The sequence below is a fragment of the Callorhinchus milii genome, unplaced genomic scaffold (genome assembly GCF_018977255.1).
Source record: "Callorhinchus milii isolate IMCB2004 unplaced genomic scaffold, IMCB_Cmil_1.0 Scaffold19, whole genome shotgun sequence".
Classification (NCBI taxonomy): domain Eukaryota; kingdom Metazoa; phylum Chordata; class Chondrichthyes; order Chimaeriformes; family Callorhinchidae; genus Callorhinchus; species Callorhinchus milii.
The window spans coordinates 1,288,855-1,433,033 of NW_024704760.1; the positions used below are offsets into that span (position 1 = coordinate 1,288,855).

At 48.9% G+C, this 144,179-nt stretch overlaps 1 protein-coding gene across 4 annotated transcripts; it reads right to left on the reverse strand.

Moving 5' to 3' along the window:
• Window positions 1-25,246: 25,246 nt before the first annotated feature.
• Window positions 25,247-85,992, reverse strand: LOC103182438 (neurofascin). 4 transcript variants are annotated; one of them, XM_007899459.2, is made up of 32 exons: window positions 85,720-85,992; window positions 62,567-62,665; window positions 61,238-61,416; window positions 58,240-58,345; window positions 56,388-56,584; window positions 55,628-55,750; window positions 55,283-55,453; window positions 52,366-52,477; window positions 51,728-51,912; window positions 51,140-51,271; window positions 50,763-50,906; window positions 50,484-50,595; window positions 50,187-50,353; window positions 49,592-49,739; window positions 48,813-48,937; window positions 48,443-48,484; window positions 48,218-48,319; window positions 47,782-47,979; window positions 47,299-47,369; window positions 46,834-47,056; window positions 46,106-46,221; window positions 45,461-45,665; window positions 44,865-44,987; window positions 43,932-44,108; window positions 42,297-42,332; window positions 37,827-37,976; window positions 35,779-35,892; window positions 34,790-34,942; window positions 32,676-32,807; window positions 32,224-32,293; window positions 27,189-27,200; window positions 25,247-26,019 (listed from the first exon to the last, which is right to left on the reverse strand). In XM_007899459.2, exons 3-32 carry the CDS (start codon window positions 61,329-61,331, stop codon window positions 25,782-25,784), a joined length of 3,978 nt encoding a protein of 1,325 aa, XP_007897650.1. In that variant the 5' UTR covers window positions 61,332-61,416; window positions 62,567-62,665; window positions 85,720-85,992; the 3' UTR covers window positions 25,247-25,781. The 4 variants fall into 4 exon arrangements, with proteins under 4 accessions (XP_007897650.1, XP_042198006.1, XP_007897649.1 ...); XM_042342072.1 differs by lacking the exons at window positions 27,189-27,200; window positions 56,388-56,584; window positions 58,240-58,345; ... (1 more) ...; window positions 62,567-62,665; window positions 85,720-85,992 and adding an exon at window positions 54,167-54,223 and having other exon boundaries at window positions 55,628-55,679; XM_007899458.2 differs by lacking the exons at window positions 43,932-44,108; window positions 44,865-44,987; window positions 56,388-56,584; ... (2 more) ...; window positions 62,567-62,665; window positions 85,720-85,992 and adding an exon at window positions 54,167-54,223 and having other exon boundaries at window positions 55,628-55,679.
• Window positions 85,993-144,179: the final 58,187 nt, after the last annotated feature.

The following is a 144,179-nucleotide window of genomic DNA, read 5'->3' on the forward strand; positions in this document are numbered from 1 at the left end:
TTTTCACATTGAGGATTGTAATAATGTGGAACGCCTCAATATAATTGGTAATGATCCTCACAGGATTTCAAAGAGAATTGGATCAAGACAGATAATAGGATGGGGAACGGGATTAGAGAGCTCCAGTGGGGTGGGGGGAGCGAGCACCAGCACAGACACGATGGGGGGGAGAGAGAGAGAGAGAGAGCAGGGAATGGGATGAGAGTAACAACAACAACAACAACTTGGATTTATCTAGCGTGCTCCATGCCGGATGGCGTCTCAGAGCACCATTAGCCAGAGGACATAAGAGTAGAGAACACCAGTGGGGGAGCGACCACCAGTGTCGATGATATTGGACAAGTAACCTCTTTCTGTCGTGTAGCTATTTCATTTGTACCATAATTTGTCTGTCAATATTTGTGTGAGGATGCGGAAGCGTCAGTATGGGACCTGTTGAATTGTGGTCAATAACATAACAGCAGCTTGGTATTGTGCGCTCTGGCTGACTGGACAAGGGCAGATTGGCTGGTTTCATAGGAGCAGATCAATACGTGTGAATTAGCACAGAGCAAATCCAGTTCCCAGTTACAACGGGGAACAGGAGATCAGAGCTGAGATAACAGCAATGATAATAACAATAATAATCCTCACGTTTGATACAGCGCTTTTATCACGTCTTTGAGACATCTCAAAGCGCTTCACAGAATATACTGTGAAGTCAATTGACCATATATTTTGTGGGCGAAATGCAGCAGCCGATTGCGCACAGCGACGTCCCACAAACTGCCATTGATTGAGTGAGCATTCCCATCTGTGCAGCGTGCAGTAATACAAATAATAAATAACCCTTGCATTTGATACAACACCTTTCACATCAAGAGTACATCTCAAATTGCTTCACAGGATTGACTGTAAAGCGTAGTAACTGTGTGTTTTTCAGGCAAACGCAGCAGCCAATTTGCACGAAACAAACAGTCACAAAGTGACTGACCAAATGATGGGGAAAATCTTGACAGATATCATTAAAATGCACCAAACATAGGACATTCTTCAGAATATTTTGCCCACTGGGCTTGTAAGATGCTATCTCTCTTTTTTTAATTAGGATTTTGATAAATAAACTTTAGTCTGTAGACTTGGTCTTTTGTGGCCTTATCTTCCATTTGTAGTGAGATGCAATGTATAATTGATCAGCAGTAATTATTGATGACAAGAGAACATATTGTGAGAGTGTGGAAAAATAATAACTTACAAGTTTTTTTTTAAGAGAGCTAAAAGGAGTGGCAAAAAAAATAAAAAAAGTGTGTGCTTTGAGACGTCTTGAAGACGTGATAGGGCACTATATCAAGTGCAAGGATTATTATTATTATGATTATTATTAATACCGGCAACTCCAAGTAGTACAATAGGTATGGAATAGGCATGCTCGCAGAAAGAAAGCAAAACAAAAGCAAAAGAAAGCAATTTACATGGAATTAAATATACATTGAGATGTTGAATTCATTTCAAAAATATTAATTGGAAGAGATCAACCGCCCTGAGCATATAGTGAGGAGCATCCTATGGAATTATTCATGAGGGCTGGGGGACAGGTTCCATCTAGCAAAAATAAAAAGGCCTTGCTATGATATTTTTAATCATTAATGAATGAGGCAGTGTGTGTGAGGGGACTGGAAACAGGTCAACTCTCATTGCATTGTGAGCCAGAGACAGAGAGTGACTAAGAGGTTGAAGCCTATACAATATCTTTATTTTTTATGTGTGCCTGTGTGTCCCTTCTTTGTTCTTGCGTCTCTTTCGGAGGCTACTCGATGCCATTGTTCATCGCCGCCCAATTTACACAATTGACATAATACAAAAGGACGGGGACAAGGCGGAGGGAATGTGGGATGGAGGTCCACAGGGGTGGGGCAGGGAGGCTGAAGGCCCAACCACCGAAGGTGGGGCAAGCTAGGGGCAGGGACGTGGAGCATAATACATCCGTTGCCTGTTCTGTCGTGTTAAAAGTTGGCCATTTGATTCCATTTCCTTCTGCCTTGTGTCTGCTTCAGGCTGCACAGAGACACCCTGCAAAACCAAGTTGATGTGGATCATCCCTGTATGTTAGGACAGCTTGCAAGGATGATGATGGGAAAGCAGTAGTTTCGTGTCTAGACTGTACGCTCCCTTACTATAGACAACTGTATCTGTTCTGAGTAGTTGACTCTACTCATACTCAACCCGCTGAATGGTACAATATCATTACAATTGCGTTACAATATAAAGTCATTGCAAGTTATACGGTAAAACTCCCGTGAAGTGCTTTGAGACGTCTCGAAGACGCGAAAGGCGCTGTATAAACACAATTTGACCTGTTTCCGGTCCCCTCACACACACACTGCCTCGTTCATTAACGATTAAAAATATTATATAGTGCTGAGGTGAGCTGTCCATTCAGCACCACAGTGACGCAGAGGGAGCTTTCCTTTCAGCACCTCAGAGGTGTGGGAGTGGGTGGGTGGGTGATGGGGGAGTTGTCCTCACTGTCCTTTGCTCTGCTGCTATAAAGCCTCGTAGAACTTGTCATCCGCACTTTCACAATGATTCACTGGGTGAGCATTGGAGCGAAATTGTCAAAGGCTCTCTGCTCAGACAATAGGATTCAAACGCAGAGCAGCTATGGAACGACCAATCTGGCACAGAGCTTACTGACATCTTCTGGATTCCAGATCAATTTCAAACCTCACCCAAGCCTTGCTCCTCAAGTGAGACTCATTGTTCACAGCCACGGAGAAAGGCTGCCCGATCGCATGGCCAGCTCTGTGCACACTTCACTCTGCCGGGCTCGCTCACAAAACACTACCCTTTACAGCAATTCCTGTGAAGCGCTTTGAGACGTCCTCCCATTAATAATGATCCTTACATTTGATACGGAGTGAAAGGCTCCATATCAAGCACAAGGATCATTATTAATGTTGTTATCCATCCTTCTATCTATCTATGTCACTGTGCCCACGTATCTGATTTAAGACCCGGAACCTTTAGGAATTACCAGTGTTGTTGCATCTAATCGAACTCACAGACAGACACAGATATCGGGTCGAGTTGAGAGCGACACCACATTGCTGCTAGCAAGACGTGTGTCTGGCTACTTAGCCACTATTAGAGCGAGACCGTTAGCGCCCAAGTACGGACACCGTCACCATTCCCTTTTTTTTGCCCAGGAGCTGCTGGCGAGACAGTCGCTGCTGTCTGTCCGTCTGTCTGTCTGCCCGTTAACAGGATTAAACTGATTCCCCGGAGCGCCATCAACAAATTTAAAAAACACACAGAAGGGCGTTGGGCTACAATGCGATTTTAAGACGCTCAAATGATATAATTTTGGGTTAAAAAATGTACCTTTTAATTGCATGACTTAAGGTGGGTATTAAGTCGATGAGTAACGACAGAACAAGTAGTCAATCTATCTCGCGTCCTCTACTGAGACAAACCAAATTCCCTTGTAATAGGTCCCTTGACGGCCTTCTGAGACACAGGGCTCTTATTCCATCTGTCTGGGCTGGGGAAATGGGTGAATGATACACTCAGTGTTCCTGACCCTCAACACCCTCATTAGCAGCCTCTCTCTTACAACACAATTATCTATGTAATTAGGCTGTGAGACTCAGACTCCTGGCACTCTCCCTGCACTGGGCTCCACTTGTAACACGGACAGAGGGACAATACAACTTATTAAAGGACACACAACGCCAGCCTCAAGAGGCCGGTGTTGTGACTACGAGTTATATAATGTAATAATCCTTACATTGATACCGCCCTGCCCTTATGTCGTCGAAATATCTCAAAGTGCTTCACAGGATTTTACTGTAAAGTGCAGCGACTGCGTAATTTTGTAAGCAAAAGCAGCAACCAATTTGCACTGTCCCGCAAACAGCCATGAAGTGAATGACCGATTTTATCTGGGGTTTGTCGCAAAGATACTGGGAGAGAGAAACTGCCTTCTCTTTTCCAATAGCGTCTCGGGATTGTTAATGTCCCATGACGGTATTCACGAAGAGGAGAGTGTCTCTCTCTCTCTCTCTCTCTCCCGCTATCCTGGCTCACAATCCCCCAGATAGAAATCGGTCACTTGTTTCATGTATCTGGGTTTGTGTATGTGTCTCTGAAACTATCTACAAATCTGCTGTTGCTGTATGATACCAGCACCTTGGGACGTCCTCCCAATGTGAAAGGCACGATACAAATATACTTTTGTATTGTATTGTATTGTGTTGTATTGTATGTGTGTGTGTATCCACATTTCTGTGTGTATGTTATTCTGTATATTTGTGTATATCTGTATCTCTATCTGTGTGTGTGTGTGTGTGTGTGTGTCTATCTGGGTGCGTGTGTCTATACCTCAACCTATATCTGGGGTTTTGTGTCCATTTTATTTTATAACCATTAAGTTTATTTTAATGCTTCAGGAAATTGCCTCCCTTCCATCACAGGAAAATCCTCTTACAGGCAAATACATGGATTTCGAAGAGACCCTCAGTCTCCTAATATTTCACATCAGCAGCAAAATCCCCTGTAAAAACCGCGTGTCAGCCTGGCTCAGTGGGCAGAGCTTTCGCCTCAGAGTCAGAAGGTCATGAGTTCGACAGACCCGTTGACGGGGAATTTGAACTCACACGGTCTCGGCTGACGCTCCAACACATAAGAACGTAAGAATTTGCTGGCCAAAGAAGTCCGAGGTCCATCCAGTTCACCTTCCACCTTCCTTGCAGTCGCTTGACATGTCATGTCCCAAACTATATACGGCGTGTGTGTACCTGTGTGTGTGTCTGTGCGTATGTGTAGCTCTGCGTGTGTGTACTGTCTGCGCGCACGTGTGTGCGTGTCTGCGTGTGTGTGCGTGTGTTCTAACAAGCGCTGAGGTTACAAAGGCGACAAGTTATTTTGTGCCTAAAATGTCACCACATTCCCGTTTTTCGCGAACTCGAAAGCTCACGCTGGAAGCCACACGAAAAGCAAAATACTGTCAATCTGAATCCGCCTCAACCTTTCACTGCTCACCTTTTCCCCAGAAACACATTTGTTTTCATCTGAATGAAAGCAAACTCACTCACAAGAGGAGAAGCATTCCTAACTTCAGCAATTTCAACCCCCTCTCTCCCCTCTCCACCCCACCCCACCCCAAAAAAATACAAGACATAAAAAAAAACATCTCCCCAAATCAACTATCACACACACACACACACACACGGTCCTTCTCCGCAGGAATGAATCATGAAGTTTAAGGGGTCATTTATATTTTACACACAAAAAAATAATCTGACGTTTTCTTCAGCGCTTAACATTTTTTTAGGAATTATTTGACATTTTATGTTTACATTTTACAGCCCAAATAAATTCAAAAATATATCTTTTTTTTGAAAAATTAAATAACCTTTCAGGTTCCGCATCTCTCACGTTTACTTCCGTGCGTGTCTGTCTGTCTGTCTGTCTGTCTGTCTGTCTGTCTGTCTGTCTGTCTGTCTGTCTGTCTGTCTGTCTGTCTGTCTGTCTGTCTGTCTGTCTGTCTGTCTGTCTGTCTGTCTGTCTGTCTGTCTGTCTGTCTGTCTGTCTGTCTGTCTGTCTGTCTGTCTGTCTGTCTGTCTGTCTGTCTGTGTATTATGGGATAAATATAAACATGCTATTTTTCACAGCGAAAGCTCTCTTAAAACAGTTACAGTGCTAAAACACACATATATATATATATACACACAAACACAGCACACACACACAGAGCTGCAGTGTGCATTGGGTGTGAAGGTACTCACCTCTCCAATGCTCCTTCACTCACTATATGACACTCCCAACAACCAGACAGATAACTGACCCCTCACAGCCCAATGGGCTCCAACCCCAACCTATCACAGAATACAATGAGATCATCTAACACTCCAGGGACGTATACCACCCCTGGTGTGTGTGTGTGTGTGTGAGGGCTGGGTTGGGGCGGAGGGGGGGTGGGGGCTGAAGCAGGAAGAGGAGGTGTTAGACTCTGACACTATTTCTTCATAATCCCTTCAGAAATATATATAGATATAATAATAATTGGGTGACTCAATCCACCGCTGTTTGTGGGAACACTGCTGCACGCAGTTGGCTGTTTTTAATGTAGACTCAGGTGCAATTTCTATGTGTGTGGGGTGAGAGAATGGGGGGGGCGCGTGTGGGGTGAGGGAGTGGGCGTGTGGTGAGGGGAGAGATGATGATGATGATGATAATCTGGATCCACACTTAGAATTGTTTACTGAGTGTTTCAGAGACACGTGTGGAGACTCGCACAGCCTCGGCTGACAGGGGACGTCCTGACCAACAATGTCCCCCTCCACACCCCCCACCCACCCGCCCGCCCCCAGGTAAAACCGGTCACTCACTGCACAGCTGTTTGCGGGACGTTTGAAGGATATAAATATATAAAGAACTTTGGGGACCGGGCAAGTTGGACTGTGATGGTCTTCCTTGGTCCTGTTTAAAGCCATGTTTGATTTACAAACGTGTTGGATTAATTCATTAATTCGCTGCTTAATTCATGTCCGAGACACGTAGAGAGGGGATTTCTTTCCACTCGCAGTTCATTTAAAGGAACGTCGCGCGCTTCTCTCCAGCGCACTTTCCCCACGTCACACCAAGACTTGCGTACGCGCCCGGGCGCACGTGAGGCAACAATATCCCAGTTGGCGTACACACAGAGCGGCCGGCGCTTGTCACGGCTCCGTGTGCTCCGTGTGTTTGACTGCTTCACCTCTGCTCAGGAACTCGCTGCCCAATTCCTTAAAGGGGCCACAGCCTCCCGAATAAACCCTCGGCTAAAGCCAGGGACATAAACTCCCCTTTATTTAGTCAGACCTTCAAAATGCCCCCCCCCCCCCCCCACCCCTCTCTCTCTCTCTCTCTCTCTCTAAACATGTGTACAATAAATCATACAATACAATTTACATTAATAAAGCACCTGCCACGTCGGGAAGACGTCTCAAAGCATTTACATGCTTAAACGTCCATAAGCTATAGCTGTAAACATGTAACAGACTTGTGTGTGTGTGTGTGTGTGTGTCTCCATTTATAGGGCTCGGTTAGGTACTGGACCTAAACGTTTTACCTCAACGCTAAAACAAACCCTTAACTAACCCTAAACCAAACGCTAACCGATATTATGAGAAATATTATCGCCGCGGGATCTTTAACATCCACCTGAACAGGCGGTTTCACGACTCATCCGAAGGCCGGCGTCTCCGACAATGCAACACCCCCACCCACCCACCCCCTCACCTCACCCCCTACCCCAGCTCTGCACTGGAGCGCCAGCTTGGACTGTGTGATTCCAAGTCTCGACCTGGGGGGGGGCTTGAACCCACAAACCTTCTGACTCCGAGGCACGAGGGAGCGAGAGAGAGAGGTAGAAAGAGAGGGTGCTGCCCACTGAGCCAGGCTGACACAGCTCATTAGTGTTAAGGGTTGACAAATCTTGTTTTTTTTTAAATAAAGAGCCACTCAGCTCTGTCCCAGAGACCCAGATGTGCTGACATCACCACTGGGCACTGCATGTCAACACCTGGTTGCCTTACGCAAGGATACGGCGTGAAAGGCGCTCGCTCTATCAGTGTAATTTTGCTTCTGTTGTTGTTGTTGTTGATGATGATAAACAAAACGACTCGATTTATACCACAGAGAGAGAGAGAGAATGGGAGAGACTGATTGCTTCTGTTATAAAACCACAGTGTGTGTGTGTGTGTGTGTGGGGACAAAATGCTTCAGAGCCTCTCTGCCTTGTCCACAGCTGTTTCCCCAGTGCAGGTGAGCTCACCAGGTGTGCGTGTGTGTGTATGTGTGTGTCTCTGTGTGTGTGTGTGTCTCTGTGTGTGTGTGTGTCTCTGTGTGTGTGTGTGTGTGTCTCTGTGTGTGTGTGTATGTGTATGTGTGTGTCTGTGTGTGTGTGTGTGTGTGAGGGGGAGAAATATGCAATGCACAGGGCCTTTAGCTAACAGTCGCATCTCTCTCCCTGCGATGATGCAGATACACACACACACACACTGCACACACACACACAGACACACACACACAGACAGACACACACACACACACTGCACACACACAGACACACACACACACACAGACACACACACACAGACACACACACACTCGCTCTCAGTTAAGAAAACACAGCACCGACACTGCAGCAAAACTCAAATCAGCCACAATGAGATGATGCTGATTCATATTTTCAGAGAGAGAGAGAGGGGGAGGGAGAGAAGGAGAGATGGAGAGATGGAGAGAGAGAGAGAGAGGGGGGAGAGATGGAGAGAGAGAGAGAGGGGAGAGATGGAGAGGGAGAGATGGAGAGAGAGAGAGAGAGGGGGAGAGATGGAGAGAGAGAGAGAGGGGGAGAGATGGAGAGGGAGAGATGGAGAGAGAGAGGGAGGGAGATGGGAAGGGAGAAAACATCCAACCTATTCATTAAGAGCATTAAAACCAGATGGGGTTACCTTACCTTTCGTCAAAACCTGGGGTGGTGTTGAACTGTGAGCCCTTCCCCTCCCCTCAGCATGTCCTTGGGAAAGCCAATCTCTCTCTCTCTCTCTCCCTCTCTCTCTCTCCCTTTTTTTTCTGGGTATCTCTCTCTATCCCACACTCTGCATGTGCTCTGCCAAAGCACTGCAGTAACTGTGACCCTCCTCCTCTCCTTCACGTAACAGCTTGGGGGACATTCTCATTTGTTCAGCCACTGAACCACTATGAGCTTCCCCTTCATTGCATGATTCATCTATCCCTACACCTACACTTACCTCCTCTCTCTCTCTAACCCCCCCCCCCCCCCCCCCCCCCGGACCCCCACCACCACCCCCGCCTTCTCCCCGTTTCGCCCACTAAACACGCAGACAATTCACTGTGCGGTATATTCCGTGAAGCGCTTTGAGATGTTTCGAAGATGTGATAAGACGCCAAATCAAATGCAAGGATTATTATTATCATTATATTATTATTCTCTCCCCCCCCCCCCTTCTCCCCCCGTACCTCCCTCTCTTTCTACCACCCCGCCCTTTTTCTCTCTCTCCCTCTCTTTTATTTATTTATTGATGAGTTTATTTATCCCACGAAAAGTGATCCGCCAATCGACTAACAACCAGGTCTGTTTGGCAAACAGAGGCGCATGTGTGTGTCTGTGTGTGCGCGTGTGTGGAGTAAGGAAACTTGTCCAACCTTTCGCTCTGGTCGGGAATCGAACCCAGGTCCTCTCGCTTGCGAGGCGAGGGCTCTAACCACTGAGCTACAAGATTCTAAGATGAACGTAGCTCCTGCCTGCTGCTCACACAGAGACATTGAAAGTTTCGAGACGTCATTGGGACAGAGAATGTTAAAGAATAAAGGATAAATAAATGAGGTGACCAGGAAGAACGGTTGAAACACAGATCCTTATAAGAAACAATTTATAATCCTTGCATTTGATAAAGTGCCTTTCACATCACGTGGACATCACAGAGCACTGCACAGGGTTCACTGCGTGACATGTAGGTGACACAGCTACACACTGGACCCTGGAATGGGAAGAGAGGTTGGGTTGGGGTTCTGGAAGGATCGGATCGAGTGGACCAAAGTGATATCATCTCACGAGCCTCTCCTGGGAACTTGTGATACTATTGGAATGATTAGTTTACCCGGAAAGAGCAGTAATTCAAGGCAGTGTTGATGGCTGACCAGACTGTCTGGCTCATCAGCAAGTCTCGGAGCTGTAGACTTGGCTACTATCCCTTATATATATATATATATAAATTCCTGTTGGCGCCTTTGTTAATTTATCTCACTCAATCCACGACTGTTTGTGGGACCCCGCTGTGTGCAATTGGCTGCCACGTTTCGCCCACAATATATAGTCAATTCACTTGTAATAATTATTACTTATTTATTTTTGAAGGAATTATTACCCCCCCGGAAAAGCCACAACAATGGCTAACAAAGTTAACAAAGGAATAATAAGGCACTGTATCAAATGCGAGATTTATCATTATTTATCATTTATTTGCTGCCTGTGTCTGTAACACTTTCCTACCGTTGCGGGAACAGGAATCATCTTGAAAAGGTTGCACGGTGAGGTCGGAAATGATACAGTATTTGTGGATTTGCTCTACGGGTGGGAAAGGAATTTGCTCACTGCGCTCACGCCCACATTCACTCATCTAAGCTCAGTCGGAATATCTGAGGATATCACATTCCAGAGACTGCCGGGTGAGATTTTACCTCCGGTGTGAACACACAGCTCCTTCTCCTCTTCCTTGCGATCAATACAGCACCTTACCACGTCGCCACGACATTTCCAAGCGCTCGGCAGGATGTACTGCAGAGTGTAGTGACTGTGTATTTGTGGGCGAAACACAGCAGCCAATCTGTGCGCAGCAATGTCTCGCCAAAGCAGCGAAGCGAGGGACCAATTTTATCTGGGGTAGGGGGCGGGGGGGCGCTGGTCAGGACACTGTGAAAGAGAAACTCCCTTCACTCTTCTGAGACCATCATGTCTTGTCCACATCCCCCTGAATGATGCTCACACACGCACACACCCCGACTCGGGACTTGAGTGAGATACAGTGGAATAGACCCCAGGAATTGTCCCTCAGTCTCCTTCAGAACTTCTGAGAGAAGGGATAATATGACGATGGGATTCATTGCAATATCTGAATGCTTTATTAATTTATCTGAGAAAAAAAAACTACCTAATTAGTCAAACAAAAAATTGGCATTCGGGTCAAGATGGATATACTTTCTGGGAGATTTATCCTTGAAAGTATTCTCGCGCTCGATGCTCCACTTTATGAATACATTTTTTCGGCTATTAGCATCTTCAATTATTTAAAGTGCCAGATTTTTTATTAACTCGATGGATGAATTATTACCACGGACGGATCACTTACTTATAGATCAATGCCATTGTTGCGCTACTCACTTGACGTCTGCCGATATCTCTTCTGCATTAAACTAGGGGTGAAATTTGCAGCGTATCAGAAACTCCCTCCTCGTGATAACGGTGGAAACCTACTAATTGCAGCTGGTGTGGGAAACGACGACCTCGTACCTGGGACACTGGGGGGCACTCTTGCTTAGGAACATAGGAACAGGAGAGGCCAATCAGCCCCTTGAGCCTGTTCTGCCATTCTGTTAGGTCATGGCTCACCTGAACCTCAATTCCAATTAACTTGGGGGGTAACGGATGGCACTGGCCAAAGAGCAAAGGGACTTTCTACTTCGCATCCAACCACCATGGCCACCCTCTCTTCCCTTCCCCCTCCCCACCACCCTCTCCCCCTCCTCCCTCTCCCCCCCCCACCCTGACGATGTCTCTGGCTGGGGTGTGATTAATGCTGACACAGAGTGCAAAAAGTAGACAAATGTTCTATTCACCAATATTAATCACTCAGGGTTCTGAATACCAAATAAATCAACAACTGCTTTTCCTTTGTGCTGTTTTGCAGGTTTCCTGTGGCAGACGGCGATTTCTCAAGTTCACCCACGTTGGATGGATGGTTACATGTGGCGGCTAGACATCGGGAAGCCTGAAATTGCTCGTGGTCTGAGCCTTAAGACCTTTCCCTCAAGACGCCCAGAGTAATATTCAATCCAGCCCAAACTTGGAAGCCGTTTTTGTTGTTGTTACTGTGATTCTTTTCAAGAATCGATCAGAAGAAAGTGTCCCAAATTCTGTGTATTTTTGACCCGTTTCAGAATTAGCGTCTGAGAAACATCCAACTGCATCCAGACTAGAAATAAAAGCCGGGTGTCCTATCAACACTGTGCTTAGAGAGCCATAATAATAATAATGCTTTTGTTTGATACAGTGCCTTTTCATGCCGTTGAGGCATCTCAAAGCGCTTCACAGAATGTACAGTAAAGTGAATTGACCGTATATTTTGTGGGCAGCCAATATTTTGTGAGCAGTGCCTCACAAACAGTCGTGACCACATTTTTATTTTTCTTAGCGGGATTATTACTCGCGGAAAGTGATCTGCCCATCGACCAACAACCCAGTTCCTGTTTACTGCTCGGTAACCAGAGGCGCGTATGTGTGTGTGTGTGTGTATGTGTGGAGGAAGAAAACTCACCTAAAGTTTCACCCCGCCCGGGAATCGAACCTGGGTCCTCTCGTTTGCGAGGCGAGTGCTCTAACCACTAACTACAGGACTCCACTAGAGAGAGAGAGAGAGAGAGAGAGAGAAAGAAAGAGTGTACATCAGCCTCTGATACTGGAGAAACTTGAATTGTACAGAAAATAATTCCTAATTTACTTACCAGGTCACTTAAAGGAATGCCTCTCTGTTATAATGAAATTGTTGTCCACTTATGGTGAAACTCTAATTGTTTCATACTTCAGCCCAGGCTAAGCTGCAGACTGCACCCCACAGATCAATGGGAACTTGTGTCTCTCATTAGAAAGCACTTAATATCTCGGCGCTCAGACCCAATCTCTTAATTAAACTTTTTTTAAAAAAGCATCTATTCTCTGTTTGGCTATGGTTGACCCGTCTGTCTCAGGGCAATGGTCTGTTACCACCAAACAGTCAATGCATTTTGAGTCAGGGACACAATTAAGCCAGGGTGTGGTTTAAATCATGCAACCGAGAAATAATCCTTGCATTTTGACTTGGCACCTTATCACCCCATCAAAATATCTCAAATCAATAATAATAATAATCCTTGCATTTGATATTTGGGAGGACGTCCCAAAGCGCTTCACAGAACACACTGTAAAGTGAATTGACTGTATGTTTGTGGGCGAACGCGGCAGCCAATTGCGCACAGCAATGTCCCACAAACAGTCGTGGATTGAAAATGAACAATTTATTATTGTTTTTGGTTTTTGGAGGGATTATTATTGGAGGGATTATTTTTGGAGGGATTATTATTGGAGGGATAATCCTTGCATTAGATACAGCTCCTTTTCATGTCTTCTAGACGTCTCAAAGCACTTCACAGGATACACTGACAAATGGATTCACTGTGTATTTTGTGGGCTAAGTTTTGTGGGAGATCAATAGAGAGGCAGAGAGAAAGAGACAGACTGCAGAGGTGGGCAGCAGACACAGAGAGACAAACAAAGGGAGAGAAAGATAGAGGTAGAGAAATATATACGAGAGAGGGAGAGAGACAGAGAGAGAGACAGAGAGAGACAGTCAGAGAGTGAGACAAAGCGATAGAGAGGCATGTGTATTTTCTACAATTAAAAGTATGTTTTTAAAATCTCCTTTGGCTGTGGCCTCTTCCCCCCCCAACCTCCCCCCAACCCCCCCACTGAGCACCACAGGCAAATGCTCTATGTCCCCCGCAGCTAGCTGGAGGCTGGGCGGAGAAGGAACTCATCAAAGTGGGGCAGGGAGAAGAAAGCTCCACTAATGGGGAGACCCTAACTGTACAGAGAACAGAACCAGCTATAGTCCCATTCAATATCGTGTGGTCATTAGCGAGGGGTGGGGGGGGAAAGGCGTGTTAACCCTTCAAGTGCTGAATCCTCACGTCAGTTGCACAGATACAGGATTTCCACCCGATTCTGATCAGGATCAGACTTCTCACTCGCAGGTTACCCTCTAAAAAAATAATAAATTGGTCACTTCAATCCACGGCTGTTTGTGGGGATGCCGCTGTGCGCAATTGTCTGCTGCGTTTTGCCCACAAAATATTAGTCAATTCACTTTACAGTGTGTCCTGTAAAGTGCTTTGAGACGTCTCGAAGACGTGATAAGGCGCTGTATCAAATGCAACCACACAATAGTATTATTATTATTATTTACCGAGTCACAGAGAGAGGGAGAGAGAAAGAGAGAGCGTTTGTGAGAGAAAGTGCGTGAAAGAGAAAAAGAAAGAGTCCGAAGGATATTATCCACTTGGGGAGGTTACATCCTCAGCAACATTCCTCGAAACAACATTCTCTCCCATGGGTCTTTCTTTACCCTCCACCTTGTTATTCACCCACAAAATACACAGTCAGCGCACTTTAGAGTGTATTCCTTAAAGCGTTCTGAGACGTCTCAAAGTCGTGATAAGAGGTGGGGGGGGGGAGGGGGATGGGGAGGTGTAGGGGGTGGGTGGGGGAGACAGAGGCTCAAAGGGTTACAGTGAAAGTGGACATCAATGCCTTTCATTGTGTTCACACACAGCGTTGCAGGCAACATTAGCTGAGTAGGCAAAGGCCAATGGCCTGGAGGGTGGGGGAGAGGGGGTGGGGGAAGGAAACGGAGAGGGAGGGGGAGGGGGTGGGGGGTTGGGGCGGAGAAGGAATCCGGAGACCATAAAACGAGAAGTCATTAAGCTGGATTCTTACAAGTGCCTCGATACCATAAGGGCCTGTGTTCTAAGCCTCGCTCGATGCCCCAGAGCCATTTGGAAGCAGTCGGCCACTCAAACCGTTTGCCCTTCATCACTAAGTGCCTCTTGGCCATCTGCTCACAGACACTCACAGTGAGGGCTTGTTCCTGACGCCCACACGATCTGGGCTTGTGCCATTTGGTCTCAGTGAGTGAGGCCGGTGGGTGGGTGGGGAGGGGGCTGGGGGGCAGCGGTGTGGGTGGGGGGGTGGGGGTGTGGATACAGAGTGACCATCTGTGAAGAGTCACTTTATTCGCTCCCCGAGCTATTTGTCAGAGAGTTGATCGTCACAGCTACAATAGGGCTCCCTGTCACCAGAGACCATCGCACCAGCAGGTTGAGGCGGGTCACCTAAGTTCTGAGGAGGAAATTGTCCGTCTCCGTGACCTCTCTTCACCGTGACCAATGGACAATAAAGAGGTCGGTTCTTAAGCTTCCCATCCACTCGCCATTCCCCTCCCACCCACCCCCCAAAAAAAAATTTGGTTGAGGATGGAATTGCACCTTGTGGGAAACCGTGCAGAGAGACCGAGGTCTGGGAATGGGAAGAGAGGCTGAATTAAGAGTCACTTAAGGAGTCCTGTAGGGTAGCGGTTAGCGCTCTTGTCTCGCAAGCGAGAGGACCTGGGTTTGATTCCCGGGCAGGGGGAAACCTTGGACAATTCCTTACCGCGCACACATCTGTTTACCTTGCTGCACCTCGGTTGTTGGTTGATTCACTTTCCAGGGATAATATTCGCTCAAAAAAAATGCGCTCAATCCACAACTGTTTGTGGGGACGCTGCTGTGCGCAATTGGCTGCCTGTGTTTCACCCATAAAATACACAGTCAATTCACTTGACCGTATATCCTGCGAAGCGCTTTGGGACGTCTCAAAGACGTGATCAGGCGCCGTGTCAAATGCAAGGATTATTATGATTATTAAGCGTTTGCAGTCAGATGCAGACAGAGGTAGAGTTGGCTGTGCGTGCGAGCATCTGTTGGTGACATTTCCCGTATCTGTGTCACACACATCGGGATTTCAGGAGGAGAAAACGAGTCGCCTCACATTTTAAACCTCATTTTTAATTGATTATGGACGAATGCATTTTTCAAGAGAGGAGAGAGAAAAAAAATAGGTTAAAGGAGACAAGCTGTGTGTGCTCGAATGTTCTCAGTGATCTGGTTGCATTAACATCTCAAAAGCATTGCGTAGGGAGAGAAGATTAGACGGTAAATCTGAATTGAATTCATTTAATTTCACCAACAAAATACGCGTGCTGTAAAATCCACTTTACAGTATGTTCTGAGAAGCGCTTTGAGGCGTCTTGAAGACACGATAACTCGCTGCATCGAATGCAAGGATTATTATTATAATCATTATCATTAATAACCCCCTCTCTTCCTCTCTCTCTTCAAGAAGACATGAAAGGCGTTCAGCCCCGCTAATAATTTTCCTTCGCCTGCTGAGTGCGGATTCCCAGGAGCAGCTGAGTTATTGGTGAACAGATGGGAATAATCTTCTGACCTTGTAGGAATTCAACTGTGATCAATAGCGCAGGACTGTCTCTGGCAAGTTCCTGTCCGGCCAATTAGCCAGCTGACTTGGGTAATCGCCCAGACACCTCGTGCCTTTGTAGGGGGCGTAGGGAAGTCCTGAGGTGTGTGGCACGAGGCGGTGGGGGGTGTCCTGTGGCGAGCTCGTTCCTGCCTCTTTTCAGATGCCCACCCACCCGCCCGCCTTGCTCGGTCGCTCAATAATAGCTCAACAACGACAACAACTTGCATTTATAGAGAGCGCCCCTCACTCGGGGGAGGGTCCCAGAACTCTTCCCCCCCACCCCCCTCTCTGTGACAGAAAGTTGTGGGTTCGAGAACGCTGGGTGTCGGGGGACTTTGAGCTCACGCACAGGGTGGGCTGACGCTACAGTGTGGTGCTTGGGTGTCCCCGCTATTAAATCAACGGAGATAATTTCTCTCTATCGCCCTCGTTAGAAATAAAAAGGTCAAACCTAATTTTTGCCGGAGAAATGGACCATTGCTACACTTTACAGTGATGTACAGTTTGATGTAGCGCCTTATCACGGCTTTGAGACGTCTCACAGCGCTCCACAGAACAGATTGTAAAGTGAACTGACTGTGGGTTGACTGTGTATTTTGTGGGCGAAACGTGATATCAAATGCAAGAGTTATTCTAATCATTACTAATAATAATTATTATTATTATTTGTAATCTCTAATTGCCTCGCAACCGCTTCCTGACTTTCTCCCTCGAAGTCCTGGTGTGAAGCTGGGGATTACAGGAACCCCCTCCCCAACTCTCATTCCCCTTTTTAAAAAATATATATAATTACCGGTATCTGGAGTGGAACTGATCTGAGTGCTGGTCTCCTGTGGTTTGTCTCTGATGAATTTTAACAGCTGAGGTTTTAGCGACAGTCTGCCCTGCTCCGACCGGGCTGCTCGCAAACATCTGGTGGTGTGGTTACACGCCTCGCTGCACATCTGGGCAAGAGCAACCGCCTTCAAACAAGATTCATCACGACAAGGAAGCAGCAGGCCTCCAATAACAAACATTTTCTTAAGAAAATAGACGGGACGTCTAATTAATTTTTAAATACCCAATTAGAGCGGTGTAACGCTTCCCCCCCACCTCCCTCCCTCTCTCCCTCCCTCCCCAAACACACACACTCACATCCCACCATCTCCCATGGTTAAAGAGGCAAACTGTCAGGGCGATTCCAATCATCCACCCGTCTATCCGTCCGTCAGTTAAAGTCTGTGACCCATTTCGAAGGCAGAGGCTACGGAAATGGGCTTCAAAACGTTTTCACTCTGAAAGGGGGAAAATCGGGGAGGTGCGGGTTCTTGTGTGTTTCGCAAATGTGCCTCGTCCTCACCCTACCTCTGCGATCCCCCCCACCGCCCCCCACTGCCGACGCGCAGTGCTGCGAGACGCTATTACATGTAGGTGTGAAGAGCACGATGTAGAGGTGCAAGTTGTTGCTGATGTAAAGAGTGAAACGTGCGACTGTTCACAACACGTTCCTTGGCAGAATCGTCCCAAATTGATTGTGTCTTGGCCAGTCTCCTGGGGCAATGCTTTGTGCGTGTCCTCTGTGCATCCGATTACCCCAATGTGTAACACACACACGCACGCACACACACACACACGCGCACACAGGGGAGACACAAAACAGCCACAAGGGACCAAACAGTGTGATTAACAGCTCGAATGGGATTACCAGGAAGGCGTTTGGAAGCTGGAGGGCAGCTCGATGCTGCAATGGGAGGATGGTCGGGCGGGAGGGCGGGTATTCTGGGAGGATGAGGTCAGTTGGCCAAAGGATCCAAGTCGCTCTTGTGATCTTCCTCCGTTACTGAGACACACGAGGTGTACAGAGCAGCGCTGAAGGGGATCAAGCTGTTGGCTCGCCAAGATGTTGAGAACCACACTGCACATTGTTCACCATCTCTTTCTCTCTCCCTCTCACACACTCTCACTCTCTATAATCAGGTCCATGGTAACATTCCCAAACAAAGACTGAGTGACTTGTGCTACACCACCTGAGGCAGAACTGTGTAATTAGTTCACTTTGATCCAGCCGGTCAGAGGCAGGACAGAACCTGTCTCAAACCATCTATTTATTGCGAGGCAAAGATCGTTCAGCTGGAAACATCCCTGTGTGTCAGGAACCTGATATAATTTCACCAACGATTTCCTATTGCAGAATTCTGATTACCACACTGCAAGGTCTCTGCTGACCAAATACTGCACAGAATCTCAATACTACTGAGTTTGGGACCAGTGCAAGTTAATTGTACAGTTCATTGATGATCTGATTACTACTAATAATAATAAACAATAAGCCTTACTTGATATAGTGCCTTATCACGTCTTCGAGACGTCTCAAAGCGGTTCACAGAATATATTATAAAGTGAATCGATCGTACATTTGTGGGCGAAACGCGGGAGCCATTTGCGCACAGCAGCGTCCCCACAAACAGCCGTAGATTGAAGATTGAATATTCTGCACAATCCTCAACCTTGAAGGCAAAATAATGGTGTAGAATTCAAGGCCTGTGAAAGTTATTAATAATTTAATTCTTCTTATATTTTTTGAAATCCTTGTGTTTGATAACAGCACAGGGCAATACTGTGCAATACAATTTACATTTATATAGCGCCTTTCACCCCTCAAAACGATTCATGGGATTTACTGTAAAGTGTAGTGACTGTGTGTTTTGTTGGCAAACAAAGGGCAAAAAATGCGTTACACTGGGATTGAATAGTAACCGAAGGGAACAGGATATCTGCCGCTGAGTGGATTAAATTAAGAGGCATTTTCTTCCCCTTATTCTAGTGTGTTTCTGTGTTCGTGCAAACAATTCCCATTTGCGTTCCCCAAGGAATTGGCTATGCATTATGTCTGACATGCACTTTAGAGAGCTCAGGCCATTTCTTGTGGAAGTAACCTCGCTATCCTCTCCACGCAGGGAAAGAATATATTCATTGCTGCCTCCCGTCATACTCCCAACACACGGCAGATAATCCATAACCTTTCACGTCAACCAAATCAAACTTCCTGATAATGAATGGCTTTCTTGGGAGCACATTACTCTCACTCTAATGGGTTCCTTACGAGTTCCTCTGATCCAAGCTCTTAACGGCGAGGAACCACTGACAGGGTGATGGGGAACTGATTGACTGCTTGCCAACTGGGACATCTGAAGACGAGACTTACATCAGTGGAAGCAAAGGTTAATTGTGAGAAAGCTCGGACACTGAGAGCTCCGATAATCTACTGGCAATTTATACTGAGATACTCCCAGTGATTAGTGTACCCGGCTCGCCAGAGGTCAGAACCCTCAGTGTTGACCAGCTGAACTTCTGCAAATGGTTTTATATACGAGAAGAGGATTTTTCTAAGACCCCTTATCCTGGCTTACTTTCTCCTTTCCCCATCAATGTTACACTGGGCGGAGGGGGTGGAGGGAGAGGTAGTGCTACATAATCGGAGGCGCTTTGAGACGTCTCAGCGACGTGATAAGATCCTTATATCAAATGTAAGGATTATTATTATCATTAATAAAGGTGGGATATCAATGCAAGTTGTTCTGTTGCTGTGTCTGGCTGCCTGGTCGGTGTGTGCAGGACTGTAGAGGCAGGACAAGTGTTTGCTTGGTTTCTAAGTACCCGCCAGAGAGCAGCTCAGCTCCTAAACCCTGTGGTACAACACCCTCTAGTGCTGACAAGATGCACAAACATACCACCTCCGGCGGGTGTTTATTACAGGGTTTAGTGGCTGCCGTTTATGAAACAATAATGTATAATAATAATCCCTACGTTTAATACGGCGCCTTATCGCGTCTTCGAGACGCCTCAAAGCGCTTCACAGGATCCACTGTAAAGTGGAGTGACTGTGCAGTTTGTGGGCGAAACTTTGTACGAGTCCTGATCCACAATTTGGGAACAGGAAACACCCAGGACAGGACAGGACAGGACAGACGATTCTGTACGATATCCATAATTGAGGCAAAACGGTCCACGGGCTGAGGCCAGGCAGAATCTCGGGGGCTGGTGGCCCCAGTGATAACAGGCGTCAAGTCGACCAAGTCAACGATGCCACTCACTCCTCACAAAGGAGCGAGTGTTTGCGTTTGATTCCCACAAACAAACACAAACACACGCAAACAGACGCACACAAACACGCTCACACACCCTGACTGGAGCTGCTGTGACAATGTACTGCCAGGCTCCAGTGTCCTGAGGCCAGATGGAGTAACTCAGTGACTCATTGTCATGAGGACTTTGCTGGAGATGAGACAAATACAGCCTCACATTGGGGGAAGATTGTTTTACGCCAACTCTGGGGCCAACCTCGCAATCACACAACCGCGTGAGCCGACCACAAAATACTTTGGAGACATTGTCCTGCCTGGACATCGCTCATACTGACCAAGGGTGGACTTTGGAAATGATAGAGAGAGAGAGAAGGGGGCAGATGTTGGTTAGAGCCCTGGCATGTCCTCCTGACGTGAAAGACGCTATTACAATGTCATTTGTTGTTGTTGTTTATTGTCCAACAGTCCCTCAGGCTCCTCGTTACAGAGCACGCTTGAGAGGATTCTCAACCCCACCCACCCCTCTCAGTCACCATCAATGGCCAAGCCTTCATATTCTACACCTCTAACCTCTGGTAATCCCACCTCCTCACTGCCCCCCTCCCCGAACACCCCCCCTTACCTGCCTTCCATCTGCCTTGAAACCTATTCTTCGACCGTGAAGATCCAAGAAGACTCACAAACCAATGTCTCTTCAACCGCACCTACAGTCATCCCCCCAACCCCCCACCCCTCCATTTGCTCGAAGTCCAGACCCCCAGCACCGTGAAGCACTCCGAGACATGGCCCTAAGCGAAGGACACCAGGTACTCGCTTCACGCACAGCACAACGCAGCGGCTGAAATAAAATTCAACGCAGTCTCGTTGTAAAAGAAATGTGTGTTTTTGAAGAACAATATGGTTTTTATTTGATGTTTAGTTTTGTTTCTATACAAAAACAGTCAGTTTTCTTTTGCAGTTTTTTTTCCCCCAAATGGAAACAGTATTGGAACAGTTTTGGCTATTTTGACCTTCCATGCAGTCGCTTCTTTGAACAAACCAGAAATTTATTAGCCTCAACTCGCTTGATGTTACTCCAATGTTATTTATTCCCTCTTAGGTGCACATCTGTGTGAGGCGGAAGTGGTGGTGGTGGGATTGGTGGGTGAGTGTCAGTCTCTCAGCAACAGGAATATCTTACACAAGGAGTAATATAACAATATCTACAATTAGGACACGAGAGAGTTTGTGAATTTTAGTGCAGGTGTCCTCACCCCCACGCCACTTGCTTGCACGATACCCAATGAATTGGAGGTGGAAGAATTTGGGAGCGGGGGGGTGGGGGGGACGTGCGTTCGGGTTAGTCGCAAACCAAATGCACAAAGAAACTAATTCTCCTTCGTGTTGATGCCGTCTGTGTGCACAGTGCAAGTTCTGAGCAGTTATTATATGGTCTCTTCTCCCCTCCTGCCCCCCTTGTTTATGACTGTCGCTCTCTCCTCTTTAGATCCGTTACCATTGCGCTGTGGGTTCGAACCAAGAGACTGCAACAGCCTCTTGTGTCACTCCAAACGTCACCCAAAGTTGGGTCTACTTGAAGTAGGCAATGGCCACCTGCCCCCCCTCACCAATTGAGACAGTCTGGAGTCTTGGAGTCAAATTAACAGCTCCGGATTCTCCAACACTCGCTCGGTCGAAACCGTTCGGACACGAAGAAAAAGCACCAGAGATGTAAGTTAACAAAGTTTTTTTTTCTTAGTAAAAAGGTAGACAAAGACTGACTAACGTAACGTACCCGTCAAGACAGCGGTCAATTAAGTAGCCCCACACAGTGGATTTTCGATACGACACAATATTTGCAGGTTATAGGTATTTTCTTTGCTTATGAACAACTATTGAACGGAGAGTACACTGATCATACAGGCTGGGTACCGAGGAGAGAATTTACGCAGCAAAGGGTGTGGTTGAGTGTGGGTTAAGGTGGGGAGAGATGAGGAGGGGGAAGGAACACTGAGCCTTACGATGAGAGATGAACTGTGCAGAAATGCAACCAGCACGAGTAATAACCTCCTCGTCTGTCTTTCTCTCTCTCTCTGAGCTCAGTCGGGTTCTGGCATGTGCTTGTGCCTGCCGCGAGTTGGACGCTTTCCACAGTAGAGGCAGGGACTGAGAGTGAGCGGAGGGTGGGATGGGGGGAGAGGTGGGTGCTGATTATTGTGAGGGGCTGTATCTGGAAAGACAGGCTGCCCTGGCGATGGGGAATCCGCTCTCTCCGCGCAAGCGATGCCCGAACTTCCACCTCGTCTTAGCCTGCACACCTATTTTGTCCTGGAAATTAAGGCGGCCCAGAATTATACGGAAAATTCCCCCCAATTTTTTTAATGAATTAATTATTAATTTGCGAAGCCGGTTTCTTTTTTTAAGAACAGCAGAAAACCAGCCTCGAAACTTGAGGTCAAGCGAGAGAACATTCCACCATCCCTTGCCCAAACTGAACTGTAAGCTACGCCCCGCAGCTTTGGCAACCCCTCCCTCAAACCCTTCACCTTGCCCCCACCGCCCCCCACCCCCCACTCCCTTCCCCACTTTTAGATCACAACTTAAGACCATCGTCAGGCTCCGCCACAGGCCTGTAGAGACGCAACCCTGCGTGAAGGGGGCTATAAACGCAAGTTGTTGTTGTAAGACAAAGGGCGCGATGGGCCGAGACCAAGTGATATATCAGCCCGTGATACACCTTCAGCCCCCAGTCAGCGCTCTCTCCACACGGCCCCCATATCTGCACATCTGGGTATGGCTATAGTGAGGTTTGCTAATCAGCGTATTTTTAACATAACCTGAGAAGAGGTGGCGGGATTGGGGCGGGGGGTGGGGGGGGAGGGGAGGGGAGGGGGGAGTGAGTGGGGGGGAGGAGGGGGGGGATCAAGCAAGTGTTATTTACATCGCCATGGTTACTGTAAACAATCGAGTGTTAGAAAAGGTTGCAAGATTTGGTGGAGTGGAAATGGGGAGGGAAAGTGGGGGACGAGTGGAGGTGGGGGGGGGGGGAGAGACAGTTTACGTCCGAGCGTCAGGATCAGTCACACACACGCTAACGTACACATACACATACACATACGTGCATCAGAGGTTAATTATTAATCATTTGTTCCAACAGACAAATACCGTTCTCTCTCGCTTTCCCTTCTCTCTCTCTGTCTCCCTGGTTGAGGAAGGCACGAGGCATTCCAATACTAGTGTGACTTAAATAATACATGGCTTTGACTTGCCTCTGTCCCCTGTTTCTCCCTCCCCTCAAAAAAGCAAACAAACACGCACAGTTGGTGGGGGGGTTAGGGGGACAAAACCCTTGCGTTCCCCCATCTCGCAAAGATTAAAGATTCTCTTAAAAAAATAGATTGGCCCATGTTTACGTTTTGCCAACCAGAGGGTCTGACTCACTCGCTCCCAAACCCGGAGTTGCGTGCGTGTGTAAATTCCCGGTTTGAGGTGGGGGCATTTTTTTTTCTTGCTGAGGAAGTCCATCCGGTGCTCTGTTTTTTGTTTTGGTCAGTTAAGCCGGGTGGGTGTCTGACACAAGCGGAAACCCATCACCCTGCTTAAAGGAGTTTATGGACCCAACTGAGAATTCCATGCATCCCTCCCAGACAGGGAGATTCCAGAGATAAAACGGGAGGTTGACATCCGTCCAGGGTGGAGGGTTGGGGGGGGGGTGAGGGTGGGATTAAGAGGTGTGTGAATGGAACTCTATTTGGCCTATAGGGACCTGCACCTCGATAGCCCCTGTCACACAAGATCAAGGTCTCCAAGAGCTTCTCGAGGATGGCAGGCAAGACCCGAATAGGGAGCAGGTAGGTGAGAATTAAGAATCTTGACCACAGGAAGCACAGTCACTGAGAGCCGTCTTATTAAGGAGGGTTTTTAAGGCAGGAAGAGAAAATGTGAGGCAAGGAGGTTGCGGGAAGAGAGTTACAAAGGGCGGGGAAGGGGGGTGGTGGGGGAGTGAGGGTGGGATTAAGTTAGGTCACAATCCGAAGAGCAGAGGTTTATGGTTGAGAGTAAAGGCTGTGGGTGGTCGGCAAAGTGAGGAGATAACTTATCGCGCTACCTCTTCTCTGGATAGCAATGACCCGTGAAGCGCTTTGAGACGTTTCCACGTGATAAGATGCCCTAAAAATAATAATAATCCTTGCATTTGATACGGCGCCTTATCACCTCTTCGAGACGTCTCAAAGCGCTTCACAGGATACACTGTAAACTGTAGTGACTGTGTGTTTTGTGGGCAAAAATGCAAGTTATTTCTTTCTTTAGCCTGAGTTTGGGGGGGACTGGAGTCTGGAGCTTTGAAAATATATGTGAATCGGTCAGAACTTAGGGCAGAATAATAATAACAATAATAATAATTATAATAATCTTTACATTTTGGATTTCCAGAACGATTTCTAGATATGGCGAGAGCGCGAGTGTAGGTACTGGAGTGATCTGAAGGTGAAGTCTATCCATGTGAACGGCCACAGGAACCTTAATGGTTCAGCAGTAACTATCTGTCCTATTGCTCGGCTCTTGTGTCCATGATGTATTTGGGTTTGAGGCAGTCTCAGGAAGAGGAGAAATCCTGACAGTCAAAGGCTCTGAGCCAGGCCCAGGTTCGGGATGAATCTGGGATGGTGGTTGGGTTGTATGAGTGGACGGGGGAGGGGGTGGAGAGGAAGGGGAAAAAAAGGTGAAACCCATCCCTTAGTGGGAAGTACACACAGCATTCCCCATTCTTTATGTCACCCAATAGGGATCCCTCCAACACAGAGCCTCCACGTCAAGACCTGCCCAGACCATGATGACTACAGTTGGGTTGGGTTGAGAGTTTGACCCCCATTCTGACCCCCGTCATTCTCTGAACAGCAAGTCTTACAAGATTCAAAGATGGGAGGGAGGCATGAAAGATGCCACCGGTACATGTACAGATACTTTGCATGTCAAGGCTTTGGTTTGATCCCATTCAGCTTCCCTTTTAAGTATCCCTTTAAATTATCTATTTCATGATAAAACACACATTTACAACAAACCTTCCGAAGGTGGGGCTGGGGTGTGGGGGGGTGAAATGGGGCTGGGCTGGGTGTGGTGGGGCTGGGTGGGGCCGGGCTGGGTGGGGTGGGGCTGGGCTGGGCTGGTAGGTCGTGTGGTGGGCTGGGAATGTGATGGGATGATCTAGGGAGAAGGTCACAGCTCAGGCTTGGCGATAGCTGAAGACGGGAAGGCGGGAGGGCAAGAGTGAGCGGGAATCGTTCGTTAAGGGCTGGTAACAAAGCCGAGGGGGGGTGGGGGTGGGGGGAGGGGGGAGGTGGGGTGGGTGTTGGCGAGCGGATGAGAGTTGCAACCGCAGTTTCTTCACGTTTCCAATCAAACACAAATAAGTAAATTCCCAGCTTTGGCTGATCCTGGAGTCTTGTGCTAACGTAAACTCTGAGCTGCCCACAACTCCTTTATGTCAAAGAGCTATATTTCCTCTCCCGTCCCTGCCTCGTCCTGCCAAACCACTCTGCATTCTACGACACCTCTGCTTCCCCCCCAACCCCGCCTTCAACACTATACCCCCACCCCGTACACGCGCACGCACACACGCACACACACACACAGACAGACACAAGAGCTCTTGTCCCTTTCACTGCTCGGTCAAGTGTAACAATTAAACGTTAGCGGTTTCCCTGCCCGATGAAGTTATCGGTAGAATATCAATATATTTACGGTTTGCGTAGGTAGCACCACATCTCATTCGCTCCAGGCTCATATTTCACTCTCTCTCTTTCTCTCACTCTCTCTCTCTCTCTTTCGCCCCCATTCCCCCCCTTTCCCGCCGGCTATCACATTTACGCCAGGGTGTAGGCAGGGTTGACCGGCGAGGTGGCTTCCGAGCTGTCGTTGCCCTCCGTCTCCTCCTTGTCTTTTCTGACGGTGTACTGACCGATGAAGGAACCGTCTTCCCCGAAGCGTGAGTTCCCGTCGCCGTCACCGTACACGATCAGGCTGTCGTCGCTCTCCTCCTGCTTCACCGTCCCGTCCACGGACGACTGGCTGCCCTGAGGCTTTTTGCTGTCGTCGTTGTCGCTAATTGGGGGGGGGGGGTGGAGAAAAATAACAATAATAATAATAATAATCTTCACGTTTTTCTTTACCAATAAACAGTCACTTGTAAAGCAGTTTTGAGATAATAATAATAATAATCCTTCCGTATATACCGTAAAGCGGATTGGCTGTGTACCTTGTGGACCAATTGCCCACAGCGGTGTCCCACAGACATGGACCCAAAGGCATCGTGTTGTAACAGGGGGTCAGACTCTATAGGGCAATCCCCCAATCAAGGGATAGTGCAGCCGTACAACAGGACAAGTCATAGGGAAGAAGATACGGATAAGTGTCTCATTGTCTCTCTGTCTGGATTATTCCCCGCTGTGGCACGTGTCAAAACATCTTCAAATCTTTCACCAAATTCACTCGTGTTACCGTCTAACTTTTCTGAATCCCCCGCCCTTCCCCCTTCCCCCACCTTTTTTTTATTGTAATTCTCGATTGAAGCTACCGCTCAGACAGATGTCTTACACGTCTGTGTCTAAGATTTCCCTCGCTTGGCCGGCTCCACACTCTCCCAAAATGAAACGATGGAGATGGGTTGGGAAAGACTGAGTGAACTCGATGCTGTAATGGGCTGAACGTAACAGTGACCGAAAAGCAACAGTTACACCACAACAACAACAAAACAACGATTATGCGGTTATGCAACACCCTTCACGAAGGGCAAAGTCTCGCAGCGCTTAGACTTAATAACAATCCTCGCGTTTAACACAGTGTCTGTAATGTCGACACGTCTCCAAGCGCTTTGCAGGGATTTGCTATCAAGTGTAGTGACTGTATTTCTAGGTGAACGAGGCAGCCATGTTTGCGTACAACAACATCTCTGTGAACGCCCACTCTTATCCATGGGTTTGTTGGCCAGGACACCGGGAGAAACTCCCTTCTTTTTTCCAATAGGGTGGTGAGATCTAAACAACCCCCTGAACAGGCAGATTTGATGCCTCACCCAAAGGACGGCACTCACACAACACAGCGCTGCCCCACCACCACTGCACTGGGGCGTCAGCTTAGACTGTGAGCTCAAAGACCCAAAGTGGGGCTTGAACCCAAAACCTTCTGACCCAGAGGAGTGAGTGCTAGCGAGTGAGCCAGGCTGTCTCAGTCTGACTCAGTTCAAAGAGCATGTGAGAAATTGAATGTCTTACCTTTCCAAAGACCTGCATTCCATTGGTAAAATGAATGAGAAACAGAAAAGACGGACACAGAGACAGGATAGGACAGACACACAGGAAAGAAAGACATTGGTTACGACCCAGATATTGAACCTCACAATCAATGATTGTCCTTTAGTCTTGTGTCGATTGAAGGACACTACAAATTGGGCTTGAAAGGCAATTTCAATTGGAGTCATTGGATGACATTAACCCTAATCCCTGAATGATGTTCAATCCAACTTTACTCTCAAGGATTGGAAACTCATCCCTGTAAATCACCACCCAACAGAACAGAGTCAATGGAGTCCAATCAAGGACAGAACATTTTCTACAGAAATATTAAACCCCCCTCCCCAAACTATAGTAAAACGATTCCCTTCCTAACCTGATCGACCCAACCCTCACAATACAGTCTTTTATCGAATCCCAACCCTGGTTTGCTTTCCCGATCCCCGAGTGGGAAGCAGAGATTGAACATGGATTTAAGTTCGCGAAGCAAAATAACTCTTTGATAAAAGATCGCAAAGATCTTATCTTCATTCCTGAGAGAAACACATTTAAACTAGCGGCCAACATGAAACCTCAGCACATTTTCATGGTCGTTCATTTGTCCCCCCTTTCCCCTAACTCCCCATAACCCCCCACCCCACCCGCCAATTCCCTCCAGTCTCAGCCTGACAGACCGTTTTGGCTTGAAGTTCAGGCAGAATTTGGATGCATTTTCTTCTGCAATTTTGCACAATCGCCAAACGTTCGTGCAGGTTAAGGCTGGGTGGAATTTCGGGAGACCTTGAACCACATCACCTACATCCTTCCCCACTGCGCTCCCCCCGCCCCCCCACCACGATCTGCACCTAGAAAGCGAAGCATGCACGGTAACCTGTGTTGAGGCTGCTCAGTGGGCTCCATCGATTAGGTCCCGGATGTGCGGTTAATTAGTAAAGGGGAGTTGGAGGGTTTGGATTTCTTGTGTTGGCCAATGTCGCTCTCTGCACGAGGCAACGAGGACAAATGCCCAAATTATTCCCCCCCTTACCCCCACCCCGCCTCATCCACAAACACCATCGCCACCATTTTCCTCTGCTTTTGTGCTTCCAACGATTTTTTTCCTCCACAAGGATTATTTCTGTCCATAAATCTGAAGTCCTCCCCGCCAATCCCCACCGCCACCTTTATAGAGCCAAGTCAATCAATATTGGAGGGAAATGACTCCCCCCCCCCCCCCGCCAAACACACACACACACACTCACCACCTTCCAATCCACACGTTTGGAAATTTTTCCCACCGATTTTCCAATTAGGTTGGGTTTCTCTGCCCCTGAGTTTCGCCCAGAAATCCAAACCATTCCCAACATCTGAAATGGACACTGAGGCACGGCCACTGCACATGCTTTTTGTTTACCCCATCAATGTGACAACAAGTAGGGGGGGGGGGGGGGGGGTGAAACATGCATGTGAAGCTCCCATCGATGTGTTGCGGAGGTTTGGAATGATCACAAATGTCGGGGGGTGGGGGGCTGGGTGGGCTAGGGGTGGACTGGTGGTGGGGGGGGGGGAAACCGTTGCTCTTGATGTTGGTTTAGAAGCCCCCCGACATTTGGAAGCCGGCAAATGCACTACCCGGGTGGGTTCCGCCCCCCCCCCCAACACCCCCAACACCCCCACCCTCCCAAACACTTACAACCACCCACAACCCATTTTAGACTGTGATCATTTCCGAGGGAGGGCTTTGCACATGCTTTTCAGGTAACGCTGTGGCCCATTGATTATTTCCTGACAATCTGAACGGGCAGTAGAATATTACACGAGTAGCGATCGATTAGGTCGGCATTGCATCTTCCAAGAGAGAGAGAGAATGAGTGAGAGAGAGCGAGAGAGAAAGCCTTGGTCATTCTTGCATGTCAGGAATAAAGGGTGCTATCAACCGGAGCTATCGAAAGGCTCCCCCAAATCAGCTATGGAATATTGTTCCCCCCACCAAAACTCGCTTTCATTCCTGCTGCTGGCTCTCTTACAGTTACCACCACCCCTCCCAACCCCCCACTCCATGGACTCACTAACAAGTGGAAGCTTATTATTATTAACGTTCACCTTATCGAATCCTTTCATCCTCTTAAAACATCTCAACTCCAGAGAGCATCTCTCTCTTTGTGTGCATGGCCAACAACACATAGGAGGGGGTGTGTGGGAGTGAGGTAAGGCCAGGGCGGGGTGGGGGGAGAAGAGAAGAGAGGGACGGAGACGTGATAATAAATATGGATGTTCCACAAGAATGAACGGAAGAAACATTGAAGGGATCGGAATGGACGGTTCATGGAGGGTGGAAACACCAGTGTGGACCATTCTGTGACTCTCGGGTGCTGATATCCCCCTCCCCCCCACACCCCCAATGGAGATGTCCCTAATTCCCTGCTCTTTCCAACAACCCGTCACTTCCCCGAATGCAGTGCAACCCCAAACAGATCGACCGCTACTCACGCAATACCCCAGTGAGAGTGCTTTGTGTACATCCTCCCATTAGCCATTCACTTTCCCGAGTGGGAGAGGGAGTGAAAGTGCTTTCAATTCCGAACCCATGAACAGGAGAGGTAACTAAACTAACTCGCTTGGAGTAAATCGGAGACGTATCTAAGCATCACAGTAATACCTTTTTTCCAGCTTGGGTCTAGGGTGCGGTGAATAAAAAAAAATAAAGGCATTGGTGAGTGTTAGCATGCACAGAGATTGTTTAACAGCAGAAGGTTGGGGCGAGACATTTGGAATATCGAATGGCACGTTAATGGAACATGGAACAGAATGGAATGGATTCAAAAAAACAGCTCAAAGAGTGAGTCTCACCATTGCCTTTCACAGGAAACTGGCACAAAGTAACTACCATCGCACTTAACATCCCAGCTCCCCAATGGGTCAACAGGTTTGCTGTGTACACAGCAGCCTGGTCTGATGTGGGATATATGGTTCTGTGATGATTTAGACGATCATGTATATGTGGCACGTGACATGTGTGTGTGTATATATACACACACATGTGTGTACGTGTATGCATGCATGCCAGCGCCTTGGGATGTCCTCCCGACGTGAAAGGCTCTATGCAAATGTGATTTGTTGTTGTACGCACGTAATTATGTGTGTGTGTGTTAGGTAACAAATGAGATGGGTTTAGGGGTTCAATGGTTCACACAGGACACTGACTGGTTGAAAAACAGCCACTGGGGAGATAGCAAGTGGATCGCAAAACAAAATCACAACATTTACCACCTTCAGGGGTGGGCGGGGAGGGGGGAGGTGGGAAAGGGGGAGGTGGGGGGGTGGGGGGAGGCTTCAAGAAAAAAAAATGAAAGAGGGGAGGGAGTTGATTGTGGTTATATTGTATTGTAACTATTGCTGGGCCTAGAGATGTGATGGAGCTGAACAAAGTCTGCTCAGCCCCTCAACACTCATCCGCCTAAGTAACAATGCAGCCATGTTGGAAACGATGGCAGTTCTTAGTAGTTTAACGTTTGAAAGGAGACGAATGGCGAGACCCATTCTTCGCGGCCAAACCTTTGGTGTTTGATGCAACTCTGAGGCTGGAAGCTTAAACCCCCGGGTAAATGACGGGGGGAGGATTGGCGAGAGGAACTTTCCTGAATCTCTCACCTCCCTTGGATGAAACCCCAATTTGTCCAATTACATTGTGGACAGAGGATGAATTCTCTCCCTTCAGTGTAATGAAAATCCTCCCATTTGATGCGGGGCCTGTATTGTCGAAACGCCTCACAGTGCTTCGCAGGGAACTGCAGCCAAGTGTAGTAACTGTGTATTTTGCAGTCAAACGCAGCAGTCAGCAGTCAAACACATCTCCTCTCTCTCTCCCCTGCCCCACCCCCATCAGCCTCGAGTGTAGCCAGAAAAGGTTTGACCCTAACAGTAAGAATGCAATCAACGAACGGGTACAAATACACAATCACCCTCGGTGTTACCCACCTACAGGGAACACAGTGCTTTCCCAGAGCTGTGCATTTGCAATAAACCTTTCTCTCTCCTAAATAATCTCGTGCACAGCACAGACTCACAGACACAGACATTTAGTTACCGAGCTGGGAGAGATAGAGAGAGATAGAGAGAGAGAGAGAGGAGAGTGAGGATTGTATGCTAAGTACAGGCAGAGAGATTCTGCCCTGGGGACCAGGTGCTGGTGAGCACGGGATTAAAATCTTTTGATGAAGCTGGAGTTTCTCCTGCTTGTGACCCAGTTTCCCCTGCCTTACCCCAGGCAACATGCCAACTGTGCCGGAGAGGAATTGGCAGCGTTCCTCTGCTCCCGCTCCTTTGCCAAAACTGCTGTTGGGAAAGCCCGTCAGGAGACACGGGGAAGAGACTAGGGAACGATTCAACCGAATGCTCCCTCTGCACGTCCCCCTCCCCATCGATCCCACTCCCCACTCCGGTCCTGTAGGGAGCGTCCTACCCTTTCACTCGCCACTGCCCCAGCATTGTCATGGAGATGCGGAGATCAGAAGAGAGTTGAAAAGAGTTTCCCTCTACATTACACGGTCTGGCGTTGGGTCAATCTCAAAATACAGCTCGTAATAGATTGACCTCACCTCCAATCCCCTCTCTTGAACCTGACCCTAGCTTAGTACATTGGCCAGTTGAAGCAGAACCTACAATAATACTTTTGAATTGGGAATTGGACCATTATTTTTGTTAAAAAGAAAAATACACAAGGATTGTGTGTGGGTGGCGAGGAGTGGAGAGGCGGGAGGGGGAGAAGGGGAAGGGGGGAAGGCGGAGAAAGGTCAATCCCAATACCCAGGCCAACCCTATTGTATCATTGAAGAGAGCGCGTGCGGACACAGGGTGGCCATGATATCCCCTGAAGTCAAATAACCCGCCCGGGACTCACTATCTAGACTCAAACAACAAGAGGAGAGGTATCAGAGGCCGCCTGAGGAGCTAAGCCCCGGGATCTGTCAGCAACTTCAGGGGAGGAGGAGAGGAGAGAAGGATTAGTTAGGAAGGTTAAAAGTTATTGATAACCTACAGATAACCCATGGATCCGTTGTCGTCCTGCGGTGCGTGAGTCTCGTCTCCAGGGTGCTCCTTCTTCTTGACTGAAGGACAACAGGAAAAGAACAGCAGCCGTTAGCGGCACAAAGGGACCGGTGGCCATTACAGAGAACCTCCAAGAACTTACACACCGCTCCCCACCGCTCAGCAAGCTCCGGCCTGCACCACGTTCCCCCCACCACCCACCCACCACCCCCACCCCGCCGTCCAGCATTGACGGTGGGGCCTTCAGCCTCTCTGGCCCCCACCCTCTGGTGGAACTCCATCCTACAATCCCTTCGCCTCGCTCCCTCCCTCCCTTCGAGGAGGATGACCGAAAGCACGATCGAACAAGAAAGTCTTGAGAGCGACAAGTAATACGTAAGAAGTCCCCAGGTTATTGCCCCCCCCACCCTCTCTCTCTCTTTCTCTCTCTCGCCCACCTACCTGGGTATTTACCACCTCGGCTCCTCTTGATGAAGCAGACGATCAGTAGTATGAGGACGAGGAGAGCGACCGCACACATCAACCCGATGAACCAGCCTTGCGTGGCAATGTCCCCATGCCGGTTAGTGAAGGCTGTGGCAGAGAGAGTCAGAGCTTTACTGTCCGGCTCCCAGGCCAAACACCGTCAAGCCCCAGGACGCCCCCCCGAGGCTGAACGATAGTTTCACTTGTAACCCAAACGCCCCAAACATAAGAGTCTTTCCCCAAAAGTTCCTGTTGCCTACAATTTCAAAACTCATCCGAACTGAATGCTTTAATCCTTTTGTTTAACTCTGCATTCGGGTTCGGTCTCAGTAACGTCTAATACTCAGTGCCTATCTCCTGGAAAGGTGTGTGTGTGTGTGTGTATGTGCGTACAGGTTAGCGAATATCCTTTCACTCCCATTTACCTGCCCTTTCCCTCCACACCTCTGTATTTGACTCCTTTTAAGCTATTTATCTGGTTCAATATGGCTTCTGCCTCAACCACAGCTCCTAAAAACAAAACGGCTTCAGAATTAAGCCCCGACCATGTGCTCAGTGACAGAGAAGCTGACAACACCCGCCACAACCCCCACCCTCCACCACCCACCCACCCACACTGTGTCCCACCCACACATCCCTGCCACGGAATCTTCCCCCTCGGTTTGCAATTTCCCGAGAGCTTTCAGATTCTAACTTAACAGAGAACCCAAATGCACGACCGTCCGAAAGCCCGAAAACTTCAGCGGAAGCTGTTTCACAAAAGGATCTCGAAGGCAAAAGACTCGGTCAAGTCAAAGTTACCAACCACAGCAACCGGAACCCGATGCTGTCAACCCAATGTGTAAACATCACCGAACGAGAGCAACGAGTCAGTTTAAGTCTCGAGATAAGAGGATTTTCGCCCCTGGTCCTCTGGCCGATAGATGGTAACATGTTAAATTGGATCATACGAACAACGGAGAGAAATAAGGCCAGCTACAAACAGCCTTATGGGCTGCGCTGTTAACAACAGCTTTCACTGCACTTTACGTTACAGTATCTAATGTCTGGGAAGCGCTTTGAGACGTCTCGACGATGTGAATAAGGCGCCGTATCAAATGTGAGGATTATTATACAACCTCAACAACAACTGGCATTCACCCAGCGCCTCTCAACCAGGTTAGGGCTTGAGTATTAGCGAGTAGAAAGATAGGAATAAAGCGCAGCGTCTTACTAATTGTTCACCTACGTAACAGAGAGACACACCTTTCTGATATGAAAGGCACTACAGTTTATACGCGTCAATTGTCTTATAGAATAAACCTAACTAATCCAGCACGGCAGCAATGCTCTCCCTGTGCCGACCTGCAGGCGGCGCTGCTGTACTGAGAGCCGCCTCCAATGACCTCAATGAGGGGCCAAAATGTGTTGACTTCAAACAGCTTCACGGAATCCCACCCGGTCTTAGACCGCGAGACCGACCGCCTTCACTCTTTAACAAACTTATGATACAGCGCGGTTTGCAAACCTGTTACGTTCCGACTGAATTCCTGCGGTTTCCTGCGGTCGCTCCTGTTTAACTGACCCGGGAACCCGCAAGAAACTACACCTTACTGAAGAGATGTTCGTGCAACCGGTTTGCAGCCCAATGGGTAGCAGCAATGTTTATAGCCCAATGCTGATATTGACAGCCCAATGCAGAGACTGATAGCCCACAGGGCATGTTGGTAGCCCTGGCTAACCCTCCGCTGTTGCCATTGCCAAGGTAATAGTGCGACAGCAATAGCAAAGCCACAAGAACCTGATGAAGAGGTGACTCAGGAAGTCCACGATGGACCAGGTTTGTTACCAAATCGGGTCTGACCCCCCAAGTTACCAGCTCGCTACAACAGACGATGATTAGCTTACACAGGCTGCGTTGCAAACACTTCAGCGCATGTCTTTCATAATGGAACCTCATTTAGCCGTGGACCTTGAGGACTCTGTCGCCAATAACCAGGTCCTACCGAGTGCCTCTCACTCCTCGAACACAGAAGCAGCGACAACACACTCAGGAGGGATCTGTACTGGGACGAAACACATGGACACGGACCCTGGTTCCCTGGCCTCACCTGGATCGGTCTGAAAGGTAACGTTCTTGCCGGTAACGGATGGGAGCGGGACTGCGTACACTCTCACACTGTACTGGGTCCCGGGAGCGAGACCCATGAGCTGAACAGCGTTCTGGTTGGCCTTGGTACGCTCTTGTTTGACGGTACCGTTACCTGGAAGAAGTGCATGAGGAAGAGGAAGAGACGTCAGCCCTCGGAGACCGGCTCGGGAGCTCGGGAAACCCGAAAGCTGGTCTCACATCGCCAGCTACAATCACCCCAGCTCATGCCATCGGGCAGCACTGTAGCATCTCCAGAAGAGAGTTTAACACTTGCGTTACGGTCCGTCGCATATTATAAACAATTCCTCCTCAACAACAACTTGTACTTACGCAGCGCCTTTCAGGTCGGGAGGACGTCCCAAGCTAATAGTACTGGACAGTCAAGGGTTTGCACCCAAGCTGAGGGTTGGAATCAAGAGGGCTGGAGGGCAAAGGGGGAGGGATGGCAGAACGGGGGTGGGGGAATGAGGACATGGCTCCATCTTTAAGCCTCATTGATGGGCAAGAGAAATTGGAGTTGAGGTACAGATCAGCTGTAGTCCAATAGAATGGCAGAACAGGCTCGAGGGGCTGAATGGCCTCCTCCTGTTCCTATGTTCCTAAAAGGTTGGTCAACCGTCAACAATACCTTTGGGTTATTCCCGACATGGACGGCTTTGGTAACCGGAGTGGGTGGGACTTCTCTACGGAGGGGGCCTGGGGGGTGTCACACAGTCCACTGCCCAGAGGTATTGGCCTGAGTGGGCTTTCCTTCCCCCCACGTCACTGAGTTCCGGGGGAAGATGGGACTTGACGATGGAGTTTCAAACCCCGGGGAGGAGTGACATCAATATTGTCTCTGAACCAAACACTAAACACAGCAATCTCTGAGCCTCCCTCCCTCCCTCCCTTCCTCCCTCCGCTCACTGGTAAGTGGTGAGTGAGTAACGAGCAGTGCCCAGTGCTTACTGTGAGTGAATTCAACCACAAACTCGGTATCTCTCGGGAAGGTGTGAGTCCACGTGATGTTAGCGGAGATACTGGCCGTTGAAGCAGAGACGTTGAGTATCCTGTTGGTGGTTTCTAGCGAGCGGGTATCAGAGACAGAGTTAGTGCGCGGCAGAGTTAGTTAGCGGAGAGCTGCAACAATCGACACATCACTGTCAAACTCTGGGTTATGCATTAAAATGAAGCCTTTTTTTTAAAAATAGCATAAATGTGCGTTGTTATCCCCCCCTCCCGCTCAAAAATGCATCCAATATTCCCATCATGCCTTTGGGTGTAGCCAACAACAACAACGACGAGGACAATATTACATTTACACAGCGAGGACGTCCCAAGGCGCTGGACAGTTAAGGGTTTGCAACCGAACTGGGGGTTGGAATCAAGAGGGATGGAGGGTAGGGGAATAGGGGGGGAGGGGGGCGGGGGGATAGGAGGGTGACCGAAAGCACGATCAAAGAGGAGGGTCTTGAGACGGGCCTTGAAAGAGGCAAGGGAGGGTACAAGGTGGGATTGGAGTTCCAGAAGGTGCGGGAAGGAAAGCTGAACGCCAGGTGGGTGCAGGATCAGACTTGGCTGACGTGAGTTCCCTCCAGGCTACACTCTAGGTGTGGAGCGCCTCATAAATGGAAGTTGTTGTTGCTGTTGGTTGAAGCCGAGCGTAAAGGTGATGAGACAGGACTGGGGTCACTTCTAATCAAGTGGTCCCAGTTAGTGTCACACGGTGGTGTGAATCGATCGTTGCAACCCTAGCCATTAATCACAATTAAGTATATAAAGCACGGTTAGACTCAGTAAGAGCACCACCAAATAAGGAAATCCAGCTAATCGGTAATCACCAACGGATTGTGGTCAGTGTGCGTCAGGGTCTGGATTAGTGGTTGGGAGAGACAAGATCAAAATGAGGAAGCAAAGCAAAGCCTCCGGGACCGCAGATACAACAGTGGAGTCCTGTAGCTCAGTGGTTAGAGGGCTCGCTTCGCAAACGAGAGGACCTGGGTTTGATTCCCGGGCGCAGGGAGAAAAGTTGGTCAAGTTTCCTTACTCCCCGCGCACGCCTCTGTTCACCTAGCAAATTGGAACTGGTTGTTAGTCGATTAGCGGATTGCTTTTCCGCGAGTAATAATCCCTTCAAAAATAAATAAATGATAATAATTTGGTTCGATCAATCCACAGCTGTTTGTGGGACGCTGCTGTGCGCAATTGGCTGCCGTGTCTCTCCCACAAAATATACAGTCAATTCACTTTACAGTACATCCTGTGAAGCGCTTTGAGACGTCTAGAAGACGTGATTAGGCACTATATCAAATGCAAGGATTATTATTATCCTTGACTCTGTGGTAACAATAAGAATTAAAACACAAAATTCAGTGGCAATCAACAGGGTTTCTCTTCAACCTCTCTCTCCTGCCCTTCTACCTCCTCGGACAGGAAAGTCTCAACTTCCAATGATGCATCTACAGTTCTGGTCACGGCTCCTCTTTGAGAACTGAGAACCATTGATATAAAACCCAGACCAGGTCCTGAGATTTGCTTTTCACATGACAACAACTCGTAACCCTTCCTCTTAGAATCATACAATCCATAGCACGGAAGGAGACCATTCGGCCCATCGTGCCTGTGCCCGCTCTTTGGAAGAGCTACCAACCAATCCCACTACCCAGCTCTTTTCCCATAGCCTTGCAAGTTTTTTTCCTTTCCAAGTAAATATCCGATTCCCTTCGGAAAGCCATCATCAAATCGTAACAGAGAGTTGTTACGGTCTGGAATGCACTGCCTGAAAGGCTGGTGGAGGTATATCCTTCGGGAAAAAGCAGGCGGCGGAGTGGGACTGATTGGGCGGCTCTTCCAAAGAGCCGGCACAGGCACAATGGGCTGAATGGCCTCCTTCTGTGCTGTAATATTCTCCGATTCTATAACTCTTCTGTCTCCCCTCTGTTTTTGTTTGCAGTAATCTGGAATCTCTGTTCTCTTATGATAAATTCGCATCGTAAAGTGCCAGAGAAGATAGATACCAGATACATAAGTAGGGGTGACTGCTGGCAGAGCAGATTCTGTGGTGAGTGGAGTTGGGGGAGCGCCGGTGCTGACTGTGGTCGTGGTCGTCGTGGCAACGGTGGTAACGACGGTTGTAGCTTGGACTGTGGGTATAAACCTCGAGAGAACTGAAAAGAAGGAGGGAAGAAAACACAACAACAACAGTGAACCACCAAACCAACCCAGGCTCCAAGTCGTTAGATGTTTGAAAGCCCAAGGACCATGCTTTTTTTTTGCCCCCCCACCACTCTCTCTCTCTCTCTCTCTCCCCCCAACCCCCCACCCCCCCATTGGTGTATTGATGGTTCCTGGCAACCTACAGGATATCACCCTAGGGACACTTTGATCAGAGCGTGGTGATACCATCTCGTGCTGATACCATCTCGTAGGGAATTTCGGGTCATGCTGGTATGGGTTACGTGTCTGTACTGTACAGCCTTGGAATCCTCGCCAATACTCAAGGTTGTTCTGCCATCATCCATTCACCATCAGTCACTCGAGAACATCACTGGGACAGCTGATTGTGTGGGTCTCAAATTCCACCAACGAGCACTGACACCCGACTCCTTGTAGCATCGTGAAGGTGATATTGATCTAAAGAACTTCAGAGGTTGAGCCCTTGAAACCTTCCTCCTGTAGTGCTCTCAGCGTAACCTTGTGCGCATGATCCAACAGTGTGATTGCTGTCTTATTTTCTTTGGTGAATTCTGATGGGGAGTTTGGCTGTGAGTCGGTGGTCCTATGAGCAGTCCTTTTCTGTGAGCTGAATGACACGTAACGTCCCCCTACAGGGCTGTGCGTGGAGCAGTCACTGTCCTCGTGTCCGCCTGCTGACATCCGTGGAGCTTCCTCTATGTCAAGTCCAACCACGAAGAGGAAAGCCGGAGGCGTTTGCTGGAAAAATATCCAAACACTGACGCAAGCAGAGAGTCATTGCTGCGAGCAAGAAGCTAGCTCTCTGTGGCTGTCGAGAACCATCAATACTAAGATCACAAATGGAGCTCGAGAGGGAAAAAAAAGTGGGGGGGGATTTTTTTTGGGGGGGTGGGAGGGGCAGCCGGGTGTCTGACACACACGGAAACCCATCACCGTTGCTTAAGAACTCCAAACCAAGCTGAGATTTCTACGCATCCCACCGACACGTGGAAATCCCAGAGATAGATGGTTGGAATGGAATGCGATCTCTCGCTCTCTCTCTCCCCGGATGGATGAATCCTGCCTATCTAATTCCGGAAAGTACTAAGCGTAGGTTGGCAAGAGCCAAGGCTTGAGGGGCAGCCCAGAGGGTGCGTGGGGAGTGGGTGGGGTAGGTAGGTAGGTGGGTGGTGGGAGAGAAAGCGTCCTTTTCGAAGGTGAAGAGTATAATACCAAAACCAATCCCGTCCCTCCAAGATCAGAAAGGCCGGATGCTTTGAACTTGAAATAGGCTCGAGCGGGTGGGTGGGGGGAGGAGGAAAAAAAAGGCTGCAATGTCCCTGTGATTTCTGTGTTTGTTTTCATTCTGTTGCAAGCAAACGGCTTCAGGTTAAAGTACTTTTCACAAATAAGCTTAAGACATGCGGCTCACAGCTTGATAATGGATGGATGGAGTGAGAAAGGAGTGGGTGAAGATATCAGCTGAGATCGCTCCAAAGCACAAGACGTCAGGGTGTCCCTTAAGCCAAGCACGGCCATGCTCTCGGAGTCAGAAAGCGCAGTCACTTCACCTGAGCGCCCCCACCGCCCCCGAATTCCGCCCGCCTCAGCCCTGAGCCCGTTGTCTGCAAAGTTTCAAAGTAGTGCAGAATTGTTTTGGAAAATCCTTAAATTCGGTCTGGATTCGGAAACCGTTATCTTTTTGCGAATCACGACAACGACAACAACAACAGCAACTGACATATTTACATGGAGCCTTTCACGTCCAGGAGGACGTCCCGAGGCGCTGGACGTTCAGGGATTTGGGGCGACGGAATTTAGTGGATCTGAAAGGGGAGTTTAGGAGGAACTGCTTTGCACGGCGGGTGTGAGAATGTGGAACCAGCTGCCACAAGTCGTGGTTGAGGCAGATTTGCATCGATGCATTTAAGAGGCAACTCGATGAATAGCTGAGGAAGAGATAAGGGAATAGGAGAGGGGAATAGTAGGGGTGGGGTCTCATGTGGAGTATAAACCCTCCACATGAGACCAGTTGGGCCGAATGGTCTGTTTTGGTGCTGTACAGTCTACGTAACTCTATGTAATTTAAGAATTTTCCAGTATTTTGCTCAATGTTATATCGTTGCTGTGAGACTGAAAGATTTCTGAGATTCCGTCTCCCAATCGAACACCAGGATCCACACAGACACACTTGTTCCCCCCGCCCCCCCCCCCCCCCACCCCCACCATGTCCAAACACTGCACAAATGCCAAGCACTTCACAAGCCAGATACAAACAGGTTCTGGTTTCTTAGACACAGCTAGAGGGAGAGAGAGAGAGCGAGACGGAGAAAGAAGGGCAAGTGATAGAGACAGACAGTCAGACAGACAGAGAGACAGACACTGAGACAGAGTAAGAGAGAGAGAGGGATAGAGAGAAAAAGGAGTCAGATGCTCAGTCAGAAAGAGAGAAGGGGGAAAGGAATTGACAAGAGACAGACAAACGGTCAGACAGAGACTGAGACAAAGCGAGAGGGAGAGTGAGAAAGGGAAACAGAGAGAGAGGGATAAAGAGAAAGGGAAAGGAGGGAGAGACAAAGACGGAGACAGAGAGAGAGCGAAAGAGTCAGACAAAAGAAAGAGAAACAGAGCGAGGGAGAGAGACAGACACACACAGACAGAGAGGAAGAGGAAGAGATGCTCAGTCACAAAGATACAGAGGAAAGTGAGAGAGAGAACATCTATCTATTTTGTTGTTGTTGTTGTTGTTTTTGTTGGTGTCACACACCCAGTTCTCTCCCCCCTTCCCCTCCTCTGAAGGGTTGCAGTAGCAGTTGTGCAGCTGATGCTTAGCAAGTGCTCAGAGGTTCAGCCCAGGCCCCTCCGCTGACTATAGACGTATTTTAGCTGATTTTGCTAAATCTCTAAATCAGCAGTTTTTTTTCGTTCTCTTGCAAGGTTACTGGTGTTGATGCGGAATTACAGAGCCACGTGGATTGGTGCAGTTTACTCAGCCGCTTTGTGCTCAGAGTCAGTACTGGGGCTCTCAGCCTGTTATATACGTGCAGATTTAAATACTAATTTGGTCACTCAATCCACGACTGTTTGCCCACAAAAATATACAGTCACTACTCTTTACAGTATATCCCGTGAAGCGCTTTGAGACGTCTTGAAGAAGTGATCAGGCGCTGTATCAAATGCCAGGATTATTATTATTATTAGTTAGTAATGGGGCCACTACAGTACATTATTACCGTACAAACTTCCCCCCGGTTTTCACCCCCAATAATGCAGAAACCTTTCCCCTAAAAACGAGACGCTGAGAGACCAGAAGGATTCAACGGGAGTTCTGTTCGAACTCAAGCTCTCGGCTCGGAGTTTTGTTCGAAACTTTGTAAATAAATGGATGAAAGAGGGAAAGAGATGTGAAACTCACTCACCCCCCCCCACCCTCACCTGCCCACTGCGCACTAACAATGTTAGAGTACGGTTGAAGAGGAGGGTCAAATTACAGCTGATTTGGTAAAATGTCACCAACACAAGAGGCAACCCGAGTTCCTCTACACCCCGACTGCACCCAAGCGTCAAAGGGTAAAATGGAATGGCCGTCAGCTCTCTCTCTCTCTCTCTCTCTCTCTCTCTTCCTCGGCAGCAAATCATTCAGCCACACAACAACTATAACTCCTCTCAGGACTTGCCAACTCGCAAGGTGCATCAGTAACAGTGGGAAGCCAGGTGATGATGGATGGGACGAGAGACACGCAGGTTGGGATGATGGTCTTCATCGCATGCACTACCAACCACACCCCACAGCCAACGTAACAATATATACTGTGTACACTCACAGGCACAGGCGACCGATGCTGGGTTAAAGCAGTCACAAACGACGCCAGTGCGTTTCTGAGAGGCTGTGCATTTGTCGCAGAAACCACTGCAGTATATATCACATCAAAAAAATGCTCAGATACCAGGAAGCGAGGCAAGGAGGAGGTATAACCATCTGATCTATTTATCACCAGAACCTACAGTTACTCCACTTTACAGTGAATCCTGTGAAGCGCTTTGAGACGTCCTCCCGACATGAAAAGCGCTGTACCGAATGTGAGAATGATGATTATTCTTGTAACTAGACATCGAGTGCTACGTGCGACAATCTGGTCACACCTCTGCATACAGAGCCTTGCTCGTCAATTCCAGGTATCCATTTTTCTACATGAAACTAGGTCATGTTGCAAGCGAAGCAATTTCATTTCGTCCCCCCAACCCCCCCACCCCCACCTTCCCCCCCCACCCGTTGCTCGCTCCACTTGCTGCACCCCCACCCTCCCTGTTACCTCCTTCTGTTTTGGCAACCTCAATGGTGGGGGTGACTTCAGTAAGGCAAAGAGAAGAGAAAAGAAAAGGAAACAGACAAGACTACAGATTAAAGTCAGGCAAAATGCACAGAGAGACTCAAACCTACAGAGGCACTGATTGTCCAATTTGGGGTTTGATTTGCTATAATATACACAGTTATTTCATACACACGCACTGTTTATGTCCCGTAACAGCGCTCAACAAACACTGGGTGAGTATTCCACTGTGGTTACTAACCCTCCAGAGAAACGCTAGAAACTCAATACAAACAACTCCAACCTCAAGTCAAGGGAAATAAGTGAAAGCCTTAACCTCCACATAAACCATCTGATTATCTCTGTTTAGAGCCATCCCACAACTCACTGCAGCACAGCCTGGACACTATATACACATCATATATATGTGTATATATATATATATATATGTGGATACCCAGTTCTTAACAGCCCAACATTCTCATGGTCTTAGCTTCAAGACCGTTGTCTTAAAATCTAAGATTGTGCAGGAGATTTGGGGGGAAAAACAAAATTCTTGACGTGGGTCTTAATTTGGAAGCGTTTTTTTGCTTTCTTTTCCGCAGTTTGTTTTAAGACCGGAGTCAAACCGGCTGTCAGATTATTATTAACAATATGAAGGTTTGATACTAATATTAACGATAATAACATTAAGGTTTGTCTTGAGACGACGTTATAAACGCGACCAGTGGCCAACCCTGAACAGGATTTCTAACCGCGATCCTTAAAATTGTCCCAGAGCTTAACATGGCACAGGGTTGATTTGGAAGCCGGTTCTTTTTAAGAAAGTCAGTTCTATCTTGCTATTGGATTCATTACCCCTCTCCTTCCCCCCACCCCCCCACCTTCTCCGCACCCCTCCCCTCCCCCCACCTCCCAAAATAAAGAACACCCAGAATAGACAAAGAAAGAGGGGACATCTTATTTTTGAAGCTAAAACAGAAGAGATTTCAAGATCACAGTGTACACTGGGACCATCAACTTTGTCCATTTTGTCCACAGCTTACGTGTGGCTTGGCTGGCACCGAGTTACACACCACCTCGTAGAGGGTGAGAGAGTATGTTTTCCGTCAGGGTGTCATATTTGTGTACATTCTACCCCAATCTACTGATACCCCATCAGCGGGATCCACTTAGGTGTGATTATGGGCGACTTGTGGTACTCACAGGGTTCCAGGCTTGTTGGGCTGCAATGGGCAGTGAGCTTTAATCCCCGGGGCACAATCACTAACCCGCCTGTTTGCCCAAGAGAGCCCTGTCTTGCTCCCAATCCCAAAATCTGCCCCGTGTCGTTGCCGACAGGTGCTATGCAAAGGCACAGCGCAAACCATGGATTACAGAGGGTCGAGAGAAAGAGCGGGGGCAGGAACCGTTTAAGGCACAGAGAGGTGCCTTGTATTAAAGTATGGCGTGGACGCTGAAATTCCTACTCCTCATATAATGATGGGATACCATCTCGCAAAGGTCACTGAAGGTCAGCTGTTATAGTGCCTTCATCATGTTCTCTACCCAGCTCCCAGCTCCTCTCCTCTCTAGACCTGCCTACAGTGTAGGATTAATCACACAGTGTTACTCTGAGCGCTTGGCTGGTACCTTTACCTTCGTTGGCGAAGCCGGGTGAATTCAGCACGATCGCATCTCCCAGTCCTTGCCTGGTCCTAGCAAAGAGGTAGAACCTGTACCTGGTGTTGGAGTCAACCCTCTCTACGGTGTAGGTGGTCTGACCGGCCGAGAGCCTGCTATATGTCACGTTACGGTTGGAATAGGAGCCGTTCACTGTTGGGAAGCAATGAAGCACACATGCAATTGAACAGCCGCTTGTACTGACACAGCAACACTCACGTAGGAAGCCATCTCAAAGCGCTTTACGGGGACCTTAGTGGGGGCCTGATTTGGGGGATGGGGGATAGAAAGGACCAAGGACAACGAGATAGGTGTTTTAAGAAGGTGTTGAATACAGAGAGAGAGGGATTTAGGGAGAGAGTTCCAGGGGGTGGGGGCATGAAATCTGAAGGCTTGCTCGATGAGAGAGTGGGGGGAGGGTGGGGGCACATGCAACAGGCTTGAGTTGATGGAGAGCAGAAGTGAATATGGGGTGGGGGAGATGGGGGGGCAGTGGGGTAAAAGTAGAACAACAGGAGATAATCGAGGTAAAGGTACAGTGACATTTGAGAGTTAGAATGAGGACCTTGAAGACAATTTGCTGGGGGACTGAGAGCTGGAGGAGCCTGGCGAGGATGGAGCCTTTTACAGGAAAGGTCACTGGTTGCAGAGTTTAGGGTGCAGACCTGGGATGCGATAGTCATTATTATTCCTTTCACAATCCCAGCAATTTAGACCGAATATCTCTGGGGGTAAATCAGACCAGTGTGATCCAATTGACATAACCACAGTCAACTCAAGGTCCTGGACAGAGATAGAGCAAACACACCACTGGGTGCTGTCTGCCCACAATACAACCATTGATGGATATTCCAATGTTCTTCCATTGAGAGTTCCCCAACGTGGAGGAAAGGGGGCCGTAGCACTTACGAGGGTGAAACATGAGCGTGTAGCCGGTGATGATCCCGTTGGGATTGTACGGACGTGTCCATTCCAAAATAATGGAATCCAAGTCTGGCTGCCTGATCCTCAGGGAATTTGGCTTCTCAGGGACTGATGAGGGGGAAAAGAAACAATCAAAATGAAAACCAGAGCCAGGTAAAACCGGAGCCAGAACTATCCCGAGAGCAGAAGACGACCAGGATGGAAATAGCATGGATGTCCATCTCACACCAGGAGCCTGCTGAGTGAAATCCATGCATAAGGACCTGATTTTCAGGAGCATTCTTCAAACCAATATCAGAAGCCGTGGAACCCACCTCAAGTCATCACATTCGGCTGTTCAAGCCTCAACCGTACCACCATTTACAAGGGAAATTGAGTCGATACCTGAAGAGCAATGGAAATCCAACCTCAAGAGAATCCATACCGAGGTAGAATACGGACTTCCTATTGACCAGCTTGTGGTTATTGTCTACACTGCGGATTCTGGCTCACCTAAGAACTAGATTGAAACCACTTCACTTTGGATATACTGAGAGACCACTTTCATCCCCTTAATCTGGGTTGGGTCTGGATTTACGTACCTCCTTCGGTGGTGTTCAGCGCAAACTCTGTGCTCCATTTACTTCTACCTTTGCCATTGACCACCGCGATCTGCATCTTGTACATGGAGTAGGGCGTCAGCCCCGACAACAAACCCCGCGTGTATTCACCAGGGAACTCTACCATCCTGGTGCGTGATCTCTGTCTGGTCGGGCTGAGCAAACTGCCCTCGTTCCAATACTGAACCTGAGGAGACACAGAGTCTTTACCAGCGTGGGCAATCTGTCTTCACACATGGGACAGGGCTTCAACAGAGACATCACAGACCAACATACAAATGTAATGAAGGCAAGGAAGAGGCGAATTAGCAATTAACCCAAGACATTTGATAGCGATCAGACTAACTGTGGTACGTCTTAGACCTGGGAATAGAACCTGGTCAGTGATTTCACCAACTGGGACATTTGTGGAGCTTAAACCTTGGATCTTGGGGGAGGGGGGAGGAGAGGGGTTGATACACACACACGCGCCCCCCCACCCCACACCCACATACACACCCACAACACACAGCCGTTGTAGCAAAGGCTCGCTATATAGAAAATCCAGTCACTTTTCACTCACGCCCAATAAAAACATTGATCCAAAATCCAAGATGGCAGAGCACGGGGGCCCTTCGCCTACTTTACTTTGTAGCCTTTGACGTGTCCCTGAAGGTCTTCCTGAGCCACCGGCCTCCACTGGAGCAGGACGGCCGTGCTATTGACGTTCCTCCTGGAGGTGAGGATGGGAGCCGCCTTGGGATCTAAACACAAGCAGAAAGCAGAGACCCTGAGGCACGTTAGTGTGAAACAGGCAGACGAGGCCTCTGTGTTTGTCTGCTTTTAGGTTGTGGGTTTAAGCCCCACATCAGAACTTGGAACTCATATGGTCTGAACTGACATTAACCCCAGCGCAGTGCTGTGTGAGTGTGGGGTGTGGGGGTGGAGGGGGCGGTGGGAGGTGTTGCATTTTGATTCCGCCCCCAGCTCGGGTGCAAACCCTTAACTGTCCAGTGCCTTAGGATGTCCTTCCGACGTGAAGGGCGCTGTGTAAATATAACTTGACTGTTGTTGCTGCTTGTTTGGTTGCTTTTGTTTGCAGGGCTGCACGTTGTGTGACTATTGCGCGATTGATGGGTGGGTACGTTACAAGGAAAAAAAAGGGATTACTGTGGAATGAGAGCAGGGAATGGGACTCGTCGGTAGCTCTTTCAAATGGCCGGCACTGGCACAATGGGCCGAATGGCCTCTTTCTGTGCTGTAGTATTTAATGATTCTATGAGAGGAGCGCTCTGCGACGCTACCCTGTGAGAGGGACACTGTATAAATGCAAGTTGCTTTTGTCGTTGTTGTTGATTGCAGGGCCCGACACTTACAGTCTTCCCCCGAGTATCCGATCTCGATGTCGGGTTCCGGCCCGGCCCCGAAGTCGTTGATGGCTTGCACCGAGATCTCGAAGGGGGTGAAGACGGGCGCTGGAGACACCACGTAGTTGGCCTTGGTCACCGTGGCCGTGCTCCATTCGTCGTCAGTCTCGGCCAACTTCCAGCTGACCACGTACTTCAGGCCCGGCCCATTGACCTGCGTGGCGTTTAGAGGCTGGGCAGGGGACACAGGACGGACAGCGTTAGCTTCCTGCTGTCTGTCCTCAAATTCCTATGAACCTGCGCCATCCTGTCACCCTCCCGTCCTCCTTGCTCGGCATCCAACCGTTGAGCGCTCTGAGACGTTCTACTAGGGCACTGTGTAAATGCAAGTTGCTGCTCTCCTCTGCACCTTCCTCTCGTGATCAGCTGATTGTCTGTAACACGTGTAAGAGGTTTACAAAGACTGGGACTTACCGTCCACCTGATGTCCATGCTGTTTTTTGATGCTCCAATGCCTCTGACGTTGGTCGGATTGGACAGAGGAGCTGCGAAAAAAGCGAAACATTACAATTACAGTCCAACTCACTCAATACAACTTCAATTCACATCTCACGTAGAATAGAGGATGCAAGGCACGCGGGAGGTGACATATACTCAAGATGACCCATGGGAACACCACTCACTCGCGTGTGATTTCGCAGGGGGAGAGATGAGAATTCGAACAGAATTCCTGGCCAAGAACTTGCATTGAGGAACACTGCAAAATGGAACCTAATACTATTAATAATCCTTGCATTTGATACAGCGCCTTATCAGGTCGTTGAAATGCCTCAAAGGGCTTCACCAGAATACATTGTAAAGTGGATTGACCGTGTATATTACAGGGGGGAAACCCGGCAGCCGTTATTGATATTGTGATGTTGATCGAGAGAGACAGGTCCCAGCCCGGCATTTTACCTTCTCCTGTTGTCTGGTATCTCTCGGAAGGTGAGCTTGGCTCACTGGCTCCCACTTCATTGATGGCAATGACTCGAAACTGGTAGTTAACGTATGGAGAAAGGTCCAAAACGGCCGAGTTGATGGTGCTCGGGAAGGTGGTCAGATTGTGCCACTTCCTGGGCTGAACCCGGTCCTCCTCGAACTGCACGATGAACTCTGCGGACAGGATAAACACACGCAAACTATGGCTAGTCTTGCTCACAGCACCTCCTGTCTCTAGTCTCTCCTCCCCCACCGGGGTTTAAGGTTGCCTTAAAGGATATATCTCGGGATACAATATATAGTTTGGGACCCGACATGTGCAAGCGATCGCCTTATAGCAAATTCTTATGTTCTTATGATACAAACCACGACCTCGAGCAGAGACTCTACTCTGTACTTGTTGTTGTTGTACCTGTGATGGGGCTGTTGTTGTCATCTCCCGGGATCCATGTTAACTGCACGGTCCGGTCTGTGGGGTCTGTCAGCTCCAGGTCTCGGGGAGGTGAGGGCCGATCTGAAAGCGACCCAGGGGCAAGTTTAGCCGATTTACCAGGTGGATTTGCGAGCCTGCTCGGCTGAGGGCAATTTTCGGGAGAGGCTGGAGGGTATGGTTTAATGTGATTAGTGAGCAGATTACCTTTCATTACAGCAGCAAGCGAAGGGGTTTGGGAAGCAACGACTGTGGATGTAAACAGGAAGGTTTGAGGTTAGTTTCCCACCAATTCCATTAAACGTCTCAATATCATAGAGGGAGGTTTCTGCCCCTTCAGACACACAAAGACAACAGTTGAGTTCCACTGGAGAAAGAGCGAAACATGGTTAAAATTAACCAAACTATTATATTATTACTATTATTATTATTTCTATTATTATTACTATTAGTATTATTATTTTAAGTACAGAACAGGAATTCATCCCATGTTAGTCACTGGTTGATAAACAGAGAGGTTTCGCCGGGCGATACTGTGATCGTGAAGGTGTGGAGACTGTACGGGCCGAGGGATTACTTTGCACGGTGAGGTAGGCTCTGGCGGAGTCGCTGTCCAGCTCGGTGCTGGCCACACAGGTGTATGTGCCCTGGTCTCGGTCTGACACGTTCACGATAGTTAATGAGTCCTCATCCTTCTTCATCCTGAAAGTGAAGACGAGATTTTCGGGAGAGTTCTTTCAGGGGAGGAAAGAGATGGAGAAGCAGAACCTTCTCCCCCCACCTCTCCCTCCCTCCACCTTGGACCAGACTGTGAGATCAGAGTCCTACGGTGTGTGTGTGTGTGTGTGTGTGGGTGGTGGGGTGGGTGGTGGGGGGGTTTGGGAGGGGGGGGAGAAAGTGGCTTGAACCCAACAACAACAAATAAGTGCTCATGCCAGCGTTTGGGCAGAGTTCCCAATGGGCTCAAGTCCACAGCATCAAAATGCCCGCAATTCAACAACCACAACTAATTGCATTTATATAGCTTCCCCTCTCCCCCGGTGTCAGGAGGACAGCCCAAGGTGCCAGACAATGAAGGGTTTACACTCTTCATGAGCTGGGGGTTGGAATCAAGAGGTGAAGAGGGATGGAGGGCAAGGAGGGTTGAGGGTGGCGGTGGGAAGAAGACCGAAGGCACGGTCAAAGAGGAAGACACCAACGACAACTTGCATCTACATAGTGCACTTCATGTGGGGCAGCCTCTCAGAGCGCTTAAAAGACCTTCTGGTCCGGGAGACGAGAGCGATACCCTTGGAGACCCAAAAGACGATGAGCTGATGGAGGAAGCTGGGGAGGGGAAGGTAAAAGGCCTCGTACCTCCAGGGCAAGGACAGGACTTTGTCGTCTTTTAGCCAGGTGACCGTCAGCTTCAGGGTGGGGTCGTGCCGGATACGGCAGTCGAACCGCGCCGTGCGGGACTTCTTCACCACGATAGACTCCGGAGCTTTCAAGATCCTCGTGTGATCTGAAGACAAATGAGGGGAAAACGCAACAGGACACTGTGACCCAGGCGGTGGCCTTGCACTTTGGGGGGAAAAAAAATCTAACCCCCACCACCCCCCCGCTTTTGATATTAGCGCCTTATCGAGACGTCTCAAAGCACTTCACAGAATTTACTGTAGAGTGAATCTAATGGGTGAAACGCAGCAGCCAACTGCGCACAGGAGTGTCCCACAAACAGCCGTGGAGCGAGTGACCAAATCATTATGTTTTAAAAAATTTTTGGTTTGGGATTATTATCCCGGAAAAGCGATCCGCCAATCAACTAATAACTGGGTTACTGGGTAAACAGAGGTGTGTGGAGTAAGGAAATTTGCCTAAGGTTTCGCCCCGCCCGGCAATCAAACCCAGATCCTCTCGCTCGCGAGGCGAGTGTCCTAACCACTGAGCTCCAGGACCCCAGGACTCTTACCTTTGACTTCCAGCCGCACCTGGTTCTGAGCGTGTCCCAGCACGTTGGTGGCCACGCAGGTATATGTTCCCTCGTCGTCTTTGCGAGCTCTCCGTAGCTCCAGCGTCCCGTTGTCGTGGATCAGGTACTTGCCTCCGTACAGGTTGTTGCCCTGTTCATTCTTAAACCTCCGGACAGAAAAGGAACAGTATTTGAGGGGGTAAATGCCGAGGGAGACCGAGCCAGTCGCAAACACTGAATGGCCTCCTCCTGTTCTGCCCCCCACTCAAGGTAACAGTACGATGAGGTGCCTCTTACCATCGCAGGTTGGGGATCGGGGAGCCAAAGTAAGCACAGTCCAGTCTCGCTCGGCTGTTTTCAATCACTTTGACTATTTGGTTTCTCCGTGACAACATTCTGGGAGCAACATCTGCAAGGACAGAGAGACCGAGAAGCATCAATGTAGGCTGTGGTGACCACCAGACAACAACAACAACAACGACGACGACAAACACTCAGGTCTCAATGTTTCAAAGGGTTTCAATGTTTCGAGACGTTTGGGATGGGTGGAGAGGAGAGGGCAGGGGGTGTCTGTACCGAGGATGCTGACAAAGGCGTTGGCCAGGAGGTATCCGTGCTCGTTGGAGGCGTTGCACTGGTACACGGCGCTGCTGCCGATCTGGGCGTCCCGAAAGATGATGGTGTCATCGGAGATTTCCCGGCTCGGGTTCGGAGGAGCCTCTTTGGAGAGAAAAGAGATGCGCACGGCATGAGTTACTGTCCGCTCCGCTTGGGCCAGTGTGTGTGTGTGTGTGTGTTTGTGTATATGAAGGGTGGGGGGGGAGAGGAGGGAGGGGTCAGTGTGCATGGTCGGAGTCAATGTGTGTGGGGGGGGGGGTCAGTGTGTGTGCAGGGGGTGGAGTCGGTGTGCGGAGGCAAGGTCTCCATTGCAGGAAGTGACCTCACATACTCACTCTCTATTAGCTCCCCGTTCACCAGCCACTGGATGTTGGGTTTGGGGTTTCCATTCGCTCGGCAAACCAGGCTCCCATACTCCCCGGGAGACAACACCAGGTTCTCCGGCTGATCCAGCCAATAGGGAGCAGCTTCGAGATACAAGAGAGGAGAACATTATAGCAACAGGAAGTTACACTGGCACCCAGACAGCCATCCTCGTGCTTCAGAGTATCCCAACCAAACCACTGAGAGCCCCACCTACGCAGGGAACTTTCCCCCCACCCCCCCCGAGACTGGAATAGTTGGGAGAAGAGAGAGAAGTGGGGGTGAAATGGTGAAAGGTCCTCTTTCACTTCCCAGCGAAAGACGGATTGGAACAAATATTATTCCCAACCCGGATTTGGACTCTACCATTGTCCACAAATAAGTCGGAGAGTGGGGTGGGGTGAGGAGGATATGCGTGTGGATGGATGTGTGGGCAATCAGAAAACTAATGGAGTGAGGTTAGGAGGGCTGCCATCACATCAAACACCCCACCCCCGCGCCCCCAGCCCCAGCCACCACGATTCTGTAACCGAACAAGCTCGAAAATAATCTCCCATCACCTTTCACCCTGACGGTGATGGTGTGCCTCATGCTCCCCATCTTGTTGGACGCCAGGCAGAAGTACTCTCCGGAATTCTCCTCCGACACGTCCACGATGCGCAGTGTCTTGTTGAAGTTTTCCAGTCGGATCTTGTCCCTGGGAAGCTCGCCTCCCTTCTTGTGCCACATGATGTACGGCGTGGGCCTGAATAACAGGGAGGGGAACGATTCACGGGCAGTCAGAAGGGATGCCCCAAATGTGCTGGGAGGCCACCCCCATCGAAGTCATGGGGTAAGAGTGCGCGTGGAGGGGGCAGGACAGGAGTGGGAGAAGTGGGTGGTGGGTCAAGAATGGGGGGCAGAGGGGGCAGGGGAAGCCGGGATGGGTTTCTAGTTTATCCCAAATTCTTACAATTGATAATAAGTGCTATATCCTAACTCGGAGTGAAAAAAATTCCTTCTTACCCCCTCTCCGGATTTTTTGGTTCACAATCCCAAGTCTGAGTTGGGTTCTCCACCCCTCCCCCCGGGCCCCTGATCCCTTTATAACTAAAAGGAAATAGTTTTTCCCCCCCCCCCCCGCCCTCCACCTCTCCACCACCCGCCCCCCACCACCGCCCCCCCCCCCCAGACAGACAGACAGACGCTCGTTACGTACACTCCAGACGCGATACACTCCAGTAACAGGTCCTCCCCGCGCAGGATGATTATGTTGCTGGACGTCCCGGTCGGCGACATGAACCTGGGGGTCAGCTCTGTGACCGGCCGAGCTGCCAACAGAGGAGGAGAGGAGGTCAAGTCAGCCGTGTTCCTCACCAACATCGCACGACTCTACTAGGCCCGAGATCCCTCCCTGTCTCTCTCTCCCTCTCTCTCCCTGCAAGGACCTCGCTGTCCTAGTCACTGTAAGACTAGGCTCGGAATCTCACGGTACAACAACAACAAAACAAGAAAATGACATTTGCACAGCGCCTTTCACATCGGGAGGACGTCCCAAATTTGATCTGTAGGAAGATAGGAACAGGAGTAGGCCGTTCAGCCCCCTCGAGCCTGTTCCGCCATTCTATTAGATCACGGCCGATCCGTTCCTCAACTCCAAAGCCCATTGCTAGCGAAGCAATCTCGTTAATAAAATTATTGAGTTAGTTGGGTCTAAAATGCAACTAGTGCTAACAGCCCGAGGGGCGGGCCATGTTCAAACACGCACAGCGCTTAAAAAACAAGACACAATCGCCTGCATTGCTTTTTGCTGTGGTTAATTGCAGGATTAAGGAAGGGCAGCTGTGTTGGCTTAAACATGGGCTCGGAGCCCAAATCACGTTTTCCCACGCAGTGTGTTATTCGTTACAGTGTTCCCGGGAGCTGGCTACGTTTGAGGTCATCCGATGAAGATTACACGCAACCTCTTTAGCAATGGGGTCCTATCATGAGGAGATCCCTTTATTGGTGGCATTCTCTGAGGCAACAATCACCACATTGCGCCTACATCACGTGGCGTCTACGCTGCTCGTTCTTCACTCCCTCAATCCCACCATTGGCAACCGAGCCTTCACACACTATGTGCCCACTCCCTGACATTCCCTTCCCCTCACCACCAAGTCCCTCCCCCTTGCGCCCTCTCTCCCTGCCTCCAAAACACTCTGAAAACACAGTATCTCGTAGACCCGGGCGAGAATGTGTGATGCACTTCAGGAGGTTACACTGCATGTGAAAGGCGCTGCTTAAGATGCCCAGAAATAAACCTACTTTTCCTTTATGATCTGACTCTTAATTCCAAACCGCATTTGGCAATAAAATCAACAATAAGGGATTGGGATAAAGGATTGTGTTAGGGAATATCCTTAGATGTGGGGGGTGGTGCTTGGCAAGCCGGTCACCTTTATTCCCACTGTGCTGGTGAGTTTAGTGAGTGAGTGAGTTTAGTGAGTTTAGTGAGTGAGTGAGTGAGTGAGTGAGTTTAGTGAGTGAGTGAGTGAGTGAGTGAGTGAGTGAGTGAGCGGGCCAAAAGCAATATGAAACCAAAAAAAAGCACAGGATTGCTGGAGTGAGGACAACATGGGGTGTATAGGTTAGTCTTTGGTCAGTACATCCATGGATTGTGAAATGATCCGCCCTGTCTCAAATTCCACCTGGTCTTAGCTTACGAAACCCGACCCTCTTCATTTTAAGACCAAACAGCGCAGATTCGTGAAAACAATTCTTAAAATCCCATCTCGATCTGGAAGCCGGGTTTCTTCCAAACCAAAAAAAATATATAAAGGTGTGGTCTTAGATTTGAAGACGCACAGAAGAAAAAAAACTCTCTCGCAGGGCTAAGACTGGGCGGAATTTTGAGACCACTCTGGGATGGGACGTGGGGTGGAGTGGGGTGGGTGTGGGGTTAAGATATACGGGTGAGTCAGGTGAGGAGACTAAAGGGTTAAGTCCGCAAAGTTCTCCAGAAGGTGCCGTCCACTCACCGCTATACAATTCAGATTCATTCACAAAGCGTGTGATTGATTCATTATTGGTATCCACTGTAACAAACAAAACAATGTGAGCGTGCAAAACCAGGCAGGAGAACGGGGTGGAACATGCGGGGGAAAGGGGGCGGGGGGGGGTGGTGGGAGGCGGGAAAAGTGGGGGAAGGGAGAGGGGATAAGGGGCGGACTTGTAAGCTGAAGATGGAAGCGCTTGCGAGTTGGTGAGAGCTCCCAACCCTCAGGGTGGATGTGGTGGTGGGGGGGGGGGGTGGCAGGAGGGGAGAGGATGAATAGGTTGTGATTGAGACCAGCAGAGGGTGGGAGGGGAGCGCAGCGCAGGGGGTGGGGGAGGAATGTGATCAGAGGGGAGTTAAACAAGTCCTTGGGTGGAGAAGGCTTCCGGCCACATGTCACTACTTGGTTCCATGAGTGTGAAGTGACGAAGGCCAAACAACCAGGTTAGCAGTAATGTTTCAGTGGGATTAGGATGAGTTCTGAACTGAAATGACGGCAAGGCTAACTTGGGCAATGTGTGTGTGTGTGTGTGTGGGAGAGTGTGTGTGTGGGAGTGTGTGTGTGTGGGGTGAGGGGTGGGGGGTGGGGGAAAGGAATATTGGTGAGTCACAGCCAAATCGTTCCAGGAACGGAGTGGAATTAATGTCTTGCTGATTGATGGCTACCGATAGTTCTCGCCATCATTATCAAACACCATCTCTGCTTGATGAGAATAATAATAATAATCCCTTGCATTTGATATAGCGCCTTACCACAGAACATACCGTAAAGTGCAGTGACTGTGTATTTTGTGGGCGAAACGCGGCAGCCAATTGAGCACAGCAGCGTCCCCACAAACAGTCGTGGATCGAGTGACCAGATTATTGTTATTATTACTTATATAGATTTTCTAAAGGGATGATTAACCCTGGAAAAGCGATCTGCCAATTGAGTAGCCAGCGAGTTCCTGCTTACCGCTAGGTAAACGGAGATTTGTGGAGTAAGGAAAATTGCCTAATGTTTCGCCCCAACCCGCCCGGGAATCGAACCCAGGTCCTCTCGCTTGCTTGCGAGGCGAGTGCTCTAAGCGCTACGCAGCAAGACTCCGCAAATACTCACTAGTCAGGACTTTGAGGGTGATGGGGTTTTTCTGCTGGATGGTGTGGGTGAAGAGGAAGCGAGCGTTGCAGATGTAGTCAAATTGGGCGTCTGCACGAACCACGTTAGAGAAATACAGGTCCCCGTTCAGCCCCTGTGACACTCGCCGGTGCTGGGGGATTGGCTGCATCACTGGAACACACACAAACAGCCGCACTCACACACAGAGTGAAAGCACTTCTAATATACTGACTACACACACACACGCACACCAGACATACACACACATACACCAAACACACACACACACACAACAGACTCACACATAGATTCACACGCACACACTCTCAGAGCTGGGACACTTACAGCTGTCCATCCAGAAGATGACTGGGATGGGGAGTCCTGGTGGTGGTTGACAGCGAAGTATGACCGAGGTTCCCTCCTGGACCAGCACCGGCTCCAGGTTCTCCTTCCTCCACAGCGGAGCCTCTGTGCACAAGACCCATCAATGTCAGGTCGGACCACCCTGAGCTACAGCTACAGAGAAGCCAAACCACTTGAAGAATTCAGACCGACACTTGGGAAGCAGAGATATTCCAGGATTAGGTGAGAAAGCAGGGGATTGGGGTTGGGTGTGGAGGGGTATTAAATGGGCTGTAGCACCGTGGGCTGAATGGCCTCCTCCTGTACCTATCTTCCTGAGTGTAACAGGGATTATAGTAAGATTGTTGCCTAGCTCAGGGCCGTGTGCCTTGTGTCACAAAAGGGAACGTTTGGCCAGAGACCAGGAAATATTTCTGGACACAAATTGGTGAGAAAAATCAAGAGCTAGAAAAGGCTTAACAGGAAGAGAGGTTAGTGCCAGGAATCTGGGAGGGAAGGCCTAACAGAGGATAACTGGAACCTGTGGAACTGCAAGCCATGAGCGGAGAAAAAGATTCACAGAAATTTACGGTAAAGAAAGAGGCCATTCAGTCTATCGAATCCACACCAGCTATCACAACACACTGTCCATTCAATCCCACTGCCCCGTGCTACCCCCAACCAGCTTTTTGATCATTCACATCCCAAGATTGTTGGGAAATATCCCCGCCAACCCAACAGGGAGTGTTTCCGAGGCTCTTACTGGAGACGCGGAGGAGTATTTTGTGGGAGAGGGCGGTGCCGTGCTCGTTCCTGGCTGAGCACTGGTACTCCCCCTCGTAGTCCTCCGCCCGGCCGCTGTAATGGAAGTCGATGACCAGCGTCCCTGACCGGGATCGCATGGACACTCTGGGGTCTTTGGCAACGTTGAAGAACTTCCCGTTGCGGGTCCAGGAATAGCTGTAAAAGGGGTCAGTAAAATCAGTCAGTCAGTCTCCACCATCCTGTGACTTGGCTCTTGCCAACCTGCACCTAATACTCTCCGGAATTAGGTAAGCAGATTGCATCCCTCCAGGGAGGGAGAGACAGGGAGAGAGAGAGAGCGCATTCTATTCCAACAATCTATCGCTGGGATTTCCGCATGGAATTCTCACCTCGGTTTGGAGACTCTTAAGCACGGTGATGGGTTTCCAGGTGTGTCAGACACCCGGCTGCCCCCTCCTCCCTCACCCCTCTCCCCCACCCCCCCGCAGAGTAAAACATCCTGTGTTTAACGCAAATGGTGAGGATTGAAATAGTCTGAAGCTAAACCAGGGCAGAACAGGTCTGGTTGCTCTGCCTGATGGTGACTTGGATCAGGGCCGAATGCTGAGGGAATGAGAGCAACTGAGGCTAAAAATAAATCTTGCAAAAAACCCAGCCACTTCAACACAACACGTCAGTCCAGATCAGCTTCACTCTCGACGTGGGCAGAGAGCTTTCCTCGCAGCTTACATCAACGTCGATTCAACTGGACTTACATACATACGTCAGGGTATGAAAAATGTAATTGAACCAAACTTTCTCGGGAGCTGTAGCTTTAACCGACGGAATAAACCGATCGGAGGAAGTTAGGGTCAGTACGCTTGTTAAGACTGTTGACTGGGGCACGGGGCAAAACTCCCTTCTCTATCCTGGTGGTGTCCTGGGGCGTCCACTTTGCACGTCCACCTGAACTTTGGTTTAAAGATTAATCCACTAGTTTAGCTGTTATGTTCCCTATAAGATATTGGGACCCACATTCTGAATGTTTCTTGGTGCCAACGCTACCGTTCAGCCATCGCACAGCAGTCGCTACTGCTCCCGGCTGGTCCCAACGGTTGTTTGAGGACTCAGGGCAGGGATGAGATAGTGACAATCAGACAGGGCAGGAACCTCACCAACTCGAGGCAGGGAGAAGTGACTAACGTGGATCTCTGGTCTGAACACAAATGGTGCAGTGTCGTTTTGCAGTGAATTTTGTTCCTTGCAGTTCCCGGATTTCTGCCACTGGAGGTCGATAGAACCACAGGGTTGTTTGTGTTTAGCCTCCAGTGGCAATCATGATGTATTGTGTAGTCAATTCTCTCAAAAATGGGTTGAATAGTGTAATAATCCTCGCACTTAACACAGCACTTTTCAGGTTGGGAGGACATCAGGGGAGCATGCCTCGTGTGGCGACTGTGTGGGCAACCGCGGCAGCCAGTTTATAATCTAGTACAATATAATATATAATAATAACGATAATAATCCTTGCATTTGATATCGCGGCTTGTCACAGAATAGACCGTGAAGTGGATTGGATGTGTATTTTGCGGGCAAAACACGGCAGCCGATTGCGCACAGCAGTGTCATGGCAAACAGCCATGAAAGTAAGACGACCAGTTTTATTTGGGGGATTGTTGAGTTAATCTGGTCGTTGAGGAACCCCTCTTCTGTTTTGTGTTAGACAGCGCTTTGCTTGGGATGAGGATCTCCTGAGGATAACCCTCCTTGCATGCCTCCAAGGGGGTCATTACGTAAGCGAGCGAGCGAGCGAGAGAGAGAGAGAGAGAGAGAGAGGGGGAGAAAGAGAGTGGGGGGGGGGAGCTACCTACGTGGGTCTCGGGTTCCCTTTGCCCTCGCAGTCGATGACCACATTGTCTCGTGGATCCACAATATAGTCCTTGGGGGCCTGTTTGGTGATGGTGGGTGGCTGGGCCACTGCAGAATCGACCCATCGAGAGAGAGACAACAACAACAACAACACGATGTTACGTTTGTGTCATGCTTTGCGACGCGGCGAGGTCTGAGACGGAGGCCAGGGTAGAAACTCCTGGCGCGCATTGGGGCTGAATCACGCACCCTCGCTGGGTAAATAATATCAGGAGATGCGAGAGAAGTCTAAGGAGACACAGATGGTATTGGCATGCAGAGCACAGCCAAGCACCGAGAGGGGTGGGGGGGAAGATACCAGGTGGTTGCATGCACGCAGCAGGCAGTCGGATCAGCCAGGGTTTAACTAACCCTCATGGTGAGCCCCTCAGATCCACACTAATAGAAACTAACACATTTGCGATGGCTCAACCATCTCTGGAGAGCAACGTTGGGTTAACTCCCCGCTGAGCCCCAGCAGATACGCGAGGTAAAAGCAGATTGACAAATCGATCACGACGAACATCACAGAGGGAATCGATCTCCAGAGGGAGGTGGTTGTAAAGGATTAACATGTACCGGTTGGGGGAACACTTTGAGAGGCTAACACCCAGGGAAACCTGCCTGCCATCAGCACCTTAGCATCAGACTGGACCATAAAGTCACATCAGGGTCTAACTCGCAGGATTTCTCAATGTTAAAGAAAGTGTCATTGAGTTTCTAATATAATAATAATCCGTGCATTTGACTGTAGGGCCTTATAGTGCCTCATCAGGTCTTCGAGCTCTTCACAGAATATTACTATAAAGTGATATTTTTTATACCGTTGTGAAGTGTGAAAGTTTATTTTTTTTGGTGGTGGGGGGGTGGGGGTGGTCAGCCGGGGGTCTGCCCCGTACGGAAACAGATCAGAGCAGCAAGTAAGGGGTACTTTGGAGTGATGCGATTAATGGGAAATTGAAACACACAGATCCTGAGTGAGTGGTGTTCACAGCAGATTAAAGAATTACTTGGCAGGTTAAGCTACTGTGGCATCGCTCTGGGTTTTGTGTGTGTGTGTACGTGTGTGTTGGTCAACACTCCAGCCTAGCAGTTGAGCAAGACTGAGCAGGACAAGGCTGGTTGTTGCAGGAATAAGTTCAGATGGTTAAAAGCAGCCCAACAATGTCTTGTCCTGCTGACACAGCATTAAGATACTCCACAGTTTTCTGACCAAGGTACAAAGCAGGAGCGGCAAATCGCCCTGACAGTCACCTAAACCAACCCTGTGAAACTCCAGTCAATATCTCCCAGCCACTCTGACTCTGGTTTGCCAGGAAGCACTGACCCTGGACCCATCCTCCTACAGATCACCATGTTCTTGGCTGAACCAGAGACAAGCGAGCCGAGGGGAGCTGCGCACCCACCAAAGCACCGAATCTCGCCACAAAGGCACGATCAAACCAACGGCAAGGGCGGTAACTTACGTTGTCTCTGAAGGTTTGCTATTATCCCATTGTTAGCGAATTGCAGGCAAAACAGAGGTGAGGAAATCGGGTTAGTTTGGGAAGGAAGCAATCTGTAAAATGTACGAACACAGACCTGACAAAGAAGACTTTGATCCAGGGTTTAGGAACCGTACCGAGGGTGTTACTGACACACTAACAACACCGACACCCAACTAGGTTGAGTGAGAGAGTGAGTCTCATGACCAGCAAAATCCAACGAGGAAAATAAATTAATTAATCCACCCAAAACCCAATCCGTTAGGATTTTGAGGTTTCCAGAAACACTCCGTGTGCTTGCTACTTCAGCAGTGAGACGTACAGGGTTATATGCATCTACAACGTCACCCTTCATGTGTCTCGGAGCGCTTAACATATGCACACGCAAATGGAAAAACAGAAGCACACACAAATGCATACACACAAGTGCATACACACACGCACGCACAGATACATACACACATGCGCGCACAAATACATATACACACGGCGCACAAATACATACACACACGCGCGCACAAATACAAACACGCACACACATAAGGATGTACACAAACACACACACACACCGTGTGCCACACACAAACACGTGCATCATCACTGCCTCGATAGAGACAGAGAATGGCAGTTTGCACTTTAAATGCCAAACTGAGAGCCACTTGCTCCAGAACATGTGCATTGAATGTAAAATATATTACACCACCCCCCCCACCCCACCCCAACCCGACATGCACACATACCCTCCCTCTAATTTGGGGTGTAAATTAGAAAGCTAATTGTTATCAACACCGAACTGGAGAGAAACCCCTCATGCAGAAAATTGGAAGCAAATCCAATAGAAACGTCCATTATCGCATCAGTTTAAGGCAGAAATCTGCAGTGAATTCAGTGGAATTAAAGCGCAATTATCTCCATCAACGTGAGTGTCAGCGCCGGGACTCGACAGGGCAGATCTCCTGGGAGAGGGCTTCGAGGAAACGTCAGACCTCAATCAGAGAATAATCCCCTTCCCCTCCCCCCATCTCTCCCCGTCCCGTCCTCCACCAAACACATCGTAACGAGTGACACATTTAATTGGATCGGAGTCAAAACATCCGGGATATCAAAGGCAATCCTGCACATTCCTGACTGTGGCGTAGGGCGAGCACTGAGCAGGTCAATGTCCCCCAACTGGGAAGTTCTCTTTCTAATTCATTAATATTAATAGAGTTTTAAGTCGCTCCGAGACCCCGCCCGGCCTGAAGTGCGCTATATAAGTGCAAGTTGTCGTTGTTGTTGTTGTATTAATCCACAATACAGGCTCCCTCTCTCATGTTAATCCCATCCACATCCAAAAGTAACAACAACTTGGGTTTACATAGAGCCCTTCACGCCAGGGTAGTGTCTCCGAGCGCCGAAATTCACAGCCCAGTACTGGGGGGGGGAGAGGGGGAGGGAGGCTTGGGTTGGGGGGGGGGTCATCTCCACTGACACTTACGGTCGAGGGGGACTTCAATCGCTGAGAGCAGGTGGCACAGACACACCAGGAAACCCAGCCTGGCCAGCCGCAGGCCCCCTCCCCTCGGCAGCATTGTCAGTCTGGTCGCTGCTCCTGCCCCGACTGGGAAGCCAAGTCTACCACCAGCTGAGCCCCGGGTCTCCTCCTCGCACAATCACCTGCGAATCACACACAACATTACCATTTACCATCGAACCAAGTCACTGACTGTTGTCCTCGGAGTTTATCTCTCTAAAAAACTGGGTGGGGGGGGGGCGGAGAATCATCCTTGTCACCGTCCCCTGCTCTGGCTCTGTGGTACGGCCAGACCTAACCCCCCCCCCTCCCCACCCACCCACCTTGTGTTGGTGACCCGAACCTGGAGGGCGTTTCACCCACAAAACAAACATACGGTCACTACACTTTACAGTATATCCTGTGAAGTGCTTTGAGACGTCTCGAAGACATGATAAGGCGATGTGTCAAAGATTATTATTATTATTATCTGAACTCTGCAGATCCAGTAACACACAGCCCAGCGTTGGGAGCCACTGACTTCTTCCACTTTGGAGGAAGAGGTGCGGGAAGGGAAGGGGTGGGGGGTGAGGGACGGGGGTGGGGATGCGGGGGGGAAGAAATAACAGGTTTAATCACAGAAAGAAAGGAAGGACACAGCTAAAGAGCTGCCAGGCAGCCCACTGTCTGGTCTGGGGTCTTGGCATGGACACAATGAAGCCAGGATAACACGGGCTTTGGGGGTCATTGTTGCCTCCGCTCTTCACTCAGACTTCCATCTGTCTCCCCGACACAGACACCCAGACATCTAGCCTGTCAATCACCCCGGCCAGGAGACTGAGCAAACGTCCAGCTCCCCCTTCAATCCTTGTCACATCCTCCGCCCATTCAGAGAGGGGGAACCATCTTTTATTCATTGTCTCACTCTCGGTGCAAAAGGAACATTAGTTACAGTGAGTAAGCTGGAGGGGTGGGGGGGGGGGGGAGAAAGAGAGGGGGGAGCTTGGCATTCATCAAGTGTAGTTTAGTTTGCAGCTGATACTGTGATGGTCAGTCGTTTGCACTCTCGTCTCTGGGCCACAAGGTTGTGGGTTCGAACCCCAAATTGGGGACTTTGTGCTCACAGTCCCGGCTGACCCACCGGCCAGGATTTATTTCTAATCCTCACAAAGGAAATTCACTCGGTATCTTATCTTTCCGTTCTAGCCATGAGCTTGTATGAAGTGTAAGGGGGTTGGGGGTGGGGAAAAGCGGGGGGACGGTGGCGGGGCAGGGCGGGGGGGAACAACATACAACTGCCCAGAGTTCACTCACCTGAACTGGGAAGAAGCAGAGAGCAACAGATGTCCTACAGTCCCGTGCCCGGCTCTGCCTTGTTCCTCTCCGACACGCTGGCTCCTGGGGTCAGCCACCCTGCGGAGAACACAGGCCAGGATTGAAGAGGTTTCATTGATTAAAGGCAAAGCTTCTTCCAACACTCCACCTGCGCCGCCTGCATTCTCCATCCTCGCACCTGATTGTTCTCCCTCCAGCCCCCAACCTCACAGTGGTTGAGTCCAGTTATTCCCCTGGGGGGGGGAAATAACTGGACTCAACCATCGTGAGGTGATGGGTGGGGGGGCGAGGAGAGGGGAAGAGCAATCAATCGGAGAGCATCCAACCAATGAGCACACCTGGCTGTCAGGACACTGAAAGGGTCCCTGGGAAGAAGTTTCCATGGGAACCAGTGAATTAATCCTGGGGGATGTCACGGACCTTTGACCCGCAGCTGAGGGTCAACTTCACAGTTCGGGAAAACCGTCTTCCAAACGAAGACTGAATAAAGAGCGTTCAGCGTTCCACAAGATGTTGGAGGGAGTGAGATCGGAGGGGCCAAAGGGCCTTCTTCATCCTAAATCAATCTCACCGACTCACATTTTGAGACAATGATCTTGAGGCTAATATTGAAATCTCGAGCACTATTTGTCAGTTCTTAAACCCACACATGATGTAGAGTGACAGAGAGAACCAGTGAACCTTCACCCCCACACTGGGAGTTACAGTCTCTGATAAGATCTCACCTTCTCAACATCCAAAATGACACCCAGAATCATAATAATAATCCTTGGAAAAAAAGAATTTCTCCCAGTGTCCTGGCCATCAATCGCCCCCAGGGAAAATTGGTCATTTGCTCCATTGGTTATTTTTGTGGGCCATTACTGCAGACAATTCTGTGTCTGCCTACAAAATACAGAGTCCCAGCAATTATCCATAGAGTCCGTTGAGACATTTGGTACGAAATGAAAGGATTATTACGAGCCAAAAACGTGGGGAGAGGGAGGATATGGCTTTAAATGTAATGTAACATTCCCGCCTTACACTTCCTGGAAAAACAGCGAGATGTGAAGTGTGAATGAGGTTAGGAATTCAGCCGCACAAAGGCCGAGTTTGTGTTGAGCAGAACCCGATCCCACACAAACATCTCACGGCAAAAAGGGGGTTCCAAGCCAAAGAAAGGATGGATTCTTTCAGCGCTCAGTGAAGAGGTAACCCGTAGGTTTCACTGCGAATTGTTCTTCAACCACTCCTTACTACTGCACAGACTGTGACAATGTGTGCTCAGAGACTGTACATTACACAACGAGAGACCCCCCACCCCACACTGTGCTGAATAAAAAGCGACTCAAAAAGTTACACACGTGGAGTTCTGTAGCTCAGTGGTTAGAGCACTCGTCTCGCAAGCGAGAGGACCTGGGTTCGGCTCCTGGGCAGGGTCAAACCTAAGGCAAGTTTCCTCACTCCGCACACATGCCTCTGTTTACCTAGTGGTAAGTAGAAACCCGGTTGTGAGTCGATTGGTGGATTGCTTTCCGGGGGTAATAATCCCACCAAAAATAATAATAATTTGGTCACTCAATCCACGACTGCGTGTGCGACGCTGCTGCGCGCAATTGGCTGCCACGGTTTGCCCACAAAATTCACAGTCAATACTTCTCTGTGAAGCGCTTTGAGGCGTCTCGAAGATGTGATAAGGCACTGCATCAAATGCAAGAATTATTATTGTTATTGTGGTTACACAGTGAGTGACTGTTACTGGGCTGAATAACAACAACAACAACTTGAATTTATATAACGCCTTTCATGGCAGGGCAGCGAGTAAACAGCGACTCCAGTTACACAGCGAGTGACCCACACTGCCCTGAACAAACGCCACACTGGACAGTCTCGCTTCCGGGTTTCCATTTGGCGGTCCCGTAATCTGGCATTTCCGCGCTGGCGGGGGCATGCCACGCGGATGCAGGAGGTGGTGGTGGTGCGGGAGGGGGGGGGTGGCGGAGGGAGGTGGGAGGGGGGCTGTTGTCTCTTTACGTCACCAGGGAACACCCACAGCTCGTCTTTGAACGGACTTGCACAACAACACTGACATCTGGCATTTGGAGAAATTCTTGCTCAGACAATGAGAGCTTTATAATGAGCTCAGGTCCACAACAACACATCGAGAGTTGTTGATGTTGCCGGTTCCAACAGAGCCACTCTGTGGAATTTGTTTCTCTTTGAATAAAAGGCTCAAAAAAACAATTCTTATTTTACCCCAAACCCAATTCTATGTCTTCTCTCTCGCTCTAATACTTCCTTCATGTCTTTCTCTCTCTCTCTACTACTCCCTTCTCTCTCTCTCTCTCTACTACTTGCTACTCTCTCTCCTTTGGGACACTGCTGTGCACAATTGGCTGCCGTGTTCATGCACAAAATACGCAATCAATGCACTTGACAGGATATCCTCAACGACGTGATAAAGCGTTATATCAAACTGTTATTCCTGCCTTCCTTCTCTCTCTACTTCCTCCTCTCCCTGTTTCCTTCTCTCTCTCTGTTTCTCCACATCATTTTGTCTGATTAAGCTAATAGGAGTGGATGGGGAAATTGTCTAGTCTGTTGGGGAACGGGAGGATGGTCCATTGGGTCTTTGTACAGTGGGAATGAATAGACGGCATCTCATTCAATTTGATTTGAACGGACGAAAGCATTAAAATCTGCAGTTGGAGTTATTTGGTCAGAAAAGCCTGATGGATTACAACAGCTAATAGGTTTACCATCCAAACACACAGATCAGTCAGAACATCCCAGGAACACACGCTCATACACACACACTCTCACACAATTCCTCATCACCACAATTACACCGTTGCTTTTCATCCATTTTAATGCACATCATTAATCCCCCGTGATAACCCATCAGTGAACTGAACAGTAATACTTACAGCAGTCCACTCTCATTAGATTAGTTCTGAATGTGCAAGCTTTCACAGTAATTCCACCAGAATAAACCCAATAGTGATTCTGTTACCATTATAATGTCGCTTTAAAAGGCACTAAGGGATACAGCGCCACAATGCTTCTGATTCAACTTTCATACTTTCAGAGGTCCTGACCTAAAAGGCGCTACATCCCTTCAAAAAACCTAATTGAAAAAATAATAATTTGGTCACTTCAATCCACGGTTGTTTGTGGGGACGCTGCTGTGCACAATCGGCTGCCGCGTTTCGCCCACAAAATATACAGTCAATCCACTTTGCAGGATATACTGTGAAGCGTGTTCAGACTTCTCAAAGACGTGACAAGGCGCTGTATCAAATGCAATTATTATTATTATTAATCTATCAACCTCTCCCCCCCCCCCCCCCCCCCACACACGCGCGCACAGCAGCTTTACTGGAAGTAAAGTGTCACAACAAAGGAACAGGAGGAGGCCACTCAGTCTGTCAATCATGACTTTCTATTATCCGAGATCACAGAAAATCTTTTAATCCCATTTCCTCAACTCTTTCTCCGTCGCCCTCAATACTCTCACTGGCCAGTGTTGTGGGTGATACGCGGCAGCCAATTGCACACAACAGAGTCCCACAAACAGTCGTGGACCGGCTGACAAATTATTTATTTATTTATTTATTTATTTGAAGGGGTTATTATCCCCAGGAAAACGATCCGCCTATCGACTAACAACCGGTTCCTAATTGCTGCTCGATAAACAGAGGAGCGTGTGTGCGGAGTAAGGAAACTTGGCTAAGGTTTCGCCCTTATTACATGTACACACACACACACCATACGTAACCTTTCTGCTCTTTCATTCTCCATCTCCGACATTCGTCAATCCAATTTTAGGAGCAAATCTCATGTGAGTTACAGTCCGTGTAATTCTTTAATCCTGATAATCCGCAGCCCCGGACTCATCCAATTTCACTTTCAATCTGAGGGACGGATATCAAAGCCGTCCCATCTCTCCCACCTCTTTTGGTTACAAATCTCCCCTGTCCCCATTCCAATATCCAGTGTCGAATCTGCTTATTTCCAGATACACATTGCAGCTTTCCTGCACTATAATTAATAACTTGTTCTGAAACCTGATAGATCAAAATCGGGAAATCCATTGCACTGTTTCTCTCTACGAGACCTGTATGTAGTGTACATAGTGCTTAGCCGGCTCACCTCGCAAGCAAGAGGACCTGGGTTCAATTCCTGGGTCAGGGTGAAAGATTGGGCAAGTTTCTTTACTCTCCGCACACGCCTCTGTTTACCAAGCAGTAAATAGGAACCTGGCTGTTCGTTAATTGGCCAATCGCTTTTCCGGAGGTAATAATCCCTTAAAAAATTATATCCATTAAGAACATAAGAACATAAGAGTTAGGAGCAGGAGTGGGCCATTCGGCCCCTCGAGCCTGTGCCGCGCCATTCGATAAGATCACGGCTGATTTTCAGACCTAACTCTAATTATCTGCCCTGTCCCCATATCCTCTAATCCCTCTGTTTTTTAAAAATCTATCAGTCTCAGCCTTGAAGATGTTCAAGGACTGACATCTACAGCCTTCTGGGGTAGTGAATTCCATAAATTCACTGAATGAAGAAATGTTTCCTCAACTCTGTTCTAAATTCCAGGCAGAGGGCGAAACCTTGGGCAAGTTTCCTTACTCCACACAGAGCCTAATAATAATCCCTCCAAAACCCAAAACAATAATAAATTGGTCATTTTCAATCTACGACTGTTTGTGGGACATTGCTGTGCGCAATTGGCTGCCGCGTTCGCCCACAAATATACAGTCAATTCACTTTACAGTGTGTTCTGTGAAGCGCTTTGGGACGACCTCCCGACGTGAAAAGCGCTATATCAAATGCAAGGATTATTATTATTATTATTAAAAGGCTGACCCTTAAAAAAATTGGTCACTCAATCCATGACTGTTTGTGGGACGCTGCTGTGTGCAATTGGCTGCCCTGTTTCGCCCACAAAATATACAGTCAATTTACTTTACAGTATATCCTGCACTCGAAGATGTGATAAGGTGCTATATCAAATGAAAGGATTATTATTATATCATAGGACTTAATTCCTCACCAACTGCAGACTCTCTCAGACCTAACAGTTTTGCAGCGATGAATTTAGTTCCGGCAAAAATGATAATTTCTCGGGGGAGATTTGTTATTTGTACAATAGCGACATGTGGTTTCCATCAGTCGACATCTGGAAAAGTTACACAACAAAAAAATTCCAGTATTGGATATTGCAACACTCCTGAAAATGCCGTGAGATTGTTCAAATTTACTCTGGGTGCCTGTCCGCTGTGGGATAAACTCCAGGGTTCCACTGCTAAAATAATAATAATAATACGCCTTACAACAACAACAACTTGCACTTATACAGCGCCCTTCACAATATATTGTTAAGTGGATTGACTGCGTATTTCGTGGGCGAAACGCAGCAGCCATTTGCGCACAGCGGATGAGGCAGGAGGGAGGGGCACGGGCGGGAGTGGGCAATGGGACAAGGAAGCATTTGCATATCAAATGCAAAGATTATTATTATTATTATTATTATTAATTATTATTATCTCTCGGCACTGTGTCCTATGGGCTCTGGTTACTTATGACGTCTCTCTCTCTCACTCACTCACACACACACACACCGTGGGCAGTGCGACTGTTGGGAATATGTAGCCTTTAGAAACTCCCCCAACACACGGTCTGATGGTCTCATTATTCGCTCCCCTCGTCAGCATGCCTACAGATTCCTCGCCTCCCTCCCTCCTTCCTTCCCTCACCATCATTTTTATGGCCTGTATTGATGTCTTCCTTCATTTTTCCCCAGCCAGTGCTCCGGCGTGATAATTAACCCCTCGTGCTTCCTTTTGTCAGCGCTGTGAAAGGAGCGCGTTGCCTTGGGGAAATCGGGAACGTTGGCTGGTCCCCATGTTGTCCATCAATCACCCGCCATCCCACCCACCCACCCCTCCTCCTCCTCCCCCCAGATACTGTGCAAAGGACCCATGTATTAACGCGTTTCTTTGTGAGATTTGTGCAGTTTTTTTGTTAACGACTCCATTAAACCTGACACCGACAAACCATCTCTATTGGGCTGCAGCACAAGAGGTCACAGCGCTTGTTTAGATGAATCCAGCAGCAACATTGGCGTGAGGTTTGGGACGTTTCATAGCTGTTGGTGGGACACCGCTGTGTGCAATTGGCTGTCGCGTTTCGCCCAGAAAATACACAGTATTTCACAGTAAATCCTGCGAAGAGCTTTGAGACATCTCGACGATATGATAAGACGCTATATCAAATGCAAGGATTATTATTATTATTATTATCATCATCATGCATGGGTTAGATAGAACCCAGCCCTGACAATCCACTCCTGTTCAGCAACAGCTGGGTAATAATTAAGCACTTAAGTAATAAGTGCCTTGACTGGATATTGCACAGAGCGAGAGGACCCAGAGACAACTCAGCCAATGGAGCAGGTTACCTGGAAGTCTGGCCCAGTGTACAGCTGGTCATTCCAGTGCCCCTAGTTTACATGCTGAAAATATCACTAGTTATAGACTGCTGCGCATCCTTGCACACCCTACTCTGGGAAAGAAGGAGAGAAAGGGGGAGAGAGAGCGTTGCATTGTCGGAGGTGCCGTCCTTCAGACGAGACATGAAAATAAAACCGAAATGCCATCTGCGCCTGTTAAAAAAAAAGGGAGTTTTTTTCCCGGTGTCCTACACATTTAGCTCGTTTAGCTCGAGAGGCTAACCGCACAAACACCTGTAAATCACGGTCAGTTATTCTATATATGATCCTCCCTCCAACCCCACCCCACAACCTTGTCCAAATCCACCCCGGGATTAAGTTCCACTCTGTAATTATAATCCTTGTGGTTGCATTTGGTATATAGCGCCTTATCACGTCGGAAGGACGTCACAAAGCACCTCACAGAATTTACGATAATAAATAATAATCCCTGCCTTTGATGTAGCGCCTCATCACATCATTGAGACGTCTCAAAGCCCTTCGCAGCATATATTGTAAAGGGGAAAGACTGCATTTTGTGGGCGAAACGTGAGAGCCAGTTTTTGCGTACAGCAGTGTCCCACAAACACTCGCGGATCGAGTGATCAATTTTATTTGGGGGAATGTTAGCCAGGACACCGGGAGAGAGAGGGAGAGAGAGAGAGAGAGAGAGAGACTCCCTTCTCTTATTGTGAAAATAGAGTGACTCGCTTCTGAATGTGTGTTATTACTATATTATAAATCTCTCAAACTGGATTAGATTCCAGTTTGTATCTCAGTCTCGATCAACAGTAATTCTCTTTACAGTGAACTGCAGTATGGGGGGTGGGGAGGGGGGGTTGGGTGCGAGACAGCTGTGTCTTTTTATCTATTTAAGCATTGGTTTCAGCAAAGGGTCAGCTACGGAAATCGCTAGACGTGAATTTCCGATACATTCCTCAGTGTCACATCTGTCTGAGACCACATCACTGTGTCCAGCTTCACCTCCAACACAGCAGAGGTGTAAGTTTTGAGGCGTCTCGAAGACGTGATAAAGAGCTATATCGATGGCAAGGACTATTTTTAGCATTATAATAATCATTATAATACATGTTGGAGCCCCCAACCCCCTCCCCAACCTGTCTCCACTCGGTCGCTGGCTGCTCGGAAATGATTAATTTCTCAAAACGCTGTGATATGGGGGATGGTGGGGTGGTGGTGGGTGAGGGTGGATGGAGGGAGGGAGAGAGGATTACGGGGGAAAGAGAGGGAGTAACTGCACATAGGATTGACTGCATTTACTGTAGAGTTTCAGGGCATCCGGAAATTTGGCAAATTGTTGAATTTAGTCTTCCCTTTGAAGCAGGGTTTCCTGTCCTGCTTAAAAGAATCTCTCTTGCGCACAAGCACAGAAACACACAGACTGGGACACAGAGAGAGACACACGGAGAGAGACACACACACACACAGAGACACAGAGAGAGAGACACACACACACACAGACAGAGACACAGAGAGAGAGACACACACACACACACACAAAGGCTTCAAAACAATCCCTTAAGAATGAACTTTTCCCCTCTCGCCCTAATCCTAACATTCCCCCTCTCTTCCCCTCACCACAAAACACAATGCAAAGCTGATATATATATATATATATATAAATTTAATAATATAAATATAAAAACACACAGATAACAATAGCGAGTGGAGTTGGCTACCTGTTCTGTCAACCGGTCCCAGTGTGTCCTTCGTTGCCTTCCTGCCTGGCTGAACGCTGGCGTTGTTATCACTGTGGAGTGCTGCCTCTTGCTAAGTTGTACATGCTCCCGAGCGCTCGCTCTCCAAACCGCCCCGGTTATCAGGGACCGAGGGACAATGCCATATTTTATTTACTTACAACCGTACCCTGTACACAGCCTCCCTCCCTCCCTCGCTCCCTCCCTCCCTCCCTCCCCAGCCTTGTTCTCCCAATCTCTCTCTTGACTCCCGTCATGAATTATTGATGAGAAACAATCCTCCGTACAAAAGGGCACACACACACACACACACCACACACACGCACAGTCAGTCATGTACCACAAACACTGTCTCTTTACCCCACTCTTCAACACCACAGATGGTTCCCACTTACACAGAGGTGTGAGTTTTGCCCACAAAATATACAGTCACTACGGTTTACAGTGTATCCTGTGAAGCGCTTTGAGACGTCTCGAAGACGTGATAAGGAGCTATATCACATGCAAGGATTATTTATCATTATTGCTGAGTCTTTGGTATCCAGGTGTCACATTCTTAGAATCACGTCGTTAAGACGTCTCAAAGCACTTCGCAGAATATACTGCAAAGTGGATTAACTGTGGGTGAAACGCAGTGTCCCACAAACAGTCGTGGATTGAGTGATCAAATTATTTTTTAATACATTTTTATTTTTTTGGAGGGATTATTCCCCCCGGGAAAGCGGATCCACCAATCGATTAACAACCGGGAACTTACTGCTCGGTAAACAGAGATGCGTGTATGTGTGTATGTGTGTATGTGTGTGTGTGTGTGTGTGTGGAGAGTAAGGAAACTTGTCCAACATAGACCTTTTAGATGACATGATAAGGCGCCGATTCAAGTACAAAAATCGCTAATCATACAGAAACATAAACACAAACAAACGCGTTTACAACACAAGTTTCTGCTTCAGAAGCTGTGAGGGATTTGAGTGCTACAGTGCTCTCCGCAAAGAGAGAGAGAGAGAGACACGCGCGCACACACCCATACACACCCACCCACAGATCCTAGGGTTTGTAGCTTAGACTGGGGTATTTTCTCCATCAGTGTGTGTGTGTGTGTGTGTATATATATGTGTGTGTCTGCGTCTGTGTGTGTGTGTCTGTCTGTCCCACACCAGGGAGGGTTTTCCTTTCTACCAACAATCAAGCCCACAGATGCTGCGAAGGGACCAGATTCAGCAGCAAGGCTTTTCAGCCCCTTCAGCTAATCGCTTTAAGGGCATTTCTTTAAAGGGATTTTCTCTTGTGAGAGTCCGGGTGAATAAAGGAGCGTGGCTTACAGGAGGAGAGGAGATACACTGTGCAGCTGGTGTCTGTGACACATGCCGTTATCTCTCTCTCTCACACACACGCGTGCTTCCACAGGAGTCAGGCTTTTGTCTGTGGGGTACCGGCTGCTTTGGCTGCGTCTGTTCTGGTGGGGGGTGGGGGGTTGGGCAGGGGGCGGCGTGGGGTGGGGGAAGGGGCGAGCACAGGCTCGCTGTAACCTGTGGCTTTTCGCTGACGACTTGGGAGTTGGGGCCCAGGAAAGCCGTAGACCGCAAGAAATGGGCGTCTTACTGTATGCGTCGCCCGCAAACACACAGTCACTACGCTTTACAGGAAAACCCTGGGAAGCACCTTGCCACGCCTCGAAGACGTGATGAGGCGCTACATCAAGTGCAAGGATTATTATTCACCCTCCATCCAGCAATGGTTCTGAGGAGAGAATCTGGTCCTTGATGATTTAGGCCACCTTGGTTACCATGGCAACTTCCCCAAGGATGCCGGGTTAGCTGATATGATGGAAGATTCCGGCAACGAAGCCAAAACCCTCCGCCCCCCCTCCCCGCCTCTCCCCTTGCTCACTTCTCCTCACGACAGCTTCATTACTTTAATAAAAAGCACCTCCCAGGGGGCTGGGGCTCAGGGGAGGGGGAGGGAAGGGACAGATGCTGTGCGATGAGATTCCGGGTACCAAGAATTCCTGGACACCAAACAAGTCGTCCCTGACAACCAACCCAGCCAATGGCAATCCTCCCCCTCCCTGTTAATTGGACCATAATTGGAAGTCAAAATTGGCTTTTTTTTTCAAATTCCACCCTCTATTTTTTGGTTAATCGCCTAAAATAGTTGCGCCATCATGTTCTCTCTTGTGCTGAGTGCGAGTGTGTGCGTCTGTGCGTGTGCGTGTGTGTGTGTATGTGAGCGTCTCTTTCTCTCTCTCTCGTTCCCTCTCTCTCCCTGAATTTACCTCTCTACATGCAGTCACGCGTGTCTTGGAGAATTCGGAGTGTACATGCCTCTGTATCTGTGTGTGTATTTGTGCATCCCTTTCTCTCTCGCTTTGTGTGTGTGGCGTGTATCTCACTCTCTCTCTCTCTCTCTGTATGTATACATGTGTATATATCTCCCTCGGTATGCGTGTGGGTGCGTGTATTTCTTCTGTATTTACCTGTGCGCATCTCTCTCCCTCTCTCTCTAAACATATGTCTCTCTCTGTATCTCTCTGTATGTGTGAGTCAAAGCGTTGCCAGTCATTGCGACTGTTTCAAAATTCTCTACTCCGACATTCACGCTCTCTGTAAATTTTGTCTACCTCCTGTTATACATGTGTTTTGCAGAAATCTCTCTCTTTCTCTCTTTCTCTCTCTCTCTCGCGCAGAATTCTCTGTCACTCCCACCTATTGGATTTTATGCAAGCCAGGGATAATGCATAAACATGAGACATTCCTCAGCTCAGTCACACTCGGAAAATATATATACAGAACTGTTGCCTTCAGGGACTGAATTAGATTTGCGTAACCACTGACGGAGCGAGAAGGAGGGAGGGAGGGAGGGAGGGAGAGAGAGAGAGAAAAAAAATGGTATACAGAAAGGGACAGTGAGAGAATAGTATTGTCATGTCGCCGAGACGTCTCAAAGCGCTTCGAATGAGAGGGGTGGAGAGAAAGGGGGGAGTGAGTGAGAATGAGGGGGAGTGAGGGAGGAATAAAAGGAGAGAGAACGAGAGGACAGAGAGAGGGAGTGAGAAAACACAAGAAAAAGGGGAAGCGATTTAGCTGCAAAAAACGCAGTGATGTCTCCAAACACCAAGAAATTTCGCAGTAAAGGGTTTGGAGCCATGTGTTGGGAATTAATTGGGTAAAAAACGTTCACGAGGATCAATGGCAATGAACGGAACGACACTTGAATTGCACCTAACCCTGAACCACAGTGGCCAGAGGGTAAATAATAATAATTATAATAATCCTTGCATTTGATATAGCTCCTTATCACATGGTTGAGACATATCAAAGCGCTTCACAGAATATACCGTGAACTGAATAGACTGTATATTTTGGGGGATAAAAAATTACGGGTGTTCTCTTTTAAATATTAAACAAATTAATATTATTTTATTATTAAAAGTGAGCCAGGAAACAGCTCCAAGCCCCCCAAAAAACCTGGAAAACATTTCCGTGTTTGCAACCGATCGATTCTTACGAGAGAAAAGAAACGGATTTTACGAATTTTGCTCCGTCTTAACTATTAAAGATTTAAAGATAAATTGTTCCCGTGGTCTTTGACTGCGTGGGTCTGCAGAGTGTAGATTCCACCCAACTCCCCCCCCCCACAAACACACACACACACACACACACACACGCACACTTCCAACGGAATGACAGACAGAAATGGCTGAGCAGTCAAATGTCACCACTTCTCCTTGAGAAGAGAAGGGAATTGATTTCCGATTCAATTAGAGAAAGTCCTTGAAGGATAGGACAGGGGAGGCTCCCTGAGTATCTCAGCCTGTACTGGGCTGAACGACTCTGTATTACACTGCAGTTATTATAATAATAATAATCTTTGCATTTGATATAGCACCTTATCATGTCTTCGAGACGCCTCAAATCGCTTGACAGATTATACTGTAAAGTGAATCGACTGTATATTTTTTGTGGGCAAGACGCGGCAGCCAATTGCGCACAGCGGGGGCCCCACGAACAGTCATGGATTATTACTAACAACCAGGTTCCTCGTTACTTGGGGAGAAACAGAGGAGCATAGAGTAAGGAAACTTGCCTTAGATATAGCGGTTCCTTACTCCACACGCCTCTGTTTACCCACAGGTAAGCGGGAACCCGGCTGTTAGTCGGTAGGTTCTACATCAAATGCAAGTACTATTTATTATGATTATTATGGTTATAAGTGTGTGTGTATTTGTGTGTCTGTTGGACTCTGAGCGTGTGTGTGTGTGTGTGTGAGAGAGAGACAGTCACACATGGAACCCACAAAACCACAACCAAACACTCAGTAAAAAGCGATGAAGTCAAGTTGAGACTGAGCGCTATCGAGAAGGGACTGAATGAATGCGCACAGACGCAACTCCTCCCCCCAACCCACAGCACCGCCCCTGCCCCCCCCACCCACCACCACCCTGCCACACTCCATCAGCTGCATGAAAGCCATCCAGAACACAAGCCTGAATGGAGAGCACTGATTAAAATGCCTGCCTTATTGGGCTGAGAGGTGAATGGACATTCAATGAGCTCAGACAGTACTGGTCACTCACAGAGCAGGGCGGAGGCACAGAGTGGTACCCAACACCCAGTGCAGAGGGGGAGAAAAGCCCTCAGTATCCATGTTTGGCTCAAGCTTACTGTGCGCCATGACAACGGCACATTATGTGGCCTCCACACACGCGTGCACCCTCTTGTACCTCGGCCCCACAGCTGAGAACTGGCGATTCAGTGAGAGTGGGTGTTCGACTTCACTGGCTTCACTGACTATTCATTGCTTCAGCTGCAGAAGCTGCAAGTGTGGGCTTGACGTTCTGAAACAAAACTAAAGTAGGTTCGCCTTTGTATAAAACATGACTGTCGTTCATACCCCCGCCCCCACCTGAAACAAACTGACAATCTTTCTCGATGGCGCTGACTGTTTCCCCCCTCCCTCCCCCGGATCGTCACTCCATGCGATCGGAGAATTTGGGTGCCGTTCACAGACACCAGTCTGTAACTCGCACCCCAAGATCTGTGGAGTCCCTGTAGCTCAGTGGTTAGAGCCCTCGCCTCGCAAGCGAGAGGACCCGGGTTCAATTCCCGGCTGGAGCGAACCGTTAGGAAAGTTTCCTTCCTCCACACGCACACGCCTCTGTTTACCTAGCAGTGAGCGGGAACCTGGTTGCTAGTCGATTGGCAGATTGCTTTCCGGGGGTAATACTTCCTCCAAGAAACAAAATGGGATCACTCAATCCAAGACTGTTTTGTGGGACGCTGCTGTGCGTAATTGGCTGCCGTGTTTCGCTCATAAAAATACAGTTGATTCACTTTATACTGTATCCTGTGAAGCGCTTTGAGACGTCTCAAAGACGTGATAAGGCGCGATATCAAATGCAAGAATTATTATTATATCATAGGACTTAATTCCACATCTGTTATTCCACCCCTCCTGGAGATGGTATATAATATGACAGACTCCACTTACACAAAGCATAGTGAAAATCAGCTAAACCGTTGCAGAATCATTCAGTCCCAACAGTTTTGCAGCGAGGAATTTAGTTCCGGCAAAAGTGATAATTTCTCGGGGGAGATTTGTTATTTGTACAATAGCGACATGTGGTTTCCATCAGTCGACATCTGGAAAAGTTACATAACAACAAAAAAATTCCAGTATTGGATATTGCAACGCTCCTGGAAATGCCGTGAGATTGTTCAAATTTACTCTGGGTGCCTGTCCGCTGTGGGATAAACTCCAGGGTTCCACTGCTGAAATAATAATAATAATACGCCTTACAACAACAACAACTTGCACTTATACAGCGCCCTTCACAATATATTGTCAAGTGGATTGACTGCGTATTTCATGGACGAAACGTGTCAGCCATTTGCGCACAGCGGATGAGGCAGGAGGGAGGCGGTGTGCGAGGGCACGGGAGGGAGCGGGCAATGGGACAAGGAAGCATTTGTATGTCACAATGCAAAGATTATTATTATTATTATTTGCATTATTATCTCTCGGCACTGTGTCCTGCGGGCTCTGGTTCCATAGACATCTCTCTCACACGCGCACGCACGCACACACACGTTAGACGTGGGCAGTGTGACTGTCGGGAATATGTAGCCTTTAGAAATATGGAGCGTACAAAGAACATCTCAAAGAGCTTTACAAGTGCTGCCCAATCGACTCATTTATTGGTAAACAAACATGCCGGGCAGTACGGACGCGCAATCAGCCACATGGTGAGCAAGTGATTTATCGGAGGGATTGTTGGCCAGGACACTGAGGGAACAACACAGCGGGATCCTTTAACATGAGACCTGGGCTCAAAAGTCCCTGTCTTGGGGGCCTTGAACCCACAACCTCTGACAAAAGCTGCCCAATTCATCAGCATAGAATCATCCAGAGCGCACGTGACTTCCTGTGGTTAAGGTGGCTGGGGTCACGTCCAGTTGGTTAACAAATGTCCCCCTGCCCAGCCCCCTTCCCCCCCTGCCCAGCCCCCTTCCCCCTCTCCCCAGCCCCCTTCCCCCTCTCCCCAGCCCCCTTCCCCCTCTCCCCAGCCCCCTTCCCCCAACCTGGATAAGAGTTTAAAGCACTGAAAAGGGCTCCAGGCTACGTTCAGCCCACAATGGCCCAGGAAGAAAACTCATGTCCCTCCTCCCACCCCCCCACCGATTCGGATTAAGGGAGAGAGAGAGGAGGGGTGAGGGTGGGCACGAGAACAATATAGGGGCCTCAGATGTACCGTCTGTCGTTGCCATGGGGGCTGTTGGAGACAGACCAGCTGGCTGCTTGCATTGTGCAGAGGTATTGAAGGTGATTTTGCGAGCAGCATAAATACATACATACATACATACATACCATCTGTATTGGCCATACATTAGCAGCTGTTGGAAGATCGATAGCCATCTACATAGGAAATTACCCGGCTCCAAAGCCGGCCGGTCCCTGTGTGGTGTGTCACGGGTCACAGGACCCGTGAACAAGGCAAGAACCTCAATTACACGCAGGAGGGGCTGACAGACTGACTGACAGACAGACAGATAGACAGATAGACAGACTGACTGATGACTGACTGACTGAGGAGGAGAAGGACAAGTGGCCCCGGCACATGTATATATTAATACCAACTGGGGTGGGATGGCCCACACGCCGTTTGCTCCGTCACTGGAAATAATTGGCAGCTACAAGATAGAACCCTGCTCCCTCCCTCCCTCCCTCCCTCCCTCCCTCCCTCCCTCCGTCACTCTGTCACTGCGGGGGAGGGGGTTGGGGTGGGGGAGGATGGGGGGGTGGGGAGAGAGCTGCAGAAGCGCTCCGAGACGCTGCCCCGAATGAAGAACGCTATATAAAATGCAAGTTGTTGTTGTTGTTGCTCACTGCTTGACACAATCCTAACCAGAGCCATAGGTGCCCAAGGGCCAGGTGGGGGCCCCAAGGCTAAGGTAGATTCCGGGGGCTGTGCGTGGGGCTGTGCGTGGGGCTGTGGGTGGGGCTGGGGCTGTGCGTGGGGCTGTGCGTGGGGCTGGGGGGGGTGGGGCTGTGCGTGGGGCTGTGCGTGGGGCTGTGCGTGGGGCTGTGCGTGGGCTGGGGTGGGGTTGTGCGTGGGCTGTGCGTGGGCTGGGGGTGGGGTTGTGCGTGGGGCTGTGCGTGGGGCTGGGGGGGGGTGGGGCTGTGCGTGGGGCTGGGGGTGGGGCTGTGCGTGGGCTGGGGGGGTGGGGCTGTGCGTGGGGCTGTGCGTGGGGCTGGGGGGGGGTGGGGCTGTGCGTGGGGCTGTGCGTGGGGCTGGGGGGAAGTGGGGTTGTGCGTGGGGCTGTGCGTGGGGCTGGGGGTGGGGTTGTGCGTGGGGCTGTGCGTGGGGCTGGGGGGGGGGGTGGGGCTGTGCGTGGGGCTGTGCGTGGGGCTGGGGGGGGTGGGGCTGTGCGTGGGGCTGTGCGTGGGGCTGGGGGGGGGGGCTGTGCGTGGGCTGTGCGTGGGGCTGGGGGGGTGGGGCTGTGCGTGGGGCTGTGCGTGGGGCTGGGGGGGGGTGGGGCTGGGCGTGGGGCTGGGCTGAATTATCCCCCCCTCCCCCACCACACACACACACACACACACATTTCTTTTGAGGTGAAACATTCTCACGTCACGGATGGGAAGTTGGAACCAGGAACAGCTGATCCCAGTCGGAGCAGATTGCGGAATCTTTTGGCAGTGCGGTTACCACATCAACACCCGGGCACGAGCTCCAGACTGTCTCCCTGCTGGAGCTCAGGTCACCGCCTCTCTGTCACCGTCCCAAGTACAGCCGTAAATAAACCCTGGTGTAACTCGCTCGCTCCATTCACAAACACAATCCCTTCCCCCCCGTCCCCCATCATCCCTCAAAAAAAGAAGCAGTTCCCAGAATATACTGTAAAGTGTAGTTACTGCGTATTTTGTGGACGAATTGGCAGCCAATTAATTACCCACAGCAACATCCCACAAACAGCCGTGGATTGAGTGACGGCAGTTTTTTTTTTGAGGGATTATTACCTCCTGGAAAGCGATCCCCCAATCGGCTAACAAGCGGGTTCCCATGTACTGCTGGGTAAACAGACGTGTGCGTGCGCGTGCGCGCGCGTGCCGTAAGGAAACTCTCCTGAGGCGTTGCAGAGTATCCCCTTTAACACCGGCTGAAACTGCAAGAACTCGCAGCCGAAGGCGACCGATGTGAATGGGTGTTAATGAGAGTTTAATCGATCGGTTGTCGTTCAATCGCACAATGCGATATCCTCCCGGCGCTCGCTAACCCGAGTGACTGACAGCTTCGCAAAGCTGCTGCGCTCACCGCCTGATACTGATCAGGTGCGAGGCTCCGCGAAGTTGCTCCTAATCCGGGCTCAGTCTCGCTCCTCCATCAGTGAGCGTCGTTCCCCCCCTCCCCCCCCCCTTCCACCCCCAGTTAATGAGATTCACAGCAATTCTGAGGGGCTGCAGTTTCCTGACGTGATACAATCAGGAAATGGGGAAGCAGCAGGCGGCGAGTGTACTGCAAACAGGCCTTCTGGATCACAGCCGTGTCGTGCCACACCGCTCACTCTTAACCGGCTCACTGCCATTCAAACGAGGGCTCACATCATCATAAAGGAGATACATTAAAGCCCGTCTGTTGTACCTAGCTGTAAGTAGGGTTATTTCGGGGTTTTTTTTCGGGGTTATAAAAATCGCTTTTTTAAAAAAAAAGCAGTCACTCAATCCGCGACTGTTTGTGAGGCGCTGCTGTGCGCAATTGGCTGCTACGTTTCGACCCACGAAATATACAGTCAATCCACTTTACAGTATATCCTGCGAAGCGTTTTGAGACGTCTCAACGACGAGATAAGGCGCTGTATCAAAAGCGAATTGCTTAGAGCACTAGCGAGAGGACCTGGGTTAGATTCTGCTTCACGCTTAATCCAAAGGGTGGCACCTCCGACAATCCATCGCCCACCCCAACCCCACCCAGCCCTTCATTCACTGCGTTGGGGCTATGCAATATTTGGAAAGAAAAAAGCCAAACTAAACATAAGGGAAGAATTGGAGAAAGATTACAAGGACATCGCTGGGAACCATTACCACAGAGAGCCCTGTTCACCATTGTTCTCCAGTTGTATTAACGTTGCCATGTGTCATTCACTCCACAGGCCTGCGTTTGACTCGCGGTTTCTGGAAGAGCAACTCAGGGCTAGGAATGGGCATCAATGGGGATTTCACAGACACATAGTAAACAACAGAGGATAATGTGTTGCCACAGATCTCATACTGTGAGGATATTGCCAGCGCCAAGATTCTGAGCTGAGCTTTCGAATGAATAAGGGACAAGGGAACCTTGGGCCAAAAAGATGATGAAGCAGCTTCATTATACCAGCCCCCAGCCCCTGTCCTCACTACCCCAGCCCCTACCCAGCAATAACAACGACGACAACTTGTGTTTATACAGTGCTTTTCAAGTCGCATCGCGGAGCCTGCATTCTCATCACAAAAAATCTTTGGGGAGCTTGCTGGAGGGAGTGCCGCATTATCAACATTAAATAATAATAATAATAATATAATGTAATCCTTGCATTTGATATAGCGCCTTCTCACGTCATGGAATACCTGCAGGTGGGGGTAAGTGAAGCTGGTGACCTAAGCACACTCTCTTCACCTCTCTCTCGATCCTCGAGTCTTGAACATTTTCCCTCGGCAACAACCGCAGAACAACAATCCCACAGTCGGCCAGTCTCACCTGATAATAAACCTCATCACGTCTCTCTTTCAAGGACTCCAAACCTCCCGCGCCCCCTCCCTATGAGTCATCCATCCTCCTCACTGACATTCAGCCACTCCACATCGCTCCAAACCTCCTCCATCTTATCCAGTGTTCCAGTCCCAAACATTGCGCCCACAGAGAGATTCCACACACACGTACTTGAGGGTCCACCGCCAACTCCTCTCATCCAGTTCACTGCCTCTCTGGCAATTTCTCTGCTGTGTGCAGAGCACTGTAACATCAGCCTGACTCAGCCCGAAACTCTCACCACTTTGGGTCAGACGGTTGCGGGTTCAGAGTCCGGGCTGACACTCCAACGCAGTGCGTGAGGGAACCGTGCATTCTCAGGGATATCGTCCTTCAACGACGACGGCAACAACAACACCTTGCACTTACACCGCGCCTTTCGTGTTCGGAGGACGTCCCAAGGCGCCAGACAGTCAAGGGTTTGCACCTGAGCAAAATTGTTCACTCAATCCACAGTCTGTTTGTGGGGACGCTGCGGTGCACGATCGGCTGCCGCGTTTCGCCCACAAAACCCACAGTCACTCCGCTTTACAGCGTGGTCAGGACACTGGGAGAGACAGAGAGAAACTCCCTTCTCTTTCCACATCGTCACAAGATCTTTAACGTCCACCTGGCAATACCGTATTTCCCGTAATAGTAACACTGTACTGTACATACTGTAGTAAAATACAACTCTACCGTATTTACACCAATAGCAATGCCCCTATACGTGTCAAGTGCAATTTTTTTTGTTGCTAAGATGTGTGTCTGACACAAGCGGAAACCTGTCACTATGGTTAAGAGAATCCAAACCAGGCTTCAAGTTCCACCTGCGTATGCCACCTACACACAGGTTGGCGAGAGCCAAGGCTTGGAGGCCCCAGAGTGTGCGTTGGGGTAACTGCTGGAGTCTGACCAGCTAAACCCACACACAGCTTGGCCACTGAGAGCGCTGTCCGGCCAGGCTTTCCCGTGGCTTGTCCAGCTAGGCCCCCTCTCCCTGTTGGTTAGGGCTTTGGCTGCAGGGTTAGGATTAGGAAGGATTCCCTGCCCTCAGTGACTGGTCGGCCCTTCCAGGTCCTGCCGATGAGCCAGGCCAGGCTGTGGTGTCATCAGCAGTGAGTGCCCTGGAATACTATGGACCTGCCTGGCTCAGGAACCAGACTAGAGACCATCACAGAGGGTTGACTAGGTTCTGACATTCCGTTGCCAGGCATGTCACCTTGGAGTCAGATCTAGAGCAAACCCGAGCATTAATTTTGCATTAATTATGCTCTGGCCAGTAGCTGCAGATCGATTAGAAATCTCTGGAAATCGAGAGACAGAAGGAGACCACAGACCCAGCCATCATCATCATCATCATCATCCCTGGATTTGATATAGCGCCTTATCACGTCTTCAAGGTACCTCAAAGCGCTTCACGGAATATACTGTAAAGTGAATTAACTGTATACATTTTGTGGGTGAAATGTGGCAGCCAATTGCGCTCAGCGGTGTCCCACAAGCAGTTTTGAAGGGAATAATTCCCCCTGGAAAAGGGATCCGCCAATCGACTTACAACCGGGTTCCTACTTACTGCTGGGTAAACAGATGGGTGTGAGTGGAGTAAGGAAACTTGCCCAAGGTTTCGCCCTGCCCGGCCGGGAATCGAACCCAGGTCCTCTCGCTTGCGAGGCGAGTGCTCTAACCACTGAGCTACAGGGACTCCACAGTCACGTACCAAACAGCAGGGTTATGCAGGAGATCGGTGAACACTTCCCTCTCAACACAACATTGTCAATGGCCCTCTCCATCAGCACCCACCACAGCACAGCCAGAGGCTCTCACACACAGTCAGTGAGACAGCGAGGCCTTGGGCCGGGAGCAGGTTACACACTCGACCTCTGCCTCATGGTACTGAGCACTCTCTCCTTGTCCCACCACATAGCCATTCCTTTACTGACCGAGTCACAATGTCCTACAGGCTGGTCTGAGGCTCTATCAGAGTGGGCAAGTCCCACCATCACCACCTCCCACTTCCCGACACACAGGCCCCCCCCCCCCACACACACACGCACATACATACACAAGACACATACACATGTAGATCCACAACACATATGCACGTACTCACAGATCATACATATACACAGCATACATATACACCATCCCCTATACACCCCACACCCCCCAACAAATACGCAAGGCACACACATACTAACAGAACACATATACACACACACACACACACTACCTGGTCAAGTCCACAACACAGATACACGCATTCATACACCCCCTCACCCAGACGCGCGCACCACACACACGCACACACATGCATGCGCACACACCACATACACACACACACACCACACACACACACATACACCACACCAAACACATACCACATCGCACCCACACACCCACACACGGTTTCTCTCAGTGGCCTGGCTAACAATCTCACAGATAAATCGGCCGCTCACTTCATAGCTGTTTGTGTGGACGACGCTGTATACTCGATTGGCTGCCGCGTTTCACCCACAGACAGTTATTGGACTTGACAGCAATTCCCAGGAAGGGCTTTGCCACGTTTGGCCAATTGGCCAGCGCTGTGTCACAGCACCGGGAATATTATCGCGGGGGACGTGAGCTCGGGCCTGGGTGCCTGCCCCGGCCTCAGCCTCGGAAATCTGGAGAAAACTGTCACGAGAGCGTGAGCTGAGACAGTGACTGCTCCGGAGCCCAGGTCAAACCAAACACACTGCAATCCAGGCCCATTTCAAGGGCACCAGGCCATCGACCTTGTGGGCATCTGGTCCTAAGGAGCGAGACGACCCAATTTCTACTGTCTCTGTGTCTCTGTCTCGCTCTCTCTGGGCTGTTCGTGGCTGACAATGCCAGATGTGGGGAAACTGACAACCATCACAGCAACACCCAAGAGTCACTTTGCCCCCTCAACATCCCAGAATTATCCTCATTAACCAAACCCTACACTAGTGCAATCTGATGTAACCTCCACAAACCACATACCTCTCTCTTGCTGTCTCTCTCTCCCTCCCTCCCTCCCTCCCTCGGTCACCTCTGCTCCTTCCCCCCCTTTTCATTCACAACCTCTTTGCCAATCGGTTTGGCAAACCTCAGAGGAATTATTTTGTTGGCTGTTAAAATATCCGTTTCCATCCACTCCCATGTTTTACTGCCACTCTCTCTCGGTCTCTCTCTGCAAAGGCCCAAAAACTGCCCACCCCCTCCCACCCCAATATACACATACATAGGCACACACATACACACATACACACATACACAAATACTGTCAATGTCATACTACAAAATGCAATTTGCATCAGCCCCAAATGCGGACGCACACACACACACACATATATATATATATTTATGTACACAAATAAATAAAAATGATAAGTGGGGAAATGAAACCAACACAAGACGGCGGAGGGTTTGGAGAGGAGGTGGAGGGGGTCAGGGGTCTGCTGTTACCCCCCATCCATCAAACAGACAGACACAGAACACCAACAAAAGTATTTATCCTTCAAAAAGGCTCAAAGTGAATCAACCTCCAGCCCAAGAATTGCTTTCTCCCCATCAATAAATCTCACTGTTTGCTAAGTTGTTATATTTTGCTTAGGATGGGGGTAGATGGGGGGGATGGGGAGATGGGATTGGGGGAGATTGGGGGGGGGGATGGGAAACGGGTGATGGGATGATGGGGGATAGATTTTGGGTGGGTGGTGGGGGAGGGGATACTGGGGTCGGGGGGGGGGGGGTGGGGGGGGGAGGGGATACTGGGGTGGGGGGGGATGAGGGATTCCCAGATCTCCACACCACCCTTCCCCCTTTCCCCTTTCCTCCCCACAGACGGGGTCCCAGGCTGGGAGGGAGGAAATGAGAGAGGGATGGAGAGAGAATGAGAGAGGGAGGGAGGGAGAGGGAATGAGGGAGGGATGGAGAGAGTGAATGAGAGAGGGAGGGATGGAGAGAGTGAATGAGAGAGGGAGGGATGGAGAGAGTGAATGAGAGAGGGAGGGATGGAGAGAGGGAATGAGAGAGGGAGGGATGGAGGAGGGATGAGAGAGGGGAGGGATGGATGGAGAGCGGGAATGAGAGAGGGAGGGATGGAGAGAGTGAATGAGAGAGGGAGGGATGGAGAGGGAATGAGAGAGGGAGGGATGGAGAGAGGGAATGAGAGAGGGAGGGATGGAGAGAGGGAATGAGAGAGGGAGGGATGGAGAGAGGGAATGAGAGAGGGAGGGATGGAGAGAGGGAATGAGAGAGGGAGGGATGGAGAGAGGGAATGAGAGAGGGAGGGATGGAGAGAGGGAATGAGAGAGGGGAGGGATGGAGAGAGTGAATGAGAGAGGGGAGGGATGGAGAGAGTGAATGAGAGAGGGAGGGATGGAGAGAGTGAATGAGAGAGGGAAGGGATGGAGAGAGTGAATGAGAGAGGGAAGGGATGGAGAGAGGGAATGAGAGAGGGAGGGATGGAGAGAGGGAATGAGAGAGGGAGGGATGGAGAGAGGGAATGAGAGAGGGAGGGATGGAGAGAGGGAATGAGAGAGGGAGGGATGGAGAGAGGGAATGAGAGAGGGAGGGATGGAGAGAGGGAATGAGAGAGGGAACCGCAGGATTGCGCAAAGCTTTCACCCACCGCAGTGCGTGTGGAGCGGCACTGGATGTCCTGTGGCTTTACCTGGAGATGTGAGTCCCTGATGTCTCCTCTTCTCTCTCCTCTTCTCTCTCTCTTTCTCTCTCTCCACGATTTCCTGCTCTCCTCCAGAGGCTGTTGTCTCTCTCTCCTCCCTCTCTCCCCCCTCTCTCCCCCCTCTCTACCCCCTTTGCTCGTCTCTGACTCTCAGACGCCGCATTAGAGCAAACAGCATCAACGTGCGCGTTCCTCCCCCACAATGCGCGTCCTCGCCCGCAGCATCCCCTGATATACAGGACCAGCCTCACCCCCCACCCCCTCCCCCCTCCCCCTCCCCAACCCCCCCAAACCCTCCTCACCCCCCACCCCCTCCCCAACCCCTCCCCACCCCCTCCTCACCCCCCTCCCCACCCCCCACCCCCCTCCTCACCCCCTCCCCACCCCCTCCCCAACCCCTCCTCACCCCCCATCCCCCTCCCCACCCCCACCCCCCTCCCCACCCCCCACCCCCCTCCCCAACCCCTCCCAACCCCCCAAACCCCTCCTCACCCCGACCCCCCTCCCACCCCCTCCCCACCCCCCCTCCCCAACCCTCCTCACCCCCCAAACCCCTCCCCACCCCCCAACCCTCCCCAACCCTCCTCACCCCCTCCCACCCCCCCTCCCCAACCCCCAAACCCTCCCCACCCCTCCCCAACCCTCCCCAACCCCTCCTCACCCCCACCCCCTCCCCTCCTCACCCCCACCCCCCTCCCCAACCCCTCCTCACCCCCCACCCCCTCCCCACCCCCCAAACCCCTCCCCACCCCCAACCCCCTCCCCCCAAACCCCTCCGCAATCTCCAAACCCAACCCCTCTCCACATCCCCAAACTCAAACCCCCTCCCCCGCAAACCCCTCCCCCCAAAGCCCCCTCCCCATGCCCAACCCTCTCCATCCTTTTCAACCCCCACCCCATCCCCAACTCCAACCCCGATCCCTTCCCCCCCAACCCCTCTCTTCAGGCTCTATCTACCTCAGGAGACCAACCCCCCCCCCCCCCACCCCCACACACACACCTCAAGCTAAATAATAATAATAATAATCCTTGCATTTGACTGCAGCGCCTGATCGCACCTTCGAGACGTCTTCAAAGCGCTTCGCAGGTTATACTGTACAGTGTAGTGACTGTATATTTTGTGGCCAAACACGGCAGCCAATTGCTCCCGCAGTGTCCCTACAAACGGTTGTGGCCCAATTTTTTTGGAAGGGATTATTACCCCCGGAAAGCAATGCACTAATTTGACTGACAACCGGGTTCCTACTGACTGCTGGTGAACAGAGGCGCATGTGTGTGTGCGTGTGTGTGTGTGTGTGTGTGTGTGTGTGTGTCTCAGTGTGTGTGTGCGTGTACATGTTTGTGTGTGTGTGTCTGTATGTGTGTGTATATGTTTGTGCGTATGTGTACGTTTGTGTGTATCTGTGTGTGTGTGTGTGTACATGTTTGTGTGTGTCTGTGTGTGTGTGTCTATGTCTGTGTGTGTGTGCACGCGTGTGTGTGTGTGTACATGTGTGTGTGTGTGTGTGTGTGTGTCTATATCTGTGTGTGTGTGTGCACGCGTGTGTGTGTGTGTGTGTACATGTGTGTGTGTGTGTGTGTGGGGAGTAAGGAAAGTTGCCTAAGGTTTTGCTCCCTGTCCCACCGCCCGGGAATCGAACCCGGGTACTCTGGTTTGTGAGGCGAGAGGTCTAACCCCTGAGCTACAGTTCTCCACTAAAAGTGACTGTGTGCTGGTTTTGAAATTTGCTCAAGTATATTTTGCCCAATCTCAGCAGAAGGAAGTTAGTTAGTTAGTTAGTCAGTTTGTTTGTTTGTTTGTGTATCATATCAATAATTATGTATATAAAGTGAATGCAGATATATATAATCGCTTGAAAATAATAATAATTTGGTCCCTCAATCCATGACTGTTTGTGGAGACGTCGCTGTGCGCAATTGGCTGCCCCATCATTTTGCCACAAAATACACAGTCATTACACTTTGCCATATGTCCCGGCGAAGCGCTTTGAGATGTTTCAACGGCGCAATGAGGCGCTGTATCAAATGCGAGGATTATTATATTATTATTATTTTTATTATTATTATTATTATTATTCTAATCCCCGAAAGAACATTAATCAGATGAAAGGGTTTAAGACTAAAAGCCAAAGCCAATCGCCGACAGCAAACTCCTCACACAGCACAGGGACCAGGAACATCATTGAATTACAGCCTTTAACCGTTCGTCCCCTGGAAGCCCATACAGTTATTGCCCAGAAAATCGAAGCGTTTTGATGCCAAAATAATAACCCTGTGCATAAAAATATTAATTTGCTCAGAAACGCCACACAATTCCCCCTCATTTTACGGTGATTTATGTTCATCTACGCGCGCGCGTGTGTGTGTGTGTGTGTTTTTTTTATATAATCTTTTGAACCCGGGTCCTCTCTGGCTTCCGAGGCGAGAGCTCCACAGAATCCATGGCCCGGGCAGGGACACGGGAGGGAAGGAACACAGCAGTGAATCACTGTCACAGCCCCGGCTTTGAGAGAGACGAGAAAACAGTTAATGAGACTGTTAAAGTTTTAAGTAAAGAGCAGAGGCAGCGGGGAAAGATCAAACACGGCCTGTGGAGTAGGTCACACAGCACTTATGTCCACTGGAGTTTACGGCCAATAGATCAAGACAGACGGCTCCATTGGAGGAGAAATGACCAACATTCATCAACTTAGCGCAGAAGTTAATAAAGGGACTTAAAAAGGAAACGTGTGCCGGGCGATGGGGTGGGAGCTGCGGAGCGGGACGGTGTCGGTGGCTCTGTTTAAAGAGCCGGTGCAGGCACGATGGGCCGAACGGCCTCCCTCTGCGCTGTAAGATTCTCGGATCTCCTCGGGTTCGATACAGCGCCTTATCATGTCTTCGGGAAATCTCAAAGCGCTTCACGGGACATACCGCAAAGTTTAGTGACTGTATAACTTGTGGGCGAAATTGCTGGAAGAGTGCAGAGAGTTTATAATATTAATAATAACAATAATCCAAGCATTTGATACGGCTCCTTATCACGTTGCTGAGACGTGATTAAAGCGCTTCACGGAATATATTGTCAAGTGGAGGAACTGTACATTTTCTGGGTGACCAGGGCAGGAAACCTGCGCACAGGGATGTCCCCACAAACAGCCGTGAGGTGAGGTGGGGTGGGGGGGGGGGGGTGTCGGGGGAAGAGTGTAGAGGGAAATGAACGGTGAGGGTACGGATTCTGACAGACGACTTGAGCGGAGACGAGGTGGAAGTTTAATGAGACAAACACAACATTAAAATAAAATAAAATAAAATAAAACCATCGTCTGGAGACGGCTGACCTTTTGGGGGACATTAAACGGCTTTAATTGCCAATCAGTTCGTCTCGAAACAAACCCCGCGACCGTTTTAATCTTCGTGTCTCTGACTGTCGGGAACTTCACTGAACGGTTGACAGTCAGTGTTAGTGGGGGGGGGGCACTGGGGGGGGGCACTGGGGGGGGGGCACGGGGGGGGTGCACTGGGGGGGGGCACTGGGGGGGGGCACTGGGGGGTGGCACTGGGGGGGCACTGGGGGGGGCACTGGGGGGGGGCACTGGGGGGGGGCACTGGGGGGGCACTGGGGGGGGCACTGGGGGGGGGCACTGGGGGGGGCACTGGGGGGGGCACTGGGGGGGGCACTGGGGGGGGCACTGGGGGGGCACTGGGGGGGGCACTGGGGGGGGCACTGGGGGGGCACTGGGGGGGGGCACTGGGGGGGGGGCACGGGGGGGGGGATTACAAGATGGTTCATGGCACATGGAGTTACTGACACGAACCACTGATGAGAAGCAGAATCCCAGGAACCAGAGCCCTCACTGCGGGTTCACTGACACTATAGCACAGCCCCAGAGGTTAGTCACTGACACAAGGAACCCCATCACCGACAGAGCAGTCAATACCACCAGTGAGGAACAGCAAAGAGGACATCCTCCCTCCATCCCTCCCTCTCCCTCCCTCCCTCCATCCCTCTCCCCTCCCTCCCTCCCCCTCTCCCCCCTCTCTCCCTCCCTCCCCCTCTCCCCCCCTCTCTCCCTCCCCCTCCCCTCCCCCTCTCTCCCTCCCTCCTTCTCTCCCTTCCCTCCCTCCCCCCTCTCCCTCCCTCTCTCTCTCCCTCCCTCCCTCTCTGGAGGTAGGCACTGCCTCCCTCAGTAAACAGGAGACTGGTTTACGGGAAAGTGCTTTCCTGGACTGCAAATGAATTCCTAAATGAATAATACATCTCTCTGTGATCTGATTCTAACTTATTAATGTCTCCTCCTGCAGTTAAACAGCCATCTGTGAGGTTGTCAATGGGGAGAAAACAACACTGAGACACTCTCGATCTCAGCAACAACAGCGACAAATTACATTTGTATAATAATAATAATAATAATAATAATCCTTGTTCTGGTATTCTGGAGGAATGAGATCAATTTAGGATTTTGTGTGCGTGTCACATTAAATGATAATTAATATCTGGTGCTCTCTTTAGCAGGAACTCTCCCTTGGTCGTAATAATAATAATAATAATCCTTGCATTTGATATGGTGCGTCCCAAAGCGCTTCACAGAATAGACTGTAAAGTGAATTGACCGTATATTCGCGGGCGAAACGCGGCGGCCAATTGCACACAACAGCGCCCCCCACAAACAGCCGGGGATTGAGGGATCAAATGACTATTTATTCATCTTGAAGGGATTATTGCGAACAACCAGGTTCCTCGTTACTTGGGGGGGAAACAGAGGAGCCTGGAGCGTGGAGTAAGGAAACTTGCCTTAGGTATCGCGGTTCCTTACTCCACGCGCCTCTGTTTACCCCGAGGTAAGCGGGAACCCGGCTGTTAGTCGGTAGGATTGTCACCACACACCGTGGATTGAACGTGACTGATTTATTATTGTTTGGGAGGGATTATTATTATTATTATTATTCGTGGAGTCCTGTAGCTCAGTGGTTAGAGCACTCGCTTTGCAAGTGAGAGACCTGAATTCAATTCCAGGCAGAGGGTGAAACCTGGGCAAGTTTCCTTACCCCACACAGAGCCTAATAATAATCCCTCCAAAACCAAAAACAATAATAAATTGGTCATTTTCAATCTACGACTGTTTGTGGGACATTGCTGTGCGCAATTGGCTGCCGCGTTCGCCCACAAATATACAGTCAATTCACTTTACAGTGTGTTCTGTGAAGCGCTTTGGGACGTCCTCCCGACGTGAACAGCGCTATATCAAATGCAAGGATTATTATTATTATTATTATTATTATTAAGTGGTTTCCAGATTCAATGCAGAGTTTGAGGGCCAAAAGGCGCAGTGGATGAATGGCCGATGTGTGGTGACGACCTGCCACCTGGTGGAGACCGGTGGCACTGCAGCACGTGGGGCGAGAACAGCGCCGCCCTCTGGACGACAGTTTGTACTGCGGTCCCAGGAAAAAAAAACGCAGAGAGTCAATTAACTGAGAGAGTAAAAAAGGGAATCACATAGTTCAGAAGTCACTGCGGTAAAGGTGTGGAGGTATTAGATTAAAAGGTCTATTAACCTGACGGAGTGGGCGAATGGCCTCTCATGTTTCCATGTCGGCTAATTTAAAGAATAAGAATCCTGGCATTTGATACAGCACTTCATCACGTCCATGAGACAGACGTTCCCAAAGCTCTTCACAGAATATATCGTAAATTAGATTGACTGTGTATTTTGTAGGTGAAATGCAGCAGCCGATTGCACGCAGCGACGCCCAGAAACAGTCGTGGATTGTGTTTGGTTTGGGGGATTGTGACCCCCGAAAAGCAATCCGTCAATCGACTAACAAACGGATTCCTACTTACTGCGCGGTAAACAGAAGCACGTGGAGTAAGGAAACGTGCCTAAGGTTTCACCCTGCCCGGGAATTAAACCCGGGTCCTCTCGTTTGCGAGGCGAGGGCGCTAACCACTGTGCCACAGGACTTTACATTTTACCAGGTTTGCAAACTGCTGTACCCGAGGGATTCAAAGCATCTGTTGCAGTCATGTCCATGAGATCCAGTTAGTCAGTATCAAAGGCCTATAATAAAATGGGGAATTCATTGTGACACAGATGATCCTCCAGTTCTGGCCAACAGCTGCAATGCTTTAGGCAGTTGCATGCAATACGAGCTGTCGTCCAGACAGTGTCCCCACCACATGCTGAAGGTGGCAGAACACACACCACACACACACACACCACACACCACACACCTGGAACCGATCCAATCTCCAACCATCAAACTCCTGAAAATGAAATCTGGAAATAAAGCACTTGATCTGGTTTAGGTTTCCAAAGGTTACAATGCGAAGCACTCAAACCCGTCTGCTGTTCCTGCAAACACACCACACCAGCGTGAGGCCCGACCCTTAAAAGAATGAGTCAGAATGAGCACTGAATATCAGTTATTAATTTTATGGAATGCAATAAAATGAAGTGATGGGAATTCTCTTTATTACTTTGTCAGAGGTGCCATAGGACCTTGGTTTAATACCTTATCTGTAGGTCCTATTGTGCTCTGTTCAGGCGGATGTTAAAGATCTCATAGGAACAGGAGAGGCCATTCAGCCCTTCGAGCTGAATTAGATCACGGCTGATCTGTATCCCAACTAATCCTTTCAATTCCAAGTTCCTGCTTTCTCTCCATATCCCTTCATCCCCAACAATCTATCAACCTCACTCTTGAAGGTGTGGATGGATCCAGGAAAGGATCTCAGGGCACTATTGGAAAAGTCGAGGGCAATTGGGATATTCTTGGGTTTCTGCGTGTCCACCTGACTGACCCAAAAAAATTAGACACACACCTGGTGAGGAAGGAGAACGGAGGGGACGGGGAAAGAGCAGGCGACTGGGGTTAGGGCGAGAGCTCCAGTCTGGATCTCTATCCCACAGTCCCTCTGCCTCGCTCCCTCCCACACCTCCTTCAAGGCCCGTCTCAACACCCTCCTCTCTGACAGTGCCTTCGGCCACTCTCCTACCCCCACCCTCCCTGCCCTCCACCCCCTCCTGATCCCGACCTCCAGCTCGGGAACAAATCCCTGACTGTCCAGCCCATTGCCTTGGGACGTCCTCCCGACGTGAAAGGTTCCGTGTAACTGTAATGTGTTGCTGTTGTTGTTGAGTGGTGTAGAGTGACGGTTGGCTGGTGAGCTTCGGCCTCAGTTCCTGGCTTAACTGGGTCTGATCTGAGGAGCAACGTGGGGTGACTCAAACCTCAGCTATGCCGTTGCTAAGGGGACAGAGCGAAAGCTGAAGCGAATATGTAAAACGGGGAGTTAAACACCTGTCACAGCGCTCCTCATTAGAGCTGACGTTTTTCTGTTCTCAGGAGAAGAAACTCTAAAACATTAACTGGAGACAGCAGCACTTTGTCTCAACATTTAGGTTCCTTTTGTCAGCTCTTGTTTCCTCCCTTTGTTGGCGCTCACTAACTACCTGCCCGAGAGCTTCCCCGCTCTGTCTCTCGCCAGGGAACGCACTGAGCTACGAGCCACGGCACGATGCAAAGCGCACAGTCACTACACCTTTACAGCGAATCCTGGGAAGCGCTTTGAGGCATCCTCCCGACGTGGGAGGTGTGTGTGTGTGAGAGGGGCTCGGATTATTATTCCATTATATATCAATGTGGGCTTTAAGATCAGATAATGTTTTGCTCGGGTCAGAGGTCTGGGCGGAGGGATTAAACGCCTCAGGTCACACATGTGAATAGAGGTTTTCTATACGGTGTTTGTAAAGGCCGATTAACACGTTAAAGTGGTTACTGTCACGAGCAGAAATCATTAACAGCCGCCCGTGCAGCACAGGTTCCCTTTCCAATGCGATGCGAGTGTCTGCTGTGCGCAGTCGGCTGCCGCGTTTCGCCCCCAAAACCCACAGCCGATTCACGTTACAGTATATTCTGTGAAGCGCTTTGAGTCGTCGAGGATTATCATTATTGTTATTATTATTAATAATAATAAGGAATGATGGAGAGGTTTACATTCGCAAAGTACTCGGTTCCAGAATCCCTCCGTTCAGACAGGGATCTCTCGGCAAATTACGACGCGTCGGTTTTTACAGCGATTTGATTCAAGGCGATTTTTATTGGTGATTAAACTTCCAAATTAACTCCTGCGTCGTGTTACCCATCGTGTTAACGTGCAAATAAAGGTGGAGGTGATAGGAATGGCTCCCGTTATAAGAAAGCCTCGAAACTTGTCCATTCTCGGGCTATAAATAACAGTTATAAATAAACAATCCTCCACATTTGATACGCCTGGAGATGTCCTCCCGACGTGAAAGGCGCTAGCGATAGCCCCCCCCCACCCACCCCCCAGTTCACTTCATGGCCATTTGTGGGACGCTGCTGTGATCACAGTCACTACACTTGACAGCATCTTCCAGTGAAACGCTCTGAGATGTTACGTGGCTATAACCACAGCGTGCACGGATATGGTGACATTTCCTCGCCGGGCCTGAAATATCACTGAATAAATAACCGGAGGGGACTCGGAGCACATCCCCACTCACCCGCTGCTGGAATAAAGGATTCCTATTCGCAGACCTTCACAATGTGCGTTCAAGCCTCAGGGAGGCAGCAGCTGCTGTTAAGACGGTGGATTATACAATGTCCCCAGACACACAGGCGACAATTTACCTCCTTCCTCCACCGCCCACCTCCCACCCACCCACCCCACCCACCCACACCACCTCCCACCCACCCCACCCCACCCACACCACCTCCCTCCCACCCCACCCACACCACCTCCCACCCACCCACCCCACCCACCCACACCACCTCCCACCCACCCCACCCACCCACACCACCTCCCACCCCACCCACCCACACCACCTCCCACCCACCCACCCCACCCACCCACACCACCTCCCACCCACACCACCTCCCACCCACCCCACCCACCCACACCACCTCCCACCCACCCCACCCACCAACACCACCTCCTTCCCACCCCACCCACCCACACCACCTCCCTCCCACCCCACCCACCAACACCACCTCCCACCCACTCACCAAGTCCTACGTCTTCTCACCTTCCTCAAAGCTGAATAACACATGACCAGTTGAGACCTCGCAACACAGAAGGGAATGAGCTGTGCTTCCTGAGAGCGAGAATGTACTTATGACTCGGTCTTAAAATGCTAAAACGCCGTAAAGTTGTGGATTGTTTCTTCGATCCGTTCCTAAACTCGTCCCGACCTTTGGGTGAGACGTTAAACCGAGCTCCGCCTGCGCCTGTTCAGGCGAACGTTGAAGTTAATAATAAATAATAATAATAATAATCCTGGCGTTTGACACAGCGCCTGATCACATCGTTGATCAAAGCGCTTCACAGGATACACTGTAAAGTGAAGTTACTGTGTATTTTGTGGGTGAAATTATGTGTGTTTTACATTGCCACATACAATTAGTTTGTAAATTATAAATGAATAATTTGTTCTTATTGTTCTCATCATCATCATCATTATTATTATTATTATGGTACAGACAGCTATTTGGCACTTAATATACAAAGAGCCCATCGGCTTTAATAGAAGATTACACATGAACAAGAACTCTAATTAGAAAATTATTGTGGCTCAGATCCGCATTAATTGTCATTATTCGAAGACGTGAAGGGGAGCTATATCAAATCAAAGATTATTATTATTATTACTGTTACGAACAGCACCATTCCCCACCCAGGAAACAAAATAAAATCTGGGATGACGAAGCCAGAAGAAAAACATAAGAGCACAGAAGCGAGAATGTGTCTGGGCAGCCACTCAAGGTGCGTTGTCTCGGAACACGATGGAGAAAAGAAATAGTCCTTAGGAACTGCGGGAATGCAGAAGGCACATTGATTAATTCGGGCTCCGGGGCGAGGCTGCATCCATACCTCCCACGGGCTCCATTACTCAGGATGCCATCACTGGTTGCCATACATCAGCTGCCGTCAAAGCTCCTGCAGCTGTCACCGCAAACCGTCTCGGAGGAAAAATTCTTCCTCGGCTCCCGGCTCCACCTATTGGATTTCCCTGCGCTGGCTGGCGGGGCGGCTCAGAGCTTGGCCCAGCATCGTGGGGATTGGGTGGGGGGGGGGTGGGGGGAGATAGCTCACCCCTACTTCTCTCTCCCATACCCCACCCCCCCCACCACACCCGCCTGCACCTTCTCCGCTCCCCCCGCCTCTCCCCCACCCACCCCTTTCCACCTTCTCCCGTACGTGTGGTGTGGAGTATGGAAGTTGCCCAACGTTTCTCCCTGACCCGCCCGGGAATCGAACCCGGGTCCTCTCTCGCTTGCGAGGCGAGGGCTCTAAGCACTGAGCTACGAGCCTCCACTCTCGAGCCCCTCTCCTCAATTTGGAAGCCGGTTCTTTTCCCTTTACAACAGGGAATGCGGATTGAATCGGCTTCAAAGTTAAAGCTCGGGTCCACCGCTTGCCTGGTCCTGTTTCTCTCTGAAACGAAACTCTGGGAAAATAAGAGCCAACGGGAACCCAGATAGAATTCCTGCCCCTTTCAGGGGAATTTTCAGCTCGAAAATATTGACGCAATAAAACCACAGCCCATCCTTAAGAGGTTGGATCTTCTTTTGCTCCAACGCGAATGCACGGTTGGAACGCTTTCGAGCCCGACGGCTCGCGTGGGTCCAGCCGTGCGGGATTGGCACCGAGGTTAGTCAGAGAGATTTCCATCCCTTTTCGTATGAAACCTTTGCAGCGAGAGAAAGAGAGAGAAAGAGAGAGAGAGAGAAACTCCTTCATAAATTCCGTTGAAGACAGGCGCTAAGTCACGGCCGATTGTGTGGTTTCTGTCTCCCAGGACCGTGGGCTTGTCTCATTCATCACAGATTGGATACCTTGTTATTCAGATTGCCACGAAGGCATTTGCAAACCCAAGCAGCCGCGTAACTGATAGCTTTCTATATTTAACCAACTCTCACTCTCCTCATCAATAACTCCCGTGCCCCCAAGGTACCCAATCAGCTCAAGCTGCTGTTCCTGGCATTGCTCTGCCTGACGCACGTTTCACTTGGTAAACCGCCTCACCCCACACCCCCCCCCACCCAACCCAACCTCACCTCACACCCACCCCACCCCACCTCACCCCACAACACCGCACACTACCCCACCTCACCCCACACCCCCCCACCCCACCTCACCCACACCCCCCCCACCCAACCCAACCTCACCTCACACCCCACCCACCCCACCTCACCCCACAACACCGCACACTACCCCACCTCACCTCACACACACACACCCCTACCCCACCTCACCTCACAGCCCCCCACCCCATCCCACCTCACACCCCCCCCACCCCACCTCACCCCATACACTGCACACCATCCCACCTCACCTCACAACACTGCCCCCCACCCCACCTCACCACACCCCCCCCCACCTCACCCCACTACAACACACAGCACCGCACACTCTGAAATACTCGCTCTTTTCCCCCCACAAAACACACTGTCCCTACACTTTACAGTGTATCCTGTGAAATGCTTTCTCAGCAACACGATAAGGCGCCGGGTCAAATGCAAGGATTATTATTATACAGTGAGTGTGAGAAAGGAAGAGAGAGACGGGAGCACATGAGTGAGTGAGTGACAGCCAGCGAGTGAGCGAGCGAGTGAGCGAGTGACAGCCAGCGAGTGAGCGAGCGAGTGACAGCCAGCGAGTGAGCGAGCGAGTGACAGCCAGCGAGAGAGCGAGCGAGTGAGAGTGAACGTGTTACAGTGAGGGTGAAAGAGAGAATGTCAGTGGAAGCTGGAGAGACAGACAGACACACAGACACACAGACAAGGCCTAAGAGAAGTGTGATGTTTGTGTCTGGCAGGAGCAGATTGACTGTATTACTGCTCTCCCCCCCCCCCCCCACCCCATCCCCAGCCCCCGCGCTCCCACCGAGCAGAGCAAGGACGTCTAACAGCGTCCTGACTGAGACCACACGCAGCGTCACACATTAGCTCATTAGAAGGGTACGTGAGCCAACGCGGAAAGGAATGATGTAAAAAGGCGCACAATCCATCAAGGACTCGATGGAGCCATAGCCTCAAACCATCCCCGTCCCACGCTCAGCCTCCGCCCTCTCTGATCAAAGCCCTTTCAGAGAGGAAAAAAAGTTTAACAAGAAACCGGCATCTCCTGTGAGGCGACAATAAATAGAGGGAAAAAGGAAGCATTGAAATGATTGATGACGGCTGCGATGAAACGAAAAGCAATTGAGTTTTCGCGGCCGTCCGGTTAAAAAATTACACAGTGTCTCGTTCTCGTTTGCGGATGGAAATGGAGAAACAGAATGAGGAAACGCTGGGATACAGTCCTCCTGAAGTTTCTAATGGCTGTGTCATCGCGGCTGATGTGGGTGTCACACACTCGAGTGCGCAGGAGGTTGCACGGGGGAATTAATTTGTAAAGGAATGGAGGGGGTGAAGCTTCCACAAGAACGGGAGTTCGCACGGGTAGGTAGAGTTTTCGGGAGAGGCGGAGTTTGCACAGGGAGGCGGGGTTTGCACAGGGAGGCGGGGTTTGCACAGGGAGGCGGGGTTTGCACAGGGAGGCGGGGTTTGCACAGGGAGGCGGGGTTTGCACAGGGAGGCGGAGTTTGCATAGGGAGGCGGAGTTTGCATAGGGAGGCGGGGTTTGCACAGGGAGGCGGGGTTTGCACAGGGAGGCGGGGTTTGCACAGGGAGGCGGGTTTGCACAGGGAGGCGGGGTTTGCACAGGGAGGCGGGGTTTGCACAGGGGGAGGCGGGGTTTGCACAGGGAGGCGGGGTTTGCACAGGGAGGCGGGGTTTGCACAGGGAGGCGGGGTTTGCGAAGTGGTCGGTAATACCATCCTTATTTTTATTATTATTAAATAAATGATTATTATCAGTTTATTTTTTCCGGGGCAATAATCCCGCCCTGCCCCCCCCACCCCCCCCCCCGGCCCCCCCACCCCCCCAACCCCTCCCACCCCACACCCCCCTCCACCCAAAAAAATAATTGGCGTTCGCTGTGTCCAAACGGCTGCCGCGTTTCTGCCGCAAAGCAAACAGCCCATTCACTTTACAGTGTGTTCTGTGAAGCGCTTTGGGACGTCCTCCCGACGTGAAAAGCGCTATATCAAATGCAAGGATTATTATTATTATTATTATTATTATTATTACTGGCTCCAGATCTTCTTGCAACAGAATTGAATATTGCGACCTTTGCCGGGATTACACGGAACTTCAAGTGGATGCAAGTGCCGGGGAAATGAGAGGCAAGTCATCAGAGGCAGTATTCCGAGAGGTGCTTTGCTGTGTGTGCGCTGTGATAATCTATTTATTTTAAGGATCCATTTGAGCACTTGGCTCTTCCTCTGCACCGCAATAAATGAGCTTAATAAGATTTGAGAGAGAGCTTGCACCTTTAACTTCAGCTTCTACTAAATTAAAAAATTCCTGGGCGGTGATACTGATGGAAGGGGGAGAGTGTGTCTGTGTGTGTGTGTGTGTGTGGGTGCGTGTGTGTGTGTGTGAAGTGGAGTGACTGTGTATTTTAGGGGCTTTACTGTGGAGTGGGGTGTAATGACTGTCTTTGCTGTCTCCAGAGGAAGATGCTTTGCGCTTTAATTGTCTCCAATTTCTTGTTGGTTATTAATGAAGCTGTCTCTCATCTCACTTAGGTTTAAACGCGTCAAAGAACCAGAACCTCACAAGACAATAAAAGCCGTCTGGCTCGGCTGGTAGCGTTCTCCGAACGCAGCATCCAATTTGCGCTCAGCGATGACTCACAAACTGCCATGGAATGAGCGGCCAACTTGATTGTCGGCCAGGAATACCGGGAGAGAGAGATTCCCTTTAAAATAAATCCGTGTTTCAAGCCACAGTAAGTGGCTCTGTGCTGAACAACGCGGGTCAGAGCGCAACCTGAGTTTTTAAATTAATTTTGTTTTCCGAGGCCGGTGTTTAAGTTTTAAAAAACATCTTTCTTGAATATTAATTACATTTCTAATTAACTTTGCTGCTCGCTGCTCTCTTTATTTGACTGAGCGGGGGCTGCCCGCAAAGCATCTCCCGCTGGAGACAACAAAGGCAGTCACTACACCTCACGACACAGTAAAGCCCACAAAATACGTGGTCACTCCACTTGACAGTGTATCCTGTGAAGCGCTTTGAGATGCCTTGAAGATGTGATAAGGCGCTGTATCAAATGCAAGGATTATTATTGTTATATTATAGATATTGATTATAGATAATATTACACAGAAGCTCGTGGGGGTGGTGGGGGGGGTGGGGGGTGGGAGAGAGGCAAACACAGAGAGCAATGGCATCCCCTCCAGGTCATTGAAGTGTAGTGTCAGATACCGCTGGACCCCATCGAAGGACAATGCATCATTCCTCTTTGCAAGGACCCAATAAAATCCCGACAGATGTGAATAGCTTGAAGTGTTCTGTTCAGCTGAAGGCATCAAATCCTCTGCTGGACCACAGAGTGCGAGTCAATGGCTGAAATTTGTCCACATCACATTCAGACACATTCCCGTGACACCCAGAGCTATTCCCTGACACCTTCCCGGTTGTGTTTTCGGCACGAAACACAAACACAACAAGAGAGGTTGCATCAGGGCAATGAAGCCATCTCTCTCGTGCTCCAGCTGTGTCCTCCCGCCTGTGTATCGGGAAAGAATTGGGATGCGTGTTCGGTGACTCACTATTTCTCTTCTCTCTCTCTCTCTCTCTCTCTCTTTCTCGTTCTCTCTCTCTCTGCTCTCTCTTTGTCATCTGTTTGCGTTGGCCTGTCCGCCTCGCTGGGTTTTTCAAAGCGTGTTTGCTCTCACTCTTAGAATCATCAGATTCTCCTCATTTCCTCCTCATTCATCTGCTCCTCAAAATTTACTCTTGGAATTATCGCCGCACAGGAGGAGGCCGTTTGGCTCATCGAACCCGCAACGACTCTGGGAGCAAAGTGTTTGTTCAACCCCCCCCCCCCCCCCAACAACATCGAACAAACAAACAAACAAACAAACCAACAAACAACAACAGCAAATTGTATTGACACGTCGTCTTTCACGTCCTAAGGCGCTGGACGGCAAAGGGTTTGCGCCTGAGCTGGCAGGCTGGTGTCAATAGGGGTGAAGGGCAAGGGGTAGGGTGGGGGGTGGTGGGGGGAGGAAGATGACCGAAGTCAAGGGCGAAGAGGAAGATCTTGAGACAGCCCTCGTCTGCCTCCCACACTGCCTCCCCCAACCCCAATATTTCTTGCGGCCTCCCTCATATTTCCATCCACCTCCCGCCCAGTAGCCTTACTTGGCCACAGGTTCCACATCCCGAACAACTCAATAATCCCTGCATTTTCTGCGTCCGATACAGCGCCTTATTACAAAAGGTTTCCGAAGGAGAGCGTGAGGGGTCAATCGGCAAATATTGGGAGAGCGACACCGCTCCGAGACAGTGAAGGGTATATTATTCTGTGTTGGAGAGAAGAAAGCTGCAGGAGAGAGTTTCATTACTTCTGTGGCTGAGTTACGGCTTTGCCTTTTTATGAACTGTGATCTCTTCATTTGTGGAAATATAAAACAAACCTCGAGGAGATACTTGAACAAGACAATAACCAGAGATTGCGGAGCTCGGTATCAAATTATATCTTCACAGGGGAGCTCTGTCGCTTCTCGAAGCTACCGAACAAAGGCAGATACAGGTACCGGGTACCTCCCACGTTCCTCTGAGACAAGGCGAGGCTGAGGGAAGGCTGTTCAGCTCCTCGAGAGAGAGAGAGAGAGAGAGAGAGAGAGAGGCGAAGAAGATAGGAAAGGAGAGAGTGAGGGAACGAAGAAAGAAAAAATGATAGGAAGAAAATCAACTGTATTTTTCCAGTGCTTTATCACATCAAAACCTCTTAAAGTGCTTGACAAGTAGAAACCGGGAAAACCTCCTCTCCCTTGTAGTGAAGTTGGATCATTAGTCAAAGCCTCGGTAGGCACAAGGACTTGCAAACACTTTCTTTGACCTGCCTCAAACCTCCTCTGATATCAATGATTTATAACTGAGATGTAATTGAAAGCATCCAACACCCAGGCCTCCCCCCCCCTCTCCTCCTCCGCCCCCTCCTCCAGTAAATATCTGCCTCTCTTCGCTCGTGATAACAACCGTGTTACTGGGCTTTCAGGAACCGGGGAGGAAGTGTGAGCAATTAATGGATGTGCGGAGATATTCTCCTTTATACTAATAACAGGCACGTGGGTCGGGCAATCTTTTCTTTTCTAGAAAAAATAGAACCTTCAAATGAAATGAAAAGTCTTCATTTCTCTGGATTTACTCCCACGCCAGACCTGCCATTCTCACGCTTACAGATTAAAAGAGTCAGTGGAGAGATTTGTAAATAAATCAGCTTGCTTTACTAAGTAGCTCATTCCCTGCCTTACCCCAAATTGTAGCACCAAATCCTTGCCCCCTTCCCACCTCCGCCCAAACTCCCTTCTGTTTTTCCAATAACGCCCCGGGATCTTTGAGGTTATAACATAATATGATAATCTTTGCATTTGACACAGCGCCTCATCACGTCTTCGAGACGTCGCAAAGCGCTTCGCAGAATACACTGTAAAGTGGAGCAACTGTGGATTTTGTGGGCGAAAAACCTTTGGCGTGAACCAGGCACAGGCAGAAGTCAGATGGGCTTTAACGTCTCACCCCAATGGCTTGTCGTGGGGTTAGATTTATTGCACTCTGAGGCAAAGGAGACCGACGAGTGACGAACCTGTTGAAGTGAACGCTGATATTCAAGGTTAGCTAAATGTCCTTACCATGGTAACCGTACGTCTTTTTAATGATCCCCTAATCACCGTGGCAACTCGAATGCAACAGCGTCCATGGAAACCAGACTGACAACGAGAAAGCTCGGTGTCGTTATCTGAACCGTCATCGTTTCCAAGTTGAACCGTTTTCTGTTAAGGTTGAGACAACGACATGAACCAACACACAGCACCGTTGACATAGGACAAACCTCGGCTCTACACAGGGAGGGAGTGGGTCACAGAGGAAGATGTGGAGGTCAGCGGTTAGAGCGCTCACCTCGCAAGCAACAGGACCCCAGGTTCCTTATTCCACACGCCTCTGTTTCCCCAGTAGTAAATCGGAACCCGGTTGTTCGTTGATTGGCGGATCACTTTCCGGGGGTAATAATCTCCCCCCCAAAAATAATAAAATAAAAATAATAATAATGTGGTCACTCAATCCACAACTGTGTGCGGACGCCGCTGTGCGCAATGGGCTGCCGTGTTACGCCCACGATACCCAGTCACTCCACTTTACAATACAACACAAAAATGGACAGCGCCTTTCATGTCGGGAGGACATCCCAAGGCGCACAATGTACTCTGTAAAGAGCTTTGAGACGACTTGTGGCTGATGTCAAAGGCAAGGATAATAATTACAGCATAACGTTTCCTTGCGGCTCTGTTCCTTATAAGTTCTGGGATAAATCTCCCGGAGGTGATGGTAACAGGTGGCATTTGTGTCCTGTCCATACGTCATCAGTGTATTTGCTAACCAGTCTGTGTAACAAATCAATTAACCGAGGTATTACACATTTATATACACTGCTTGTATTTTGGTATTGATAGATTTGTGGAAATAATGTTTTTTAATAGAATGATACATCAGCGCATTCAGTAATTATTTATGGCGGTCTTATTACATAATGTTAATTTTTTATGGCTGACATTGTTACTGCTTATGCTGAACATTAAATACCAGTTTATAACAACTACTTAGGTTGAAGTGATAGTTTCCCATTCACCCAACAAAGCCGTTCACACTAATCGGGCTGCACCTCTCAAAGAGATTGGGGTAGTGGGGGGAGCAAATATGCAATATTTCTTAAAATCTTTGCTAATTAGCCATTTGAGTATTTCTCTCTGGAATCTGTCTCGTACGAAACTCCACTCTTGAGCTTCAGGGGATAGGGATCCCGTTTGGCCTAAGATCCACACGGCTTTCTCTGCATTTTTGGAGGAGCAGTCATTTCACCTGGCTTTAGATTTATATCTGATAATAATCCGTGCATTTGATATAGCGCCTCAACACGTTGTTGCCACGTCTCAAAGCTCTTCACGGAATGTACTGTAAAGTGGAGTGACTGTGTATTTTGTGGGTGAAAAGCTTCAGCAGTGTCCCACAAACAGTCGTGGGTTGCATGACCATTTTTGGGGGAGGAGGGATTACTACCTCTGGAAAGCGATCTGCCAATCGACTAACAGCGGATGAACAGGTGTGTGTGGGGTAAGGAAACTTGCGTAAGGTTTCCCCCTGCCCGGGAATGGAACCCGGGTCCTCTCGCTTGTGAGGCGAGCGAGCAAACCACTGAGCTACCGGACTCTTATGTAAGAGGTTCAAGAATGACGCACTGCCCAATGGAACTGAGCCAACACTACATTCGGCCAACATTGAGTGAGCTCTTCCTCCTGTCTGCCGCGTATTCATTCCTGCAGCCACAGCAATGTGCGAACACCTTATTAATTCATTAACTCGACGCCGTAAGCTGCACAAACACCTACATCTCAAATCAATTAGCAAATTTTACAGTTTTTTTTTCTCTCTCTGCTGCTTTTTCGGGCTGTCTAATTATCTCCCACCAATCTGACAAGAGGCCAGCTGTGCTGCCAATTACCTCCAGCACTCGCTTCCTACACTCCCGATCGAGAAGGGCGGATACTAACTTGCTGTCGGTGCCCGAGTCTGGTGTTATATGGCAGATAATAATAATAATAATACTCGCATTTGATACAGCCCCTTATCAAGTCTCCGAGACATCTCAATGCGCTTCACGGAATATACTGTAAAGTGCATTGACTGTGTATTTTGTGAGAGAAACTGCCCGGGAATCAAACACGTGTCCTCGCGCTTGCGAGGTGAGCGCGCTAAATTAACCACTACGCCACGGGTTATTATCAGAAGGAAACTATTCTTCTGGTTGGCCCTTCGACAAGGGAATGGGGGAGAACAGCTCCTCATCACCATTGTTCTTCAAGGTTACGAGGACAAGTACATAACTTACTGAGCTCTCCACAGAACACTGCTGGGATCACAGGAATGTGGAATCCAACAAGCGGGACTGAATAATGGTTTGTAATGTTAGATTGATGGGCCCGAGTTTTCGCTTCATTGCCTTTGGTTTCGGGAAGAAAGAAATTCCACAGAGTTTATTCTCCTTGGACGTTATGTATTTTCTGCACAAGATGAAATGACAAGAAAAAGATCGTGTGTGTGGGGCCTCCTTGGAAATAACAGGCGTGATGTGCGAATGTCACACTGGGTACTCAACACCTGGAACAGGTTGACAGAGAAGGTGGTTGAGGCCAGGACAATATGCAGTCCTGTAGCTCAGTGGTTAGAGCACTCTCCTCGCAAGCGAGATGACCTGGGTTCGATTCCCGGGCAGTGCGAAATGTTGGGCAAGTTTTTCTACTCCACTCACACGCCTCTGTTTACCCAGCAGTTAAGTAGGAACCCGGTTGTTAATCGATTGGCGGATCGCTTTTCCGAGTTAATAACCCCTTGGAAAAATAACTAAATAAAGTAATAATTTGGTCACTTCAATCCACGGCTGTTTGTGGGGACGCTGCTGTGCGTAATTGGCTGCCGCGTTTCGCCCACAAAATACACAGTCAATTCACTTTGCAGTATATCCTGCGAAGTGCTTTGAGACGTCTCGAAGGCGTGATGAGGCGCTGTGTCAAATGCGAGAATTATTATTATTATAATATGTATAACATATGGCGTCCTAGAGTGTCTCCGAGCTACAAAAGAGCCCCGAATCAGCAGATCCCTTGAGGGTGTTAAGACCTCCAACAAAAAGCTGTGTTCTCTTTATGCTCTTCTTGTCTATCAGTTTCACACATTTTTTCCATTTCATTTGTGCCGTGATTAATAGAAAGTAAAAGCCCTGGTGGCCCCGACTGTTGAATAAGACAGGCTTTGTTTCCACTTGGATGAAGTTAAATTTATATTCACAGCCTGAGGCACTGTGGCAAATAGAGACAACACCAACCTGAGAGAAAGTGATCTTCACATGTAATGAAAAACGCCATTGGATTGACAGACTTCAGGAGAGACTGGAAAGGTGAGGGAGAGGGAGGGGGAGGGGGAGAGGGGATGACATGGATGGAGGGGCAGGAACAGCAATGGTGGGTGGGGGGGTGTGCTATTGTCAGGAGGTGCTATCTTTCTTTTGACGAGTTAAACGTATGTCCCTTCTGCCCGCTCCGATAGACTTTAAAGATTTCCCTCCCTCCCACCTCCCTCCCTCCCACACACATGCACACACCACCGAAAAGAGACTTTCCTCCAGATAACCTGTCAAATAAATTTATTCTGCTAAGTTATTATGAATTTACAAGAATAAATTATTAATTAAAAATGTCAGCGTTATTCCTATGAATTATTATTGGTAGTCAGATTATTATGGCTTTTTGTGAACCTTGCTGACAGCAAAATGGTTACAGTGTCTGTCTTCTTTGAAAAGTCACTACACTTGACTAGTAATTACCGGCAAATCGGTTTGAGACGGTTTGCGAGGTGTTGAGGGGCCGTGTAAAAGCATGTGTTCGTCCTCTGCCTTGCTCTCAGTGAGAGATCGTTCACGAAGCTTAGAGGGAAGAATCCTAGGAACCCTAGTCGATTCACTTTACGGTGTATCCTGTGAAGCTCTTTGAGACGTCTCAAAGACGCGATAAAGCTTTATACCAAATGCAAGTATTATTATTATTATTATTATTATTATTATATACACAGTATCACCAAACCCAGAGTAAAGGAGCTTGCCTTGTGCACAGATTGTGCCTGTTTCAGTTCCTCTTCAACCATGAAGACTACGTGAAGACATTCATCTCACGACTCCCCAAAGCAGACTTGACATGACCAAAACTCCCAAGTTTTTTTTAATGGAAATTTGCAGTATTTAATACAGAAATTGGGAGACCGTTTCCGCTGTATATTGACTGTATATTTTGTGGCATTAACACCGCACAATTTCTGCTTCACAGACACACGCACTGGGGGTTGGTGGGGGAGAAGGGGGAGGCGAGGGCAGGAGATTTGAGGACCCAGCCCTGAACTGGAGGTATGGACTTAACCCTCACTCATCACCTCAATTGGAAATTCCTGTGTTCCTGGGCTGAACTGTTTTGGGGGAAGTAATTTCAACTCGAGCACCACATCGCTGCACCAAATACAGTAATATCACAGCAATAAAAAGCAACTCCATAGCACTAGCGACTAAACCATGCCACAAAATATACAGTCGATATACAAAATATTCCACCCACAAAATATACAGCCAATCCACTTTACAGTATATGCTCTGAAGCGCTTTGAGACGTCTTGAAGACATGATAAGACGCTGCATCAGGTGCAAGGATTATGATTATTATTATTATTAATCTTCCGTGCAACAGGTACAGAAGCCAATAGATCCAATGGTAACTCTCTGACGTTCTTACCTGTGTCTCCATCCTTTGGGTCCTCGGTCTCTTTCTTGGTGAATGGAGCACGATCATGTTGGGTTCGAAGTAGAATTGGCGAGGAACGGAGTTGAAACCTGAGACGATAGGTGCGGACAGAAACGACCATCGTATTCTGTTTAGCCTAAAATTTTAAATTCGGAACTCGTGAACAGAGGAACCCCAACCCCAACCCTGACCGAACTAAAACAATACTGTATTTTAAACAGTGATCTATGTTTGATCACAACAACTGATGTACACGCTTGACAATCCCCCCATGGCTGCTAACTGTTCCGCCCCCACTTCTCCGTAACCCAGGTCCCATTGTTTTTCTTCCAACTCGTCTCCAAATTCCACTTGAAAATCTATCGCTGTCTTAGCTTCAACCGTGGCTTGCGGCAAAATGTTCCATGTTCTAAATAACCCAATGGCTTCCTGTCACCTTCCCAGCTAAATCCCCCTTGCTACTGATTCACCAGCCCGTGGGAATAATCTTTCTCTACTTATCCTTTCAGATCCTTTCAAAGCCCCTCAGAGTTGCGAAGGATGTGCTTATTTCAGTATAAAGAATTGTGTGTGTGGTGTGTGTGCGTGGAGAGGAAGGGAGAGAAATGAAAGATAACCCAAGTTAAAATGTTTCCTACAGTAAAATGAAACCCAGCAACTGGTTCAGTGGATAGCACTCTCGTCTCTTGTATATGTGAGTGTGTGGGGGTGGTGGTGGGGGAGGAGGGAAAGCGATATCTAGAATTGTTTTAACACAAGGTAATGCAGATTATTTGCCAGTCCTGACTTGTGGCTAAAACAGTCGTGTTTTTATCATCTTTATTGTTACCAGTTCAACAGAACATCAAATTATATAACTTGCCTATAATTTTATACAACCTTGCATGTGAAACATATTGAGCAAATTACTATTTTATACCGTTCCGCCTCTTCAAAACTATACTTACTTCCCTCTCATGAATATTTAAGGCCCTGATGGTTAATTATGCAGAGGTGCAGAAGCTTTGAGTTCATCCTTCAATGGAAAGGTGGAGCTCACTCCCTGTTTCCAGGGGCTGTTGTGTTCGTGGGATGAAAGTGCTTCCGATGGAAGGAGACGGTGCTGAACTTGACATGAGGTTTCGGGGAGTTGGGCGCGAAGTTGGCGGCATTTCACAACCCGTTCCCCGTGTTAATTAAGGCAAACTACAAGTGAAAGCGGGCAATAGCGTTGTGCTCAAACGATAGACATCAGACAGGCTGTTACCGCGCGCACACATCACCACCACGCTGTTCTCTAACAGGATCAAAGAGAAAACCAGCCTCACGTTTACTCTGTACTCTGGATGCTTTCAGCTGCCTCTCAGCAGAGAGTCGGAGGTCGGTTGGTTAATCTCCAGGTAAATCGGTCCCTGTGCTGTCAACTTACCTGGAGGATTGTCAGCCAGCACACCGAGAGAGAGAAACTCCATTCTCTTTACCAATAACGCTGCTAATTAACGTCCACCTGAACAGGCAGAGAGACGTGAATCCGAGGTCTCGCCACTGCCCGTTTTGGGTGGACTTTCAAGATCGCTATTGGTAAAGAGAAGGGAGTTTCTCTCCCCCGGGAACCTGACTGATGACTCCCTCACCATCCCCCCACCCCCTTCCCATAACCCGTATAAAAAAATTTCAGTCGCTGCTTGACTGGTTGTGGGCCTCTGCTGTGCGCAAATCGGCTACAAGTACACAGTCTCTACCACTAAGAGCATCATCACACGTTGGAGAGAAAGAAGTTGGTGCTATACAAGATCCAAGGGTTATTATTCCAGGAATATTAATGCACAGTTCACGTCTACTTGACTTTGACACACACTTGGATTGACGTCTGTATAAACATGGCCCTCTCTGTGAGCAGCGTAAACTTCAGTGTCAAAGTGGCGCTCCCAACAAGAGTTGACAGATCGGGCTTCCCGATAGCCCCTGGCATCAGTCCCTCTTTGCCCACGCTGCTGTTGGCACCGGCTCAATCTCAACCTCGTCTTGTTCTTGTTCTTGTCTGTGAAAATGTTCTGCGGTTCCCTGTAAAGCATCATTTGATGTGAGGAAAACAGAATCTCTCGTGATACCTGCCTCCTGCCGTGTGTCTCCATGTCTAACTGCAGCGTTGAAACAGCTTGAAGTCCAATTGTGTTCAGTAATGAGTTCCTTCTCGACCTTCTTGAACTGTACGTTATTAATTTATTAATCAATCACTCACAAAATACACAGTCACTACACTTTACAGTATATTCTGTGAAGCGCTTTGAGACTTCTCAAAGACGTGATAAGGCGCTACATCAAATGCAAGGATTATTATTACTATTATTATTATTATTATTATAAGATTGGGTAATTTGTAGGTGAAAACGGCAGCCAATTTGCACACAACAATGTCCCCACAAACTGTATGTCATCCAAAGTAAAAGGCGCTGTGCCAAATGCGATTACTATTATTTTATTATTATTATTTTTATTAACTAACTCAGCACAGACCAAGGTGGGGCTCGAACCTCGGACCTTTCCGCTGTGAAATACCGAGCGACACACCTACAACAGTAATGCAAAAGCGCTCTCTGAGTCACTGGGTCCCAAACGCACCATCTGCTCTTGGACAGAATTTGGATCAAGTCACTTAATTGGATGATTAAACAACCCTTTAGGACAAACATATGCAAGGTATCCACTTTGCCTTGCACTGCTTCCAGAGCTAAACCTAACGCTCGCTGACACACCATGGGGTGTCTGCACGTCCGTCCATCTTGACCCAAGGGAACTTTAGGCCTCGAGTGCGACCTCCTTTTATTATATTTTTCTCCTGATATCTCTGTTAAGTTCGGTGCCAGGAATTTGCTGGATTTGTGCCCGTTTAAAACTGGAAGACTAAGCACTAAATGGACAATCTGCTGGTTGAATTTTAATTAACTGGAGACATCTGCAGACCCAACAGAGGCTTCATTTATCTTCCGACGCTTGACAGAAACAAATGGCGCTTGCTACTCCCTCCTCTCTCTCCCCGCGTTGTATGCTTTTAATTAAAGGCGATGTGAAATGTTTGGAGAGGCATTCATTACAGGGTGGGAGGTGGGGGAGGGTGGGGGAGGGTGAAAACTTTACAGTGTATAACTTGAGACACGACATGTCAAGCGACTGCCAGGATGGTGGAAGGCGAAACTGGATGGACCTCGGTTCTTCTTTCCCCCCCGGCAACAATTCTTATGTTCTCATGAGCGACGCTGCAGTGATTGGGGCAGTCGATTGCACAGGGAGGGAGCGAGGCAGAGGGCTCGTTAGTTGTGATCAACGTTAATCAGCGCCAATTGGCACCGGTCGGCACTCCTCCAGACAAATCTGGAAAGCTTGTGGGAAACGGCACTTGACAAGAATTACCGTGAGGCTCTTTGCCACGTCGTTTCCACGTGTCGCGTGCTGTATGGATCGCAAGTCGCCTTTGCCACTCTCCGGGCTTGGAATCCGTGCGACGTTCCACTTTAACTTGGAACCGAGCGAAAACGTTTCCTTGTTTTTTTTTGGGGGGGGGGGGTGATGGGGGAGATCGTATTTGATTTCCTGGCTTGTCTGATAAATACTAAACCGGGGTTACGCGAGGCAGATTCCCCTCATCAGAGGTTGGCATCAGGGAGACTTTAATCTTCATTTAGAGTTTGACGAGCGCCAAGGGAGGCCGCCCGAACAGATCGTTATTTTCTCTCTCTTTTTTTTCATCCCGTTCTGTCCCTTTGTCCCGTTGCTGGTCTGTCAGCTCGGTCCCTTTGTCAAACGGTCGCAGACATTCGTAGCCATGTTGAGTTGAACGTCAGTGACAGGTTTTGACGGGGGAGGAGGTTACAAGTGCAAACCGTGTCCCCATTAGACCAAATGGCCTGTTTCTAACTTCCAATGTCAGTTAAATATATAAACTACTGTATTACACTCGCACATCGACACGTCTCAAAGTGTTTCACAGCTAACGACTGTCAGACACCCACTGTGCATCCCTCAAGATCCCTAAAGCTGCCTTGAATTCAATGACCAGTTTTATCCGGGGGATTTAACCTCTCTCTGTCTTTGTTGCTCTCTCTCTCTCTCTCTCTTTCTCTCTCGTTCTCTCTCTTTGTTTGTTCTATCCTGATAAAATACGCAGAAAAATGAAGGGCGGCGGGAGAGAGAAACCGTGGGAGAGAGAGAGAGAGAGAGAGAGGATCTCCCTTCTCTCTTCCATCAGACCTCTCTTCCGTCTGTCCACCCGAACAGACTGGAACTCGGTTTAATGTCTCGTCTGAAGAAAGCCACCTCACCCCATCACTGCACTGGAGCGTCAAGCTGGTGGAACGTCTAAAAATAGGACTTCCGTTCAGCCAAACAAGCAGCCGACTTCAGAAGTCCTGGCGAAGATCTTAACGTTAGAATTAACATTGCAACTAAACCCTTGCGGCTGGTGGCATGTGTGCGCGTGTGAGTGCATGTGCGAAAGTGGTTCAAATTGTTCTTGAGGTTATCCAGCATTGTGTGCATATTTTTCTGTGTATTTTACTATTTGCCTCAGGTTGTCAGGATCGAACAAACAAAGAGCGAGAACGAGAGAGGGAGAAAGAGAGCAACAAAGGTAGAGAGAGAGAGACAGATAGAAAGGCAGGCAGGCAGAGGATGAAAAAAGACTTCATTCATTCTCCTGTGGGTTTTATTCCGCTCTCAGTTGCAGACAGCTTTGTATTGAGTCTCCAGTGACACAGAATGAATGTGACACGTTCTGTTTTATTTAGCAATGGCCGCGCAGCGATCAGACTTCCAGAAGGACATTGTCCTCTGGTGTTGCTAATCTTGAGCAGCCTGAGGATAGGGGTGATCGCTCACTGTGGCTGCCTCAGGGAGTGAGAACCTCCTCAACCCCAGCGGCCCGGCTCGATCCCCAACAGCCTCGGACTTCCCCACCCTCTGCTCCTCCGCTCGGCGATTTCCCTGTCATCACAAACTGTCCGGCCTTGTTCCCCCACAAAACGCAGTCACTGCGCTTTACAGCGTGTCCTGTGAAGTGCTTTGAGACGTCTCAACAACGTGATAAGGAGCTGTGTCAAATGCGAGGATTACTATTATTATTATTGTCCTTCTGAAGTGAAAGACGCTGTACCAAATGCAATTATTATCGTTATTATAATTATTATTATTATTATTGTTGTTGTTATTATTATTGTTGTTATTGTTATTATTATTGTTGTTGTTATTATTGTTGTTATTGTTGTTGTGATTATTATCATCAACACTTTAGGATAATGATTTACAGAGAAAGGTGTTACGCACAGACAAGCTGCTGTTGGACGGAGGGCTGGAGCCTCGCTGGGATTAAACCTCCTCGACGAACCGATGAGGGCAACAGAAGTGAATTCTCAGCCTGAGAGCTCTGAGCGAGTGGCACTCAGCCGCTGGCAGACAGGGCACATTGGCAGCGAGTGCACGCAGGGGACCGAACAGATATTCCCAACAACCAGACAATCGGGCTGCGTTCTGCCCCCACCCACCGCTGCCAAACGGGTTTGCTCACACGACAGCAGCCGGGGGGAGGGGGGGGTTGTGGAATGCCAACGGTCATATTTGAGCGTTACAATTCGAAGGGGATTTGTTCACAGTTATTCTGCTGTATTTAGCTAAGGCCTACTGAGCTGCGTCTGAAAGGCATCTCACTGGCGGTTGAGCACCCGGCGAGTGAGGTGGTGGAGGCTGACATCCTCTGCCCGAGAGAGAGCGTTCTGCTCGCTGTATGGGGTAAGCAGGGTGCGAATCTTCGGGGGAGAGCGAGAGAGAGAGAGAGAGAGAGAGCGAGGGCACATTTCGTTCCAGACACAGGGGAATCTCCATCTGTAGGTGGTGTGGACACCTGGAATTCTCAGTCTGGTTTGGTGGTTCTTAAGCACAGTGATGGGTCCATTCCACGTGTGTCAGACACCCGGCAGATCACGGTGATGGGGGTGGGGTGGGTGGGGGTCACTTAGGAGAAAAGCGTCTCCTCCCCCCCCCCACCACCACCTCCCCCACCTGCTGACATCAGCCAGTTAGATATTTATTTCACAAACCAGGATCAAAGGTTGATGCTTTTGAGTCTGAATCCATCAGCTCAGTGATTCCCTGTCATCTGCAATCACATCATTAGCAGCGATATGAATAATCATCTCCCTTGACATATCCCCCACAGGATGCCTTTCCAAGTCTCCATTTTAATAATAATAATTATCCTCATTAACTACCTTCTCCAGATGAATGGAACTGCTTGCTCCGGCTAATTATGCGTGCGCTTTTACCAATAAGCGGTCCAAATTAGGGCAGTAATTGCGCGCTTTTGTAATCATTCCTCCTTTTTGCCTTATTCCCCCTCCCTCCCCACTCCCGTCGATCAGCGTCATGCGCTCACAGCGCTGAATTGTTTAATTCCTTCTTGTTTGCTTATTGTGCCTTGGCGTTGTGGTTTACACTGAGACTTCTAATCAGATAACGTTGTTTACCGGCTCTCCCATGGCAACCTGTCTCATTAGCAATGGATCAAGACCTTAAGTCCTTGCACTTTTGAGTCAGCTACGTCAGTCTTCAATCAGGTTTTGGGGGAAGGCTATGATCCCATTAGTATCTCTCCGTCAATTCTAATTGTGCTGAATAATGGGATTGACGACAAGTAAACAGTCCCCATCCCAAATATAAGCGATAATGGGGAGCAGTAGGCTTCTTGATGAGAGGCTGAGGCTTGGGGGCCAAAAAAAATTTGGAGCTTTGTGCTTCAACAACAATTGCTGCCTGTGATTCGGCCCCTGACAAAACACCTCAATCACACGTAATTTCTGTCAAAAGTAGTGGCTGCACATTCCTAGGCAATCGCGCATTCAATTTGCCCACAGCAATGTGACATTAAACTAAAACACACAAAATGAATGATTAATTAACCTGGAAAACTGTCAAGCGAGACACCGGGAGGAAATAAACTTTCTTTTCTAAAGAAAGGATCGTTAATGTCCGTCTGAGCGCTCAGAACCTCAACGTTTTTTTATTGATGATAATAATAATAATAATAATCCTTGCAATTGATACAGTGTCTTATCACATTGAGACGGCTCAATGCGCTTAACGGGATCGAGCGTAAAGTGAATCTCAGTGCCTTGTGACCTCCTCCTGTCGTGAAAGGCATTCACGCAATTTGTTGTTGTTTGTTGTTGGATTGACTGTATATTTTGTGGGCGAAACGTGGCAGCCAAGTGCGCACAGCAGCGTCCCCTCCCCACAGACAGTCGTGGATTGAGTAACCGATTTTTTTGGGGTGGGGAGAGATTATTACCGACGGAAAGCGATCCGCCAATCGACTAACAACTGGGTTCCTATTTACTGCTGGTAAACAGCGGCGTGTGGAGAGTAAGAAAATTTGCATAAGGTTTGGCTCCACTTTTTTTTAAAAGGCTCAACCATAGAATGGGGTCTCCGACAACGCAATGCTCCCACCAGCACAGTCCTGGAGCGTCAGCCTAGACTGTGAGCTCAAGGTTCGATGGCAGAATTCCCCTCGGCATCTGACTCCAGTTTGCTGCCGGCAGAGCAATACCTTATTAAAGCCCTGGGAGACATTTCCACCTCGTGACGCGATGTGTCAAAGAGCCAGACTTGTTGTTTGTTTTGACTATTAATTATTCCGATTATCGTCATCTCGCGGCAGCTTTCGTTTCCTACCAACGTTTCCTCCACACGCCGGGCCGAACGCATGAGCACATCCAAATATGACGCTCCCTCTGTCAGTTCCGACTAGTACGAGCAGCGAGAAGCCCACAATGCGTAGTGACACTGACTGAGACGGAGTGAACTCAACAGCACAAACACAGCCACCAGCCACAGGAGCCGTGCGCTGCACACGACAGCACGTCACATCGCATGCAATTCTCTCCCCGTCTTTCACTTTGACCAGTGGACCAAAGCAGGTAAGTCCTAAGCGAATGCTACGTTGGGTTAGGAGCAGTCATGTCACATCGCAAAGAGTCTCGTTGCGATTGATGGCGATGAGTTTACGCTCGTGTTGGGAACTGGAGTCGAAAACTTCCCGGAGATGTGTTTTAACCGGTCAGGTTTCGAATCGAGGTTAAATTGCGTAACTAACAGGGTACAAAAAAAAGTTTTGCTACACTTTTGCTGCCGTCTAGCCCTAGGGCCTTCTGTCAATGTTGATTTAAGTTTAATATTAAGTCTAAAAACAACATTTTTCGAACCGATCCTCACTTACAAATCTGTGCCGGGATCTGAAATCAGCTCCTCCCACGTTTGAGTGACTTTGCTCTCTTTCCGCGACTTTCGCCTCTGATTCCCAAATGAATCCACTTTACAGTATGTTCCGTAAAGCTTTCTGAGACGTCTCAACGACGTGATAAGGCGCTACATCAAATGCAAGGACTATTATTAGCTTTACGTTTGATACAGTCTTTCACGTCGGGAGGACGTCTCAAAAGGGGATCTTACTGTCAAGTGTAGTGACTGTGTGCTTTTTCGGTCAACTAAACAATCCTCATCCTGGAAACCAGAGCGCTGGATTTCATCTTAGAACCTCCTCATCCCACCCCAACCCCCCCCCCAACTCCAAACCCACCCCCACCCCCGCGTATAAAAGGCAACATTCCTGAAAATGTGGAATGTGCAGGGTTTCTGAACTGCTTTCGAGATGTCAAGACGGCAAACCAAGTGTGCCTGTCTCTCTCTCTGTGTCTCTCCCTCCCCCTCACCCTCCCACTCCCCGACAACACGCACACGCAATATACCAACAGAAAGACGGATTTCAAATGTGCTTCAGTGCCTGTCACTGTTCTCGGTGATATTCAAGAAGCTGGTTCCCATTGTGTAGGGAAAGACATTTATCCCTGAGCACTCATCCGGTAAATGGGTTATGACTGTGAATGCAGTCATGAATTATTTCACTTCAGTCACCGTAGTTGCAGCCGTGTAAAGGCTGCTTGGTTGAACCCCGAGAGAGGCAGAGCAGATGTCAGGGAGCATCAGCCATTCGGGGCTCAGGTTAGCGTGACCGGGCATTGCCCTCTTTCACTCCCAGAAACCGGAGAATCGTAGAATCTTTCAGCACGGAATGAGGCCATTCGGCCCATCGTGCCTGTGTCGGCTATCTGAAAGAGCTACCAACCAGTCCCACTCCCCCGCTCTTACCCCATACTCCAAAAATACCTATCCAATTCCCTTTTTAAAGCTATAAATATATATATTTTGAAATACACAGTCAACTGACTGTACAGTATATTCTGTGAAGTGCTTTGAGACGTCTTGAAGACATGATACGGCGCTATATCAGATGCAAGGATAATTATTTGTAGTAGTATTATTAATAGCGAATCTGCTTCCATCCCACTTTCAGGCAGTGCTTTCAGACTGTAACAAATCTCTGGGTACAAAAGAAATGCCTTCTCCCCTCCCCTCTGGTTCTTTTGCCAATGATCTTACATTCTCTATGTCCTCTGGTTACCAACACACCCGCCAGAGAAAACAATTTCTTCCTATTTACTCTTCCAGTTTTAAGGCCGTTTGCTACAGGGAATAGAAATCAAACGTTGAAGGGGAGGGAGAGAGAGGGAGGCAGAGAGGGAGGGAGGGAGGGAGGGAGGGAGAGGGAGTGAGGGACGGAGTGGCAGATGCAAAAGTAAGAGGAAACGGAACAGAATGAAGACACGTACATTCTATACAATCCTGCCACATGCTTCCCTCCCTGTAAGAGGCTAACAGTGGCTAATGATAATTGACAAGGTATTGTAATTACAAAAGTGCTGAAACGTAGCATTTTTTATGACTGGTCTGAGCGTTAACACAGCCAGTCCGCACAATACACCTGTAAATGGACCACTCTTAACGGGAGCCAATAAAATGTACCATTTACTCAAGCACCACATTTATTCACCAGCAACCGATTAGCAAGAACCATGGGGTGACAGAGGCTGTGCTGCCTTCAGCTTTCTCATCAAGTCTCTCTCGTTCCTGATACTGTCCTCGAGATGGAAGACCTTGACCAGATCTTGAAGATAATTTGCTGATCGCTACAAGTTTCCATCTCAAACCCTTCCGGCTTTACAGTCACTTACAACTCATTATTCCAGTGAAGTTAGTGTTTTCTATGACATATATCATAACCCTTGCATTCGATACAGCGCCTTATCACGTCATTGAGACGTTTCAAAGCGCTTCACAGGATATACTGCGAAGTGGATTGACTGTGTATTTTGTGGGCCAAACGCAGCAGCCAATTGCGCACAGCAGCGTCCCACAAACAGTCATGGATTGAGTGATCACATTTTTATTCCCAGTGAAGCTACACGAGCGTTGCCAATCTCTTTGGTTGGCTAACAAAATAAATGTTTGCTGATTGAATGTTTAATAAAGAAACAGTTATTTTGTTGGCCAGCCAAATCGGTTGGCCAACATCAGACAAGACTGTGATCTTAAGGTCCCAGTGTGGAGCTTTAAACCCAAAACAACTGACCCAGAAACACTACCAACTGAGCCAAGCCAACACTGGGGAAGAGCCTTGTGAAAGGAGATCTTTCAATCAGTGGGACCAGTCGATAAACACAGCTCAAGTCAGTTCTGTCACCTGAGCCCATTTTTTTCCTTTCGCGACCACAGAACAGACTCGTACCCCAATGGCATTTGACACTAGCGTGTGGACATTTGCATGGATTACCAATGGATTAGGCAGCTGTGCAAATTAGCAATGTGGCCTTCTGACTGATTGAAGCTGGTAAACAAGCGCCTCTTACCAATATCTCAGGTCTGCTTGCTGCTACATGCCTCACAGCAGATTTTGATGGAGCGAAACAAAGCTAATTATTTCACTTGAGGTTCCGGGAAGAAATATGCAGTGAAATTTGGGACATTTCATAATTATTAAGAGGAACACAGTTTCACTCACAAAACACAGTCATTCCACTTTACAATATATCCTGTGAAGCGCTCTGAGACATCTCAACAACACCATAAGGTGCTATATCGAATGCAAGGATTATTATTATTGTCATTTTTATTACTACGAAACACTTCTGTTATTTTTCCCCAAATGCCAGGCTTTTAGATTGTTGACTTCTTTATTTGATTACTTGTTTGTTTGTTTCCTTCAGTGAACAGACATCAAACACCAAGTTCCCTCGTCTTTGACTGTGGCACTGTCTGCATTCAGTTCCTTTGCCAACAGTGAGATCTGGAGAGCAAAAGCGTTCGAACGCATTGCGAGCTCACAGAAATGAACAGCGCTGTGGTTGCTTTACGGCACACAGAGAGAGGTCATACAGTTGCCTGAAGCAAGCAAGATGTGATCGCACAGGAACCACAGAATAAAGGGCGGCTGGAGAAGACAGTGGGGAGGGGAGGGGAGGGGAGGGGTGGTGGTGGTGACGGGGCCGTGGCTTGTTGAGTTGAGATGCTTCCCTAACAAGGTCATTATAGGAAATGCAATACTGTATTTCAAAGCAAAATCCATTGGCAAAACCGTGCTAATTGTTTTGCTTTACATATAGGCATCTTCTTGACTGTGTTTCAGGGAGACTGGTGTTGAGCTCACTCAGTACTTGAAAGCGGGTGATGTGAGGACAAAGGAGAGATGTTTCTAAGCCTAGTCATGATTAATGGGCCAAGTCATCGAGCCCTAATTGCTGTCCACGCCAAGTTGCCTTGCCCACGAACAGAAATAGCTGCTATTATGTTGGTAACCATAGCGATGGGCCATTTGAAGACCTCGGATGTTGAGTGAGGTCTCGCTGGCAGCTCTGTGCGACTCACGTGATGAAGTAAGCAGTCCTCGCTCTTTGTTCGGTCGTTCAGGTGGAAACAGCGGCCACTCGTGTTTATTCCTAAACCCAGTTCCCATCACAGCGACCACCAACCGACTCCCACCATCTCTCCCGGGCTTGAGACCGAACAACTGGGCCTTAAACCATGTGCACAGAGAGTGTATACACAAAGTCCTGGGAGGTCCTCTCGACTTGAAAGACAAATGTAATTTGCTGTTGTTTGTTATTGTCCTAAACCATGTGCCCGGCAAAAGTTAATTGGGGTTTTGGAGATGCACAACATACATAGGAACATATAGGACCAGGAAGAGGCCACTCAGCCCCTCGAGCCTGTTCCGCTATTCTATTAGACCATGGGCTGATCTGTACCGCAACTCCATTTACCTGCCCTTGCTCCATATCTCTTGATGCCTTTTACCTAACAAAACTCTATCGACCTCAGTCTTGAAAATTTCAATTCATCCAGCATCCACAGCCTTTTCGGAGAGAGAGAGTTCCACTCTCCTTTGTGTGAATACCAGTGAATAATGCAATGAGCCGGGAGCTGTGCGCTGTTTCTGATATCTTATGGAGCACTAACTGATTGAGAGGTTAGCCGCTAACCGCTGACTCCAGTAGAGGTTAGCCCTGAAAACCAGGGACACAGGTCGGTGATGGGCATGTAATAATAATAATAATAATAATAATAATCTTTGCATTTGATATAGCGTCTTATCACATGTTCAAAGTGCTTCCCAGAGTATACTGTGAAGTGGAGTGACTGCGTGTTTTGTGGGCCAGTTGTGCACAGCAGCGTCCCACAAACAGTCGTGGAGCGAGTGACCAAATTATTGAGGGACCAAAATATATGGATTAAAAGGGTTAAAAAAAAATGCGGGCTAAGCGAAAGGAGCTCACGTCAAAGAGAGTCCAGAGAGTGGATGAAGTCACGAGCAAAACGATAAACGGAAGGAAACGCTAAAATACGCTCTCCCTAACTGCAGGAGTGCAAACACTCGCTCACAACACAGACGCTCCTGTCGGTTTAGTGAGGAGAAGGGATTTCACAATGACAGGCGGTCTGACTGTCTGATGGGCTCCATGTTGTACGTTATAGGAAGCGGTTCTATGTGATTTAACTCCACCCGGGGCCGTGCTTTGATCTGCGTCAGGGCTGGCGTGCCCCCAGCTGGGAGAGCACATGGCACTGGCTGGCTTCCTTCTGTGCTGTACACCCCTGTTGTAGACTGCAATCGACGCAAATACTTTTTACGCGGAATCTCAATCAATCTCTCTCTGTTTTCCCTCCTTGCGGACGGCAGCGGAAGCCACAGAGTGAATGGAGTTCCCTGTAAGGGTAGTGGTTAGAGGTGTGTGGAGTACGGAAACTTGTCTAAGGGTTCGCCCCGAGAGTGAGCTCCCAATGTGGGGCTTGAACCCACAACCTTCTGACTCAGAGGTGAGAGTGGTACCCACTGCACCAGGTTGACGTACTAGGGACCTGACAGGAAAACAGATGGCAAAAGTGCCCACACTGTCCGTGAGATAACAGTGTGTAGAGAATTCCTCTGTGCTGTGGTCTCAGTGTTCACACTTCCCTGTTTGGCATTACCCGCCATCAAAGGCTCTTGTTATGTAAAAGAAATCTGAGAACTTGTCCTTCAGCCAATTCATAGGAGTGTTGCAAAACATGTTTCCATGGTACCCCAAACACAACAGGATCTTATTATGCTCCGGGTTATTCCACCAGCGGAATATTTCATTTACAAAGCTCCAGGGTAAACAAATTTACCTGTACCTTCAGTACGGTGCTCTTAAACTGTGACATTCGGTGCTAAGAACAACAACAACAAGATTTCATTTATAGAGCTCCTTTCACGTCGGGAGGACGGTCCAAAGCGCTGGACAGTTTGGTCGGGAACCTAATGGTTGGGTTGGTTCTCGAACTCTTCCAGCTAGGACCAACCCAACCATTAGGTCTTTGTTTCTACACGGATGAGGGCATGTCTGCACCTCCAAGTCTCTGCGATGGACCAGACAGGTTGGTCAACCATCAACAGCATCTCTGGATGACGAATTTGAGTAACGAAACTTGCCTAAGGTTTCGCCTCGTAAACAAAAGTACCCGCGTTCGATTTCCAGGAAGGGCGAAATCTTAGGCAAGTTTTTGTTATTCCACACGCCTCTTTTTAATAGCAGTAAGTAGGAACATGGCGGTTAGCAATTGGTGGATCACATTCCCGGGGGAATAATTCCTTAAAAATACAATATGGTCGCTCAATCCACGACTGTTTGTGCCCAATTGGCTGCCGCATTTTGCCCACAAAATCCAGTTGACAACATATTCTATGATGTGCTTTGAGACATCTCAATAATGTGATAAGGCCCCATGTCAAATACAAGGATTATTACAGTATTATTATTGTCATCAACTGAAAGACGGGGGGTGAGGAAAGTGCTGAGACAGGAGAGGAGAACCAGACAGGCAGAGCTAATAATAATAATAATCCTTGCATTTGATGTAGCATTTTTCACCTCTTCTAGACGTCTCAAAGCGCTTCACAGAATATATTGTAAAGTGAATTAACTGTATATTTGTGGGCGAAACGCGGCAGCCAATTGCGCAAAGGCAGCGTCCCCACAAACAGTCGTGGATTGAAGTGACTAACTTTATTATTTTTTTCTTCTTGAGGGATTATTATCTGGCGTGTGGAGTAAGAAAACTTGCCCAAGGTTTCGCCCTGCCAGGAATCAAACCCAGATCTCTCGCTTGCGAGGCGAGCGCTCTAACCACTGAGCTACGGGAATCCTCACTCAAAGCTCATGGGCTTCCCGAAGCCTTGGCAGTCGGATGAATCTGTGGCGAGATAAAGGTTTCAGGGTAACATTTTGGCAGAACTCAAGTTCCTGTTTTCCTGACGCCTCCCTCCCACAGCCACAGATTTGGTGTGGGCGGGAGCCGGAATGGATCAAACAACAGAAGTTAAGGCAGGAGAGGGGGTGGTGGAGGAGGAGGAAAAGAAATCATCACTTTGAATTCTCCTACTTTGTGTGTGTGTTTTTTTTTCTCTCGAGTCCCGAATCAAACACTGTGCGCGACAGTCTCTGGGGCCGGGAGAGAAAAAAGGGGACGAAAGGGAGTGGGGGAGGGGGGAAGGTTGGGGGGAAAGAGTTATTATTGTACTCAACCAACCGTGGCTTGCTCAGGCACCTTTCAAATGTAAATAAGAGATATTCTTTTAAATACAAAGAGGTCACTTTGAGCGCACCTTTGACGTGAACACAGTCACAATAAAAAAACACAGCACTAGCTCAGAGCTGCAAGCTATCTCTCAGCACTCAGTCAGCTGAGTCAACTGGCTCATACATATGGATTGTCTCTCGGCATCTCTTTCATTCTGGTGGTGAGATCAACCTGCCACGTATCTTTTTAATAATCGTACGACACCCAGTAAAACTCATTAAGGCAGAATGTCTATTGAGGAGTCGGCTTTCGGCAGCGAACACGAGTATTATTAATATTTTTATAATTCGTGCAAAAATCTCCCCCTCGTCCTTTGTGGCTGTTTGTCAGGGCCTTCCTCTGCACGAATTATAATAATATTAATCATACTCGTGTTCGATGCAGCGCCTTATCACGGTCGTCGAGACTTCTCAAGGCGCTTCACGGGATGTACGCAAGTGAATTGATTGTGGGCTACAGTGATTGTGCAGCACTCCGGTAATGGTAGGCTGCAGGCTTACAAAGTGAATGGTTACCACACACGACAATTACAGGACATTTTGAGTGATAAAGTGCTGTAAAAACTGTATGTTCTCTCCTGTCTGAGTCATGGAGGTCTGTGGGCCTTATCCCCGCTGCTCAGGGTCAATGGCGGTGGGATGGGTTACAGGCGCTTTCAGCCACTGCGCCTTGAAACTCTGGAACACTCTTCATCTAAACCCTCCGTCTCGCCCCCTTCCTTCCCCAGTGTTCAGGTCGGGTCTGAGGACCTTCCTCTTCGCCCGGCTCGGCGTCGTGCTCCGCCACTGTCAAGCGCTCTGGGACGCTGCCCGGCACGAGGGTAGCGCTGTGCAAATGCAAGTGGTTGTTGTTGTAGGTGAGGGGCAGCACGTGGAAGGCTGCTCCGAACTCACCCCAGAGCGAAGGGAGCCAGGCTAACACTGTCCCAGCGCCTCAAAAATAATCCTCGTCACACGTTTAACTTGGCGAGACCTTTCCGGACGTTCAACTGCATCCCGAGCCCTTGAGTTTATTCCTACAGCCTGCTGCGATTTGAAGCCGTGAGCCGCTGATCATTTCAGTGTTTTGTGCCACATTTGTCCAATTTGCACGGGGAGAAAGGGCAGATCTTAACTGCTCAACTGGCACGTAATGGATTAGCCACCACATCGGCCTCTCTTCCACACACAACTGAGCACTAAATGTAGTGCCTTGCTTCACGCACAGTCGCCATGGGGGAAAATTACTCTCATATTTCTTCCGCAGGCCTGCGGGGAAGGAGAAGTGGTGAGGGGGGGGGGGGTGGGGGGCGGGCAGCGCTGATACATTTACTGTTTGGCAGAGAGAGAGAGAGAGAGAGCCCTTTTTTTTTCTCTTTTCTCTTTTTTTTCTTGTCCTGATTAGTTCCAACTAAATGATGCAGCCCAACCCTCCGCACAAATGTTTTATACCATCTCTCAGCCACGCTGTGGCCAGTTCCTTTAACGGTCTCGTAAACCGAATATACCGTTAAGTGTAGTGACTGTGTATCTTGTGGGCCGAAACGTGAGAGCCAATTGCGCACAGCAGTGTCCCACAAACAGTCGTGGATCGAATGATCACATTTTTTGGTGGGGGGAGGGATTATTAACCCCGGAAAACCCCACCAATCGACTAACAACTGGATTCCTACTTGCTGCTGGGTAAACAGAGGCGTGTGTGTGGAGTAAGGAAACTGGCCTTAAGGTTTCACCCCGCCCGGGAATCGAACCTGGGACCTCTCACTTGCGAAGTGAGTGCTCTAACCACTACACGACGGTACTCCATATGTACATATAGATGAGTATGTAGATATACAGTTATACGGGAAGTGAGAGGATTGATTACAGGGTTTGGAGAAAGGGCAGGCAGATGGGAATGAATGCCTTATAATAATAATAAGTAATAATCCTCGCGCCTTATCACGTCGTTGAGAAGTCTCAAAGCACTTCACAGAATATATTGTAAAGTGGAGTGACAGTGCGTTTTGGGGGCGAAATCCCCTTCTGCAGAAGCACCATTTCGGAGCTGTGAGTTCACTGTATTGAAGACTCACCCCTGTATTGAAGACCGCCCTTCTCCCCTCTTTAAAACAATTCCTCGGGGGAAACACAAGAGCCCCTGTCTATACCCTCTCTCTCTCGCTCTGGGCTGAATTCTCTGTTGCTCCCAGTTACCTAGCAGCCTGTGTGAGAACGTACAAAAACCCAGCTCCGTACAGAAGCACTTTCTCTCTTTATTTCACTGCCTCCATTTCGCTTCAGGCCGGGTTATTCTCGTGGTTGGTAATTATATCAATTCAGTTTATAATTCAGCCTGAAACATTACCACTCACTGGTCTGCTAAAGGCTGCACATTAACCTTCAGTGCACCGTCAGTCTGAAAGTCCATTTGAACGTGACAGCGAATCTACAGGGAATACATCATCCCAGCCTCCAGCTTTTAACACCTCTTTCCTACCCACACACACACACCCACTGCCAGTGGGCTTCCTGCTGGTATTCTAAATGGACCAAATTACTCTCTTTATCTCTGTCTCTACGACTTTCTTTCTGTCCGTCTCACTTTCTCTATCCGCCCCCTCTCACTCTCTCTCTCTCTCTCTTCTCTCCCTCTTCCTCTCAGCTTTTTGCCTTTCTGTTTTTCTCCCCGTTTCTTTTCTATTTTGTATTCCAGAATTAGGTAAGGATTTCCACGTGTGGGTGGGAGGCGTGGAATTCTCAGCTTGGTTTGGATACGCTTAAGCACGGTGATGGGTTTCCGCGTGTGTCAGACACCCGGCTGACCCCCACCCCCCCAAAAAAAATAATTCTTCTCTCTCACTTTCTCTTTTTCTGTTTACCTAACTCTCTCTCTCTATTACTTCCTTTGTTCCGCTATAACCATCTGTCTATTACCTTCTCTGCACTGTTTCATGTTCTCACTCTCTCTAAAACATTTTCTCTCTCTTATTGTTACTTTCTCTCTCTTTCTATACATACATATATATATTGATAACCTATCTCTCGTTCTCTCTCTCTCAATATAAATCTCCCTCTCTATTATATATAAACTTTCACCCCATGTCGATGCTTCAATTGAACAAAGGAATCTAAGATGCAGAGAGAAAAAAAAAGCCTAAGACTGGGTGGAATTTGGGGTCCCTGATGCCTGTTGTTTGACCAGTGTCACTGATTAGCCAGTCGGATGCTGAGAGCGAGTGACACCAGAAAGCTGGCCTTTCGCAAGCACAAGGAACATCCAGGGGCAGGTAGGGGCCTCGGCAGCAACTGAGCCAAAGCCCGAGGGCGATGAGCTCTCAGGCGGTCTGCTAAACACTGAGGAAGTTCACAGGAGATCCTGACCTGCCTCAGCTGCTGCAGGTTGCTACTGAGCTGTAGATTCATGGCAAAGACTCTCGGCGTCAAGGAGGTCAAAGCTTGTTATTTTGTGCCATTCCTGTTGTCCTTGCTATTCCTTATCTGGCCCGTTATAGTCTACAGAACACTTCTTCGTTAGTAAGAATTGCATTGGCGATGCACTTGGGGAGCTTGTAGTTGAGGTCACCCGGCTCTATGATCTCCACCAAACCCTCTCTCCCCCGCTCACACCCTCTGTTTCTTCACACTCAGGCCTGCTGCACATCACCTCGTCTTCCTCCACCCCCCCCTCACCCCACCCACTCCACCATCGGTGGGCAAGCTTTCAGCCACTCCGCCCCTCGCTCTCCGCATCCCACCCCTGCCTCTTGCGATCTCACCCGAGCCTTCAGAGGTCTTCACTCTACTTTCAATCAATATCTTATCCACTCCCCCCTCTCACTTGCTCTTTGAAGCACTTTGAGACGTTCGATCGACGCGAAAGGCACAAGGTAAGTGCACGTTTTTGTTTCAATCGACTGATTAAAAATAGAGGTTAGAGTTAGTAAAGATGGAAAAAAGGTTTGTTTTCCACTGGGAAACACTCTATTGCTCGAGTGGAGTAAAGTGCCCAGATTCTACGGTTTCTGGAGCTGTCAGTCAGAATCAGGTTGGCGAGAGATGTCCCTCTGTACTCTCCTACCCACCTGCTCGCTCTCACTTTTCCGAGACTATCATGTCTGCAGCAAACTAAGTGGTCTTTTCCCAGCTGGGACGCTTTCCATCACCCCCCCTCCCACCACTTCACAGGACCTTCTATGTTGCACTGTATTACATACAAAGTGGACGTTAAAGATTCCCTCTTCTCCCTCTCACTCCTCATTGTAACACTGATATACCCTGCACCCACCCATCAGAGTAACACTCTGTAATAATAATAATAGTAGTAGGATTATAATAATAGGATTATTATTATAGTAATTCTCACTGTAACAAATATATACTCCGCACTCCGCACTCCTCACTCCGCCGCTCTGATGATTATAATAATAATCACGTCATTGAGACGTCTCAAAGCGCTTCACGGGATAGTTTGTAACGTGAATTGATTGAGGTGTATTTTGTACGTGAAAAGATGCCATGATTTATATTCTCCGCACCCTTCATTGTGCCCACCAAAGATACATTATCTGCATTCATCGCTCCAACGCTCTGATACAGCCCACGATTCTGTGTGTGGAAAATGGGAGCAAAATGGGAGGGCCGTGGAATCAACATCAAAAACAACAGCTTGCATTTATATAGCGCCCTTCACAAGTAGCAACCAGGAGTGCTTAACCAGAAAAGGCATGAGCGCAGAGAGTGTTACAGTGAAGGGGGACATAACTCTACCAAACCCTGAGCTGCTAATTTGCAGTTATTTAATGATGGTATTGATTGGCCTTGTTTACTTAATGCTGCTAAAGCCAATTCCGATGCCCAATCCATATCAGCCCTTTACAGGTTCCATCACAGAACTTTTGTTGAAAACAATTCTAACCATTTAATCCGACACGTTCTCAAATTGCTTCACAGAGAATCGCTGCCAGGTGATGTATTTGTAACCAAATGCAGTGGCCAACGTGCACACAATAATAATAATATTAATAATAATAATAATCCTTGTATTTGTTAGCATAATATAAATAACAAGGTGCCATAAATAGCCTTGAACTGATGACCAGTTTCACTGACCAAACCGATTGTTTGGTTGGGACACAGGGAGAAATTCCCTCTTCTTTACAAATAATAGTCACGGGATCTCTAATGTCCGCCTGCACCGGTAAAAAGATGGCACCTCGCTTTAACGTACGATACGAAAGGACGGCACCTTGGACAATGCGATCTCCCCCTAGTTCTGCACTGGAGTTACGAGCCTGGACTGTGAGCCCAAAGCCTTGACCCCAGTATCCATCACCTTTCCAGTTAAAGCCTGCTCATCCACATATCCAACATGCCTGCGCTCTTTCTAAACGAACGCACTTGACGGTCAGTGGGCTTCCCAATCACCAATAAAACAGTTTCATTTTCGATTCGCAGTCGCCTCGTTAGCAGTCCAAAGAGGGAGGGAATCTTTCTGTCATTAGCTATTTTATATATTGATGCAAAACGACTATTAATGAGTCGCTAAGCAGGCACTCAGGAGCGCGGACTAATTTGTTCTATTGAATATTTATTTATCTCGTTCATAGCAATATGTGAAATTCCGTGCGAGAAGAACATGGGACAGGTTTTGACTCCCGAAGAGAAATAAGAGGGACAGACAGAACCGCACACGGTTAATAATAATAATAATAATAATAATAACAACTTGGATTTATATAGCGCCCTCCACGCCGGACGGCGTCTCAGAGCACTTTACAGTAACGGATCCCGGGACCGAGCCGGGGGGAGGGGTGGGAAGGTGACCAAAAGCGCGGTCGAAGAGAAAGGTCTTCAGCAGAGACCTGAAAATAGGAAGAGAGGGGAGCGAGGGGAAGGGAGTGAGGAAGGGAATTCCAGAGCCTCGGGGCGCAGTGGCTGAAGGTACGGCCAACGAGGGTGGAGCGGAGGACTCGGGGGACGAGGAGGAGGCCAGACCCAGAGGAACAAAGGCAAAGGGTACTGTTTTGAGGAGCGAGGTCAGAGAGGTCGGGGGGTATTATTAATATTACTAAATAATATTAATTAATTTGATCGACTCTTGATTGTTTGTTATTCACTTTGCTCCGTTTGTAGCCTAGAATTCCTCATGTTCTTTGGCTTAAGACCTTTTGCCTCAAAAGATAAACTTGGGCGAATATTTTTGGGAGGGGGCGGCGGGGGTGGGGTGGGGGGAAATTGGTTAGAATAATATCAATAATAGTAATAATAATAATAATGGTTGGAATTGACATAGCGTCTTATCGCGTCTTCGATACGTCTCAAAGCGCTTCACGGAATACAACCGAGGCAGGTCTCCTGTATAGTTTCAGTCCATAGCACTCAGGAACGTGAAGCCTTCGCTGCGTTCTCTATGTTCCCTATCGCAGAGCAGTGTGATGCCCTTGAGCTCTAAGTGAATCTTTGCCTGAGACATTACAACATTTCTGTTCTGCAATAGCGCTGCAATATAATGTGGATGAGGTATATAAATCCATTCGCGTTGACTGCCTTCTCTCACTGTGCTGCCTTCTGCCAAACCCCACGTCTTTATAAGCAATGCTTTATGATGCGTTTTATATAAAAAGCAGTTACGACTTGACCGGTTGATCTTTCTTATTGTTTATTTTTTTATCCCTCTGACCAATTTTCTCTGCTTCGTCCCCTGAAGGCACTGGCTGTCTGGTGCTGGGATAGGTTTGCGATAGCCCTGGTTACTGCCCCAGACAGCATCAACTTCCTTTAGGAGCCAGAAGGCTTCACAGGATATATTGTACAGTGAATTGACTATATTTTGGGGGCGAAACACGGCAGCCAATTGCACACAGCAGCGTCCCCACAATCAGTGGTGGATTGAGTGACCAAATTATAATTTTTGGGGTGGTTGGAGGGATTATTATCCCTGGAAAGCGATCCGCCTGTCGACCAGCAACTGGGTTCTTAATTACTGCTGGGTAAACAGAGGCGTGTAGAGTAAGGAAACTTGCCTAATGCTTCTCCCCACCCGGGAATCGAACCTGGGTCCTCTGCCTTCTGCGGCTTGCAATGCAGTAATTCATCCAAAGAAGACGGCACTCAGAACCCTTCTCTAGTCAGTCTCACGTAGATTGTCCAGCTCTCATTTTTGCTAAGCACTGCCAGGGAGTTGGGAGGGGTTTGGGGAGTGGGAAACCACTAGAGAGTGTGTATCAGCTTCCCTCCCCTCACCCCACACACCCCAGCCCACCACCACCTTGGGCTCACGCACATCTTAATTGGAGAGAGCGAGTGTTGGAGAGATCCCAAATTGCTGAGCGAAAGGGTTTCCCCCGAAACCGTTTTTTTAATATTATTATTAAAGTTGTAAATCTGTCATGGATGAGCCCCTACACGGTGGGAGGGAAGCCGTGTGAACAGGGATCCAAAGAGAAATCAAACAATTAGCCGCAGGAAAAATTGAACTTTAACAAGCCTCAGATGAATGTTGTGCCTTGTTTATACAGCACAAGTGCTGGCGGCACAAATCCTTATATAATAATATTAATAATAATCCTTGCATTCGTTACAGAGACATCTCAAAGCGATGAGACATTGCTGTCAATTGCGACAGCATATTTCAGATACAGTAGTTGAAGAGGTGGTGAGTTCAGGGCTGTGAAGGGGAATTTTTTTTAGGACAGACACCAGGAAGTATCTCTTTACACAAGCTGGACTCGATAAAGAAACAGCCCGAACGCTACGATGGGCTGCCGTGAAAAGACATTGCCACTGGAACCACTGTGTGCAGCGGAGAGTCTGAGCTAATCCCAAATCCCCAACACAAGAGGAATTGTTTGTAATGGAGCAATGTATTCGTAGTTGATGAACTCATTTTCAGTGCCTCGGACCTCTCTCTCTCTCTCTCTCTCCTGGACATGTTTTGCTCCCTTAGAATCCCGAGATTGTTTGTAGCCCACTTGCCTCTGGGTCAGAAGGTTGGAGGTTCAAGATCCAAATTGGGACGCAATCTAGGCTGACACTCCGGTGGAGCATTAAGCGGCATTGTTGGAAGTGCCGTCCTTTGGATGAAACACTAAAGCCAAGATTTTGTCTGTCTGTTCAGTGGACATTCAAGATACCATGACATTATGGGCAAAGAGATTTCTCCCGTTGTCCTGCCCAACAGGTCAGTCACATCAACGGTTGTGGGACCTCCCTGTGTGCAAATTGGGGTCCGCATTTGCCCACAAATTACACGTGTGGTAAACCTGACAGTAATTCCCTGTGAAGCGTTTTGACATCAATGCAAGATTTCTTATAACTCTGAGTTTGGCTTAGGGCTGTTACTTCTGTTAGTTTTGGATTTTATTCCTTCTCCCTCCTCCTCGTCTCCAGATTTCTCCCAGAAACTGTGATAGCTTAATCTCCGGAAAAAGCCATGAATATTTCAAGACGCAGATGAATCATCTGCAAAGACATGACTTTCAAGATAATTAATTTACGACTTAAAAGAGCTTGTGTGAAGATATGCCTTGTAAAAACTGCCACATTACATTTAAAACCTGATTTTCTATTCAAATTTGTAGACACTGAACCCAAGTGTACGACAACCAATCCAAAGTTCCACCCAAAACATGATGGAAACTTTAATGTAATTGAGGTGAGACGCAAACAATTATTAAAGTTCAAACCTCAAATGTGGCTTCACAGCCCTGTGAGGGACAACTCCATCTTCTCTTCCTCACTCGTTTCATATCGTAGTTGGATAAACTGTGTTTGTCATTATACCCTCAACCTCTGGAACTCTCTGCCTCTATCCCTCTGCCTTGACCTCTCTACCTATCTTCAAATCCCATCTGAAGATCTACCTCTTTGACCGTACCTTTGGTCACCTCCCACCCCTCCTCCAAGCTTGACCAGCAAAACCCGCCACTGTCAAGCACTCCGAGATGTTATTCTATGTGAAAATGCAAGCTGTCATTGTCATTCTGGTTTGCAGATACCGTACAAACACATCTACTGCAATCGTCTTGTCCATGGCTGCTGAGCGGATCTTAAAACAATAAATATAGAGCAATTATAGCATCCACCACCCATGCATTCCCTGCGATTTACCATTCTGTTTTGTGTTTATTTTCTACCAGTGATAAAACTAAACCATCCAACAAAATATTATCTGAAAAATCAAATGGTGTAATAGCCGGGCGTATAATCCTTGGCTGACGATCTTTTCTCCTCTGGCGAGTTTGAACCAACTATTTTCGGTTTATTCCATCCTTTTTCCTCTAGTTTCACGTCTTCGAGACATCTCAAAGCCCTTTGCAGAATACGCTGCAAAGGGAATTGACTGAATATTTTGTGGGCGAAACGTGGCAGCCAATTGAGCACAGCAGGGTCCCATTTTTGCAGTCAATCCAGAGGTGAATTGTCAAAGGTTGACAGCGTAACATCACAGAAAAAGCCCTGTCAATTTTCAGCCCCCACCTCTCCCCCAACCCCCACCCACCCCCCATTTAAATTGGTCAAGGGTGGGGAGTACACAGGGAAACATCACATTCAAACAAATCTTCCTTAACACAACCTTACTCCAAAATTTACATGAATCGGTCCCTCCCCTCGTTGGTGTGTGCGGGATGTTGCTGTCGCAGAATCGCTTTATTTCCAATGATAAACTCTTTTTCTCTAAGTGCTTCGAGGCTATTTATTTTTATCGTGCAAACGTGCCATGTACATGCGAGTTGTTTTGATAGGTTGTTAGACATTTGCATTAAATGTACAGCGAATAAATAAATATGGTCACTCAATCCGCTTTTTGCCCACAAAATACACAGTCACTACACTTTACAGTATTTTCCGTGAAGCACTTTAAGATGTCTCAAAGACATGATAAAGCTCTATATCAAATGCAAGGATTATTATTATTATTATTATTATTATTATTACATTGGCGATGCTGAGGGGTACAATAGATTTGCCTATTCTGAAAATTAAACTAAGATTGCGGAGGGAATGGCCTGCTTTCCTTCAGGTTCTCTTATTGCTGTGCTCTGGGAATAGACCCTGAACTCACATCCTGTGGGTTCTCCGCACATGCAAAAGTGTGTCTCGCTGCACTACTTAAGTAATTAAAATAGAGTGCTACTGTATTTTCCTCTAATGCAATATCTGCCACTGTCCACATTAAGTGTACTTTAATGCTATGCCATTATTGCAACTTGTTTGGAAAAAGAAAATCATGCACTGAGCACAAATCTTAAAACTCTTTTGCAATCCCATTGTATTAATTGCTAATTTATTCCACCGGCTTCAACAATCATAACGCTATACCTTTCTTTGGATCTCGCTTGTTGTAAGGCATGTTTGACAGTAAGTGCTTCTCTCACAAAGGGAGGTATTTAGCCTAACTTCATATTAGTTCCATCCCTTAACACTTTCGTTGAATAATGGGTTACTAATTGTATGACAGTGTACGATACCCTTTGATTACTTACACCGCTAAAGTGTGACTGGCGGTAATGAAGGCACAAGTCACTTTCATACCGACATTAGCAACTTTGGAATGAGTATGAATCATATTAAAGCACTGCACCTCATTCAGAGAGCATCTTTCATATGCGATGAGCAAGGTGAAGAGTAGAGAGCATTTGGGCTGGGAGGGAAATAGGGACATAGGAATTGCTAGACAAAAATAGCTACCATCTGGTTCCCCTTCTACCATCCTGGTAGTTGCACGCTACAATAATAGAGATGCTGGGAACAGGAACGAGAGGTAGGAGGATTTTAAGGATATTGGCCAACGCCATGGTAAAGAGATGTGTTTTTTTNAAAAGAGGTTTGAAGATGTGGAGCGAGGGACATTCAGAAGGGTCTGAGGAGCTAGACTGGAGATTGGAGGAGATGGTGTGGAATAAGGATGGGATGAGACTGTGCAGAAATTTATTGGAATTTATTCTCAGTGGCCTCGCCCCACCCTACCTCTGCAACCTCTAACCCCCTACCAACCCTCCGCTCAGCCGGCTCCGGCCTGCTTCACGTCCCCCGACCCACCCGCCCCACCATTTGCGGCAGAGCCTTCAGCCACTCTGCCCCCAACCTCTGGAATTCCATCCCCCAATCTCTCCGCCTCGCCCCCTCCTTAGCCTCCTTCAAGTCCCACCTCAAAACCCCCCTCTTCGACCGTGCCATCGGCCACCCCCCCGATCCCCTCCCCTCCCTTAACCCCCAACCCCAGCTCGGGTCTGAAATGCTATACACTGTCCAGCGCCTCGGGACGTCCTCCCGACGTGAAAGGCGCTATACAAATGTAATCTTGTTGTTGTTGTTATTGAAGGAACTTAAAAGTCAATCACTGAGAGACTGGGAGCCAGTGGAGCTTGGCGAGGAAAGGAATAATGAGGGATGGGATACCACCAGCTCTGTGCTATCCTCAGCTCTGCCGTCTACGTGACTGATTAAAATGTTCTTTCACGAGTTGACTCAGCCAAGATGAGAATAACAATAATAATCCTTGCATTTGATGCAGCACGTTATCACGTCATTGAGACGTCTCAAAGCACTTCACTGAATGAGGTGGATTGACTGAGCATTTTGTGGACGAAACACGGCAGCCAATTACGCACAGCAATGTCCCACAAAGAAGCGTTGTTTTTTTTGCCAGTGGGTGTGGGGGGGAGGAATTATTACCTCCGGCTGCGAGGCGAACGCACTAACCACTACGCCACAGGACCCCAGGATAAATAGGCGCGAATGGTCAGTCCATGAATAAAATTAGAATCGGGTTCTATTTTTTCCAATTTTTGCTCTTAAAAACAAAACACATTCTGAGATTATTACTATATTGGACTGATATTTTTTTGGGGGGGGGAGTCAAGGCTGCCAGAATTGGAATTGGATACAGTTGCTTCATACAGCAGCAATACATTATTTGGTGGGGTCGATACTATCAGGGTCAATATCTTAAAATGCTTCTGATCTGTATTGTTTCTCCCATTAACCACTGTATAAATGTAGTTAGAATGAACTGCCTTCTCCATATTTAAGTGGAGTCCTGTGGTGTAGTGGTGAGCACTCTCACCTTACAAGAGGACCCCGCGGTTTGATTCCCGGGCAGGACATTTCCTTACTCCACAAGCCTCTGTTTACCTAATAGTAAGTAGGTAACTAATTAGACGATTAATGGATCGCTTTTCCGGGAGTAATAAGCCCTGAAAAAAATAATATGGTCACTCAATCCACGACTGTTTGTGGGACATTGCTGTGTGCAATCGGCTGCTGCGTTTGGTCCACAAAATGCGCAGTCCCTACACTTCACAATATATTCTTTGAAGCGCTTTGAGACGTCTCAAAGGCAAGGATAATTATTATTATTAATGCAGTTAAAAGTCCCACAGTGTAATATACTTGTGTTCCACAAACAAAACCACCTCACCTTAAACCAACACAATCATTATACAGTAAACTCCTGATAACTCGACTCTGGTTTCACTTGTCGCTACCGCTTATGTCATCATTGCTGTCGATACATGTGCATATATCGTCGCTCTTGATAACTTGTCACTGTGCCCTTGTCCCTTGGAGTGATGAGTTATCAGGAGTTTACTGTACCTAAAGATAGTCTTTTACTCTGACTGCTTTATAGAGATTTATTGGACTTGGCTGTTGCACATTCCGGGGCATTCAGATGGTCCTTTGTACAAAGCAAAGAGGAGGTCTGCAAATGGTAATGCGGATTATAACAAGTTGCAATGATTCACGAGAAACAAAAGTCCTTTCGGACACATTCCCTTGAGGGGTGTTCAGCGACTTAAGCCTCGGCCACTCTCTTGAGCGCGGTGATGGGTTTCCGCATGCGACGTGTCAAGACACCTGGGTGACCAAGAAAAAAGGGAGAGACTGAACACACACACAAACATACGGCATACACGCACACAACATACACCCACACACAACACACACACACACAGCGATCTCCTGGTGAACTCCCAGCCCCCTGTTCCCCATTGGGATCTACATTGGCCACAGAAGCCAATCAGGGTTTGTGTGGTAGGCAGTGTGACAGTGTGACTGCAACGGGAAGCCTATAGGCTCCAGCAATGGGCAGTCAGACAGCCTGTAATTATAGATGACTGGTGTGTAGGAGCGTCCATATTACTGTACTGTACAACCAGAGGCTGTGGTTGCAGAGAGAGAGAGAGAGAGAGAAAGGGAGAGGAGAGCAGAGAGAGAGAGAGAGAGGGAGGGGGTGGGGGGAGGTTCTTGTCCTGGTGCCTGTGTGGGGGATCCAGGGCTCATTCACTCACATGCACTGATCAGAAAGGGGGGAGAGAGTTGGCTGTTTTGTTCTGCATTTGCGAGACGGTTTGGAGGGATCTGAACGGGAACCACAGTCAAACCAGTCAACTGGTGCAGTCCGCGAAGGGAGAGAGGGAGAGGGAGAGGGAGAGAGAGCTCCCAAACCTACAGTAAGTACCAAAACCCTTCAGTGTGTGTGTGTGTGTGTGTGGGGCACAGTGACTGGAGGGGAAAGGGTTTGGGATGGAGAGCGAATGGCACACAGTGCGGGGAAAGCAACGCACGAAACAACGGCAAAGAGAGGATTTGGGTTCATTTGTTAAAAGCTTTTTCTCTTTCCGTCTCTGTCTCTGTCTCTGTCTCTCTCTCTGTCTCTGTCCCTGTGGTGAGACGGTTTTTTTTTAATTAGAGATGTAATGTTCTTTTTTTAAAAAAAATGACATGTAGAATAGAATGGATCAGGGAAAGTCCAGGAGAGAGAGGGAGGGAGGGAGGGAGGGAGAGGGAGAGAGGGAGGGAGAGGGAGGGAGGGAGGGAGAGGGAGGGAGGGAGGGAGGGAGGGAGAGGGAGAGAGGGAGGGAGAGAGAGGGAGAGGGAGGGAGGGAGGAAGGGAGGGAGAGGGAGAGGGAGGGAGAGAAGGAGGGAGGGAGGGAGGGAGAGAGAGAGGGAGAGGGAGGGAGAGAGGGAGAGGGAGAGGGAGGGAGAGAGACAAGTGCTGTAGTTCTGAATGGGGCGGTGTTAAAAATAATTGCTTTGCTTTAAGGAACAATAAGGTAGTTTCCAACTTCTATATGCAAACAAAACAGTGTTATGTTATGTTATGTTATGTCTATCTATTGCTTCAAATGTTTTCTGGAGTTTGGCTTCCAATGCTGTGTGTAAATTGAGGTCTCTCTCTCTGTACTGTCACACACCACATGTTAAGGATTCCTCCCCCAAAGTACCCCCTCCCCAGGGAACAGCACTGAGAGGACTGAGGACTGGGGGTCTGAGCTGTGGAGAGAGGCACAGACGGGTCTCCCCATCAGTGCTGTCACTACACCACGTCTCGGGGGGAAGAGAGAGCTCCATCGCCGGAATAAGCGATGGTGTTTTGTTTTAAACGCCGTCTTTGAGAAGATATGTACACACACAGCAGATGAAAGATGGAGAGGTCCCCCCCCCCCCCCCCCCTCCTGCCAGTGAGGAGGGCAACAGTGAGCCTCTGGGGGGGGGGTCCGGGGTCCGGGGTTCGGGCGCTATTTACCTTCTATTCCCACTTCTCGAAAAAGGTTTGTTTAAGGCACCGGTCAGTGGGAGCAGTGCCCACAGAGAGGGGCAGTGCCCACAGAGAGGGGCAGTGCCCACAGAGAGGGGCAGCGCTCAGACGGTATTAATGGCTTTTTTTAATATACATATCACCGTTTTCCTATCACTTCTGGGGCGCCCTCACCCTCACCCTCACCCTCACCCCCACCCTCGCCCTCACCCTTACCCTCACCCCCACCCTCACCCTCACCCATACCCTCACCCTTACCCTCACCCTTACCCTCACCCATACCCTCACCCTCACCCATACCCCCACCCTCACCCATACCCTCACCCCCACCCTCACCCTCACCCTCACCCTTACCCTCACCCATACCCTCACCCTCACCCATACCCCCACCCTCACCCATACCCTCACCCCCACCCTCACCCCCACCCTCACCCTTACCCTCACCCATACCCATACCCTCACCCTTACCCTCACCCTCACCCTTACCCTCACCCTGTGAGGGATGTGCTGGGTGAGGGGTCCTGGGGCGGGGGGGAGGCTGTGTGTGTGTGTGTGTGTCTGTGTGTGTGTGTCTCTCTCTGTGTGTCTCTCTGTGTGTGTGTGTGTCTGTGTGTGTGTCTGTGTGTGTGTGTGTGTGTGTGTCTGTGGGTGTGTGTGTCTGTGTGTGTGTGTCTGTGTGTGTGTGTGTCTGTGTGTGTGTGTGTGTGTGTCTGTGGGGTGTGTGTGTCTGTGTGTGTGTGTCTGTGTGTGTGTGTCTGTGTGTGTGTGTGTACGCAAACCGCAGAATTTTTCCCCTTCAGACTGAATGTGTGTGATTCAGTGATGAATCACTGTGCAGTCAGTATGTGTGATCACAAGCAATGTGTCTGTGTGTGTGTGTGTCTGTGTGTGTGTGTGTCTGTGTGTGTGTCTGTGTGTCTGTCTGTGTCTGTGTGTGTGTGTGTGTGTGTGTGTCTGTCTGTGTCTGTGTGTGTGTCTGTGTGTGTCTGTGTCTGTGTGTCTGTGTGTGTGTCTGTCTGTGTGTGTGTGTGTGTCTGTGTGTGAGGTGGGTATGTGCCGATGTGGGCAAACTGCCCATTGGTGGATGGCAAATGTTTGCAGCCAATTTTCTCGCCTTTTCTGTGTGTGTATGTATGTGGGGGGTCTGTCAGTCTTTGTGTCTGTCAGGAGCATGTGGGGGGTGGGGGGCACATTTGCACAGTCTGTGTGTGTGTGTGTGTGTGGGGGGGGTGGTTGGGTGGGAACATGTGTGTGTGTGTGTGGGGGGGGGGGGTGGGAACGTGTGTGTGTGTGTGGGGGGGGAACATGTGTGTGTGGGGGGGGACATGTGTGTGTGTGGGGGGGGGAACGTGTGTGTGTGGGGGGGGGGTTTCAAGCTGAGCTGAATACACATTGAGCAGAGTGGCGTTGTCACTGTTAATGGAAAATTGGAAGGAAACCAAAACACTTCATTAAACACACATAACCTGTGTGTCACTTTAGGCAATAAATGTGTGTGTGTGTGTGTGTGGGGGGGGGGGGGGGGGGGGGGCGGGGGGAAGATATCAGACCTTTATAACAATTCCCACAAGTCAGAGAGGAACCAGGTGCCTGTGTGTGTACGTGTGTGTGTATGTGTGTGTTATACAGTACCCCCACCTCTCTATTTCTCCTTCCCTCCTGCAAATACATCTCTCATCCTGATGAGAGCAAAATGTATCCCTCAGCCTTGCCCCTTCCTTCCCCATCTTCAAGTCGCGCCTGAAGACTTTCCTCTTGACCGTGCCTATGGTCACCTCCCCCCCGACTCGGTGTCGTGCTCCGCCACTGTCAAGCGCTCTGGGACGCTGTCCTGCGTGAGGGGGAGCTGTGTAAACAAACACAGGTTGTTGTAGTAAATTCCTTCTCATCCCCACCGCTGCCGAGAGGAATTTTGCCCCAGGATCTATTGAGCGGACATTGTTGACCTTCACCATTTGCAGTTAAGTTCAACGGCTCCAAGGAAAACCTTTTAAACTTGTTATGACTTGACCTGTGGGGGGGGGGGACATGTAAGGAACATTCACCCTATGGTTTCTACGAGCTGAGGTTTGCTGCTGCTGTCTGTATTTCTGTCCCTCTCTCGCCCCATCAGCAGGTCTGGGCTTTTAGTCGAAGTGCATTTTCTAATTGGATTTTCAACATCAGGTTGTGTGTTCGCTCTGTGGTGCTCTCGCTCTCGTCGTCTCCTGTTAATTAAACCCAGCCGGAGGTGTTCAAAAATCGTGAAGGTTCTTTTTTTCTAAGTTACGTAGGGGAAAAACTTCACTGCTCACTGGGAGCACTCTCCTCGCAAGCGAGAGGACCCGGGTTCGATTCCTGGGCGGGGTGAAACCTTAGACAAGTTTCCTTACTCCTCCACGCACACGCCTCTGTTTACTGAGCAATAAGTAGGATCGCTTTTCTGGGGGGGGGCGGGGGGGTAATAAACACACCAAAAAAAAGTCATCCCCTCCCCCCCATCCACCCCACCCCACTCCCACCAATATCAGACAGACATTAGGCTCCACTTTGACACCCCTCCCAACCCCCCACCCCAACCCAGGGTGAAACAGCCGGCCTCAGCACGCAATATCTAGTGACAAATAAAGGAAGGTTACTTGAGAAAGTTACCAGAGGGCAGTTATTCATGGCAGTGATTTATTGAGCTTCTCAGACCTCAGGCTCACTCTCTCTGACTCTCTCTCCTTCCCTCAGCTTGTTCAAGGTCCAAAAACATACCTCTTTGACCGTGTTTTTGATCATCTTCTCCCCCACCCCCACCACCACGACACATACTTTGGCTTCCATTCCCAGCTTAGGTCACCCAGCCCAGCAATGTGAAGCCCTTCAAGACATCTCTGCTTGGCTGGCTCTGGCCTCCTGCTTGTCCCTCGTCCCCTATGCTCCTGCCATCGGTGGCCGGACCTTCAACCTCTCCCCCCCGAAGCTTTGGAACTCTCTCCCCCCAATCCCTCTGCCTTGCCCCACCCCCACCCCCCTCTTCTTTTAGACACGACTGAGGGAGGCCCACATGAAGAGCGCTCTATAATTCCAAGTGGTCGTCGTAGTCCTCAAGGAACGGAAGGCGCTGCGTAAATATAAATTGTATTGTGTTGACAGCAAAAGAAGCGAGCAAGAGATTTGGAAGGGATGGGAGGGTCCAATGTCAATGCACCATTGTGCCCACGGGGGGGGGGGGGGGGGTGAACTTCCCCCCCCCGTTCCTGTGGCAGACGTTGCTCCCAGATTCCAGGTGGAGAAATGGATGGGGGCAGAAAGGGAGGGGTTATCACTCTCGGGCGCAGAGCATTGACATGGCCAGTAACACGCGACTAGGGATTTCAGTCTGTGGTTTCCTGGGCTCAGCCCATCGTGGAGGACAGTTGCCCCGAGCAACACGCTGAATGAAGTGAGAGAGCAGGGCCCACAGAGAGGGCTAAGGTCACAAAGATGCCTCTGTACGTCGCTGAGAAAAGCCACCCTCACCCCCTGATTGACGGGTAGAAATTCTCCCACCATTGTCACCCATTTAATATATTCCGCCACAGTAATCGGAGAAGGCGTTTGAGAGACCCCGGGATCCTTAAATGAGATGCCGTCCGGCATGGAGAGCGCTATATAAATCCAAATAGTTGTTGTTGTTAAAGAAAAAAAACAGCAGTGAATAATTGAGCTTCTCGTTTGTAAAAATAACTCAGAAACGAGTCATTTACTGCGAAGCTGTTTATATGATAGATGAACTAACTGTTTAGACTGACTTTGCACTCGCTGCACTCTCTCTGGCTGCGTTGGTTCCGTTCTTGCTTCAGAAGGTTGTGGGCTCAAACCCCACATCCAGACTTTGAGCTCACCCCCTCCTGGCTGACAGTCCACAGCAAAGCGCTGTGTTGCTGAAGCTGCCGTCCTTCAGATGAGACGTTAAACCAAGGAGTCTCTCTGGGTGGACGGACAATCATTTCAAAATCGGCGCTGTTTGAAGAGAGAAGGTGCGTTTTCTCACAGAACACCATATAAATTAGGCATTTACTTCAGGGCTGTTTCATGGGATCCAGCAGCAGACCCCGGTGGGACTCAGAGTGAATACCCGCCCCTCCCCCCCCACCCCCCACCCCGCCACGTGAACACACTGAAAATAGTATATAGTTAGGGACACGACATGTCAAGCGACTGCCAGGATGGTGGAAGGCGAACTGGATGGACCTGTGTCTTTTTTTTCTTCCAACAAATCATTATGTTCTTATGAAACCTGGCAGCCAGCCCACGGCTGAGATTGCGAGGCATCAAGGGCTGTGCCCACCTCAGATCCCTCGCTCCCTCTCTGCGTCCCTCCCTCGCTCCCTCCCTCCCTGCCTCCCTCCCTGTGTGTGTGTCGCAGATTCATTCTACTCCCACTAATTCTATTGCACTCGGTGACGGGTCTCATTACTGCCGCGTGCAGGAGGAGAGATACACAACCCGTCAGCCCAGCCCCGGGAAAGCCCAGAGCTTTCAACATAAGGACGGCTGGACTGTTTGTGGGGGACGCTGCTGTGCGCAATTGGCTACCGCGTTTCGCCCACAAAACATACAGTCAATTCGCTTTACAGCATATCCTGTGAAGCGCTTTGAGACGTCCCAAATCTTATATCAAATGCAAGACTTATTATTATTATTATTTGCAATCTACCCCCATTCCTTCAGTGAGTTACCCTTCCCTCCCCACTCTCTCGGTCTGCGGATTCTCAACTCGATCGCCAGCGGTCTTTTCCAGTTGCTGTTAATCGCCTGGGTAATCGCCTGTTAAAGAGTCTGTTTGCCTTGCACTGACCCAGCTTTCCTGGATTTCTTTCCTTTCTATGTTAAACACCTCCAGTCTCAAGTTCAAGTCGAAATATTCTTCTGACAAATGAGAAGTTGATTTAGGACGTTTCTAAAATAGCTCTGGCCACTGAGGAACAAGTAACTATTAAGGCATTTCCTCTGCTTGCTTCGCCTGCAAAATTACTGCCTAGAATTATTAAATATTTTCACTCGCAAAGAAGAAGAAAAAAAATCTTAAGTGTGAGGCTGAAAATAAATGCACTCACTTTTATCATCCATTTTCCTCATGTTATCAAGGAATGCCCACCCCCCCCCACCCCCACCCTCACACACTTCTTTCCAAATAACGAACCATCCTTTTCGTTCCAAATAATTCCATGGGATCTTTAATGTCCACCTCCTAACAGACAATGTATTTAAGATACAATACAATACAAAATCAGATTTATACGGCGCCTTTCACGCTGGGAGGATGTCCCAAGTCGGGGATTTGGACCGGAGCTGGGGGGAGGGAGGGGGAAGGGAGCGGGGAGGCCAGGGGGGAAAGTGGAGGGCAGGGAGGGTGGGGGGCAGGTGGCCGAAGGCTCAATCGAAGACATTTTTGAGATGCGCCTTGAAGGAGGCAAGGGAGGGAGTGAGGCAAAGGGAATGTAGGATGGAGTTCCATAGGGAGAAAGGTAATGGAAGGAGGGATGGAGACTAATGTGGTGTAGAATGGTGGCACAGACTAGTTGGGCTGAACATTATCACTTCGCTTTTGTTATTTCCCTAAGAAGCAAATCGCTCTCCTCCACCTTCAAATTCTTCGCTGAAATCCCATTCCCCTATTTCCTTTGCCAGGATGAGGCTATGGGAGAGATTCCGGTTTAGGATGGAGGATGCAAAAAGTTACTCTCTTTGACCCCAAAACCCTGTCAGGACAGAGACAGAAAAGAACTTGTATTTTTACCGAGATTTGCAGAGAACACCGAAGAGAAGCGAAGGGAAAGGTTGGCAGAAATTGGTTTACCCAGACGCGAAAGAATGAACGACCGACCAAAAAAAAGGAAAAGGGTGGTGGAAGCAGGATCCATAAATCACTTTTAAAAGGGATTGAGACAGGTATTTGAAGAAGAAAAATAGAAAATGGTGCTACGGGGAAAAAGGGTAGGGAGTAAACGGAGAGCTCGTTCACGGAACAGGCGTGAGGTCTGAATGGCAATCCTATTTGCCGTAAATTTGATCTGTCCCTTTTCATAAGAGATGTAGCTGTCTGCACCCAAATGCAACTGCTGAATGTCACTCTAGTGCACATCGCACACCAATAATAACAATCCTCGCACGCTGCACACTAGACCTCAAAGACAATTTATCATCGAAGTCCAGCCTTCTGCTGTTTCTTAACAAATTCAATAATAATCATAATAATAATCCTTGCATTTGATATAGTGCCTCATCAGGCCACTGAGACGTTTCAAAGCGCTTCACGGAACATACTGTCAAGTGTAGAGGCTGTATATTTTGTGGGTGAAATGCGGCGGCAAATTGCGCCCGGCAGATGCGATAATGGTCGCAGAATCTGTTCCCAAAGGTCACGATTTTCGCAATAAACTGAGCGAGAAACATCCCTCGTATCCCTCCGCCAATCCCTATGGCTTTACGTTTTCCAAATCAGGCAGCACGCGAGTAAATGCTAAGACAATTAAACGTGTGTTAGGGGTTAAAACCTCTCTCTGAAAACAGCCAGAGATCCCTGGTTTAAAATGTAAATCAGACAGAAAGTCTGTGAAGTCTGGTGGAGCACTCCAGGCATTGCAACACACAGTATAATCAGTTGATTAAATCAGATAACCCTGTTGAACTGGAAACAGCACAGCAATTATCAGCCAGTGCCTCCAGCCACCACACTTAGTGCTGTGTACTGTAAAGAGCCGTAACCCTTTTTTGCAGTTCTGCGAGGAGGAGATTGAAACGGGAATCGTAAAACTGAGACAATCATTGGAATCTATTGTAGAGTTTCAACCTCGGACAACCTGTTTATATTGATTTTTGATGTAGGCGTTGGGCTGTTTACATGAACAGCAGCCAGGCTGTGTGTGAGCAGAAACTTAGCCTGGATTCCAACCAGCCTCATTTATTGTTGTACAGTAATAATAATAATAATAATCCTTACATTTGACATAGCGCCTTATCACGTCACTGAGACGTCTCAAAGTGCTTCGCGGGATATGCTGTGAATTGGATTGGCTGCGTATTTTGTGAGCGATCCATGGCAGTCAATTGTGGATAAGGGTATCGCACAAACAGTTGTGGATTGAGTGACCACATTACTTTTGTTTTTGAAAGGATTATTACCTCCAGCAAATGACATTAGTTGGGACCATGCGTTTAATATGACTTATGCAAAGTATCAGTTATATCAAACTTGCCTAGAATATAAAACTCTTGAACTGGATTGGGCAGACAGGTGTACAACTTAGGTGATCGTACAATTTCTACGGATCAGACTGATGCGAGTGTTAACTAGTTATCGCTTTCAGGCATTTGAACCCAATATAAAAATGTTTTACATTTACAAATAAAGTAATGTGCATCGGTGTCTCGGCTAACATTCCTCTTTATAGTTCAGGAACACGTGTAAAGATGCCACGGCTCCATCTGGCAACACGGCGCCTGTTTGCCTCA

Excerpts from the sequence above, each read along its gene's own strand:
- LOC103182438 (XM_007899459.2), bottom strand. The coding sequence starts at position 61,331 with ATGCTGCCGAGGGGAGGGGGCCTGCGGCTGGCCAGGCTGGGTTTCCTG. Across the intron at positions 50,354-50,483 it reads CCGATCCCCAACCTGCGATG|GTTTAAGAATGAACAGGGCA; the intron begins GTAAGAGGCACC and ends TTCTGTCCGGAG. Across the intron at positions 49,740-50,186 it reads GGTGCGGCTGGAAGTCAAAG|ATCACACGAGGATCTTGAAA; the intron begins GTAAGAGTCCTG and ends ATTTGTCTTCAG.